The following is a 140,150-nucleotide window of genomic DNA, read 5'->3' as shown; positions in this document are numbered from 1 at the left end:
TTATTATATTCTCGTTTAAAAGCCACCTGGATATTCATTTTCTTTCTCTCTTGGATAAACTATTCCTAAGCCCTTTTATATGCTTGTCTGATGTATAAGACAGACTCTTATGACACGAACGTTTTTCAAAACACTGGTGCAGCTGGTAAGTGTTTCGCGTCTCTCTCTCTTTTTAATTCAGTCTGCAATTCTTCTGGTGCGAGTGTAGATATGAGTAAATTGGCTGTTGTTTAAAATGTTAGGGCTCTGTTTTTCAGAGGTGATATTAACACTCCTAGTGGTGTGTGCTTACACCTGCGAGCTTGTAATATTGGAGAACAGTGAAGTGTAACAGACATATGGAAGTCTACCAAAGAGAAGAAATGCCAAGGTGGCATCATAAATCTTTGATACTCAAGTGTGGCGTGATAGATTCAAAGAATGGCAGATGAAAATACAATCAGGTGTTTAGAAGTTATTTAAGTCGAAATGTATATTGGGCTTTAAAAAGGAAGAAAACTGCAATGCGTAATTAGGGTAACAAATATCTGGAGGAGAGACGGTATAACAGAAATCAAACTTTCCCAGACACAAACATCTTGAATGTTGTGGCACCTTTAATGGCTAACATTTAAAGTGGCATAAGCTTTCATGGACATACTTTTATATGTTGAAAATATTTTTTATTTAAAATATTCCTGAGCTAAGCACAACTGGGACCTAAGGTGGGTAGCAACATCTAAAAATGAAAATAAAGTTGAAGGACTATTATAATTATAAGCATTTAAATAAATCAGCAAATGATAGCCAGCATGTTGTCTTCACAGGACAGCTGGTACACCCTGTGTGCCAATAGCCTCAAAGCAATGCTCAGCATGCCCCAAACACCCTCCTGAATTCCTCAGTCTTACAGCCCCTCTAGGAAGAAAAAGTTTCTTTCATTGTTGTGGCCTTTTGTGCAGGCATACATGGGACTGCGCAGGCCAACCACAGAGAGGACTAAAGAACTTTCTAGAAGAATTGAAGCGTTTGGAGCGCTCCCCTTTCCCTCTATCTCACACCGTAGTTTCCAACCCAAACGGGCACACAACGGAGGCAGGGAGAGCACTCTTCCCTCGGATCTCTCTTTGCTCCTGTGGAGAGAGGATGCTTATCAAAGCTTTCCTTCATTCTCTTCAGGATTGTTTCTGTATGGTAAACTCTTTGTTAATTCTGATGGCATTCTTTAAAAAGTGGGATCAAAATGGCTCAAAATGACAAACACGAGGCCTGCTTATTCTGTCTGGGGGAAGGGCATAATATAACTTCCTGCAAGTCTTGCTGTCTTTTTACCCCTGAAGCTGCTAGGTTAAAGGCTATGTTGTGGGGGAAGGCCTTGGGAATAGCACCGCCTCAGTTGGAGAAGAGGCAGACCGCATCAGAAAATCAGGCCCGCAGACCATCTGTTGTGTCAGCTCCATCTGTCTCCTCCCAGCTTTCACTGACAAACAGTTGGCTCCAAAGGCTGCCTCTGAGTCACCCCCTGAAGAAGGCAAAGAAGCAGTCAAAACACCTACCTTGGACTTCGCCTTGACAGCACACATCGCCTTGACATTGACAGTCTCCATCTCCGAGTCGCCCTCTGATACCTTCTCCTTGATGTCGACACATGCCCTCATCAGAGTTGAGAGGGCACCTCATCTTGATGCCGAGCCAATCCATCGCCTTGATTCTGAAGGTCCCCTCACCACCAAGATTCACCCAGTGGGGTCGGTTCTGAGCCCCTCTCCCATCCGAGGATGCCATCTCCATCTATATGGCAACCAGATTCACTACCTTCAGCAGATAATGATGTTTTCAAGGTTCCACGTCACCTCATCTCTATTAGACCAACAATTTAAATGTATGGATCTACAGGTAATTTTTTTGTTGGTGTAATGGCAATTAGCTCTTCCTTTTAATAAGTTATGTCCTTACTGTACTTAGATGAATGTTGGATATGCCAGTAAAGGTATCTGAACTGAACTGGATCTACAGGTTCCATTCCAGGTACCTGCTGCTGCTACCCCCTTTCTGTGGAGTCATCCCAAGGCTGATACTCTTACCCCTCCCCATGCTTATGCCTCAGTGGGGCCAAACCAATGGGAACAGCAGCCACCATTTCCATACCAGTTGCTTCCTATACCTCTGTCATCTGGATCCAAGAAACGGCAACCTCCTTCAACATTGAGAAGAGAACCTCAACGCCAAGAATACACCAATCCGCTCAGGTGGAATCAGTAGAGGCTTATGACTAGGGATCAGAACGAGACTCAGAATGTATTTCCATGCCCTCCCCTGAGAACACTGTGGGAGATCTATCTCCCATCTCTCCTACAGAGGACTTAAAGCTCTATGCCGAACAGTTCTGTGCTTGAGCGGCCCTAGATGAGGGTTATATGAGGTAGTATTTGCTATAAGACCAGCTTATTCCTTGGCTGATGTATCCTGCCCACTTCCGCTGAAAGCTCATTCAACCAGAGCCCAGGCATTATCCGGTCCGCTTCTGGGCAAGGTCTCAATGATGTCTGCAGAATGGCAACCTGGTCCACTCCATCCACATTTGTAAAGCACTATTCCATCGACATGGATTCGAGAAACGAGGCAGCTGCAGGAAGAGTGGTACTACAGTCACTTTTTCACTGATCATCCCACACCTACCTCCTCAGTATGTGAGCTTGCTACTCTTCCATGTGGGACTGCACAGAAGCCATGGCAATGAAAACAGGGTTGCTGTTGAGGATTAGATAGCGAGCTTCGTTACATGTCAGACAGACAAGGGTTAATATTGATTGTATAGATGCTGACCAGTTCAAAAGGTGATGTAATCTCCAATGTGTCAATTAGCTATTGGTCAGAGAGGATCAGTTGCAAACATGTTGTTTGTCACGTACGCATAATCTGCATATTACAGCTCTTTCTTTGTCTAAAGAGAAAGAGCAGAGTTAGTTGCTTTTTGGGTATCAAACAGTAAAGATGGGGCAATTCTGCAATTTAGAGATGCCATGCGTTTAAGTTTAGTAATTGCCAGAACTTTTCTGGCAAGTATAGAAACTAGAAAATGTAGAGAGGATTTCTTGTTTTTAACCTCAAGTGTACCTTACCCTATTTTATAGTGAGTAAAGTTTGTTTTTTCCCAATAGTTGCACTTACCTGTAATTGTTGTTCATCGAGTGGTCTTCTGTGCACGCACACATCCCTCCCTCCTTTCCCCCGCTGTGGGCAGTGTCCATGGTGGCGAAGGGAGATCTGAGGGAAGAGTGCTCTCCCCGCCTCTATCACATGCCTGTTTGGGCGGGAAAATTTGGCGCAAGTTAGAAGGGAAGGAGAGCTCTCCAAATGCTTCATTTCTTCTAGAAAGCTCTTTAATCCTCTCTGTGGCTGGCCTGCACCTGTGCAGTTTCCATATGTGCCTGCACAGAAGACCACTTGATGAACAACAGTTACAGGTAAGTGCAACCCTGTTTTCAGGTGGCACAGATGCTCTTTGGGGTGTGGTGTGTTAAGTGCCGTCAAGTCGGTTCCGACTCATGGTGACCCTATGAATCAATGTCCTTCAAAATGTCCTATCTTTAACAGCCTTGTTCAGGTCTTGCACATTGAGGGCTGTGGCTTCCTTTATAGAGTCAATCCATCTCTTGTTGGGTCTTCCTCTTTTCCTGCAGCCTTCAACTTTTCCTAGCATGATTGTCTTTTCCAGTGCCTCTTGTCTTCTCATAATGTGACCAAAATACGATAGCCTCAGTTTAGTCATTTTAGCTTCTAGGGTCAGTTCAGGCTTGATTTGATCTATAACCCACTGATACGTTGTTGTTGTTTTTTGGCCGTCCACGGTATCCGTAACACTCTCCTCCAACACCACATTTAAAGGAATCTGCTTTTTTCATTGTCCAGCTTTCACACCCATACATAGTAATAGGGAATACAATGGCTTGAGTTAACTTGATCTTGGTTGCCAGTGACACATCCTTACACTTCAGAATCTTTTCTACCTCCTTCACTGCTACCCTTCTGGTATCTTGAACACTAATGACTTCCCCTGTAGTTTTTTGTGAACTGAAGTCTCTTTTCACAAGGATGAATGATATGTAGATTTTAACTTGAAAAATTAAATGTGCTCCAAACTTTAGTAAATATTGTCCAACTTTTTTTTTCAAAATAATGATTATACTGAAGACTAGTCCTCAAGAACTCAATTCATGATAATTAAGTCTATATACTACCTAGGTATGCCTACCAAACAATGAAGATATATTGTAACCCCCTCTAGGCCCCAGGAATAGGGCCTTGCATTCAGTGTAAACACCTTTCCCATCTTTAGCACAGCCATTCCCATTAACCAGTTCTCTGCCTATCTTTTAAAAAAATATGTATCTAGCGCTTCCAGTTTAAGGGCCTGACTAGACAGTACAGGTATATGAACACATGAAGCTGCCTTATACTGATTCAGACCCTTGGTCTAGACAGTATTGTCTACTGTGACTGGCTGCAGCTCTTCAGGGTATCAAGTCTTTAATGTCAACGACTAGTCAATTTTAAAAACTGGAGATGCCAGGGATTGGACCTGGGACCCCTCGACATACCAATCAGGGATTCATTCACTAAAAAGGTAAAGGTCCCCTGTGCAAGCACTGGGTCATTCCTGACCCATGGGGTGACGTCACATCCCGACGTTTCCAAGGCAGACTTTGTTTGCGGGGTGGTTTGCCAGTGTCTTCCCCAGTCATCTTCCCTTTATACCCAGCAAGCTGGGTACTCATTTGATTGACCTCGGAAGGATGGAAGGCTGAGTCAACCTTGAGCCGGCTACCTGAAACCAATGTCCGTCGGGATCGAACTCAGGTTGTGAGCAGAGCTTTTGACTGCAATACTGCAGCTTAACACTCTGCACCACGGGGCTCCTGATTCAATCACTATCCCCTAAGAAATTCCTGTGATGGCCATTTTTGAGCCAGGGGGAAAAATCACTTGTAGAAAGATGATTGAGATCAGAGAAGGGAGAGGGGCCATTTAATCCTTCTCCCAAGCCACTGGGTTGTGTCCTGTATCCCAGCTGTGCACGGAGCCTTCATTGAGAGGAATTGCCTCTTTTGCTGATGGAAGGCTCAGTACTTGGCTGAGTGCAATGGTAGCAGACAAACCACCCCCCAGGAGGAGAGAAGCAGCAGGCAGCCAGAAGTACTTCATTTTTTCTCCCACCTCAAAGTGCCCTCCAAGAGCTTTCCTTGGGCCTGGAATTCAGCCAGTGGAAAAGCCATGGGCAATTCAGAACAGGGAGATGACAGGAGGGAAGAGGACTCAGTATTCCTTCTCCCTGCTGCTTTTCATCTTGATGGAGCCTCCAAAAAGAGCTTTTCCAGTTTCAAAAGGGAAAAAAGTACTGCCTGTTTTGGTCCTAAGAAGTCATTCCTAACCGTGTGTATAAAACTACTAAAAATACCACAAAATTCTTGCCGTTCCTTTTGATGGTGTGAAAGGACAGGAGCCGTTCCCGCATATCATCCAGGGTCCACTTTGTAATGCAAGATGGCAGCTCTGCTCCAGCAGCTCAGCAATGTTTTCTTTGGGGGGAAAAAACAACCCCCCAAAAGCAACCTTCCCACTTCTTAATAAACCTAATGTAATACAACAAGGCCAGCTGACAACTCTCCCAAAATAACAGTCTGCACTCTGCATATAACAGAGCAGAGCTGACATAATTTTGGCCGAGGGGATGCTTCTTGCTGTAGCGATGTAACCGTTTAAAAATAGCCCTCTTTGTCGTCAATGTGGTGCTGGTGGCCGCCAGGTTGAGTCATGATTGATTGTCACCTGAAAGAACACTTTGAGCTTGCAAAGCCGACAGAAGAATCTTCCGAACTTGGGAAGGCTTGCATAGTTCTTAGAAGCGGTGTCTGGCGCTGGGTGTCTTGCTATAAATCCTGAAGGCTACTTTGTGGATGACGGACAAGATGCTGTCAGAACAGGAAAGTACACTTCATACAGATCGGGGTCACGAATGGGCAGGCTCGTTTCGGACAAATTAGATGGCTTGCCTGTATTCACTGAAATGTGTTTGCCTCGAAGTTGCCGGGATGTTTCCAAAAGAAGGTTCCCTCAGCCTTTTGACCTTGTGGTGCGATGGTTAGAGTGTTGGGCTAGGATCAGGATCAAGTTCAAATTTCCATGCAGCCACGACTGTGGATCTCACACCAGTCACTTTTACTTGTCCCTTTCTATCTTACAGAGCTATTGTGAGGATAAAATGAAGAACAACGCAAGGAAGAAGAAGAGGAGTTGGTTTTTATGTGCCGACTTTCTCTACCACTTACAGCGCATTCCTGACAGGAATGCCTGTGCCGGGCTTAGGAAGCAACGCAGCGGCGCTGCCTCCTAAGAAGGTTTCAGCCCGGCCGAAACCTCAGCCCGGCGCAAAAAAACCCGTACAACCCTCATACACCTAAAAGGTGGCATATCTCGGGGGGGAAGGGGGCGTTCCCGAGCCGAAACGGCTCAGGAGGCCGCCTAATGGCGGCCCCGGCCGGTGCCATGATGCCCCGGGAACACCTCCTGGGATGCCAGGACGCCCCAGGAACACCTCCCGGGATGACTATGCAGCCTTTGCTGCCGTGTGGATGCCAGCGGCAGGGCATGGGCATGGTGCATCCATCAGCATCCGGGCATGGTGCTGCTGCGCCAGCAGCTGGAGACCGGCATCTGGCCCTGCACGCCTGCGCTGGGGCCACAAATGCCAGTGTGCACCTCCCGGACACCAGCTCAGTGGGCCTTTGCGCTGGTGTGGGCCTTCGCCGGCCTCCAAAGGCCTTTGTTGAGGGCCACCGGTGCATCTCAGGATTGCACTGTTAAAGAAGAATCAAACAGGCTTACAATCTCCTTCCCTTCCTCTCCCCACTACAGATACCTTGTTAGGTAGGTGGGGCTGAGAGAGTTCAGAGAGAACTGTGACTAGCCCAAGGTCACCCAGCTGGCTTCATGTGGAGGAGTGGGGAATCAAACCCAGTTATCCAGATTCGAATCGACTGCTCCTAATCACTACACAGCTCTGGCTCTTGTAGATTACCCTTAACCTTATGCAATCTTGCCTTTTTTGGTATATTATTTATTTATTTGTTTGTTTGTTTACTTTGTCTCTATCCCACCCTTCTCCCCAGTGAGGACCCAAAGCAGTTTACATAGTTTTCCTTTCTTCCATTTTATTCGCACGACAACCCTGAGAGTGTATGACTGGCCCAAGGTCACCTGTAAGCTTCCATGTCAGAGTGGAGATTCGAATCTGGGTCTCCCAGATCCTAGTCTGACAGGATAATCTTGAGGCCTTTCCACTACAAGGCTTCACAGTTCCTAAGTATGCATCTGGGGTTTTTTTTGGGGGGGGGGGTCATTTCTTGATATTAGCGCTGTGACCAAATGATAAAACATAGGTTATGACTGAAAATAAAGTATGTTTTTTTTAATGTTAGCAGTTAATCAGAAAATGGTATTTGGAATGTTTCTTTGCAGCTACGAGAATAAACTATGAATTCTGCAGGTAATGTTGAGTTCCAAGGATAACCAATGACATCGGGGGTGGGTGGGGGGGGGTAAAGGAAGCAATGTTTCCTTTGTGAGTCATTGATTTGAAGATGGAAAATGGTAACAATTTCACAACGTTTATCATATGTTGAATTTATTGTTCTTCGAAGAAATGGCAGAACTAAGCAGTGAACTTGCTGTGCCTCTCTTAACAAATGCACACAAAGTGCTTGGCTTGTGCTGAACCAGAGTGCTTTTGAAATGAGAACTTGACAGTCCTTTGAGGACGGATGATATTTTCCCAGTATTTTGTGTAATCAGATGCATTGCTGAACGTGGATGTAACTTACAGGTTAGATTTGCCCAGCACTTTAACATAAGAACATAAGAACGGCCCTGCTGGATCAGACCAAGGCCCATCAAGTCCAGCAGTCTGTTCACACAGTGGCCAACCAGGTGCCTCTAGGAAGCCACTAACAAGACGAGTGCAGCAGCACCATCCTGCCTGTGTTCCACCGCACCCAAAATAATAGGCATGCTCCTCTGATACTAGAGAGAATAGGTATGCAGCATGACTAGTATTCATTCTAACTAATAGCCATGAATACCCCTCTCCTCCATGAATATGTCCACTCCCCTCTTAAAGCCCTCCAAGCTGGCAGCCATCACCACATCCTGGGGCAGGGAGTTCCACAATTTAACTATGCGTTGTGTGAAAAAATACTTCCTTTTATCTGTTTTGAATCTCTCGCCCTCCAGCTTTAGCAGATGACCCCGTGTTCTAGTATTATGGGAGAGGGAGAAAAACTTCTCCCTGTCCACTCTCTCCAAACCATGCATAATTTTATAGACCTCTATCATGTCTCCCCTCAGCCGCCTTCTTTCCAAGCTAAACAGCCCTAAGCGTCTTAACTGCTCCCCATAGGACAGTTGCTCTAGTCCCCTAATCATTTTGGTAGCTCTTTTCTGCACCTTCTCAAGCTCTGTAATATCCTTTTTTAGATGTGGTGACCAGAACTGTACACAGTATTCCAAATGTGGTCTCACCATAGATTTGTACAAGGGCAGTATGATATCAGCAGTTTTATTCTCTATTCCTCGTCTAATTATGGCCAGCATGGAATTTGCCTTTTTTACAGCAGCCGCACACTGGGTTGACATCTTCATTGAGCTATCCACTACCACCCCAAGATCCCTTTCTTGGTCTGTCGCTGCCAGCACAGATCCCATCAGTGTATATGTGAAGTTGGGATTTTTTGCCCCAATATGCATCACTTTACACTTACTCACATTGAATCTCATTTGCCATTTTAATGCCCATTCTTCCAGTATGCAGAGATCCTTCTGGAGCTCTTCACAGTCTGATTTTGTTTTAACCACCCTAAATAATTTGGTGTCATCTGCAAACTTGGCTACTTCACTGTTTAACCCCAACTCCAGGTCATTGATGAACAGGTTGAAAAGCATCGGTCCCAACACAGATCCCTGAGGCACCCCACTGCTCCCATCCCGCCACTGGGAGAACTGACCATTGATTCCTACTCTTTGCTTCCTATTTTTCAGCCAGCTCTCAATCCATAAGAGGACTTGTCCTCTTATCCATGACTATGAAGTTTGCTTAGCAGTTTTTGGTGGGGGACTTTGTCAAAAGCTTTTTGGAAAGCTTTTTTGTCCTACTGGGACACTGATGAATTCAACAAATGGATTTGATTTGCATGACTGACAATGCGCTCTGAATGAAATATACATGGAACTATGTTCCAATGGCCTGATCTCGTCAGATCTCAGAAGCTAAGGGTCGGCCCTGTTTAGTACTTGGATGGGAGACCATCAAGGAATACAAGGGTTGTTGTGCAGAGGAAGGCAATAGCAAACCTCCTCTGTTAGTCTCTTGCCTTGAAAACCCTACTGGGTTGCCATAAGTCGGCTGTGACTTGATGGCACTTTACACACACACACATACACACACACACACACATGTGTTCCAATGGAGCTGAGTTCCAAGTAAACAAAGAGGATCCAAAGAACTTCTCAGACTGCATCCCTGTAGGTCACTTAAAGCGCTTCCTAGCTCCACAGTTGGTGTACAAATGGGGGAGAAGGGACTTGTTTAATCATGCCTATCTGAATCACCTAATGACAGGGAGTGTAGGAAGGCTGATTTAGAATTGCTTTGTAATGGTCCTGCCCTTTACAATGCATGAGTGGTTTTGAACTAACCTAAGGGGACGATGCTTGGATTATCCAAGTGGAATGTTTAACTTTCCTCTGAATCCTTGCTTACTGGCTTTTACATATCCCAACGTTCCCCTTTCTCAAAAGCAGCACAGTCTTTCCACACCAGACTGGATGACGTTATAATGGGGACTTAGGAAGATCCCTCCAGGTTCCACAACCATTCGTCAAAGAACTCAACAGGTTTTATTCATGTATATACACAGGGTTGCCAGGTACTAGCTAGAGATCTCCTCCTGTTACAACTGATCTCCAGCCAATAGAGATCAGTTCCCCTGGAAAAAATGGCCACTTTGGCAATTGGACTCTATGGCATTGAAGTCTCTCCTCTCCCCAAAGTCCACCCTCCTCAGGCTCCACCCCAAAAATCTTCAGGTATTTCCCAACCTGGACCTGGCAACACTATATACACAACTTGGGCCTAGAGGCAGAATTGCCACAACTCCAGCAGCCATCTTAACAGCCGCAACACAGTGTGTCTGAGAGGAAAAGGGGTGTCTGAAATCTTCCCCCGCCACTGTGTCTCCACATAGGGTTGCCAACGTTCAGGTACTAGCTGGAGATCTCCCGCTATTACAGCTGTTCTCCAGCCAATAGAGTTCAGTTCACCTGGAGAAAATGGCCACTTTGGCAATTGGACTCTGTGGCTTGAAGCCCCTCCCCTCCCCAAACCCCACCTTCATCAGGCTCCACCCTAAAAACCTCCCGCTGGTGGTGAAGAGGGACCTGGCAACCCTGTCTCCACACCTGTTTGTCTCCCAATAGGCTTGCAAGACTGGCAGAAACCTCATGAAGAAAGTAAATGGTTGAAGAGGAGCAGATTGTGGAGGTAAACAAGTAGGTGAAGGAAAGATTTGGCAGTGCTCTCTCACGCTTTTAATGCATTTTTAATCCCTCCTCCAATGCCACTTTATAGGAATTTGGATTGACTCTAATAGAGCCATACTGGTTTGACCATGTGCCTGGGTAAAGGTGGTTCCATTCAGGAGTTTCATGAGGCTCGCTAGAGTAGAAATGATACCTTCATAAGCAGTGTTAGACTGCAAAAATGGGGACCCTTTTGTGTACATATGGTCATTGTCACAAGAAAGTCTAAAATCATTCATCATCGTGTCAGTCAAATTTCATCCTATGTATATATACCATACATCAATTCTTAAAATTAACAGCAATAAAATCTTTTTTTTCTTTATGCACTGATGCAGGATTCCATTTCCCAATCAGTTCTAGTGATTGACTTGAAATATAAGTAAGTGATTCCTAGATGCCAAAAGCATGTCCTGCTCTTCAAGAAGTACTTGCTTGTGTGCATTGTGTGCCCATGATCTCTCTCGAGTGCCCTACCTGCAAGCTTTGTGGAATACTCCTGTACCCCCTTTTCATTTGCAGCAAACTAGCATATCTATAGTTAATAGCAGCATAGCCCTCCCCCTCCCGTCTGTCTCCCTCCATTAAAAAAAAATGGCTGTATTGATCCAGCAGCAACAGCATGCAGCATCCAAATATTTTTAAAAGGTATCTATTAAAAGCCATAGGGTCGCCATGAGTCGGAAGCGACTTGACTCACTTAACACACACACACACACACACATATTAAAAGCTAGAAAGGATGCATAAAATGATCAAGTGTTATGAGACTCAGCTCTTCTGCCACTTGCAAAGTAAAAATAAAAGGCTAGATGAGTGTTTTGAGCTTGAATTGTACATTGGGGAAAGAACAGCCTTCAAATCATTCACCACACAACATATTAAACTTTAAATTATCCAAATGTTATGGATAAATAGCTTTATCAGTGATTCTCGGTTGGTGTTTTTGTAGTTACAATGCACTGAACAATCACAATAGCAGAATATGTTGCTCTCTGATGAAAACACAAAGCTTTCCCAGGTGTAAGAAGCACAGAAAGAGTGCACGTTTATTGCATAATGTGTGGATTTCACAAAACCACCTTATAAATAAATATAAATAATGCATGTTTATTGCATAATGTGTGGATTTCACAAAACCACCTTAGGGATTCTTATGGCTGAAAGGTGGTTTATAAATATAATAAATCCTGAACTGAACATGAACAGCCTGCCTAATTCACTGGACATATTGCCATAGGTAAGTATTCATGGGCTTATTCATTTTGATTGGAACAGATTTTGACATTTTGCCACTGAATTAGCGCAAAACTTGCTGGCATATACATTTCATGACAGCTACCACTGGATCAAAAGATTAATCTAAGTAATTAGCAACTTTTAAATACCTAACTTTCACTCCCAATAAAATGTGAGAAGGAAGGTGTGTTTATTCTCAACGTGCCTTCTGCATAGCTCCCTTAGAAAATCCTTGAGAACGAACATTGTCATTATGAATGTGTACTATGTAAAATTATACATTTAACTACATTTGAAAATGTCATTTTACATGAAGAATGTTTGCAAGAATCACCCCTGTTACAGGTATTTCTTGCACAATAGTAAACTGGCTGGCCCCGTGGATGAAATGAGAACAATATTCCACAGACAAGGTGGGGGATCACTACATTCCCAAGGAACTCTCCAAGTATGCACAAAAATAAACTTTGTAAGAAAAGGGAAAAAAAGGAGGGGAACCCTCAGAACCCACCCTAATTGAAAATGTACATGTACACGTGTACATCAGTCGATTAACCAGCATTCGATTACCCACTGAATTTATTTACTTCATTTATAGCCCATCTTTCTTGGTGAGACTCAAGGTAGATGGCACAGGGCACTTTCACACATGCCGAATAATGCACTTTCAATCCACTTTCAATGTACTTTAATGCTTGTTTGCAAGTGGATTTTGCCATTTCACACAGTAAAATCCAGCTTCAAAGTAGGATTGAAAGTGCATTATTCAGCATGTGTGAAAGTGCCCACAGTGTAAGGCAGTGCAATCAAACTGCATGAGACATGCAGCGTACATAAGAACATGGCAATCCTAGCGGAACCCCAGGAATTTGCCATATGCTTAATGTTATATTGTGGGGAGCTGTGAATTTGGTGACATTCCTTTATTGTATTGTACAGTTATTTTAACATGATCCCCTAAGGAAAAAGACTTTGCTTCCGTTACACTTTTCACTTATTATGTTGGTTTCTGGCTGCATCTGATTATGGCCTGGGTGGGCCCAGATCAGCCCTTGCCTGTGTCCCAATAAAATTCTGGACCGTTTTGGTACTGGGCACTGTGGAGTTATTACACTGAACATAAACTGCTTTACTCTGCAAACAGAGAGCCTTTGGGGCTATTTTAGAAGAGAGACTACCCACACAAAACTACCTTAACAAGACACTTTAATGAATATATCTTTATCTTCTCCTTTGAGTGGTAGCTACAAACACGGGAGAGAACTGGGTTTTCCCCCCTCCTTGGCAGGTGATAGAATTGGGTTGGGAGGGGAATTCTTATTGAAGTCTGGTAACCTGGTCTTTGACCAGCCTCATCAATTCCTCGCCCAGTTTAAAAGGGGAACAGGTAGAGGCTGTTTTATCACATATCTGAAAACTAATTACTGGGGGGGGGGGCAGCTGTAGGCTGCAGTTAGGCTTTGTGCCTTGTTTGTGGGCTTCCAAGAGGCATTTGGCTGGCAGCAGAATGCTGAACTGGATGGGCCCTTGGGTCTGATCCAGCAGGGTAGCTGTTCTTCTGACTCCTATGGGAAGAAGAAGAGGAGTTGGTTTTTATGTGCCGACTTTCTCTACCACTTAAGGGAGACTCAAACCGGCTTACAATCACCTTCCCTTCCCCTCCCAAGAACAGACACCCTGTGAGGTAGGTGGGGCTGAGAATGTGTGACTAGCCCAAGGTCACCCAGCTGGTTTCATGTGCAGGAGTGGGGAAACAAATCCACTTCATCAGATTAGCCTCCGCTGCTCATGTGAAGGAATGGGGAATCAAACCCAGTTCTCCAGATCAGACTGCGCTGCTCCAACTGTGTTTGAGGTGACATTGGCTCAGTGGCCATGCCTCAGCGGTAGAGCATCTGCTTGGCATGCAGAAGGTCCCAGGTTCAATCCCCGGCATCTCCAGTTAAAGGGACTAGGCAAGCGGGTGATGTGAAAGACCTCTAACTGAGACCCTGGAGAGTCGCTACCAGTCTGAGTAGACAACACTGACTTTGATGGACCAAGGGTCTGATTCAGTATAAGGCAGCTTCATGTGTTCATTGGGTAACATGACAATTCTACTTGATAGCTGATTGATACATTTTCATTTGAAGTTGCAGTTACCAAGTGATGAACTTGCATGTATCATCTATAGCCTGTAGGGATGCCAGCCTCCAGGTGGGAACTGGGGATCCCCTGAAATCACAGCTCATATCCAGGCTATGAGGATCAATTCCCCTGGAGAAAATTGATACTTTGGAAGTTGGACTTTATGGCATTGTATCCACTGAGGTCCCTGAACTCCCCAGGCTCCACCCCCATATTTTCTGGAGCTTCCCAACCTGGAATTAGCAACCCTGGTCTCTACCACCACCCCCACCACCTCGCTGGTGGCCAGGAGGGACCTGGCAGTCCTGATAGCCTGTGATGGTAAAATTCAGTTAACTCTCTCACGTAGGGCTGCCAGCTCTGGGTTGGTAAATACCTGGAGATTTGGGGGGGGGTGGAGCCTGAGGACGGCAAGGTTTGGGGAGGGGAGGGACTTCAATGGAGTATAATGCCATAGAGTCCACCTTCCAATGCAGCCATTTTCTCCAGGTGAACTGATCTCTGTCGTCTGGAGATGTTGTAATAGCGAGAGATCTCCAGCCACCATCTGGAGGTTGGCAACCCGAACCATAATGGTGAATTGGCCTGTCGTGACGCATTTTAATTTTTTTTCCACATTGCACACATTTTCGCACAGTATTTAGACTTCGTCTGTTGCCTTCCATAAAGTACCAACAATGAGAATCGAACCTGATGTTGGTTACTCATATAAAAAGGATTCTGTTACCGTCTGGCAAGACATATGTGAGCCAGTTTTTACTATTCGGCCTCCAATGCCACCATTTTAAACAAATCACAGTAAATAACTTTCTGGAACTGAACACATGACTTTTTGGAACACTGGCATTCAGAAATAAAGAAATTTAAAAGAAATGCATCTCCTAGTCTTCAATACATTACTAAGCAACCAATGAAAGAGTCTCAGAGTAAATCTCCAGTGCTATATAAACTCCTAATTGAAGAAAAAGGAAACCATTAGATTTGGTTCTTCCAACAATAAAATATGTAATTGCCAAACCTGGAAGGCGTCAGCTCTTTTAGCATGACTAGAATGGCTCCAGTTTTTCAAAGAAAAAAAAACTTGATTTAGAAAAGTTATTACCAGAAAAGGAAATGGAAAAAAATGAAGAGTAAATGTACCCATATGGACAATTGGAATATCCATGGCAGAGAGTTTGAGAAAAATACCAGAAAATTGGCCGAATGAACAGTATCAGAATGTACACTATGCAGGAAGACACGTATTGTAACACAAAGTTCTCTGGTTAAACAACAGCAAAAAATTGTGATAAAAGGGTGTCCTTTGTTCTATAATTTGGACACCTAATTGAGATGAATGTCGAATGAGACCTGTAAGCCTAATTTTTCACCTTCTTCAACAACATCTATCTGTCATCCAAATCAAGAGTTTCAAGGGGAGGGAGTATTCCTTGGTTTTAAAGGAACACTGCTTTATGTTTTGCTGGACTGCTGACATAATATGATCAGTATGGTGACAGAAACCAGATATAACTGCAATAGATTTCCCCCTCTTCTCAGTAGCTGGTCTCGTGTTTCACCGATCAGCATCTCGCCTGGTTTATTTTAGAACCTGTTTTCTTAGTTGAAGCAAAGGGTGGTGGTTGCTGCTGAACTCACACAGTTGTGGTTTCCCATGCAGTTCTAGTGAACTCACCCCGTTGTGGTCTCCCATGCACTTCTAGTGGCATTCAAAACTATGGGGTTGGGACACCCCATGTTTGTATTTTTTTCCATGGTGTTCAGTTTGAAAGGTTGCCAGAGGGGAGGGGTGAGCATCCATATGTTTTCCTGGCCTATTAACAATTACTTGTTAGAATAGAGCCAGTGCTTGATTTACACGGGGAAAAATGGGTTCAAGATAGTGCATCTGTTACACAGACTGTGCCCTAATCCTTAATTTGTGGGGATTTAGCATTTACATAGTGGAGAAGGAAATATACTCTGTGCATAGGTGAGCTGTGATTTGTTCTTTTTTTCTATTTCAGGATCTAGTCCTGGCATTGAAAATAGGCATGCAGGACATTAGAAACCACTAGTCTGGGTGAGTAAAGGGGCAGATTTTGCTGTTAAAACTGAATGGCGGTAAATAATGCTAATACTTTTTAACATAACAAAGCCAGCTACTTCTGTGTACTGTGTCAATAGGCACATCTGTATCCAACTCTTCAGGTCAATAAATTGTGATGACCTCTTTATCAAATGGATGCCATATGCCTTATTCATCTTTTGCTAAAAGATTTGGCTTGGATCCACTGGAGTGTTTCCATGGGTGGAAGGATTTCTGCCTGTCAAGTGCAACTTCCTCACCTACCTCCTCTTGGGCTGCCCAAAATGCACCCTGAAATGCTGCTTCAGGGTTGCAGGGGACCCTCCCCCAGAACCACTATTTTGGGGGGCACTTGGTACTGCAGCTAAGGTGGTAGACTGGAGCAACAACAGCTTCTGCTTGTTGCTTGGGTGAAGATGTGAGTGATTGCGACTCTTCTTTAGACACCTGTAGGATTTATAAAACTGCAATCCATGCTAAACTATGACCTGGATAGCCCAGACTAGCCTGATCTCAGAAGCTAAGCAGGGTCAGCCCTGGTTAGCGTATGGATGGGAGACCACCAAGAACGTCCAGGGGTGCTACACAGAGGCAGGTGATGGCAAACAACCTCTGTTCGTGTTTTGTCTTGAAAACCTAAGGGGTTGCCATAAGTGGGATGCAACTTTCCACCACCAATCCATGCTAAAGGACCTTAGTATATTGTGACTGGAAGCAAGAAAGTGTGGGAAATACATGGGGGGGATACCACTTGCTACTTTACTGGTGTCTTCCTTGTAAATACTTGCCAACACCTGTATTCTAGTACAAATTAAGCAAGAGATTGTTCTCCTACTTCCAGAGTTATGAGGATGGAACGTAACAGAAGAGCCTTGGGTTTTATTATGATTTTAATGGCTGTTTTATATTTGATCTAAATTAATGATTCCCCCCTCCCCAAGAAATCATGGGAAACATATTCTGCATGTCAATGTTTGCATGTTCAGTTCTTCCACTTAGTGAAAATCTCCATGAGGTTTTGGTTTTTCTACTGGTTTCATCTCTTGCATTTCATCCTATTCCAAGAGCAGCAACGCAACTCTTAAGAGCAACCACAAGCCAGACTAAATGAAATGGGAGATTCACAAGATTGTTTATGCAAAGGGGAGCACATAGAACTTTAATGAGCATTAAAAGGGTAGGATTCTGTTAATCACTCTGTTAAGACAGAAAACTAATCATCGATGGCCATTTCCCCCCTTGCTCTTTTTATACTCTTTCCTTTATGCATTATGCCCTGAAATGACAGTCTGCATAATGCCAAAGGCAGCCACAGAACTGGGAAAGCAGAAACAAGCGCATGACATGATTCAGATTTTGCAATGCATTGCCCCTCCCTTTTATTGGTTAAGCTCTCCCTAAATCACATTAAGTTTTGGATACTATATCCTGCATTCCCATCTGGAAGCTATTTCTACAAGTGTCCTGCAAAACCTCCTTCCCTGTCATGGTGAGGAAAAGCAACTGCCTGGGTATTATTAATCGTCGATTTATTATCCCCAAATATCTTGTCTCGCTTTTAGGCGGCTTTTATTCAGCTCGAAGGTTGCTGAAGGCATCATCTCTTGGCCAGACAGCCTCTTCTCAAAATCACATCCCCCCCTTCGCACTGAATCCTATCCCAAAAAAGACTTCATTTTCCCTCCTATTAACACTCAACTGAGATTTTAGCTGTCTCTAGACTCCAGATTAGCTGCCCCTAGAACATGTGTCCATCTAATTAAAGAATTTAAGCAGGGAGTTTAAAAATGACTTAATTGTCAGAGATGCGGTTGCTGAGGTCTGCTTGGATAGTTCTGAAAGATTCTGGTTTTGGAAATAGCTGTGACTGCTCCTAATAAATAACTCACTGAGTCAAAAACTGGAATTAAGTCAATTTTTAAGGAACATCAAATACTGTCTCAAACAGAAAAATGTCAACTGAAGCTCACAAACACATCATCTCCCAGTCTTGTACCAATAGTCAACTGTATTGTTTTTGTGGTGGTGGTTGTGAGGGATGTCCTACAATTGTTTGCATGTTTCAAAAGCTGAATTGAGCAGGTGCGGAGGAGAGCGACGAGGATGATCAGGGGCCTGGAGACCAAGGCTTTTTAGGAAAGGCTGAGGGAGATGGGAATGTTTAGGCTAGAGAAGAGGATGTTGAGGGGGGACATGATTGCTCTCTAAGTATTTGAAGGGCAGTCACTTAGAGGTGGGCAGGGAGTTGTTCCTGTTGGGCAGCAGAGGATAGGACTCGCAATAATGGGTTTAAATTGTGGGAGGAAAGGTACAGATTTTTACAGTAAGAGCTGTTCGACAGTGGAATCAGTTACCTAGGGAGGTGGTGAGCTCCCCCTCACTGTCAGTCTTTAAGCAGAGGCTGGACAAGCTCTTGTCAGGGATACTCATGCTGCACATGAAAAAGGGTTCCAATCTCCTTACACACTGATCTCCTGATCCAGCATGGCCACCCCAGGGATGTTATTTGCTCCATTGTGGGGTTGTTTATGCACTGAATAAGGCACATTTATTTATTTACCATATGCATAGTTCACCTTTCTGGTTGAGACTCAAAGGAGGTTACACTAAGGTTGCCAACCTCCAGGTACTAGCTGGAGATCTCCTGCTAATACAATTGATAGAGATCAGTTCCCCTGGAAAAAATGACACCTGAATCATCAGGATAACTTCTCTTCCATTGTTACGATGTTGAGTTAGGCAATGGTTTTTGTAATATTACAATGTGTGTTTTGGCAAAGGACGCTTTTTCACAATACTTTGCAAGGCGGGATGAATTCTGGTAGCGCTACAAGCACTAGACTGGAAGTGTAGTTCAGTGGGGCCTTCTCCCATTCTTGCTTCTGTCTGTTCTCTATCAAGCAGTGCTATTTTTAAAACACCAGAACTAGTGACATATATTGGCAAAAGGAAGCAGGGTGGAATTTGTATGTTCAGATGTGTTGTGTCAAGTGTATCGATTGGTTGGATGTCGCACCAGCTCTTTTTCTAGCATATGTATACAGTTTGCTCATGAACTCAGTTTGTACCCAATGCTGCCTCCCACCGAGGTCAATATATTTTCCTGTGTGCCCTGCCTTTATGTTACAAAACAGTCTCAAAAACATACAAGAATATATATAAAAATAGGGGTGTGTTGTGAACAACAAACTGAAAGCACCACCTGAACCCACAACATGACAAAAATATGTAACAAGCATAGTATAAACAGTATATATACTAATAAGGAATGTATAAATGTACAGGAATAAAGTAGAAATCAGCCGACAGTATAAATGTATAAGTAGGCTTGCCAACCTCCAGGTACTGGAGATATAGAAAACCTATGCTGCAACTAGTGAGAACTATATGAGAAGGCAGCACGTGGCTCAAAATTAAAAAATTACAACATAAACTACCAATGGAGAATTGTAAGCATATATTATAAAGTCAAACACTAACAAAACAACAACAAAACCAAACGTTCTAGAGGCCTCGCAGGGCTTAAGGCTAATTAGCTTACAATTACAACTCAAATGTAGCCAGCCAGCTTAAAGGTAACATATAACCACAACTCAAATGGAGCCAACTGACTTGAAATGTTTCTGAGCCTCGCAGGGCTTAAGGTTGAGCTAATTAGCTTCTATTCAACTCAAATTATAGCCAACAGGCTTAATAATGATCACAAAGAGTAGCGAAATAGTAATAATGAGAGAGGTCCATAATAGGGTCTGTCGCAAAGATAGAGCCCTCCTCAGGCTCCACCCCAAAAAAACGTTCCGCTGGTGGTGAAGAGGGACCTGGCAACCCTATGTATAAGGCATTAAAAAGTGTATAAAAGCAATAAAGCACATGACAGATGGGTTACCAGCCAAACTCCTTCTTCAATGAGTCTTCATCAGAATATTTCTGTACTGTTCTATTTATTCAGACTATAATTTTAAAGACAGCTGCCAATTCAAAACAAGGAGCCAAAAAAGGTCTGTTACCTATGGTATAAGCCATGCAAAGCAACATACCATAAGTATATTTTTGGGTGTGGTTTACTCCTTATGTATTCTTTTAGAAGATGGGCTTCATCAATGCTTAAAGGAACGGAAAGATAATGCATATTTCTCACATTTAATTAATTAGTTAAATGTATAGTCTGCCTTCCTCACTGGGACTCAAGTCTTATAAAGGTAAAGGTGCAAGCACCGGGTCATTCCTGACCCAAGATGGTGACGCCACATCCGGACGTTTACTAGGCAGACTTTGTTTATGGGGTGGTTTGCCAGTGCCTTCCCCAGTCATTACACAGTTTAAATCAATGCAATCCATATGATGAAACAATGTTAATTGGACTAGGATTACAGAAATCTGAAACAATATTTTAGGATTTCCTCCCCACTTCCGGTCTTGGCCGAAACATCTCAGGTGCTTAAAATCAACTGAGCAAATTTGTACAACAGTTATATCAAATATTAATGTCCATTATAAAGTGAATATGGTATATACTGACAAAGATTCTGGATCTATGTTATGCTGAGCTGCATTCTGGCTGAGAGTTTTGTACGAAATAAACACAATTTAAAAGCTGTTTTTCAGACACTGTTATCTTCTATTGTATATGAGTTCAGGGTGTCTTATAAAATCAGATTAAAATACCAAAACCAATAAGCAAGAACAAAAAGCCACAATCTTTTTTTCATTACACTTATCCATGCAGAATATGGAAGAAACCAGAGAGGGGGCCCTCCTCCATGCCTCCTCTGGAAGACTGTTCCAGAGGCAGCCACTGAAAATGTCCATGCGGTTGTTGCAGGTGTGCAGACTTGCCTGGGAGAAGGTAGCCTTAGCAGCGGTTCTAAGACAGCCCAAGTCCCAGGTCCTGAAGGGTTTTAAAGGTAAGAACTGGTACCTTGAACTGAGTCTGCAAGCAAATCAACAGCCAATGAAGCTGTTTCAAAAACCTTTCTATTGCTATGCACATGTAGGGTTGCCAAATCCCTCTTCACCACCAGCAGGAGGTTTTTGGGGCGGAGCCTGAGGAAGGCAGGGTTTGGGGAGGGATTTCAGAGCCATAGAGTCCAATTGCCAAAGCGGCCATTTTCTCCAGGGGAACTGATCTCTATCAGCTGGAGATCAGTTGTAATAGCAGATCTCCAGCTACTACTGGGAGGTTGGCAACCCTATGTACATGCCACTTCTCCAAGTGGCACAAAGTTCCAGAGGCCAGCGCCTTCTAGTGCTGGGTCTGCACATAGTTGGATAATTTGCTATTGGAATAACTCACCTCTGGGAATTCAGGAGGTGAATGACTACAATACTCCAATAGCCTGGTGTGGATTCTAGTTGGTGCCCATCCAGTCTTACATGCAGTGTTGTGCCAACCCTCCTGTTCACACTATGCACCACATTCATGTCTGTTGGTCCATGTATCTAAGCAGGCTTTTCACATCTCATAACACCCACTTATTCATACTACTTGCTCATCTCAGTCATACACTCATTCGTACCACTAACAACTGCCTTCTCCCTTTTCTGCTTCCATTCCTACCAACAGTTCCATTTGTTCAGAGGCTTTTTGCAATGATGACTTTTTTTTTAAATAAAGAAACTAACTTCTGAGTGGTTGTAATGTTCCCAAACCATGTCTGAACATATAACAGTTCAGCCAGCATCTGTGTGTATGTGTGCGTGAGGGAAGGAGAGAGAAAGTCTACAGTTAACTGAAGCCAGAGGCCGAAAGCTATAGAGGTTTCACATAACTCCGCCTGTGCTTACCTCATCATTTCCCCCTTTTGTCAACTTTACCTGATTTGGCAAGCGACTATCTTTTGGCAAATCTACATATGCTTTCATTTAGTACCTTATTGGTCTCTGTACAGCCATACCTTGCCTAGTCAATTACCAATGCTGGCTTTGACATCCAATCTAGAATATAGAAATAACTCTTTTAACTGGTGGATTCTTGAAGATGAACAATATATAACAAGTTACAAGCAATGCTGTCAATAGACACAACATACAGACAGGAAAGACAGTATATCTGGTGGAAAGACATTGTAATGGTTCCCTGGAAGAGAGTCAGTTTAGTGCTGGGGAATGTAACAGTTTGGCTTTAGCAAGAGCTTTTGTGTATTGGTATGTTAGGTGTGGGGACTTTGCTTGGGTCAGTAATTAGCCGTTCTAACTTATCACAGCCTGTGTGATATGTTGAAGAGATGAGTTTGGACACTGTTTGGTTTTTTGGTTGTTGTTATTGATAAAAAGTATGATCTCGCCAGAGATAAATGGATCACAGTATACATGCAGAAATGGAGACCTGCCCTAAAGCAAGAGATAGTTGCAAAGCACAATTGCCCAAGGGTCTTTTTATCCCCTCCCCACAACTTGGGGATAATATGTGCTCCAGCTTATGGCTAAGAGCTGAACCTAGGATTGCCAAGTCCCTCTTTGCCACCGGTGGGAGGTTTTTGGGGCAGAGCCTGAGGAGGGTGGGGTTTGGGGAGGGGAGGGACTTCAATGCCATAGAGTCCAATTGCCAAAGCAGCCATTGTCTCCAGGGGAACTGATCTTGATCAGCTGGAGATCAGTTGTAATAGCAGGAGATCTCCAGCTAGCACCTGGAGGTTGGCAACCCTAGCTGAACCTCTATCAAAACCTCAGATTCACAGTGGACTCACCCAATAGAGAACAAAATTGTGAATAAAAAGGAATTGGGCTGCGATAAAATTAGGGTTGCTAACCTCCAGGTACTAGCTGGAGATCTCCTGCTATTACAACTGATCTCCAGCCGATAGAGATCAATTCACCTGGAGAAAATGGCTGCTTTGGCAGTTGGACTCTATGGCATTGAAGTCCCTCCCCTCCCTAAACCCCCCTCCTCAGGCTCCGCCCCAAAAATCTCCAGGTATTTCCCAACCCAGAACTGGAAATCCTAGATAAAATAGAATTAAAAATGGAATATCTTTAATGTAGAATACTGATAATCAAAATCCTTTAACCTTTTTTTCCTTGGGAAAAACCTTTGATTTCCATTTGACAAGTGGGGAACTGCTAAAAAAGAGCCCCTTTTTTTCTAGGCTGGTGGTGCCTTCACGGCTGTAACAATCTGCATAGTCTAAACTACTGGACCACACTGGCTCACCCGCACCATCTGAGGTCCATGTCTCTGTACATGTTGTTTCAAGAACAGGTTATGACTTGTGTACAACTGCCTAGTTGCCTCAAAGTAAAATATACAAACTAACCTCTGGCTCTGAGTTAAGAGCCTCCAAGCACAACTTTACTCATAAACAGATTATGGGCCAACACAAAACTGTTGACTTAAACCGCAGGCTGCTAATTGATATTTTTCCCTGGCAAGGGGAAAGAGTTGCTTTCTGTTCGCTTAAAAAATACCGAATTCCTATGAATTCAGCCGTGGTCTACATTCTGGTCAATGAAATGCAGTAACCACATCGTCTTACTATTGTAGTGAGTAATGTAACAGATTTCACTTGACTTGATGCAAGTGTTGTGGCACCTTAGAGACGGACTCTTTTGTTGTAGTGGGTTTAAGAGAAGACAGTCAGTGACTGCTGGATGTTGACTGGGTGACGTGCAGTCAGTAGAAAAGAGTGGACAGACCAGCTACAGTACAAAGTATTGCACAACTGACACTCTCTCTTATTTGAGATGACAGAAACTCATCTATGCGGAATAAAAACTAAGCCAGCGCTAAAGCGATTTAGAAACAAGAGGGTATTGTTCAACCTAGGGTTGCCAGCTCCAGGTTGGGAAACACCTGGAGATTTTTTTTTGGGGGGGGGAGCCTGAGGAGGGCGGAATTTGGGGAGGAACTTCAATGCCATAGAGTCCAATTGCCAAAGCAGCCATTTTCTTCAGGTGAACTGATTTCTATCGACTGGAGATCAGTTGTAATAGCAGATCTCCAGCTAGTACCTGGAGGTTGGCAACCCTAGTTCAACCAGATAGAGTCTGTATTCTTATGCTACACAATTACAGTATATTTTTGACGGGTGATAGGGTTGCCAACCTCCAGGTGGCACCTGGAGATCTCCCACTATTACTTTTAACCTCCAGATGACCAAGATCTGTTCCCCTGGAGTAAATGGCTGCCTTGGAGGGTGGACTGTATATCCTGTTGAGATCCCTCCCCTGCCCAACCCCCTCCCCAAGCTCCACCCCAAATCTCCAGGTATTTCCCAACCCAGAGTTGGCAATACTACTGGGTGACCAGTATTCCTGACAAAAATTGAGGAATTTGGAGAAATGTATAACAAGGAACAAATCTTGCTAGCTTGGCCAGTGTGGAAAACATAAGGACATAAGCTACATAAAGGGGAGGGTGCTCACAGGGACATAATTCCATATAGTCCTCCCTTTGAAGCTGGCATTTTTTTCCAGGGAAACTGATCTCTATAATCAGATGTATTTCTGGGAGAAGTTCACCCTCAAGGCTCCTATACTGGACCAAGTTTGTACTGGGCCCAGATCAATAATTCTTGGATTCTTCCCATTTGTATCATATTTGTTTTTTATTCTGGGTCAACAGAGAGGCACTTACAAGAACTGCAACTGTTATGAATTAGAAAATATTGCAGTATTGTCAATCAGACAACTGCAGCGTGTGCATAAGATGAAGCAAAATGAAAATGATATTTTTTCAATATTAGCAAACGAGGTACTTTGATATTGCGACATTCTCTTGTTGAATTACAAAAAAAATCTGCGCGAAGTTGCGTTCCGCCGGCAAAAGGGTCTGGGAGTAGAAGGCAATCGGGGCCTCCCGACCATCAGCCTTCGTCGCCACTGTTAAGTCCGCGTGGGGGACACACATGAAGTCAGACACGGAGTTCCAACAGCAACCACTTTATTAGGTGAACAGGAACAGAACTAACTAAAGTGCTCAGACCCCTGCTTATATGCCCGCTTGGCCACCTGCGGCCACTCCCCCCATGACCTTGATTGGGGGGGGGGGGAACCCCAGTAGCCAATTGAAACATACCGGTCAGGAGCCTTGGGCACTCCAAGCTGCCCCTGATGCAATTACACGGAGATCCTTCCCTTGATTCAATCACCCACATGCCTACATAACAGTATGAATCTCTTGTTCTAACACATTCTAACTTCAAAATTGTATAACTTTTTAGTGCTGTGACGTTAACAAAAGAAAGTGATGTATTGTTTTTTAAACAGAATTTATTAGAGAGAACTATGCAGAGAGCTTGCAGAAAATGCAATCATTTCAGTCTTAGGACAGTCAGTTCACAAGTAAATTCTGAGCAGCTTCAACACCGGTATAAAAAGAGGAAGTTGCCTGAGGAAAAAGACACCCTTTCAACCAAAAATGTTCTGTAAATATGTAGTAGAGCAGATTAAAAAGATCAGGGTCCATGATAGTTCCCTTTGCCCAAATTGAATTTTGTTTAATCGTTTTTGAAAATATGTTAATTATATACAAACAGCTGGAACGGCAGCCTATAACGTAAATAAATCCAGTTAACTTTACTGTTACTATGTGTAGTTCAGACCTGAAAAATATGCTGTGCCCCTGCCAAGAACACTCCGGGCACGTATATATTACTTCTGTAAAAGCAAAGGATTCTTGCCATCCAGTTAAGGTGGCAGTGGCTGCAGGTGGGATGCTTTTTTCCTGACTTGGTGTTAAACAATGTTTACTGTTGTAATATGGCAAGTTTCTGGTCAGCTTCAATATGCTCGCTTTGAGCAACAAGAAAAGCATTATACAAATATGTGTGTGTTAAGTGCAGTCAAGTCGCTTCCGACTCATGGCAACCCTATGAATCAATGTCCTCCGAAATGTCCTATCTATGACAGCCTTGCTCAGATCTTGCAAACTGAGGGCTGTGGCTTCTTTTATTGAGTCCATCCATCTCTTGTTGGGTCTTCTTCCTCTTTTCCTGCTGCCCACAACTTTTCCTAGCATGACTGTCTTTTCCAGTGACTTTTGTCTTCTCGTAATGTGACGAAAATACGATAGCCTCTGTTTAGTCATTTTAGCTCCTAGGGTCAGTTCAGGCTTGATTTGATCTATAACCCACTGATTTGTTTTGTTTTTTCGGCAGTCCACGGTATCCTCCAACACCACATCTCAAAGGAATCTACTTTCTTCCTATCAGCTTTCTTCAACGTCCCACTTTCACACCCATATATAGTAATAGGGAATGCAACGACATGAATTAACTTAATCTTATACAAATATAGTAAATAAATATAGGAACAGTATTTTCATGATGGTTGGATTCTTGTTCCCAAGTTGTCTGACAAATCCCAATGTAAGTTTTTTTTTTTAAATTGGGCTAAAGCATAAATCACTTGTATATAAAGATAATTCACAGTGGGTAGCCGTGTTAAGTCTGTCTGCAGTAGTAGAAAAGGGCAAGAGTCCAGGAGCACCTTAAAGACTAACAAAAATATTTTCTGGCAGGGTGTGAGCTTTTGTGAGCCACAGCTCACTTCTTCAGTTATCTTAGTAGAAAAGGGCAAGAGTCCAGTAGCACCTTAAAGACTAACAAGAATATTTTCTGGCAGGGTATGAGCTTTCGTGAGCCACAGCTCACTTCTTCAGATACCTGAAGATACCTGAAGAAGTGAGCTGTGGCTCACGAAAGCTCATACCCTGCCAGAAAATATTTCTGTTAGTCTTTAAGGTGCTCTTGCTCTTGCATATAAAGAGTCCCAACAGTTTGGTTTGTAATGTTCTGCTACCTTATTGAATTAATATTCAATCACAATAAAGCAGTTGGAAGCTGAAGAATCAAAGCAGGTTATTTTATTGGCCAATATAACAAAATGCTGGTGAAAATTGCCTAAAGCACAGAGCAATTTCCACACACATCAAAGGATTGCAAGCATGGATATAGACTTTGATAATGGGTGGTTACAGAAACGTAATACACACGTAACACTGAACTGTTCAATAAACGTTTTGGACGTATAAGCAATTATTTGCATATCCAATAGAAAATGCTCTTCAAGGCGTTGCCTAATGGTTAATGAGGAGGCACAGCTTCACATTCCAAGATGACATGTCTTGTCTTAAATCAAAACTCTAGGCTTAATTAAGGAACCTGCCTGTACTAAGAGGGAATGACCTCACTTAGTCAGCTGCCTGCAAACTGCTTGCTGGGTCACTCTGACCCAGGCTCCTCAGCAATGAATGTAGCTTGACCAAAGTACATGTTACCCATAATGCATCGTGATTCTAGATCTGTACATAAGAATATATATATATGTGTGTGTTATGCTATGTGAATATGCATATATGTGACAGCATATATGCTTACCCTATAAACTAAAGTAATAGGGCACTACAGGTTCTGCACAGTGGGACATATTGAGCAATGGAAATAAAACGGGGGTTCCCAAAGGCGACCCAACTTTGACCCCAAAGGTCAAAGCACCGTTGGGGTGAGGGTGGGGTTGAGAATGAGGAACAAGGGCCGTGGGATGACTGACACCCCAAGAGGCCTATGGAGCCCGAGACGCTCCAGGGGGCGTCGCGGTTGGCTGGATGTGCCTCTTCATTGGGCGCTGGGCGGCGGGAGAACCCTCAAAGCAGCCAATGACCAGAGGGGCGAGGGAGGGGGGCGGAAGTGCTCGCCTCACCCGCGCCTTGTTGACGGCCCTCTCCTAGCAACCGCAGGCCGCGGCGGGCCTGTCGCCATGGTAACCACGCCGCGCCGTTGCTCCGGCGGCAACGGCAGCTACCGGGATCCCGGTGGGTCCGGTTCTCGTGTGAAAGGTACCGAGCCTGCGGGGAGAGGGTTTTTTTCCAGGGGGGTGGGGTGGCTGCTTGTTCCGGGAAGGGCTTGGGGGGGGGGGGGCTCGGCCGGTGGAGAAATGAGCGTGCATATGTGGGGTTCGCTGGTCTTGTGGCCATTTATGCGCGGGAGGTTTTGCCTTGCAATTGCCGCTCTCTAGATGCACATTTCCCCCATCTGAATTGTCAAAACTCTGCATGGGGTGGGGTGGGGGCTTATTGTTGAGTTTTGAGAATTTAGATAGGGGAAAATGTGCATCTAGAGACCGGCGAAACCTCCCATGCACAAATGGCCTATGGGACTTTTTCTCCCCTTGCAAAGGTGTCAGACAAGGATGTATTTTATCTCCCCGTCTCTTCAATCTATATGCAGAACATATAATTAGGAAAGCAGGATTAGATTAAGATGAAGGTGGGGTGAAAATTGGAGGGAGGAACATTAATAATTTGAGATATGCCGATGACACTACATTGTTGGCAGAAAATAGTGAAGATTTGAAACGACTAGTGCTGAAAGTTAAAAGAGAAAGTGCCGAAGCAGGACTACAGCTGAACATCAAGAAAACAAAAAGTAATGACTACAGGAGAATTACACAACTTTAAGGCTGACGATGAGGAAATTGAAATTGTTCAAGACTTTCTATTCCTTGGCTCCACCATCAACCAAAAGGGAGACTGCCGCCAAGAAATCAGAAGGAGATTGAAACTGGGAAGGGCAGCCATGAAGGAGCTAGAAAAGATTTTGAAGTGTAAGGATGCGTCCCTGGCCACCAAGACTAGATTAATTCATGCCGTCGTATTCCCTATTACTATGTATGGGTGTGAAAGCTGGACAATGAAGGAAGCTGATAGGAAGAAAATAGATTCCTTTGAAATGTGGTGTTGGAGGAGGGTGTTACAGATTCCGTGGACTGCCAAAAAAACAAATCAGATCAAATCAAGCCTGAACTGACCCTAGAAGCTAAAATGACTAAACTGAGGCTGTCGTATTTTGGTCACATCATGAGACGACAAGAGTCACTGGAAAAGACAGTCATGCTAGGAAAAGTTGAGGGCAGCAGGAAAAGAGGAAGACCCAACAAGAGATGGGTGGACTCAATAAAGGAAGCCACAGCCTTCAATTTGCAAGATCTGAGCAAGGCTGTCAAAGATAGGACATTTTGGAGGACTTTCATTCATAGGGTCGCCATGAGTTGGAAGCGACTGGACGGCACTTAACACACACACACACACCAGCCCTCCGGTCAGTGGCTGCAGAGTCATCTGCATGTTTACTGAGTCAGTAAGTCATACTTTAAAGGCCATTTCTGCACGGGAGGTTTTGCCTTAGATTTGCTGCTCTGTAGATGCACGTTTTCCCTGCACGAATTCTCAAAACTCTGCAAGGGGGGGGGGCTTATTGTTGAGTTTTGAGAATTTAGATAGGGGAAATGTGCATCTAGAGAGCAGCAAATCCAAGGCAAAACCTCCCGTGCGGAAATGGCCTTTGTTCAATAAAGGTTACTTCGAGTTAAGTGTGTAACACTTGCCCTGACCAACCAGATGAGTTTCAGGCTAAGAAGCTCCTAACTGATGAAAAATCACAGTTTACAGCTATTAAAATACATCCTACCTTGACAGGGTAAGAGTAACAGAAATACTTCATTACTCAAAATATTAAGGGGCTCACACCAAGTTATATGATGTTTATATAAACTTTATTCATACACGTAATATGTAATTTTTAGGCTAAGATTACTTGTAGTAGCAGTAGTAGCGGTTGTGGTGGTTCTCATATTATCTATTGTGGCTGTTGTTGTTTGCTTGTTTGGTTGTTTGTTTTTGCTGGTCAGTGACCGTATTAATAAATTATTATTATAGAGTTAAGGTTGTATAGGATTGCAGCCGCAATTCATTGCACCTTTTTACGTGGTGGTAAGTCCCAATACGCCCTGACCTGGATGGCCCAGGCTAGCCTGATCTCGTCAGATCTCAGAAGCTAAGCAGGGTCAGCCCCGGTGAGTATTTGGATGGGAGACCACCAAGGAATACCAGGGTTGCTGTGCAGAGGAAGGCACTGGCAAACCACCTCTTGCCATGAAAACCCCCCAAAAGGGGTTGCCATAAGTCGTCTGCAACTTGAAGGCACTTTACACACACACACAAGTCCCAATACACTGACAAATAGCACCGTCTTGTACAGTAGGGATGCCAGCCTCCAAGTGGGACCTGGGGACCCCTCGGAATAACAGCTCATCTCCAAACTAGAGATCAATTCCCCTGGAGAAAATGGATGCTTTGGAGGGTGGACTTTATGACATAGTGCACCACTGAGGTCCTTCTCCTCCCCAGACTCTATCCCCAGTCTCCAAGAGTTTCCCACCCTGGATTTGGCAACCCTACTCCCCATGTGGCCAAGGTAAAGGTAGTCCCCTGTTCAAGCACCGGGTCATTCCTGACCCATGGGGTGACGTCACATCACGATGTTTACTAGGTAGGCTGTGTTTTACGGGGTGGCCTGCCATTGCCTTCCCCAGTCATCTACACTGTACCCCCAGCAAGCTGGGTTCTCGAGGGAAGGCTGAGTCAACCTTGAGCCAGCTACCTGAACCCGACTTCTGTTGGGATGGAACTCAGGTCGTGAGCAGAACTTTTGTGTTCGAACATTCCGTATATGCTGAGGTCTGTACAAGGTGAGATTGAAAGAGATCTTTGGGTTCTCGTGGATAAAGGTAAAGGTAGTCCCCTGTGCAAGCACCGGGTCATTACTGACCCATGGGGTGACGTCACATCCCAACGTTTACTAGACAGACGTTTGTCATTTATGCACGGGAGGTTTTGTCTTGGATTTGCCACTCTGTAGATGCACTTTCCCCCCATCCATATTCTCAAAACTCAACCATAAGCCCCCATGCAGAGTTTTGAGAATTCGGATGGGGAAAATGTGTATCTACAGAGTGGCAAATCCAAGGCAAAACCTTCCATGAATAAATTACCTGTGTTTACGGGGTAGTTTGCCATTGCCTTCCCCAGTCATCTACACTTTACCCCCAGCAAGCTGGGTACTCATTTTACCAACCTCGGAAGGATGAAAGGCTGAGTCAACCTTGAGCCGGCTACCTGAACCCAACTTCCGTCAGGATCGAACTCAGGTTGTGAGCAGAGCTTTTGACTGCAGTACTGCCACTTAACTCCTTGATGGGGATTATTAGGAAAGAGATTGAAAATAGGTGTTTGGTGGCTGTGAAGCCATGCTTTCCGGCATTCTGGGGTAACAGTTCCTCCTCCAAGATTAAGTGCACAATTTTGAAGGAAGGAGGCAAGAAAACAGTGAGCTCTGCAGCAGCAGGCAAGGGCATTCAGGTGCAGCGTCAGACTGGCAGGGATTGGGAGGTTCAGTGTTGGCAGCCTTAGCAGCAGAAGTGCTCCACTCTTTCCCCTCCTACCCACCTCTGCTGTGCTTCCCACTGTTGTATTGTTATACTATTACTTGTTAGTAGGTTATTACTGTTGCTAAACTGCCTAGTTTTATTGTTGCTGAAAATTTTATTGTAACTTATTTATGTTTTAATTGTTTTAAATGGTTGTAAGCCACTCTGAGCCGGACCTAGTTTGGAAGAGCGGCCTAAAAAAAAATCCAATAAATAAATAAATCTATGATGCGGCCTCATTTGGAATACTTGTTTGCAGTTCTGGTCAGTGCATCTCAAAAAGGTTATTGCAAAGCCAGAAGAAGTACAAAGGAGGGGAACTAAGGTGATTAGGATGCTGGAGCACCCTTCCTGTGAGGAAAGGCTGCAGAGTCTGGGACTTTTGAGTCTAGAGAAAAGACTGACAAGGGGAGACATTACAGAGGTTTATAAAATTAGGAGGAAGATCTAGCTGTGTTAGGAGAGGAAATGTGACCAGCTTGCCACTGGTCCTGCACTTGCTGAAATACTCTCTTCTACTACACAGTGATGAGTAGCCTGCATGGTGGTGGAAAGTGCCATCAAGTCACGGCAGACTTATGGTGACCTGGTAGGGTTTTCAATGCAAGAGAAGTTCAGGGGTGGTTTGCCATTGCCTGCCTCCAGGTCGCGAGCCTGGACTTCCTTGGTGGTCTCCTATTCAGGTATTAAGCAGGATCGACCCTGCTTAGCTTCTAAGATCTGACAAGATCAGGCTAGCCTGGGCCATCCAGGTCAGGGCAGCCTGCGTAGGAACCCTTAAGTCTGCACAGGAAGTTGGAACCCTTTAAGACCGGTGATTCCAGTAGCATGTCTCAACACTTGTGAGTCGTTTTGAAGGAGTTATAATTGAAGGAGAAATGCGTATATGGCTTTGCCCCCCATACTCTTAGAATGTCACATTAACTCTAGCATTGTAAATCTGCATTTGTGCAGAGAAAACAATATCCATCTTTGTAGGACCAAGGTTACTGGTAAAGAGGAATTATAAGTAGTGATATAGGACCTTTTACCAGGAATTCGCAAGAAACACTAAATGTATGACTTGAATTTTATTTTAAGTTGTTCAAATATTTTGAACAATAATATGTAAGCAATAAAGATTTTTATTTTTCTCCAAAATCTGCTTCAGGTGGCTAGCGTAAGAGAAATAAAGCAAGGAATAAGACAAGATCTGCCTCAGGTTTTATATATTCCTCTGGCAACACAAAACACCACCATCAGTCTTCACCATTCTGTCACTTTTCTTTGGCTTGTTTGTGTGACTTTGGCAAAAAGATCTGAATGCAGATCTGGTTGCTACCACTTTGAAGATTTCTCCACACAATGCCCCACTTCCTGGGTTTTCCTCTGCTTTGCTGGGGTCTTTTCCAAACCTGGTTTGATACAATCTTTTCAGAAAAATTGCAGTCAAAATGCCTTTGCACACCATGTGGACAGGAAGGTGCCTGTTTTTGAAGGTCCCATCCACACTGGCATGATTTTCTCTGGCTCTGGTTGCCTTATCTCTTCTGCCTCTCTTGTGCCACTCCTTTCAAGCTTTTTTTGAAAAAACAAAACAACAACAGTAGATGATAGGTTATAATGCCATAACGATCTAATGCTACGATCTACTTTTTTTTGGCAGTCAAGTTACATCTAACTTATGGCGACCCCTGGTGGGGTTTTCAAGGCAAGAGACGTTCAGAGGTGGTTTGCCATTGTCTGCCTCTGTGTCACAGCCTTGGTATTCCTTGGAGGTCTCCCATCCAAATACTTGCCAGGGTCAATCCTGCTTAGCTTCTGAGTTCTGACGAGGTCCAGGTCAGACCAGGCTACTATTTCCCCTGAATTCCCAGCTTTCATAAAAAAATAATTATCTAGCCCTTTTCTTTGTGGTAATGTAAGGGAGCACATTTCCTCTTATATCTCCACATTAAAACAGACTAGATACTTACACTAAAAAAACGAGAACTGGAAATTCAGAGGAGCTACTGGATCATGGGCCTCGAGTGTTATAATTCAACAGTGATCTAGCAATTGCTGATTTTTGTTAAAAGCCCTTTAGTAGCCACAGGGGACTGAACCAAGGAGAGTGCTGGGAAAATTGTTGTGTGGACATTCCATAGTCACTGTGAATGCTTATGCTTTTGCAGTGACAATGAGAGCTATATGCCTTGTGGAAGTAGTATATACCATGGTTAAATGCTATCAGAGTCACTCAGTCAAGCTCTTTCTAAAACCTGTTTAATAACTTGTGCTCTTTTGCCTGTCCATTTGCTAAGGTGTGTGAGGAGAGCCTTTGCCATGGGAGTGGCACTGACAAGAGCAGCTCAGTGGACTACTGCTGGTTCTGGGACCGGCACACTAGAAATCACGCCACTGAATGAATCTCTCCTTAACGAAATCATTAAGTTTACTGAAAGCTTTAGCAGCAAGCACCCTCAAGAAGCCGCCTTTGTCTTCAAGGAGCCACTTGAATGGCAGACACAGATAGAGCCTTCCGCATTTGAATCAGGCTATGAGGTCAGGTAAGAAAGGCTGGGATAAAAATGTAAGTATAGGGCCTTAATATGGCAGTGATATAGGATAAACCAAAACTAACCAGGTTTGTTGAGCAGGATGATACATTATTCTCAACACATTGAACACATGAAGCTACCTTATACTGAATTTGACCCTTGGTCCATCAAAGTCAGTATTGTCTACTCAGACTGGCAGCGGCTCTCTAGGGTCTCAGGCACAGGTCTTTCTCATCACCTACCTGCCTAGTCCCTTTAACTGGAGATGCCAGGGATTGAACCTGGGACCTTTTACATGCTAAGCAGATGCTCTACCACTGAGCCATGGTCCCAAGCATCCTTTGGGTATGGGTAGCCCAAACCTATATCCATGTCTCTTGGATACCATCCTGGCGTGACCTTCACATTAAACATAAGGGCAGGGTGCCTAATTTTGTATGTTTTTAACTAGCTTCGATTACGATTTGTGAAGGAAAATAAATGGACGTCTGTTAGCAAGAAGAAAATGTGGGTTGTGGAAAAACTGACATTGTGAGAGCTAGGGTAGAAGCTGAGTTGCATCCCCAAGTGCATCAGATTACCTTTTCCCGTACATCTGAATAGCTGCCATTCAGTGTTATGAGAAAAAGTAGAGTGTTGTGTCAGGAGGACATTTTATGTCATGGAAGGCATGAGATACGCTCCTGATAATATTAGGCATCCAGGTCCTTAAGTAGAAAAATGCCCTTGAGGAGCTCAGTTAAAGGCAGTGTTGCATAGTGGTTAGAATGATGGACTTGTGTTAAAATCTCCACTCGGCCAGGAAAGCTTACCAGGTGACCCTGGGCCAGTCACTATCTCTCAGCCTCACCTACTTTGCGGGTTTTTTTTTGTTGGAATAGCATAGGGAAGAGAGAACTGTGTATGACGCAATGAGCTCTTTCGAAGAAGGATGGGACAAAAATGTACTAGAGACACATTGGGTCTCCAACTGCCCTTGTAACTGCCTCTCACGACCCATTGTAATTAGGGGTGTTTTTCAAGTATTAATTATGTTATCTGTTGTAATTGTTTAGGTACTTTGTAGCATGTCAGAAATTTACAAAGGCAAAATAAAGCCAGACAGTGCCAATAAATTTATTTTTTAATCGATGAATGTCTCAAGGAAGAGTGGAGGGAAAAGGAACTGGGTATCAGATTTTAAGTCCGTTCGGTCCCCAAGTCTTGTATGAAGTGGTCAGTTCTGGGCATAAATTTGAAACTCTGTGTGCCCTTTTTTTCTGTAACTAAAATTGCAACTGCGTGTCTCAGTATCTTGAGCAGTCAGTATATTGCCAAATTCCTCATGTACTTTAATCATGACGTTCAGTAATGTTTTCATAGCTGTAGTCCATTCAGAAGTTTTCGTGTCTGTTTGTGTTTGTTCTTCTAGTGAAAAAAAAGTTCGGTCCCAAGAAGCGGACAAAGATGGACAGCCGTTGCTGCTGCTCACAGGATCAGCTATTAAAGTTCGCAGCTTTGCACAGCTGTCTCGTTTGCTGTATGTGGCTGCGGAAAAAAGGCTGAAAGAAGCACAAGCATGCCTTCAAGGTAATATTTTATTCTGTTGCTGTTTTTAGTTGAACCTTTACCACAGCAGACAAAGGTGTACATGCAGTAAATGGGACTGCTGCATGAACCGGGAATTAGCCTTTGGTATTCAGGACTGTCTGCTTATAAACTCCAGTTTTTCTGCTCTACGCAGGGATTATCCCTCCACCCACCTTATTTTGTTTTCCTGTCATATCATTTGGTTCAGAATCAGGGTTTGGTGCTGCTCTATCCTGTTCTTGGTCCTGTAAGGACTTGACTAGGAGCATCCCGCAGGAAGGACAGTTCCTCTTGGTTCTGACAGTTCCCCTTGGTTCTGAATAAAATTATGCATGGTGTAGAGAGAGTGGACAGGGAGAAGCTTTTCTCCCTCTCTCATAATACTAGAAAGCGGGGTCATCTGCTGAAGCTGTAGGGTGAGAGATTCAAAACAGATAAAAGGATTTCTTTGCACAACACATAGTTAAATTGTGGAACTCCCTGCCCCAGGATGTGGCGATGGCTGCCAACTTGGAAGGCTTTAAGAGGAGAGAGGACATGTTCATGGAGGAGAGGGGTATTCATGGCTACTAGTCAAAATAGATACTAGTCATGATGCACACCTGTTCTCTCCAGGATCAGAGGAGCATGCCGAATATATTAGGTGCTGTGAAACACAGGCAAGATGGTGCTGCTGCAGTTGTCTTGTTTGTGGGCTTCCTAGGGGCACCTGGTTGGCCACTGTGTGAACAGACTACTGGACTTGATGGACCTTTGTCTGATCCAGCCTGGCCTTTCTTATGTTCTTATGTAAGCAACAGTATGCTTAAATCAGCAAATTCTTAATTGAAATGTCTTTCATCCATCCCATTTCATAAATAGTTACTTCTTTACAATCTGAATCTTAACAATCATGACATGTCCGAACTTGATGTTTTTTTGAATTTCTTACACCAATACGTATAACTTGCAGTCAATAGAGATCCCATTGTGAAAATTCTTGGCCCTGGATATGGGACAATTGAAGGAGAGGATACGTCCATGCTTCGTATGTTAGACAATGTGAAAAAAGACGACGCTGCTGGTGCTGAAATGAAAATGAAAATTTCCCTTCTTCTCCAGCAACTGGATATGCAGCTGCTCAACAGCTCTTTAAAAAAGATTTCACAGTGAGTATATTTCAAGTGGAACACTTTGCTTTTTAGCGAAGTTTTACTCTTAATCTAAAGCAGTTCTTTGTTTAGAACCCCAACATGATATTAGAATGATTTTGACAGTTTTGCAAAAATGAAAGTTATTAAATGGTTTCTCAAAACTGGGGCAAGTAATTGGCAATTTCCTATACCTTTGCAATACAGACATGCACTTAGCCCAGACTATGATCTGGGAGACACAGGTTCAGATCCTCATTCTGCTATGGAAGCTTGCTGCATGACCTTGGCCTGGTCTCTCTGTCTTACCCTAGCCTACCTCACAGGGCTGTTGCAAAGATGAAAATGGTGGAGAGGAGAACGACTTAAGCTGCTTTGGGTCCCCATTAAGGAGAAAGGTGGGGTATAAATGAAATAAACAATAAAATATTATTATGTATACATGAAAAGTTTCCACTGGATGCAGGAATGGGGAGAAACATTTAGCAAGGTTGACTACGCCTGACTATTGTCCATCCATTAAAAATATTTTATTCATTGGTCATTTAGCTTCTAAATGTAAAGAAATTCACATATCACCAGTATATCAATAAATACCCTTTTTGAGGATATTGGGGGAAGTGTAAGGTAATTTACAGCTTAATAAACAAAGGCTACCATTTGTTATTTGAAGAAAAGGTCTTTTTTTTTTTTTACTGTGTTTATCATCTACCTTTCTTGTTCAGATTCAGGGAGGATTACAGAGTTATAAGAACAATGCAAAAAAGACCGGCATCATTAAGATTTTCTTTTTCATTACCTGTTGCAGTAACACGGTGTAGCCAGAATGGCTCCTTCAGTTTCATCACCGCCGCATAAAAATGTTTCCTGTCAGTTAATTAACTTAAAAGTGCAGTCCTAAGAAGAGCTATACCCTTCTAGGTCCACAGAAGGCAATGGGCTTAGAAGGGTATAACCCAGTTTGGGATTGCACTGTTGAAGTTTCAGTAATGTAACCTTTCCATTAAACCTGTTAATGCTTACAGTCCTATTTATTGCCAGTCTGAGGAGGTTAAAGGATCTCTGGAGTGCAGCCGATGAGGTGTTATCATTCAACTTTTTTTTCAAGTACATGCAAGTCTCAGTAAAAAAGTAATGTATTTCCATTCTTTTCTGTATGCTGGACCTAAACTTGGTTTGTTTAAGAAAAAGCTGAACATTCTCTTCTGTTTTCCCCCCTCAATGAATTATGTAACTATCCGCTCAGATATTAGAATGTAACTACTTTATCCTAATTACAGAGAAGTGAGATTAACTCCTGCTGCTGTGAAAAATGAAGTGGATCTGCTGAAGCGTTTCTCTGGGGCGAGGGATGATGCCGTCCTTGAATCACTGGAATATACATCAGGTCTAAGCTCCTAATTTATGTCTTCTGGTCATGTAATTGTCATTGCACATTCAAGACAGATGTAGATGTAACCATGGTTAAGTGACAATGCCCTGGGAGGATTCATCTTGCTAGAAACTCCCATAATGCAGTGTGGATTCTGCGACACCTCAAAGACAAGTACATTTATTGCCATAAGTTTTCATATGCTATTCTTAAACCTGATTCATCAGATAGCTTGTGACTTGGGGACTATGCATGGCCTTTGTTCACAAAGCCTTTGCTTTGCTGCGTATACCCCCTCCCACCGCCCAGTAACTGAATAAGGATCTCTAGATTATGCAGTTCTTTTGTGTAATATTAAAATCACAATTTATTTTATGCTTCTTTACTAGCCATGCAGTTTTAAAACATGGACCAAAACCCTGCTACTGTTTAATTACAGAATATGAATTCTCAAATGGATGCCGTGCTCCACCGTGGAGACAAGTTCATGGGGAAATTTGCTACTTGATGATTAAACCACGTGACACAGACGCTATGTATGTCACTTGCAGCACAGCCGGAGTATTTTTAAACGGAGTAAGTAATAAAGATACCCAAAGGCAAATCATAGCAATATTAGTGCTTATATTTTTTGGCTAAATGTTAAACGGATGAAAGTCATCCAGTTTCTAATCCAGTTGGTGAGCATCAGTTTAGATCCATACTTCTGATTGAATCTTTGAGCAAAAGAGTAAATGTACTGTAATGGCATTCCTGTGGTATCATTTGGTCTCCAATATGGCTGAAGAAGCAAATCACAGAACATTTTCTTCAGGTCACTAAGGACTCTGTTCAGTCACTTTCTGCTTTAGCCGTAGTGATTACTCAAACAATACAGAAATTGTGTCATCATACAAACTTTCTCCCATGTGCAAGGGACCGTGCTGTCCAACGTTAATCATTTCCACCTTTCCTTTAGTCGGGCACTAGACAATGAACAATTATAGCACGCGGGTTTTTACGCTCATTTAACTTATTTCATATACTTATATTAGTTGTTCTTCATGCTATGCTGTTAAGCTATGCTGTTTGTAGTCCAGCGTATGAATTAGAAAATAAATCTCTTTCCTTGATTGTTGTAATGATTATAGTGTATCAGCGTTATTCATTGGCAGAATGATAGAAGATTTCTTAAGTAATGCTGTTGTAAAAAAAAAAAAACACTGCTGAGAGAAGTAAAGGAAATGTGTGATTGCCAAAACTGAGGAGGGGGGTGGATAACTTTCATGTTGTTGTGAGCCTCATATTGAAGGGGCAGGCGTGCCCACTTTTGAACATGGAAAACAGCGTGAACCACACTAAATTGTTTCAAGGCCCGCTTTCCTGAAAAGTGAGTGAAATGTTGCGTATGTTTCAAGAATATGCAAGGCTGTGGAATAAAATAACATTTGCTGTTTCTGCAGGGAAGAGGAAAAGAAAAAGATGAAATCAACTACGAGAGAAAGAGTGACATATGTAAAGACCTTGTCACCTTTTTAAGAGAAAGATCAGCAGCATTTGTGGAAAACATGGCTAAACAGGTATGTGTTGGGTTTGATCCCACTAATGCATTCCACTAGCAGAGGTGCTTTTGTCCAGCGGAAGGAGCTTGCCCTGTGACTTGCATTGGGGGAAGCTCCTTATATTGGAAGAAACTCTGTTAGTGGGACAGATCCACAAGATTCAGCCCGATGTCTAGTACTGGATTGTTCCGTGGGTAACCTATCTTAATATAATATACTTAAAGAGTTAGTTTTTGCTATGTCCGTTACAGCTCATTCTGTATATGCAATATCCATTTGCACCTTAAACATTACATATATGTCACCCCGTCTAACAAGGTTGGTTTCCATACTGAAATAATGTTGCATTAGGACAAAACTTACTGTTACCTGGGAAACACATATAGGCGTGTGCATGTCCAACCCTGATTTAGGGTTCCTACACAAGGGTGTGGTTGGAGCAATATTCAGAAAGTGGAAGAGAGTGAGAGACTTCTAAGTAACAAGGTCAGCTTTATTAGCTAGAAAAGGCAGAGAGAGCACAGCGACTTCTAAAATGCAATTGGAAGCAAAGCAGTCTGAACTGTTCCCTTTTGCCATCTGTGGCCCTGGGATTGTAAGGGTTTTGGGGACTTCCACTGTGATCACACCTTCTGACATTTTGTTTAATATTTTAAAAGTGGTGGCGGGCCACGAGAAGACTAATTCCCCCTCATGCTGCTTCCTCAATCGAAATTGTCCCCAAAGAGCTTTTGTTAGGCATGAGAGGGGAAAGAAAATGACAGATACAAGCACTTATCTTTTTCCCCTTTCTATGGCTATTAAAAATTAAGGTATCATTTACAGCCCATTCCTGAGCTTGGGGACCAAATGGGCTTAGGGGTGCTGTGACCCTTATGCCGGCATTCATACCACTTCTGCTGTGCAAACTGGCATGGACGCTGACGTAATGCCACTTGCACCGCCCCCCCCGGACAGCCGCAACAGTGCGGCCCTTGGACGCTAGCTTGGCCTCTCGCTGGCATCCTGCCGGCGAAAAGTCCTTCTCCAGCGTCCCAGGAGGCGTTCCCAGGCGTTACGGGAGCAAAGCTGCAGGTAGGCAGCTTCCTAACCCTTTTCAGCCCGGGAATGCCCCCTTAAATAACAGCGATGCTGCGCCAGCTTTTTGTTGGTGCATCATCACTGTTTTCAGTGGGGTTTTCCCCTCTTTGGAGATGCCACAGTGCCTCCACGGCTACGCTGTTATTGTTGTTTTATACATGTCATCATTTGCAATACCACGTATGTGAAACGAAGCACAGTGTTCAATAATCAAAAGTGCATATTGAACAGGTAGTTTTAAGCAGTTACTGCTTGTGCAAGTGCCTAATTGCTGTCACTTGGTTTCCAGCTGCACAAGTGCGAAGCCTTTTTGTGAAAACATCTGCAATAATTTTGTACAATGGAAAATGTTTGATAACTTCAAATATTTCCTGTGCTACCAGAAGACCAGCATTTCACATGTGTATTTTGAATGTAATTATTAATGGTTAATAAGTGTTGTTTCTTTAATTGCTGTGGGTAGTTTGGATAAAACGTTTGTATCGATGGCTGAAGAGGTATATCTGGAGCTCTACCTGATTGCCTTCTGACTTTCACTCTGGTCCTAAACGTGTTTATTTGGAAACTGTACTGATTTTGATAGAACTTATTTCCAAGCAGGCGAGCTTAGAATTGCAGCAGTTGGCAAATAACTTCTTTTCAACCTTCAGCCTTCTACAGATGGTTTTCCTTTGAGCAGCAGTATAACTTTTAGAGCAGGAAAATATCATATTTTAATGAAAAAGGTCAACTTTCTTTGACAATACTTTATATAATCAAAACCATTCCTGTCTTTAACTTCACCCTTATGACTTGAATAAAAGGAATATTCTTCATTTTACAAGAATTCTCTTTGATTTAAATGTCAGACATAAGCGGGTGCTTCCAGCTCACAGAGCATGTCTTACCTCCATGCTACTGGAGCTCTTAAATTTAAGTGTTATTGGCTTTTTGGGATAAGAAATATATTGTACCCCTCAGAATAGAATTCACACAGACAGAAGCTATAATTAAAGTTACCATATTGTTCTTGTAGCAGATGATAGTCTTCAGATTTTCATTATTTGCAAATCTGGAGGAAAATGTATTATTATTCTAAATATTCTGTCCATGTACAGGGGCTTGCAGTCTCTTTTTCTTACCATGGCCCTTCATCTTGCAGAACAGCATTCTATCTGGTATGAAAGCTACAGCTAGAAGGGAAGCTCATCAGCCTTTCCAGGCCCACACAGAAGCCTCTTGGGGGTTATGGAAGGGGTTCTTTGGATGCCAGTTGTTGTCAGGAAGGGGTTGGATGACTACTTTCTTGATATCTATATTAGTGTTATTGGAAAGAATATGCAGGTAGAGTATCCCTTATCCGGACATCCCATATCCGGATTGACCCAAAAAGCAGACCCTTCGAGACGGCATGCAGGCAGCTCCGTGCTGCCTGCTTTCAATGTTTCCTCTCCCCTAAACAAAAAATAAAATACAGCGTACCCTGCATCGTAGGTGGAGACTGAAAGCTTGCTGTTTCTTTGCGGCGCCTGGGAACAGTGTGGCTGGGGCAGCTCCTCCAAAGAGGTTTGGAGGCTGCCATGAACAGGAAAAAGGGCAATTTAAAGGTAAAAAATAAAAATGGGGGAAAGCCCCATAGACTAAAGCGATGCTGTGCCAGCAAAAACCTGGCGCAGCACCACTGAGGTGGAGGGGGGGTGTTCCCAGGCTGGAAGGGGTTAGAAAGCTGCCTACTGGCAGCTCTGCCCCCGGGAACACCCCCTGGGAGGACAGCACAAGCACTTGCACCGGCGGGACGTCATTGGAAGGCAGAGGCGGCGTCCCAGGGGCTGTGCTGCCGTGGCAGTCCAGGAACACAGGCAAGCACACCCCAATGCTGGCGTCCATGCCAGTCTTGCTGGCGCAAGTGGCACAGGTGTCAGTGTGGCCACTTGCGCGCCTCTTGAGCTCTTTCATCCTCAGAGCTCAGGAATGCACTGTTAGTCATAATTGGAAATTTAATATCTGAAATCTACTTTTTTGCAGATCCTCTTGCTGCCTTATGCTCGTTGGAGGTAGGGTAGAATTAAATGACATGGGTCAGTAGATAGACACAATGTAGCATCTCATAGTAAAGGATCCAAGCGCCATCTTGGGTTATTTCTGAAACACTGGAAATGCAAGCTCCTACTTGTTTTTCACACAGTTCATTTTGGTTTCCCTTGGTTTTCAAACAACCCTACGTTTTGTCAGACAATGCTTTGTTATATAGTATGAAAATCTAAACTCCCAGCACATTTCAGATGTTCAGGAAGTGAATTGCAATCAAGTTTTGTTTTAATTACGTATAACTACACATTTTAAATCCCATACTATAATTCCCTCTTGCAATTTTTCTGAACAGAACCCTGGTTTTTGAGCACAGAGGGCATGTCTACTCTACAGACTTGTACTGGTTTAAGAATAATTCCCTGTCCCCTGGGAAGCTGCAATTTATTATATTTATTTATTTAGCTAAAACATTTCTCTGTTGCCTTTCCACCCAAATAGGGCCCTCACGGTGACAAACATTAAAAAAATTCAACATTAAAACAACATTTAAATAAAACCAATATAAAAATCAATAAAAGCATATAAACATGCAAAACTAGATTCAGGGAGGATGGCCAATAACCATTATTGGAGGTATGCCAAACAAAACAGAACAAAATCTTCATCCTCTGGCAGAAGACTGTGGGAGATGCTGGGAATTATCACACATGTTAAACCGCAGTTCCCAGGATGCGTTGCCTGCTAAATTGATATCAATGTTTGTGCTGTAGATATGCCTATGTAGATATGGTCTTTATACTTTCAAGAAAGTCATACATTATGCTTCCACAGCATTTGGGTCACTGGCGGGAAGACAGAATAGCCAATGTTTCTGTTGGGTCTGCTTTAAATGCATATTTAATATACATAAGAATCTTTTTAAAAAAAAATCTTGAAGATAATCTTGCAAAGGGGGGAAGTTGTTAAAAGCCTTAACACATTAAGTTGTTGGAGTGTTATATATGGTAAGACCAGAATATAGAGAAACACTTCAGTATGTGAGGTCTGGAATAGCTCTGCTTTATAACATATGGTAAGGAAACCATTTCCAAACAGTTTGCACATGTTCAGGCTCTTTAAGAGAACAGGAAGAAGAGAGATCTTCTGGTGTCTTTAAAAGTCTCCTCTTCTGTGCTGTAGATTACAAATTCTCTCAGTCTGAACATTTCCATGCCCTGGCTAATATCTATTATTATTCCAAGTGGTGGGAAAGACTCTTGTTTCATGACTTATTGAACCTGACTTTAGAGACTGCAGCTGCTTGCTTAGTTACATTCATCAGACTCTTATCGTCTTGATCCAGTAAGGGTGATCTGCCCACAGAAATGCTGGTTGGCACGTCCCGCTTATCCTTCCTTGGGTTACACTGCGTGTGCAAAACAGAGATGTTGCACAGTTTGTGTGCTGGTGAATATATAATATACATGGCTGTGGAGCTTTGAGACCCAAATTCTGTGCCCTGCTCTTTGTGGCGGTGGAAGAGTGCCTTCAAGTCACAGCTGATTTATGGCGACCCCATAGGGTTTTGAAGGCAAGAGACATTCAAGGCAAGAGGTGGTTTGCCATTGCCTGCCTCCGCGAGGGCTGAGAGGGTTCTAAGAGAACTGTGACTAACCCAAGGTCACCCATTAGGCTTCCTGTGAAGGAGTGGGGAATTGAACCTGGTTCTCCACATTAGAGTCCACTGCTCTTAACCACTGCACCACACTGGCTTTCTCCTTGTACTCCCTGTATATAGCTGGACAAGATTTTAAAACTCGGCAGCCAGGTTAAAGGAAAACCTAAGGTCTCTGCAAACCCTGCCAAATTTCTGAAAGAAGCCAGAGAGCCAACAGACATTTGCTCCCTGTGACATAGTACAGTTTTATTCCATGTTGAAAAAAGCTGTCCCTTAGCAGGCATGTAATTCCTTTTCTCTATTTTCATAAAAAGATATCTAAAGCATTCATAAATAAAAATACTAAAAGAGCATTCAGAGATGACAGCGTTGAATATGCCTGGGAATATTCAATCTCCCCAGCTACTTCCACCCATCCGCTAACCTGATCTTCACAACAGCTGTTTGGGGCTATAACTTGGTTTAAAAGTGGAAGATCCTAATAACTAACTAAGGCCGAAAACGCATGACAGTATTGGCCCCCGGTTCTCCTGCGAATATGGCGAATCTCCCCATGCAACACACACAGTTGTCACCAGCCTGTGGGATCAACTTGCCTTCTGCCGGAACTTCCCCAAATTTATCAAGTCCAGCGAAGTCTCACGCCAGCCGCGGTTCTTTCCCGGTGTGTTTCAGGGACAAACAAATGGGAACCTAGCCATGTGTTAACGGCCTAAGATATTTTGGATTAGAAGTATGTAAAATACAGAATGAAGAGGTATTTCCATTGAAGCAGAAAGTTTCATTCATCTTCCAAAATTAATTGATCAGTTATACAGTTTATAATAGGTCTGAAGATATTTACTGTGTCTATCCTACCTTCTCATCAAATAATACCATTCTATATTTAATAAATATATCTGGGTCTGAAAATATAGCACGTAATAGAAAGTGTATGGTAATGTTCTTGGTTGAAATAAACAATCTATCTGAACGAATAATCAGAAATAAGGCAATCACATAGCAAAAAAATATAATGGCTAACATTAAAAGCTCACCTGCTATTAAGGGAGTCCATAAAAGGAAAGTAATCCATCCCATCTTAGCATTTCAGACCATGTATGATCACAAATGTGTAACAAGTCCAGTCCCTGTAAAGTGCCAATTATGCAGCCATTATAAATGGGGTAGAATAAAATTGAATACTATCCTCTACCGCATCCAAGAATCTGCACACAGTGACAGTTATTATCTATTGGATTATTAGTATATCTTCCATCAGTATAAGCCAATGACATTGTTTGGAATTTAGGCTTGTAAATGCCTTCCTAAAGAATGGTTCAAGTTGGAAAAATATGCCAGGCAACAGTACCCATAATTGAATACATAGTACCATCTCAGAAATTTAGTGAATTTAATAGTGGCCAAATTGTTGGCAGCATCATGATTGGGCAGGAGGAATATGCATTACATGATTCTCAGCATATTTGTTTTTGGTGGTCAAAGGGGGGTCCCTCTTTCCTTTTTTGTGAGCAAAAAACTTGGTTAGATCCAACCCAGTGCTTGGTATTCACTCAATAGGGCTTGTTCACCAGGAGGAAAATTTGTATCAGGGTGCCTAAGGCTGAGGAGTTTTTTTCCTCTACACTGTTAGGGTCACATAGTGGACAGATTTGTGACAAATGGTTGTTGTTTTTAATTGCTTATAATTTTCAAATCAATCACAGCTTCATTTTGAGTAATATGGGGGTTGCTTTTTTTGTAAGAGAACTGTGGGACATTTTTTTTATGCAATACAAAAAAATAAAATAATTTAGCTATATTTCCCCAAATTTACTAATTTCTCAACATGTTTTATTCATGTGGAAATAAGATTTTTCCAAACATTTTTGTCTCTTATTAGGAATATACTTTTTTTGATGAACCGAAGTATGAAAAACATTATCAACATATGGAAGTGGTTGAGGCAGATGAATATGGCCAAGCCCAAAAGTTTTATGACTATTCAGAAAAGAATGCATTTGAGAAGCCTAAGAGTCCTCTTGTAAAAGGCAAACTTACTGACAGCAAGAAATTAGAGTCATCTTTAAAGTGGAAGACCATGTCCGGCTCCCAAGTGTATGTAATTCTCTCTGTTTTATGGCACACAGTGTCAATTCGTATTAATGATCTAAATCACAGTATTTGTGATTTAAAAAACCTGACATTCACAAAAAAATTAATCCCCTGTATTTGAAAAACTTTGCTTAAGGGAACTGTATTTTTCAGTAATAGTTTTCCATAGTCCTTTCTTCTAATTCCATGATGTTCTTAAGTAAAAGGTAAAGATCCCCTGTGCAAGCACCGGGTCATTCCTGACCCATGGGGTGACGTCACATCCCGACGTTTCCTAGGCAGACTTTGTTTGCGGGTTGGTTTGTCAGTGCCTTCCTTAGCATGATTCATATCACCCATTCGGAGTGAGAAGCAAAACAGCAATAATTCTTTTAATGTAAATTATCACCTGTTCTATCATGGGTAATGTCTTTAAAGCAAGTAGCAGTAGGATTTAAAAATGCTAATAAGTGTGGTCTAGAAAGCCTTCAGATTGGTTGGAGTTGGGGGTGGCGAGTGTGGCGAGTGTCAGTGATAAGAACTTAAGAAGTGATCTGCTCAATCACATCAAAACTCCATCTAGTCCTTCACTCTAGTCTCCCATAGTGATTACCAAGTTACCACCAGGAAGCCCATAAGCAGAGTGAGAAGGCAGTAGCCCTTTGTCACTGTCACCTAGCAGCAACTGGCATTTATTACGAAAATGTAGTTTCCATTTAGCCATCTTGACCGACGGGTCTGCCAAAAGAATCCCCTTTTTAAGGCCAGATAGGCTACAGGACATCAAAACTGGGAAGCGCTGAGAAACAAAAGACAGGATCCAGCAAGCAAGTCCTCGGCTTGAAGCCTGGAAAGAGATCAAAACATAGCATGTGACAACCAGACTACTGATACTTCCAGCCATAGTGTCTAACAGGAGACCCAGTGTACGTATTCAAGATACCACTTCCTGTGGCAGTTGCTACTAAATCAATCCATACCCAAGCAGGATCTGCACAGAGAATGTTGTGCCTATGTAGCAAGAAATCTATCTCAGTCATCACCACAAGAATTGCTTTTTCTTTGTCTGGAAGTGCCCAAGGTTAAAGATGAATTGTTTCTGAAGGGAACGTGTAGAAGTTGATAGCTACTTTCTTAGCCCTTGGCTGTCTAGGCATTTTCTCTGACACATGTCATGTCATCTGCTTTGCATGGGTGTCTTATACAGCTTTTAAAGCAAATCCCTCAAGCAATGTCAGGGCAATGAGGAGAATTTGCAGTTTGGATCTCATATTTACAGCAGGCGGCTTAAATGTTCACCACCTGGTTCATGGGTTCAGATCTCATGTATTTGAGCTAGGCTGATATAAAGAATTCTGTTGCAGATTGAATTCCCTACTGTATGCCAGCATGTGTTTTTACAACTGAGACTCAAAGCTCGCAAGACATTTGTACTCAAAATATACAGTACAAAATGCACAAGTCAGGTGCCCGAGCTGACTTGCAGTCACACACGTGATCAGGAGAATTCACTTTCAAAAAGTGTTCTGTTGCTCTGTTCGACTTAGGAGTGCTGCAGTGGGGAGGGGAGGGGCTTCAGGCTTCCCTCCTGTGCCATTTTTGCCTGTGGAAATGGCTACGGGAGCATGCCCTGTTTGCTCCTTCCTTGACAACTTTAACACAGCAAGCTGTTTGTACTGTTCTTAGAACAACCAAAACGAAAACCACCACAACAAAAAACAACAGGTTTGATATAGTTATCTTGTATCTGCATCCCCCGTTCTGCCACCACAACATGACACAGGGAGATCTGCTCCAGTTCGGGCCGATGCATATGTTATAAAGTTCTTGTAGCTGCCAGATGTGTTTCTGTCTGATGCGTTCTGAATGTTCCCTCTTGATAGCTTAATTCCTGGTTGTGTGGGGGCCTGATCTGAACAGCAGCCTGCACCTGCCAGGGAACTGAATTCCAAGTGGGGAACTCTAGGCACATGACTGATGGGAAGTCCTGGTGGCGGTCACAAGGTCTTTCTGTAATGTGTGAATTTGTTCTTAGAGTGCTGAAAGGAGCATACTATACGTAATTACATGATTTTCACACTTGTTGACCACTTTTTCAGATCAGGTGACTAAACTTAATTATCCCGGTGCACAGTTCACAGTCTGCTGTGGTGACCCCCCCCTTGCCAAATGGCCCGGTGGTCAAGCAGTGAGCACCAATGGTTGGAGCAGCTCTTGGCCCAGCCAATTATCTGCCACAGGTAGAACAGGGCACCATAGACCTGGCTGGAAGATGCTATCAGTGGTGGCAGCGTCACTCATTGTAAACATAGCAAATGAAATGCATGTTTAAATATTACTGCCTTCATTTCAGCTCTTACACCCTTTGTTCGTACATTTAATTTGAGTTGGTTTGTAGCATTGAATCAAATTTCTGTTGAGGTGATTTATTTGTTATGCCAGCAACTTTCACGCTATGAATACTGCTGGAGTAAAGCAAAAACCTGAACTGTTTTTAGTATTAGAAAACCATGGCCACAATCCAATGGAGAATTAAGTGTGCTTAAGTCCTCTGAAATCATTAGACTTAGCACACTTAACTGTCTATTGGATTATGGCCAGTGTTTTAAAATTCTAGATTCAATGGCCTCTGCTGTTAATTTGTAATGGCAACTTTTAAACGTTCATAAAAAGAGATTCTATTTCAACCTTCATATATTCTGGCATTAATCAGTTGAAATATACCTCCTTGACTAAATTGATTTTCCAGATAAATGCATGCACAAATTTACAATGTATTCACAATAGCACTATGGCCTGTTAACAAACAAAAATGTTTGTAGAGGGAAAGCAGCAAAGAAAGAGAAGGAAGAAAAGGAAAGCAAACCTGTCTCTTCAGAAGGAAAGAAGAAACTCAGCACACCATCGTCTCCTTCTTCGAAAGGGTATGTGGCTGTCTACTATTTGTCTTCCTTGTGAATTACAAGCACATCAGCATTCAACACAAGCAGTAAGCTAACTGTGGATGCTTTCTAGATGACATCAATAGTGCAAGGGCTCTTCTATTACCAACTGAGGACCTTGTGCAGTTGTTTTTAAAACAGAACATTCCCCAGTTATTCCTGCTCCTGTGCATGATCGAAGAGGGAACTCCCAAGCTGAAAATATAAACCTGTTGGTTCTGGCAGGATCGTCTCATACTTGCATCTGCTACCATTTTTCCAATCATGGTAAAGAGAAGATGATTGCTCGGCTTTATTGTACCAGTAACTTGGCTCTTGACAGACATTTCCTTAGCTTGCATTTCTTAACCAGGGTATAGGGACAGATCTCATTTTAAAAAGGCTTTGTCCTTGGAATTTCAATATTGCTTCCAAAGTCTGTCTGTCTGTCTGTCTGTCTGTCTTTCTTTCTTCCTTTCTTTCTTCCTTTCTTCCTTTCTTTCTTTCTTTCTTTCTTTCTTTCTTTCTTTCTTTCTTTCTTTCTTTCTTTCTTTCTTTCTTTCTTTCTTTCTTTCTTTCTTTCTTTCTTACTTAAATTCTTCCCTCTCTCTCTCTCCCCCCCTTCAAACTTGCAAGACTGAAGTGGATAAATATCAAAATCAGAAAAACAAACAAATGCCTCCATCCTTTCCAGGTGTTTTCATAGTCAGGTTCACATTTTCTCTGATTTCACAGACTTCATTGGCATGAAATTGCATTGGTCCAAACAAATGATTTATTTTTTTTAGACAGCACACATCAGTGAATTTGTATAAATTTTGTGTCATTCAGTGAGTTATAAAAACTAGCAAACTTCAATATATATATAAAAAACACACAAAGGCTGTCGGGTTGATGAAAACATTTGTGCAAGATTTTCTCTGTCTGTTTTATAAAACCCGATGCATAGCATAGTGGCTATTAGTGTCTTTAAATGGAATGGGTTGTACCTCAATGGAGCCATGGAGGAGGGGAGTTTTGAATCTGAACAGAGAGTGGTGGTGGAAAAAGGGGGTGACAAACTCTTTCTTACCAAGCCATTTCCTAATCTTCATTGCCCTTTCACAAATGGCTTTCCTAATTGTGGGTGAAAACATACTGCACTATTGATCATATCTCCTGCTAGCAGAGACACAGCCTTGGCGTAGGCAAATTAGATCATGAAAATGATCCATGGGGGAAAAGGGTAATCACAGCTCCCGCTACCCCACCCCCCAATGCAGGAACTGTTATTGTGGTCAGATTTGGAGCTCCCTCACAGCTGGGCTAAAGTAAAAACTAAAACCATTGGGAGACACTCCACATTTTTACAGTATCTCATCCGGTTTGATCCTAAGAGTGTGAGCAGTGCTAGAAAGCCACTTTTTCTGAACCTCAGCTGGACATCTGGGATGTGGAAGCCACAGTGATAATAAGGCAATAAGTTATGCAGAGGCCTTTGAACATTCTGACGCACTACAGACCTGCAAAGTATTATTATCATTATTTTCCCGTATGTAGTATCTTTACCTGCCCTTTCCTCCATGGAGTTCGGGGTGGAACTCTTCCATCCCCTCCCCCCACCCCGGAATAACCCGGCAAGGCAGGACAAGGTGACAGACCGGCCCAAGATCGCTCTGTGAGCTGCATGGCTGAGTTGGGGTTTGAATTCCAGTCTCCCGTGTTCTAATCTGACATTCTGACCCCTCTCCCAATGCTTAGAATGAAGCATACCAACAGCTGTAGTGCAGCCCTGTGTGTGCCTGCTGCTTGAAATCATGTTAATAATCATTAGGAGCAGGCTGCCATGTCCGTTTCAATGATGTCTCCTGTAAAATGAAATCGCACAGCAGCTCTCCCAGGTAGGTTGTTCTTTCGGTTTATGCTAATTTCTAAAAGTGAGTTGCTGTGTTTTTTTGTTTGTTTGTTTAGTAGACTTTCAGTAAAAGTTGAAGATATTAGTGACAGTTCTTCAGAGAGTGAGGAGGACGAAGAGGAACCTGAACGTCACTCAGAGATAAACACAGATTTGCCATCCGAATACTGGCAAATTCAAAAATTAGTGAAATATATAAAGGTAAAAGAAGTTCGTTTTTTTTTAGAAAAATTGCGAATAATATTTTTTGTTCTTATAATATGGTATGACTTCCTGCTCACTTGTTATTTCCCTGAATTTATTCATATTTTATGCTGAAACTTTAACTTGTTTATTTTCAAAGAAACTATAGATTTCCATTTTAGTTTTGAGTTGCGGTATTTCAAACCAAGGGCCATCATCATACCAGCAGTTATGCTCGACTACCCTTCGCTTGTGCATGAGAGGAGCAAGTGATTATTCAGTGCAACATAACACTTTTGTGGATCGTGCTCCCAGTTTTGAATGTTCTAATCTAGTGGTTAGAATGTCATACTGGACTCTGGAAGACCCATGGTCAAATCCAGACTCTACCATGGAAGCTTGCTGGGTGACCTTTGGCCCGTCACTCTCTCAGCCTAGCCTACCTCACAGGGTTGTTGTCGGGATCAAATGGAGGAGAGGAGAACAATGCAAGCTGCTTTGGGTCCCCATTAGGGAGAAAAGCGGGGTATAAAGAGGGAAATGCATTGCACTTGTATTTTAAGGTGTAGAACTAGAAAACAGGACTATATTCAGTTCTGAAATAAGACGATAACCTGTTTGAAGCTAGCTTGGATTTCTGATGCTATACCCTGCTAGCTAGGTAGGCTTGAACCATTGGATATGTTAACAGAGTGTTTAGGAAGCAGTGACAATTTACCTTTGACTTTAACCAGTAAAGCTGCTGCCACTTGCCAGTTGAGCCACCTGTCACCAATATTAAGGTGATGAACAGATTAATCCTTTGAATGATAACGAACATAAAACCCTTCATTGGGCTGAAATGTAGCTGACAAGTTGCATCATTGTTTGCTCCATAGCAGACGGACAAATGTGGTGCTGCTTATCTTGCTGTATGTTGGTTCAAAAGAAGCTCTTGCTGCAGCCAAGCAAGGTTTTTTGTGTGCAACTGAACAGGTAGTGGTTAAGAGCGGTGGCTTGGAGTGGTGGACTCTAATCTGGAGAACCGGGTTTGAATCCCCACTCCTCCACATGAGCGGCAGAGGCTAATCTGATGAACCGGGTTGGTTTCCCTACTCCTACACATAAGGCCAGCTGGGTGACCTTGGGCTAGTCACAGCTCTCTCTGCCTCACCTACCTCACAGGGTGCCTGTTGTGGAGGGGGAAGAGAAGGTGATTGTAAGCCAGTTTGATTCTTCCTTACGTTGTGGAGAAAGTCAGCATATAAAAACCAACTCTTCTTCTCTCTTTTGAGTTTGGCAGGTGCAATCACAGTTTAGTTCTCAAAAAAAATCGAATTTTTTTGTGCTTTTAAAAAATTGGATTGATTTTGTTTAATTAAAAATAAAAACCCTCTGCCCTACCTGCAAAGGAAGAATCTAGTTTGACTAGATTTCAGTTTACCTGTCATATATATGGCAATCTTGCATTATTTATCCAGTGTTGCTCTTTTATGCATAATTGGATCTATAGGTTTTTTTTATAACTATATGGTGTGATATAAATGCAGGTAGATAGTTGTACTTATTTTCAAAATCTGCTCTGCGGCAAATTGAGGCAAGAGGCTTAAGAATACTTTTGGCAATACAATGACAATTGTATCTCATTTCAGAATTTAATTGCACTTTGGGCATTCCAAAATACAAACAATACACTAATGTGAGTAACATTTTAAATATGCTTTATAGCAAGATTAATTGCTTTTAGAATTATTTGATGGCCTGAGACAAAAGAAAGTAATGGGTGATTGTTTAAAGATTTTCTTAAAAGAATAGAATAGTGGCATGCAGCATTTTTTAGCCATTTCAAGAGTGAAAGGAAGCTCTGACAAGGGAGGTGAGTTGGAAGTTAATATCTGTGGCCTGATCCAACTCTGGTGCTATGCCACAAATAGTAACCTTTGCACATTTCCGTCCATATCAGAAGGCACATCCAGCGGTTCAATAGGACCAAATGAACACCACGGTTTGCGTGCATGTTTTCCGGATGCACATTTCCTTTGCTGGATTGGGGTGTCTATGTATGGGCCTTGATAGGTTGTTTGTAAAAGGTAAAGGTCCCCTGTGCAAGCACCGGGTCATTCCTCACCCATGGGGTGATGTCACATCCCGACCTTTCCTAGGCAGACTTTGTTTACGGGGTGGTTTGCCAGTGCTTTCCCCTGTCATCTTCCCTTTACCCCCAGCAAGCTGGGTACTCATTTTACCAACCTTGGAAGGATGGACGGCTGAGTCAACCTTGAGCCGGCTACCTGAAACCGACTTCCGTTGAGATGGAACTCAGGTCATGAGCAGAGCTCGGACTGCAGTAATGCAGCTCACCACTCTGCATCATTGGGCCTTCTAGGTTGTTTGTAGCAATAGTTAAAATGTTTCAAAAGAAGAACTGTGGAGATTTTAATTGCACTTCCAGCTTTTAGTAAGCAACTACCGGTATATATTGGCAGAAGGAAATGTATAGTCACATTTCTGATTTCTTATATGTAGTTATTCCATAAACTTGAGATTCAGATTCTGACAGCATAAAGTATTGTACAATGTGGAACTGCATTTATTTGTACTTCTGGAAACAAAAGAAAATCTGGAAATGCAGCATAAGTCATGTAAGATTTGTGTAAGGAAGAATCTAAACAAGAGCAAAAAAAATTTCTCTCGCCCATAAAAAATAAATAAGTTGCACACGGTATCAATTTTGTAGTGATGGTGGAAAAACAAAAGAATTTATTGTGCTTTGTTTTAAAATGGAGTATCCCCAATTTATTTTCATTTTACTGCATTATCTGTGACTTAACATATGAAAATGCCATAGTGGAATTTCTATTAAAATTAAATAGTGTGGCCCTTTATCTTCTATTGCTGTCTGGAATACTGGGAAGAACAGTAGACTTGGTCTGTACAGATAAAACATCTAATTAAATCCAGAAAGTTTCTGCTTGGATGTGAAAGACGTATAAAGAAAGATAAAACAGATTATGATTGAAAATTTCTACAGTGTGTTTAAACTGAAAAAAGAGCACGCATAATGCTGCTGTTGTGCTGTTTACATGCTTCCCAAATTACAGTGTTGCTCAGTGTCTGTTACAATATTCTTCAAAGGCCTGATTCACACAAACAACCTTACATGTGTGACCACTTCTAATGAAGGCCAGTTGGAAAGCTGTTTTTGTGCAACTGTAAAACAGTTACGAACCTCAGGATTAATGAAGTGGAGATGTCACAAGATATCAATCCCTTTCTGGGGTCTTCACTAAGAACCAGAATCTCCAACTCACCTTCTTAATAAGTGTAGGCATTGGGCTAGGGTTGAGCCTGAAGAAATTCATTGTGTCCCCTTGTACACAGTAAGGACAAAATTAGTTTAGAAAATTAGCCTTAGTTACAATCCCCTCTCCCAGACCTTTTCCACATGCCGGAGTTACTCCTGATTTTCTTAATTCACAGTGGGTAGCCGTGTTAGTCTGTCTGCAGTAGTAGAAAAGAGCAAGAGTCCAGTAGCACCTTAAAGACTAACAAAAATATTTTCTGGCAGGGTATGAGCTTTCGTGAGCCACAGCTCACTTCTTGCTCTTTTCTACTCCTGATTTTCTTGAGAGTCGAAACACAAGGATTGGAATTTCGGCAGGGTTTCCCCACCTTTGCTGTGCATTTTTACGCTTGTGGGGTCAGTTTATTTTCTTCCACACATGGCTTAAATAATGAGGATTTCCAAGGGAGGGTGCTTTTGTCATCGTTATCAATATCGGTGGTGTCAGAGCACTCCCCCCCCTTTTTTGCAAAACAGCCCTAAATAGCGTTATAATGCTGTAGGGTTACAATGATAGTTGAAGCTGGTTCTCTGAATTCCTGACCTTCGTTTTTTTTTATTTTTTTTTTAAGTAAGTCTCTAGTCCTTTCCCTCATGGAGATATGTCTTTTTCCTTATATCTCTGCTAAGGAAGAGGCTAGACGCTTTAAAAAAAGAAAGAAAGCTTGGAATTTAGAGAACCTGCTTAAACTATCATTTCAACACTACAGCGTTATATCACTATTTTAGGGACTTTTGAAAAATTGAAATCACTTGACTGAGGGGAGAGGAGTGGTTTAACAATGATGACAGTCCAATCATTGAAAAGTGGGCTGGAGGTGGGTGGGACAAAGAACACCATTAGAACCATCATGCACTAGAAAAAGCCGACTCAAAAATGGCTTCCAGAAAAACATTGGGGTAAAAGTGGACTGAAAAGATTCAGGAAAAAAAAACTGGTGGGGAAATGAAAAAATCAAAGTGAAAATTAAAGGCACAAAAATGTGTGTGGAAATCAGGGAGTACGCTGAAGCAGTACAGGGCCAGAGCTGATGAAAAAAACCCATCCGGAAAAGCCCCTATTGTCTGGTTCCCCCACCTGTAATGCCCGATTTGCTAAGTTGCCACACATGCACACCCTTTGTCATATGTTCACACTCTTCTGTAGGTGGTCTGTCACAACAGGCACACGATCAATTTCATAAGTAATATAAGGCATCTACTTAATATCTTTATTATGAAAGACCGTGGAAAGCAATATACACCCATATATGAGGTTAAATAAAGATCAATGATAGTCCCATTTCAGTTTTCGATGGATCTTGAAAAGGGATATTTTTGTGGACAAAGGGGAGCAAATAGCTGCTAAAGAAACTAGAAAAGCAGCCGTCCTCCCGGCATCCTCAGAAAATGAGTAATAGTGATTTGCATTGTCTTCAGATTCTTGTTGTGTGTTTAATTAGGCTATGTATCCATCACAGTGGCTTTCCAAACTAAATGTTCATTTGCCATTTGTTATCTACTCAATATAGGTGATTACAAACATGGAGTGGAAAGCTGAATTGCTTAAAAAACAACCAGAGTCTGGTTTTCTCTAGACCTTCTTATAAATGTCAGAAGTTATAAAAGGCTTTTTAATTTGTTTCATTGTTTTCTGTTGGAAATATATATATTTTTTGCCATGTATGATGTTGCTGGATCAAATTATCTACACAGATAACAGCTGGAAAATGAGTTATGGACTAGTTATCCTAGAAAGATTTTCTGCATGATCTATTAAATATAGATGGTAATATAATTATTCATGCAAATGGTACTGAAAAGGGAAAGAGAACTCTCCAAAACAAAAAGGCCGATAGTGAAAAAATGCTACGTTACAAAGATGGCTATTTATAATGTTGGTTCATAAAGGACAATTGATTACAATAGTAATTCAGAGTAATTAAAGTAATTCAGGTATTAAAGATTTAACCACATGGAAATAGGCCATCTTTAAAAAAATCTGAAGTAACATATACCAAGAGAATGGAATTAATAATCTGACAGTAGAATTCCATACTTGAAGTTGGGAGATTAACGAATGTAAAATTCCAAAATTGCCAGACCTGTAAAATACTACCGGTAAGTGTTTTCTCAGTTCTGTTATTCTGAATTGCAGCATTTTTAACTAGGGTTGCCCAGTCCCTCTTCGCCACTGGCAGGAGGTTTTTTGGGCAGAGCCTGAGGAGGGTGGGGTTTGGGGAGGGGAGGGACTTCAATGCCATAGAGTCTAATTGCCAAGGCGGCCATTTTCTCCAGGTGAACTGATCTCTATCAGCTGGAGATCAGTTGTAATAGCAGGAGATCTCCAGCTAGTACTTGGAGGTCGGCAACCCTATTTTTAACAGACTTTGGAAACAAGCAATCACTCCAATTTTGAACTGTTGTGGTCTCTTATCGTATACACCGTAATTAATTTTTTGCACACCAGGCAAACAGTACCAAATATCACCCCTTCTGTCTGGTTTGGGCCTATGCTTCAAGGAGAGGAATAGGTGGCTTGTTCAGTGGGCCGTGTACATTTGGTATGGCAGCCTGAAATATCCCTAGTCCCTGACTAAAGTCATAAATGATGCTGCCTTATACGGAGTCAGACCATTGGTTAATGAAGATCAGTATTGTCTACTTGGACTGGTGGCAGCTCTCCAAAGTCTCAAGCAGGGGTCCTTCTCATCACATACTAATTGATCCTTTAAACGGGAGGTGCCAGAGATCAAACCTGGGATCTTCTGCTTGCCAAGCAGATGCTCTGCCGCTGATCTACTGCCCCTCCTGAGTGAAATGGGCAGGATGGATGGACTAAAGCAGATTGGACTGTAGTGAGAACTATACTGCTTTGGGCCATCTCTTTAAAAGGGAAGAGCAGCATTTGAGCCAGAACACTGGGAGGGTGAGGAGAACAAAACTCTTTGTGCAGACGTGAACCCCAGCAATGACATTGTGGTCTATCTTGCTGTTGTTGACGGACATGCAGCCCCTTGAGAAGCGATAGGACTGGCCCAACTGGAAGAATTCTGCCCCAAAAGAATCTACAGAGAGTATAAAAATTCTACTGGCTCTGGAAATTTGAATGCAGACAGCACGCATTAGGTGAACAGCACACAAGACAGCACATTTAGGGGAACAGTACACAAAACCCAGTAGGACAGATTGACCTGAGAACCACACTAGGAGAAATCAGAGTGATGAGGATAAATCATACATCAATGAAGACTCAGGCGACAAAGTTATCAATTTGGGATAGGTCCACATTCAGGGGCTACTTTGAGGTGGGGACAAAGCTTAACCAAATGCAAAGATGAACCAAAAAGGTTGATTTCAAGATGTCCACTAAGCGTACATCAGCCAGGTAAGGAAGACAGTCACAGCCAACAATTGTAATCTTGTCCCCTTCGTGCCCTTGGATGTTAGTTTGAATTCTGTGAGATTTCTGAAGCCCAGATATGTCGGTATGTTTTCTTTTTTCTCATCCCAAAGTATTGGGAACACAAAAGTGAACTCAGGTTGGAAAGAAATACTCCATAGAAAGGAGTTTCCACAACTTACCTATGAAGGCTGTATTGGTGACATTTTGGGGAAAGGGTCTGGCATTAAAATAAATACATGAGCATTATGCATAGGGCCCACAGGTTTTTTTTTTTTGGGGGGGGGGTGTTTGTCAAGCTTGGCTGCTGTTTGATTAGGAGATCCAGTTTTGACTGGCAATAATCCCTTGATTAGATGGGATATGCATCATGTGTTTTTGCTCAGTTTTATTTGCTGAATGTACCCCAGTTTTGGTTCAAGTGCCAAGAATGAGCTGCTGCTACGAGGAGGTTTCTGGGCTGCCTCAGAGGCAAAACGGGTGTCCGCTTGGCAAGAGAAAAACTTGTCGAGATCTGTTAATGCATTTAGGAGCCAGGGATTTTTTTGTCATCTTTTCCCTCTTTAGCCTCTGTGTCTCTTGCTTTGCATCCATCAGGTAATATTTCAGAGATGCCGTTCCATCGTCAGCTTTGACATATAGATCTTGTGTGCTTCTGGATCGCATATCATAATCAAAGAGCTGTTTGGGGGGGGGAGACATGGCTTAGACCTCAGCGGCTGTCTTCTGCACATCGAAGGAGCTCACTTGCTCAATTGTTTGTTCCCAGAAAGCATCTTTCTCTTTATATTTTAATAATCTCTTCATATGGTTTAGTTTTTCTTTGGAAAATCCTTTGGCTGCATTGCAAATCGATTGCCCAACTTTTCTTATTCAGGCTCAAGCGGCTTGCTGTTTTCCTGACAGTCTGTAGACCCATTGGGTCTTCCCAGATTAGTCTCATTAAACTCTTTTCACAGACACTGTTGCAGGGCCCAGCCATGACCTCACACTCCCTTTGGCAGCTGCTCCTCCTGCCAGAGGTTGAGAGCCGAGCTTCCCCAGATTCCTCTTCCATAGTAGCCCTACTGTGGGGGAGTGCAGTCCTTTCTATGGCGTTTGGCATCAGCCAGAAACACTGGCAGCCAGGAAGCAATGTGCCAACCCTGCGCTCTGGTGGGCCTTTGGGGAGGCGACCAGGGTTGGGAGGCGAGGGGATGAACAGTGCGGCCCTCTATGCAGAGTTACTCCAGTTCAAGCTCAATGACTGGAATAATGCTTAGATGAGAGTAGCTGTGCAGAGGATTACACTAAATTATTGAAGAAGAGTTGGTTTTTGTACCCCGTTTTCTCTACCTTTAAAGAGTCCCAAAGCGGCTTACAATTGCCTTTCCTTCTCCTCCCCACAACAGACACCTTGTGAGGTAGGTGGGGCTGAGGGAGTTCGGAGAGAACTGACTGGCCCAAGGTCACCCAGCAGGCTTCATGTGGAGGAGCGGGGAAATCAAACCCGGTTCTCCAGATTAGAGTCCGCCGCTCTTAACCACTACACCACGCTATCTTGTGCCACAGTCTCTGCTGCTGAAGGCTGTCTCTTAAGGCTGTCTCTTAAACAGTTCTATAAAATAAAAGAAGTGGCCATTCTAATTACCTATCCCTTTCTCCAGTGCTCTGGTTGTCTTGCTGCAGGACAGGTTAAGGTTGGCAAACCCTGATAAGCAAACGGGAAAACCGATTTACTGTTATTTTTCTCCACATCTGTTGACTTCATGTACTTTTTCCTATCTCCCAGTGAGGACCTGTTGCAGACCAGGCTTTGTGCATTTACTTTTCTAGTCCTGCCTGACTTCCTTGAACTTGACCCAGCCTTTCAAGGGGAGGGGCTGTGGCTCAGTGGTAGAGCATCTGCTTGGCATGCAGAAGATCCCAGGATCAATCCCCAGCATCTCCAGTTAAAGGGACTAGGTATTTAGACCTCTGCCTGAGACCCTAGAGAGCCAGTGCTGGTCTGAGTAGACATTACTGAATTTGATGGACCAAGGGTCTGATTCAGTATAAGACAACTTCATGTGTCCCAGATTATGCTTTTTGCCCTTGGAGTGCTAGTTTGGTAATTTTGCCTCTCCGCCTGAACTCACTCCTGCCTCTGGCCGTTGCTTTTAGGCCTGCTCTTGGACTTCTGACCCTTAACCTGTTCTTGATCTTGCTTCTTTTACTCTGGCCCTTGCACTGAGGTCCACTCACTTGGGCTTCTGACCCTTGGCCTGGTCTTGACCTTGCCTTGTGCCAGTAGTCTTATGTCTGTGGTTCATCCAGACTCCTGACAGCACCCAAGCAACTGCAGAGGACTGACAACACGCCACAGGGGTTAAGCTCACTAGTGGCTGTCGGCAGAGGATGGGTATTGCCTCCTGCATCCATACCACTGTCAGCTAGGGAGAAGCCAAGCCCCTGTAGTACTGCTGCAAGGGCGTGGCTGAGGCCTGGCTGGTAGCAGCGCAGAGGGAGGCAATGTCACCTTGCTTGGGGTGACACAGTAGCTTGAACCAGCGTGGTGTCGTGGTTAAGAGCGCTGGTTTGGAGCGGTGGAGTCTGATCTGGAGAACCGGGTTTGATTCCCCTCTCCTCCACATGAACGGTGGAGGCTAATCTGGTGAACTGGATTTCCCCCCACTTCCTACATATGAAGCCAGCTGGGTGACCTTGGGCTAGTCACACTGTCTCAGCCCCACCTACCTCACAGGGTGTCTGTTGTGGGGAGGGGAAGGTGATTGTAAGCCAGTTTGATTCTCCCTTAAGTGGTAGAGAAAGTCAGCTTATAAAAACCAACTCTTCTTTTTCTTGTACATGGATCTCGCTCAACAGCCCCAAATCCAGGCAAGCACCACAGTGTGGTTGGGATACATTATAAAATAAGCAATTCACAAAATAAGCAGAAAGATTCCACTCAAAAGAGAAATTTTGCAATTTTTAAAAAATCAGCAGTTTGAATTATTCACAGGCGTAAACTACTAAACAGTGTATAATCTGCCTTGAGTCCCAGTGAGAAAGGTGGACTATAAATAATGTAAATAAATAAAATAAGTATTTATTAGAGAGACAATGATCCCAGTTGTCCCTATAAAAGTGGGTTTTCCTTAATAGGGGCCAGTGGGTTCCTGTTGAAGACATTTACCTGTAGTGTGTAGTTTGGGCCTCAAATTAAACAGAATTATAGATCTGTGGAGAGCCAGCGTGGTGTAGTGGTTTGGAGCGGTGGACTCTAATCTGGAGAACCGAGTTTGATTCCCCACTCCTCCACATGAACGATGGATGCTAATCTGGTGAACCGGGTTATTTTCCCCACTCCTACACATGAAGCCAGCTAGGTGACCTAGGGCTGTTTCTTCGAGCTCTCTCAGCCCCACCTACCTCACAGGGGAGGGGAAGGGAAGGTGATTGCAAGCCGGTTTGATTCTCCCTTAAGTGGTAGAGAAAGTCGGCATATAAAAACCAACTCTTCATCATCATCTGCAGAATTACAGAAACCATGCATTCTGTAGTTTCCAAATACTTTTGTTAAACTTATTAAATCTGATCTACTAATCAGCCCTGACAGTTACATCAGAAATAGATAGTGGGTGTTTCCTTGCCATGTTTAGAGCAAGGTGAGCAATCAAGGTTCTTTCATTTAGTGCTGCTTTCAGGGCCTCTGGAAGGAGCTTGCTGTTTCTAAAGACTTCACCAAGAACGTATAAAATGGATCACGGACAATTTCTTCAGTCAAGCATATGGAAATTGCTTCTGCCAATCTCCAAACTGCATTCATTGCTCTTTCCACATTGCTTCAGCTATTCAGTTGCTTGCCAAGTCCACATCTTGGCTACCAGCAGAAAATACATCGAGGCATACAAACCCATAGATGTAGAAATAAATGCCCTGTGTGAGCGAAGGGGACCGCAACCCAGGATGTAACTTTGCAGACTGAGCAAAATGAAGAGATCAGGTAGCAAAAAGCTCTTTGTGCCATCCTGTAGAAGGAGAAAAAAAAAAGTAAGCAACGACCCAATGCTGGTTTCTAAATCCAGCATGAGAAATAATTGTTCTTTCTGTGTCATCTGGTTATTTTTTTTTTTTACTTTTAGTCTCAAAATCCTGTTTTAATCTGAGTTTTACTGCACGCTTTCCCTTGTTATTGAGACATGCCAGGCCTGACAGTGTCAGAGCTTAATTAGGTTTTAAACAATAGCCATTTTTCCACGCGCTACAGACATGTAATGTGAACATTATGGAATCTGTGATTTTTATCTTGGTTGTGATTTTCCACTGGCCCTGGTTATTTGAATCTGGATGTTTTTATTCACTGCCAGGCTCTAGCCCAAGAACTCCAGAAGATTCAGGAAATGGGGCAAGGAATTATTCCATAACTCAGTTATACTCATTCATAACTCATCTCTAACAAGTTGCAGCTTGACCTGTGTTCTGTCGAACAGAGTGAAAAGTTGGAAGAGAAAAGGGACATTTAGGAGCACTCGGGTGTAAAAAATAAAAACACAACTAACAGTAAGATCATCTTGTGCCTAGTGAGATACTTGTGCTTTCCTTCCAACATGTGGTGCTTCGGTATTCACCTGCTTAGATCAGAGCCTGCCGCTGAACAGCCCTGCATTTTGCAACACAATTTGTCTTGTTTAGAAATTAGTTTAGCCAAGTTTTTGATGTAGTTTCCCAGCCCTCTCAGAATATGCGCTGTGCAATGAAAATTGAGCTGATTATGGCAGGTCTTTGCCTCCTTGCTAAATCTAAACTGCTCATAGAAAAACTAGGGGGGGGGGGGAGCTAGATAACGTGGCTTCTTGCAAACTGAGTTGAAAATTAAGAATTAAATTGAAATGTACCACCATAGCTCACTGTATGAAAGTAAGGCACTTGGACATATCATTTGATTGTATGTAACTATTATAGGTGTAGTGTCCTCTGGGGTCTGGTGTGTAGGATTCAGCTTACCTATCCCGATATCAAGCAGGAGACTAGCAGCTTCAACAACATGATTCTCTGCTGCTTCACACACACACCTGGAACTACAATGCACACACACTGAACTAGAACTAAATGAGGCCCCTCCCATGAAGGCCTAGTGGGGAAACAGAAACTGGTTTGTGAGGGCTTACTAGGGTTGCCAACCTCCAGGTGGCGGCGGGTGGTGACCTGGTATTACAACTGATCTCCAGCCTATAGGGATCAGTTCCCCAGGAGAAAATGGCCACTTTGGCAATTGGACTCTATGGCATTGAAGTCCCTCCCCTCTCCAAACCCCACCCTCCTCAGGCTCCGCCCCCAAAATCTCTAGGTGTTTCCCAACCCGGAGCTGGCAATCCTAGGGCTTATCTAAAGGCATACTCACATATGTACATCAGAATAGGATCTACCCTGGCTGTACATTCATAAGAGGTCAAGCACCAGAGAGCACTGGAATGTCTTTTTTTTTTGGCGTTTGTGGTAGGTGTGGCCTATAAGATAAAATACAGTAGAATTATACATTCCTCATTGAGTGATTGGTGGCTTCTGTTTAATGGTCTTGATGCAAGGTGTCATAGAGTTTCTGTTGCATCAGGGAGTAGCAGGCTGAAGGGTACGTTCTTTTGGATGGGAAGGAATGCATAGAATCCTGTTCTTTCAGGAGCCATGTGAATTATAAGGAGTATGGAGTTTTTGAACTCATCCTGTTGGGCAAACTAACTGAAACAGAAGAAGAAGAAGAGGAGGAGTTGGTTTTTATATGCCAACTTTCTCTACCACTTAAAGGAGACTCAAATCGGATTACAATCCCCTTCCCCTCCCCACAACAGACACCCTGTGAGGTAGGTGGGGCTCAGAGAGTGTGACTAGCCCAACATTACCCAGCTGGCTTTGTGGAAGAGTGGGGAAACAAATCCAGATCACCAGATTAGTGTCTGCCATTCGTGTGAAGGAGTGGGGGAAACAAACCCGGTTCTCCAGATCAGAATCCACTGCTCCAAACCACTACTCTTAACCACTACACCATGTTGGCTCTCAGGTAGCAGAGGCATCTTTTCCATTATTCTCCCTACTCACAATAGAAACCATTTTGCAGTTCTAGGTTGTATTTGCTTTGGATTAACTATAGCATGCTGTTTGGAATACACCTTGCTTTAATTTTTCTGCACTGTGTGGTTTATCCTTGTTATTGTTCCTTTCAACCCATTGATGAATAAAGGACATGAACCTTTGTATTGTAAACTGCCTTGAGCTTCGTAAGGATTAAGGTGGCTAATCAATGTTTTAAATAAATCAATAACCATAAATATTTTAATTTGGGGGGAGTTAAAATTGCAGCTGATTGTCATTTGTTTTAATGCTGAACTTGAGATACTATTCTGACAGTGGTTTGCAAATTTTTCTCTCTGAAAATGGCACACATTTTTTGAGAATTAATGTTGTATTGAAATTTGTGACTATTTATGCTGAACCATCCTATAAGAGGGACTACCCTTTCTAAAAACGAAATCTGCATTCAATTTAAAGCTTTTTAAAATTTGATTGTTGAAATGCCAGTCGAAGTCATCTTGCATCCAACACACTGTATCTAATTTCAAAGGCACTAAACATGATGCAGCTTTTGTGTACATTTAATAGAGCGCTAACTATTTCCATGTTGGTTTAAAATCTGTCCTCGAAAACTTTCTGTAATAACTACTAGGACAGAAGAAATAATTGTTGTGGCAACCAGTAGTAATGCTTATGCTTAGAGCTAATGTGTCAGAGCATATGAAAAATATTTTGTTGTGGTTTTGCTTTAAAATATATATATTACACTGTGTAAGCAATTGTAACCCCTTTATGTCAGGGACTCAAGGCCCCTCTCCCTCTAGGTTGGATAGGGGCTGGTTTGACAATGAGCGAAGGTAAGCAAAGAGAGACTGCCCACCACTATTTTCAGCAGGCTAATTCAGTCACAGTGTTGCATAGATTGCTGTTGGTGAAAAGGGTCTATAAGGCCCTTATTTTCTTTAGGAAATCCCAGCACCATTCCAGTCAGTTGCACCAGCTTATATCAGGGAGGGGCTGTGGCTCAGGGGTAGAGCATCTGCTCGGCATGCAGAAGGTCTCAGATTCAGTCCCCGGCATCTCCAGTTAAAGGGACTAGGCAAGTAGGTGATGTGAAAGACCTCAGCCTGAGACCCTAGAGAGCCGTTGCTGGTCTGTGTAGACATAAGAACATAAGAAAGGCCCTACTGGATCAGACCAAGGCCCATCAAGTCCAGCTGTCTGTTCACACAGTGGTCAACCAGGTGCCTCTAGGAAGCCACAAACAAGATGACTGCAGCAGCACCATCCTGCCTGTGTTACACCGCACCCAATATAATAGGCGTGCTCCTCTGATACCAGAGAGAATAGGCATGCAGCATGACTAGTATCCATTTTAACTAATAGCCATGAATACCCCTTTCCTCCATGAATATGTCCACTCCCCTCTTAAAGCCTTCCAAGTTGGCAGCCATCACCACATTCTGGGGCAGGGAGTTCCACAATTTAACTATGCGTTGTGTGAAAAAATACTTTTATCTGTTTTTAATCTGTCACCCTCCAGCTTCAACAGATGACCTCGCGTTCTAGTATTATGGGGGAGGGAGAAAAATACTGACAATACTGACTTTGATGGACCAAGGGTCTGATTCAATTTAAGGCAGCTTCATGTGTTCATGTGTTCATTAGCAGCATGTTACAATGATGCTGGGAGTTTCTGGACCTTGGTTTCCAATTCCCTTGGCCTTGTTAAGGCCCCCATATTCTTGCATTACTGCAGAGATCTGGAAGGTCCACTTTTTTACCCTTTTCAATGCTCCGGGGGTCAGCAAGACCTTTTTTTTATCATCATCCTCGAATTCCTCCCCACCCAAGTTAGCTCTTTAACACCTTGTCCTCCAGTAACAGTGTGGGAAATAATATACCATCTCAAGGCTGGTAAGGCTCCTGGGCCAGATTTCTTGCTTGCGGGTTTGATAAAGACATTTCCTGAGTGGTGGGCGGCAGGCGACAGTTTTAGCAGCCTTTTTTACTACAATCAGTGACACAGGTGTAATTCCATAGCCCTGGCTTCAGGTTATTATTGTACCCATTTACAGAAAAGGATGTAGGTCTGATCCATGCAATTATCACCCCATTAGCTTGCTTTCCTCCACTGGGAAACTTTACACTTACTTATACCTGAAACAGGTTTTGTGGCTGGAGGTGGAGGGTATTTTGGAGAGAGAGCAGGCTGCATTCCAAAGAGGGCGTTCAGCATTGGATCACTGCTTGGTTCTTCTCCACCTGGCAGAGAAGTATAAAGCCCGTCCAAAAGGCATGCTTTGTGTAGCCCTTATGGATTTAAAGGCTGCATTTGATTCTATACCGAGAGGACATTTGAGGGCCAAACTTTGAGTCTTCCGTTGATTGCAGACTTTTGTACTTAATTCACCAATTATATAATAATCCCACTGCTCGTGTTCATGATGGCCTTGAGGGGCAACTGATAAAGGACATTCCTTTGTCCAGAGGACTGAAGCAGGGTTACCTTTAGGCTCCCCTCCTATTTAATCTCTATATTAATGATCTTGCAGGCCCTCTCCTTTTTTTGCCCTCAAGTCACAGCTGGCTTATGACAACCTTGTAGGGTTTTCAAGGCAAGAGATGTTCGGAGGTGGTTTGTCATTGCCTGTGTCCGCATCATGACCCTGGTTTTCCTTGGAAGTCTTCCATCCAAAATGGGAGTTAGGGTTGACAGTGCATGACTGGGTCAAGGTCACCCAGCAGGCTTCCATGGCGTGAGTGGGGATTCAAACCTGGGTTTCCCAGGTCCTGGGCCGACACATTAATCACTACACCTTACCAGTAATGGAAGGGAGAGAGGAAGTTTTACTGGTTCCCCACTCCTGCAGCAGAACTCTTGATTTCCTTTTTCATGCTGTTAAAAGAGGAAGAGGAGGAGGAGTTGGTTTTTATATGCCGACTTTCTCTACCACTAAAGGAAGAATCAAACCAGCTTACAATCACCTTCCCTTCCCCTCCCAACAACAGATACCCTATGAGGTAGGAAGGGCTGAGAGAGCTCTAAGAGAGCTGTGACTAGCCCAAGGCCACCCAGCTGGCTTCATGTGTAGGAGTGTGGAAACCAACCCGGTTCACCAGATTAATGTCCGCTGCTCGTGTGGAGGAGTGGGGAATTAAACTTGGTTCTCCAGATTAGAGTCCACTGCTCTAAACCACTGCTCTTAACCACTACACCATGCTGGCTCTCCTCTGTTCCCCAGAAACAGCATTTTGAAAATCATTTTGGGTTGCAAAGGGAGGTGAGAGTTGAGGAAGTGCTGTTCTTCTGGTAGAAATCCTTTCTGTTTTACTGTGGGATCCAAGCCATAGTCGTGATCAGGCTGCTAGAGGCTTCTGTTCAAGTGCCCTGTGCTTGTGCCTCCAGAAGCAAATGAAATAGGGCTCCCACCCCACCTGTCTTTTAGTTGCTGTACAACAGTGGTGCCACGTGCCCTCCTAGCTGCTCAAGGAACTGTAGTTGGGAACTGCAGTTCTCACTGCTATATAGGCCAAACACGTTTCTCATACAAAAGCTTCCCGTAAGTTTATTATTAAGCAATTGTGTGGTTGGTGAAAAGTGGAGTTCAGGTTGGATAATACCTGTTATTAGCCCTGCTCTCTTGGGTGAACGCATGCAAATTGTTGAAGTTTTACAGGATGTAATGTATGGAACAGTCCTGGCTGCATAGTTGGAAACGCACACACAAAAAAGCCAAAAATGGTTATAGACAAGAAAATGAGTGAACAGTCTATTTAACTTGCTTGTAAAATAAGCCCAACATTCCAAAATTAAAAAGGCAAAAATATAACTGTGTGGACATAGGAAGCAGATAAGTTGACCGTTCTCTTAAAAGTATTCTTTTGTCGATTGTTATTCTGTGTTTTCATACATTAGTTTCAGCTATGGATCAAGAGCGGTTTCACACAGTGGCTAACCTAGCTTTGCCACTGAGTGGACGATCAGTGGGAGCTGTAGTGAGTTCTGACTTTTGGATAACTTTTATGTACATAACAATGCTGCTTTTGCCGCAGTCCCTGAGAGGAGCATCTGCTGGGGTGACACCCATTCAGGCCATTCCCTTGGCATGCCATATTTATTTATTTTACTTCATCTGTACCCTACCTTTGTCCCTAATAGTGACCTAAAGCAGTTTTTAGGGCAACAGGATCCCTATGCTATCTTGGCTTATGTATCGTGGTTTTTGCCATCTGAAAGGTAAGGGGGGGGAATTGAAAACAGAAAAATATTTTGTAGTAAACGAAAGGAATTGTGTTATATGGACCAAACAGTCCCATATACTCACAATAGGACTACCAGCATATTTGGATATTGAGTTAAACTTTATCACACTAAACTACTGAACTTCTTAATGATGTATTATCAGCAAACCCATAATAGTGTATTAATTGCTGCCATTATTCACTGTTAAACAATAAGAAATCCTTGAAAATGTTGTGTTGTCTGGACAATACACGGAAATTATCATTATCATTATCTTTTTTAAAAAAACATTATTGGAGAATAACAATAAACAATAACAGCAACTAAAAGAAGTAGAAAAAAGGGTACAATCTTCATTATTTAAAATACAATATATCTATATACACAATAAAATAACAGGATTCCTATGCTGCAGCTTATTTCTTTGTCTTCATATTCATCGTTCTGTCCTGACTGAGCACAACGCATTCCCCTTTCTTGCCCTGATTTATAAAATTCTCTATTTTATTTATAGTTTGTGACCATAACTCATCTAAACGTATTGTATCTCTATTTTTCTGAAATGTTAGCTTAATTAAAACATATATTTCTTTAACTTTAACCAGCCATTCCTCTATCTTTGGAGTCAATTTTTGTTTCCAGTGTCTGGCAAAGGTTGTTCTGGCAGCAGTTATCATATGTAACCCCATACAAAGTTGGTCTTTAGTTAGATTAGGTACCAGATTTAACAGGAATATCTTGGGTTTACATGGGATATCGAAATTATTATTATCTAATGCTGTTAGATTGCCTGGTTTTGTTTTGATTTTTTGCATTCCTCAGTGGCCTTTGCATCTGTGTGCCTTTCTTTATCAGTAATCGTATATAATAAATGTTGTATTTGCACCAACATTACATTAATTACTTCCTTTCATAGGCAGGTAACCAGACAGCGACTGTAATCGCGTTGTGTTCAATGAGAGATTTCAATTTGTATCAAGAAACGTGTCAGTTGGCAATTAGAGATGTTGGAGGACTTGAAGTGCTGATTAATTTACTTGATACGGAAGAAATCAAATGTAAGGTGAGTTAGTTTACATATCTGCTGGGGAAACTTGCTTGCAGTAAATGTGCAGCCTGTCAGTACAAGGGACAAATAGCAGCTCCCAGGGCCCATTTCATGTCAGGAAAATAGCATGGAAGTTAAGGCTTAAGTTCCTGTCCCTGCATCTGAATCAGGATCCTGGTGCCTGGAAAGCATGGACCTTCCTGACTACATCTGTTGAGCAGACCGGGGGGAAGTGTAACATGTAGTTAGGCTGAAGTAGAACAGCAGGCCATTTTCCCCTGGGATCAGTCTGAAAGAAAAAAAGTCTAGCTTTCCTCCAAGAGTTTATTTTCTTAGCTCTTACTACTGCACGTTTCCCCATCATGGTATTTTTCTGCATCATGATAGGGTGAATGGCCTTGTAGCACGTTCTACCATCTAAACTCAAGTAATGAGCATGGGTAGCAGTGTATGTGAACAAGATCTTGGGGTAAGGGTGGACCATAAGTTAAATATGAGCCGCCAGGGTGATGCAACGACAAAAAAAGGCTTATGTGATCTTGGGGTGTATCAACAGAGGTATAAAATCCGAATTGAAAGATATAGTCCCACTGTACACCACATTGGTCAGGCCGAACCTGGAGTACTGTGTGCAGTTCTGGAAGCCTAACTTCAAAAAGAATGTGGGCACAATAGAGCGGGTGCTGAGGAGAGCAACAAGGATGATTAGGGGCCTAGAGACCAAACCCTACAAGGAAAGGCTGAGGGAGTAGGGAAAGTTTAGTCTGGAGAAGAGGAGGTTGAAGTTGGACATGATTGCTCTCTTTAAGTATTTGAAGGGCTGTCACTTAGAGGAGAGCAGGGAGCTATTACTGTTGGCAGCAGAGGATAAGACTCGTAACAATGGGTTTAAAATGAGGGCGGAAAGGTACTGGCTGTATATTACAAAAAAAATTTACAGTAAGAGTTGTTCGACAGAGGAATCAGCTACCTAGGGAGGTGGTGAGCTCCCCCTCACTGGCAGTCTTTTAACAGAGGCTGGACAAACACTTGACAGGGATGCTCTAGGCTCATCCTGCCTTGAGCAGGGTGTTGGACTACATGGCCTGTATAGCCCCTTCCAACTCTATGATTCTATGAATTGTGCTTTATTTGCATTTTTTCTTATGAATGAAGTTTCTTCCTTTGATTAGATTGGTTCACTGAAAATCCTGAAGGAAGTAAGCCAAAATGCACAGATCAGAAGGACAATTGCTGATCTTGGAGGCTTACAAATCATGGTAAAGATACTTGATTCTCTAGATAAAGATCTGAAATGTCTGGCAGCTGAAACAATAGCTAACGTAGCCAGATTCAAACGAGCACGAAGAACAGTCAGGCAGCACGGTGGAATCAAGAAACTAGTAAGTATGCATTATAACTAAATAATGTTTGGGGTAGTAGTTTTTCGTCTTTAAAAATTGCTGTCTTGATAAACAGTGCAGAGACCTTAATTCCCATTTTAAAATAGTTGATCCCATCAGCCCTGTTTCTACTTTTAAAGCAGCCTCATGGGACACATTGAAGCTCATGACTCCAGTTCCTGGACTGGACACATATAATATGTGTAAATAATTGTATTATTCCTTGTAATGAAGGGAACAAAAACGTATACCCTGAAAATCTTTTTTAATAAATATTTTTATTTTCTAACCATAAAAATACAAACATACAATACATTACAACAAAACAAAAGCAACACAGTATAAACATTAAAACTACAATATACCAAAACAAGCTTTAGTTGGCTGAACATATGGCATTTTAGTTGGGTGAACGTACAGAATTTTGTTTTCATTTTATAATCTACCCTATGATATGCCGTTCTAATTTTAAGATATTGTACATACTACTTTTTATACATGAGCCCCGTGGTGCAGAGTAGTAAGCTGCAGTACTGCAGTCCAAGCTCTGCTCACGACCTGAGTTCGATCCCAACAGAAGTTGGTTTCAGGTAGCCGGCTCAAGGTTGACTCAGCCTTCCATCCTTCCGAGGTTGGTGAAATGAGTACCCAGCTTACTTGGGGGTAAAGGGAAGATGACTGGGGAAGGCACTGGGAAACCACCCGTAAACAAAGTCTACCTAGTAAACGTTGGGATGTGACGTCACCCCATGGGTCAGGAATGACCCGGTGCTTGCGCAGGGTACCTTTACCTTTACTTTTTATACAATTATTAACCTCATAATATATATGCTTTACATTTGCATAATATAGCCAATCTATGTTAAGTCATGTTAATCCATTTGTAATTGCTAACAAACTTATTTGTTGATCTCTAAGGTGGTACTGGACTTGAATCTAAATTTGCACACATTGAAGCTCATGACTCCAGTTCCTGAACTGGACACATACAAAATGTGTAAATAATTGTATTATTCCTTGTAATCCAATGAAGGGAGCAAAAACTTATACCCTGAAAATCTTGTTGGCCTGTAAGATGCTACTGTACTTGAATCTGTCTGTATTATCCCAGATAGTTTTTTCCCCTGCAATACTTTGATCCGTGTTTTCTTTCAGGTTGGCCTGTTGGACTGTAGAACAATGGCATCAGGGCATCCCACACCGCTTCAGGGAAAAGATATTGAGGTCGCGCGCTGTGGGGCTTTGGCACTCTGGAGCTGTAGCAAAAGCGCCAGGAATAAAGAGGCCATACGCAAGGCCGGGGGCATCCCTCTGCTGGCCCAGTTGCTGAAGTCTCCTCATTCAAACATGCTAATCCCTGTGGTGGGGACGTTGAAGGAGTGTGCCTCTGAGGTAAGTGGCCTCGACAGTTACAGAAAACCCAAAGGCCATCTTTGCTGTGATCCAGCCAAAACACATACCAGCTCTTGAAAAAGGACTATTCTCCCCAGTATCAGAAGGAGCATGCCTATCTATTACATTAGGTGCTGTGGAATACAGGCAGTTGTCTTGTTTGGGGGCTTCCTAGAGGTACCTGGTTGCCACTGAGTGAACAGATTGCTGGACTTGATGGGCCTTGGTCTGATCTGGCCTGGCTTTTCTTATGTTCTTATGACTGATTTATCAAGTTCGATTTATGGATGTGAGCCCCCCCCCCCGCTCTCCACTATGTCCCTTGGAGGGCTCACCAGGCCTCAGAATGGAGCAGGTCCCATCACCAGTGGATCCTGGCTCCCCTAGCTCTTGGGTCTAGCCTCACCGGGGTACCCCTTTTGCCTTTCTTCCTCCTTGGCCGGTTGGCATCTTCCCTCTTTTATCTCTGCCTCCAGCCCCACCCTACCTTGCCCACTTCCCCCCCTGTCCCTCTCAGCTATTTGGAGCCCCACCCCCTCCCTCCAAACAGACCTCTCTCCCAGGCTTGAGCTCTCCCTTCCCTTCTGCAAGTCAGGCCCCGTCCCCTTTCTCCCCTCTCTGCCTGCCTCTTTGCTGGCGAGGGAGCCTGCCTGGCTGTGCCTTCTGAACCATTCCTCCTAGCAGCCCTGTGGACAATGCATCTCTGCCGCCCTTCGTGGTTGGGGCTGGGCTGTTTCCCAACCAGTCACCCCTGGGGAGTCAGATGGCAGCTGTGACCCCCCCCCCCCCGCTGCTTCGGCTCCGCCCCTCAGCCAAATCCCAGTGCACCCCTTGCGACGTGGCCTTGCCACTTGGTAAGTGCTGGGGCGGCGCACTGTGGAAGTCTGGGGAGGCCAGGAGGGCCGATCCCGGACAATGGACAAATATATCACAAAGTCATTTTGGTAGTAATGTGTCAAATACATTTTAAGTAAAACCACTGAAAGCATTTTGACTAGCATTTTGCTTCAGTGGCTGTAGTTAAACTTCAGAATGTGTATGTAAAAATTAGCAAATTGAGAACGTGGCAAAGGAACGGGTTGCATAAAGAGGCTCATAAAATGTTGTATGCTAGATTGAGCATTCCAGGCACATTTGATCAGTTTCTGTACAGGCAGCAGGTGATGTAAAAGACCTTTCTAGCCTGAGACCCCTGGAGTGCTGCTTCCAGTCAGAGTAGACAGTAATGACCTTGCTGGACCAATGATTAGACTCAGTAGAAGGCAGCTTCAGGTGTTCTACAGCTGTTGTGTTTTCTAAGAAACATAATTTCAACACTAAGCATTTTTGCTGGTGTTATTTGCTTGCAGCGGAAGATTAATGGGTTGGATCCAGTGCATTGGGTTGGATCCAGTGCCTGATTTTCCCTTACCCTCAGCAGAGACTTTCCATCCCTGGAAAGTACCACAAATTTCATTTTGTTATATATGGACGTTGTAAATATGCCAGGGAGCAGTCCATATCAGAGTTCTATTGAAGTTTGCTTTGGTCCATCAAAGATCTGTGATAGTGCTTTGTGATTTGAATGATAGCCATCTGATTTATTATAAATGGAACTTACAGCATTTAACTTGCGCTTGCAGCCAAGCTACAGACTTGCAATAAAAAACGAGAAGATGATTGAAAACCTTGTGAAAAACCTGAACAGCGATCAGGAGGAATTGCAAATGCATTGTGCTAGTGCCATCTTTAAGGTAAACGTGGCTTGATTTCTTGCGTGCTGCTTCCTGTGACAAATTTTCTCCCAAAGCTCTGTATATATATATATATATATGTGTGTGTGTGTGTGTGTGCATTTATTCACATTTGGTTTCTAAGATACTGCCAATGTATTAGATCCTTTAATAAGAGAGCTACAAACCTGAGTCTTGAGGCACTTTTAAAAATAGCACATTTTTATTCCAACATTAACTTTTGAGGACTGGAGGCCCCTTCCACAGACACAAATGGGCCCCAATCCACAAAAAAATTCATCTGGAATAAGAAGTCTTTAAGGCAAGGGTCCCCAATCTTTTGGAGCCTGCGGACACATTTGGAATTCTGACACAGGACGGTGGGCAGGAATAAAATGGCTACCACAAAGTAGCTGCCACAGGAGGCGGAGCCAGCCGCAAAATGATTGCCGCAGCTTAACTTCAAGGAACACAGTGTAGATCCTTGTGATGGCAGCTGCTGCCAAAGCAACGTTTTTAAAAAATCTGTACAATCAAATCTCCAATAGTCAATCAGAAGCCTTGCTTGGCAAAAAGCCCTACTCGGCCCCACCCACTCCCTAAAAACACTTGTCAGGCACCAGAAAAGGTATTGGTGGGTGCAGGGTGCCCGTGGGCACCACATTGGGAACCTCTGCTAGAAGAAGTAGTAGAGGAGGAGGAGTTGGTTTTTGTATGCCGACTTTCTCTACCACTTAAGGGAGACTCAAACCGGCTTACAATCACCTTCCCCTCCCCACAACAGACACCCTGTGAAGTCGGTGGGGCTGGGAGAGCTGTGACTAGCCCAAGGTCACCCAGCTGGCTTTGTGTGTAGGAGTGGGGAAACAAATCCAGTTCACCAGATTAGCCTCTGCCGCTCAGTTGGAGGAGTGGGGAATCAAACCCGGTTCTCCAGATCAGAGTCCACCGCTCCAAACCACCACTCTTAACCACTACACCACACTGTTTTCCCTGCAGTAGTCTAAGGAGTCCTCCACATGGCAATGATTCCTTGTAGATTAAACGCTTTGAGGAAATGCGACAATACTCTTTTCCCATAATAAACCAAAAAGTTGTTAATGGTTTTGTTGTAAAAACCTTTCCCTGTCTTCAGTGGAGCTCCCATGGGAGTTCTTTGCAAGCTCAACTGAAATGCTTGAAAATGGCATAGCAGCACTCGCGCTCACAGGATTGTGCCCACTGTTGCTACAGAAACTAGTATTTTATGTGCTTGGTTATACAGGTTTGTAGTTTCATTTGCATATTGTTGGGAAAGGCAACAGAAGTTTGGTCTTAGGGTGTTATCAATCACAGCTACATTTGTCCACTTATTCTTACATCGCTTTTTGGATGTGCTGCAGTGCGCTGAAGATCAGGAAACTCGTGACCTCGTTCGGCAGCACGGAGGCCTAAAACCCCTCGCCACCTTACTTGCTGTTTCTGAAAACAAAGAACTTCTGGCAGCAGTGACGGGAGCAATCTGGAAATGCGCCATTTGTAAAGAAAATGTGACCAAGTATGAGTAACATTTTAAGCTCGTTCATACATTTAGGTAGCATCCTTTGACTGAATAACGAAAGCAGGCATGGCCCAGTACCAATTGACAGCACATTCCTGAGCCGCGCTGGTGGCCAGGACAAAAGTCCTGCGCCAGCGCAAGGGCCCACTGTGTCAGCGTCTGGCCAGTGTGCGCCCGTGTTTGTGGCCCCAGCACCGGCGTACAGGCCCGGATGCCGGTCACTGGCCGCTGCCACAGCAGCGCCAGGCCTGGACACCGGCGAAGCCCGCAGCGGCGTCCCGGGAGGTGTTCCCAGGGCGTCATGGCGCCGGCCAAGGGGCGGGGCTTCCATTAGGCAGCCTCCTGAGCTGTTACGGCTTGGGAACGCCTCCTTTTTTTCCGGCCAAGATACGCCATCTTTTAGGTAGCATATCTCCCATTTTTTGGCGCCGGGAGGTGCAGGCATTCCTAAGCCTGGTGCAGGCATTCCTCTTAGGAATGTGCTGTAACAAACATTTAGGTTCTGCAAGGGTGGCTTCTGCATAGTCATGTTCATTCAGAAGTTCAGACCAGTCCCCAGCCAATGTCCAGTCTAGTTATAGTTACCATTCTGAATTCCAAAGACACTTAATGCATGTTTCATTGCCCCAAATAGGTGTAGGTGCTGTCTGGATCCTGCCAGTATCTGGCTGGAAGGGGGTCTGCCCCCCATTATGTCCACTGATCACACCGTTCATTTTTAGAATCCCCAAGGTATCTGAACCCACATTGTGATTTTTTTCCCTGGGTTATTATTCTCACGAAATTAATATTGATGTGCCGCTGTTTTCTTTCAGATTCCGAGAGTACAAAGCCATAGAAGCTTTGGTTGGCCTGCTGACAGACCAACCAGAAGAAGTCCTTGTGAATGTTGTTGGAGCACTAGGGGAGTGTTGCCAAGAACAAGCAAATCGGAGCATTATCCGGAAATGTGGTGGCATTCCATCCCTGGTTGCTTTACTCACTGGAACCAATCAGGGTCTTCTTGTCAATGTTACCAAAGCAGTGGGAGCTTGTGCAACAGAACCTGAAAATATGGCGTAAGTTTTTCTGCTTTTTTAAAAATGTCTTTTACATGTCAGCAAATCCTGTTTGTGCATCCCAAAGGCATGTTTTACCAAGGTGAATATCCAGTGAAAGACACTCCAGATGTTTCACAACGTTTTCTATTTTTGTTACATTTTTAATCTTAGTGATGGCTTTGTTGTGAGTGGGTATGAAACATACATCAGTTATTTTCTTCTTTACTTTGGGCTATATGGCCAAAATCCAAGTAAGTTACTTCAACCATGTTCAAATGGGATTTTGTTACTGTTGTTGTCTGAGCAGCATTCCCTCATGCCAAATCACAAACTGTTCGGTAAACTCCCTGAGTTTCAAAAGTGATTTACCATGTTGCATGAGGGGGTTGTAGTCTGAGAAGCATAATTTCAGATCTCTGAGACAGCTGTACGGCTCTCTGAATATCCTCTGCATCTAATACATGCAGAACTGCAAGTGTAAGAGGATCAGCAGAGAATTTCATTGCAATCGGGAAGATGTGTTAACTATCATCTTTGCCTGCTTTGCAGACATCATTTTGTGGGCTCAGCAGGGCAGCGTAGTAGAATCATGTAAGCAATGTGGAGGAAGGGTAACTATTGCACTTTGGTTGTTTTGAGCAGACTGCATAACTTTTCAGAAACTCAGTAGCCTTCCTTCTAAAGTAAGAATTTATGGGATGAATCTATACCTTACAAACATGCTGCATAAGAACTAAGGATTAGCAGATAAAATCAGGGTAGCCATGTTAGTTGTTATATAAAAAGGTAAAGGTCCCCTGTGCAAGCACCGGGTCATTACTGACCCATGGGGTGACGTCACATCCCGACGTTTACTAGACAGACTTTGTTTACAGGGTGGTTTGCTAGTGCCTTCCCCAGTCATCTACCCTTTACCCCCAACAAGCTGGGTACTCATTTTACCAACTTCGGAAGGATGGAAGGCTGAGTCAGCCTTGAGCCGGCTACCTGAAACTGACTTCCATTGGGATCGAACTCAGGCCGTGAGCAGAGCTTGGACTGCAGTACTGCAGCTTATCACACTGCACCACAGGGGTGCAGTACTGCAGCTTATCACTCTTCTTCCTTTTATCCCTTAGAAGCTCCTTGATCAATTGATCTTGAGCAGCATATATCTAGTGTTGGAGGGATATAAGGATTGAAACAAATCTTGCCACTGACAATGTAGCCTTGGGGTCCCTATCGCTTAGTAAAAAAAGGCATTATGTCAGTCACAGAGGCATTGGATTTGTATATTAAAAGGGGGGAAATATAGTGCGATCGAAGTTCCTCGTAAAAGCGGCATTCCAAAAGGGCATGAGCTAATGAATCAATAGAGCCAGAAGATCAAGGGCAGATCCTGTCAGAGTATGGTATATTCAGAATTCTGCCCTGCATTACCATAGAAGGGTTAGCATTCAATCTAGCCAAGCAAAAAGCTCTACAGAGACGAGGAGCTGTCAGATAATATGTATAGGCAGGCAGACCACGTGGAGGAGAACTGGGATGAACAGACGCGACGAACACGAAAAGTAGTGCTGTTATAATCTAGCTCTTTAATGCGCTTTTTAATTTTGGTAAAAGCTTCAGTTTTCCCAAGATCTAATAACATATCCTGCGAGAAGCCCAACAACGACAGTTTCTCATCTAAGATTTTTTGCCATGAGGATTTAAAAGGGTCATGCTTCAGAGAAGCTAGGAACCCCTCAGTGCTAAAGCACAGTTTAAGGTGTAGTTTAAAGGCGGCCAACCACGCCCTAGCTTCAAGTGACATTTGGCCAAACTCGGAACGAAGAGTAACGCCAGCAACACATCGAGGGGCATTTAGTAGTTTTCGTAAGAACTGAAGCAGTGGACGATCTATAGATTCATTAATGACTGTTATCCAGATGGCAACACCAAAGAGGATAATTGGGGTAATTTTCAGGTTAAAAACCTGAATAGCCCCTGGAATATATTTGCCACCTTTGGTGTGAAAAAAGTTGACAATAGCAACAACCCCAGGTTTAATTTTGTTGGCACTGCTTTTTGATGGGCATTCCAATTTAGGTTATGGGAAAACGGAATGCCAAGGTAAACAAACTCCTTGACTTGGTCAACCTCAAAGCCATCTAATACCCAGCGAAAAAGAGGCATTTTTCTCCTCTTAGTGAAGATCATAATCTTAGATTTATGATGGTTTATTTTAAGACCTTTCCTAGAACAGTACTCAGAAAAAGTTTGCAAAGACCTTTTCAAACCAATTCTTGTGCGGGACAGGAGAACTGCATCGTCAGCATAGAGTAGAATTGGGGTGGGATGACTTGCAAGCTTTGGGGGGTGGCAAAACTCTGAGAAATTGGTTGCCATATCATTCAGGTATAGATTAAACAAGAGAGGATTACCGCTCTTCTAGTCTCTTTTTAGTCTGTGGTATCAGAACCCCAAAAAAGATGTTTTGTGGCATTTTAAAGACTATATTGTTTATTGTGGGATAAGCTTTTGTGGACTAGAGACCACTGCGTCAGATGTATGAAGGGTGCTCTCATTGCTTACGTACATACATATGTATGGGTTCCATTTGTTGGGAGAAAGGTGGGCTTGTAAATGTTTTAAATACGTACATAGGGTGGAGTAGTACGGTAAGTGGTCGGGTCAAAAGCCAACAAAATGTCGATCAGTAACTTTTCAGGCCTGCCTGTTTGCCAGGGCTTTTGAGGGAGTCTGAATTGGCAGGGTTCTTTTAAGGGGGGCAGGGGAAAAAAATGGGGTTGGTTATTTTCTTTTTGCTTTTGAACTGAAAACATTTTTAACTGTTACTGTAAGCTGCCTGGAACCACAAGGAAATGCAGGCTATAAATGTTTTAATAAATAAATAAGCGTGGATTGGGGGGGTTATACTTTTCTGTTTTCAGATTCTTTTGAGTGAAGTATGTTTTCAAACTTTTCTGCACATCTAGGCTTTTAAAAAGTAAATTTGCATACCTGGCGCCATAAAAAATGCTTTCCTGAGGTGCTATTTAAACTGAATGTTTTAGTAGCTCTACATGGAAACTAAACAAATCTGCAATTAATTTTTTTTAAAAAAAATACTACACACCAAGAGCGTGCAGCAAAGAGGGCAGATATTTTATTAAGAGAGTTCCTGACGTTTGACTTGTATAATGCAAAGCTTGTGTAGTTTGAGACCCCAACCTTTACATTTAACGAGCTATGTTCCAATCAAATGTTTGGGCAAGTATTTGCTTTCACTGTATTTCATATGGGAAAATCTCCACAAGGTTGTGGCACAGTTCTCTGCTTATATACCAACAAGATCAAAAAAGAGATAGCGGTCTCCTCCTCCTCCTCCTCCTCCTGTTCTGTTTTGCCTAAATCGCTTGATATTCAGAGTGTGTGTAGTGATTCCCATTTCCTGAAAGGGGCATTTGTTTTCATGCCTTGGCTGTCACCCAGTGGCAAGATAGTGCAGAAGTGTAAACATTGCTTATGTGAACAGAGTTAGTCAAGTGCTAGGAAGGTATGTGTAGATGGGACCACCTCTACAGTATACTTTGCACAGAATTGTGGGTTAATTAATTTTTTAAAAATCAGTCTCACAGTGGCATGCCATTGGTCAGCCAAGTAAACCACCCATAAATGCAAACTGACAGTTGTAAAACTTCAGACGTTCCTGTATTTGGATCCTATTGCTCCTATATCCAGCATGAACTGTTTCATACTGAAAAGTGGTCAGCCTGAGCACCCAAATTGAGACAGATTATTGCTAAAATTGTGGCCTCACAAAGCTCACCTTGTTTTAGAGGGAAGAAAGGTACTGATAGTTCTGGAAGGAAACATCTTGGAAAGTTCTGCTGAACTACACTTCTGATTCATTTGAATGCTTTTCAATGCAGGAAGTTTTCAGTGCATTACATAGCTAAGAGTCAGGCTTGCAGTCCTGAGCTTTGTTTTATAAAATCAAGACTAGAACATCAGCTTCTACGTCTTGGGACATTTGGTCTAGCCTAGAAGTTATGTGCCTTGAGCTGGATAGCCCAAACCAGCCCAGTCTTGGAAGCTAAGCAGGGTCAGCCATGGTTAGTACTTGTATGGGAGACCACCACTGAAGTCCAGGGTTGCTGTGCAGAGGTGGGCAATGGCAAACCACCCCTGCTCGTCTCTTGCCTTTAAACCCCTATGGGTTCACCTTCAGTCAGCTGCGACTGAAGGTGACTACCAAAAACGAAGGCATGTGCCAAGAAGTATAAAGTGATACATACGGTAATGTATTTTATGCTGTTAAAGCAGTAACATAAGTTTAGGCTTAATCAGAAAGTAAGTATTGTATATGTTTCAATTCTCCCCCCCCCCCCAAATTTCTGGGGTTTTGTCCAGAAAAAAACAACAATTTTTTCTATTCTTTCAAAATTTCCCAGCATTTTATACCAACTATGGTTACTACTATAGTTGTAAGATGCTCTCTTATTAATTAAACTAAAAGATGTTTTATTGTAGGTATTAACGAAAGTATAGGTCCAAATCATTCATTAAATCACACATTTCCCTACTTTGGCTGGATTAAGCTTCAATATAGTCACCTCCATTCAGACCTTCATCATCTCCACACACTGATTCAGTATTTCTGCTGCTTTTGTGAATTCAGAAGAAGAAGAGTTGGTTTTTATACCCTGCTTTTCTCTACCTTTTTAAGGAGTCTTACAACAGGCATGCTAGGAAAAGTTGAGGGCAGCAGGAAAAGAGGTAGACCCAACAAGAAACGGACTGACTCAATAAAGGAAGCCACAGCCCTCAATTTGCAAGATCTAAGCAAGGCTGTCAAAGATAGGACATTTTGGAGGACTTTCATTCATAGGGTCGCCATGAGTCGGAAGCGATTTGACGGCACTTAACACATACACGCACACAATTCCCTTGCCTTCTCCCCACAACAGACACATTGAGAGGTAGGTCGGGCTGAGAGAGTTCTGGGAGAACTGTGACTAGCCCAAGGTCACCCAACAGGCTTCATGTGTAGGAGTGGGGAAACCAACCCGGTTCACCAGATTAGAATATTGGGGACATTATGTACCAAATTTCTAGATGATGTTTCCAAGAGGCTTCATGAAGGTGTAACTAGCTTGAAGGACAAGATGGGACCTTGTGGTACCCCATAAGCAAATGGTCGTAGGGCAGAAATCCCCTAGCAACATTTTATGGAACCTGCCATCAAGAAAATATCAAAATTGTTGTGGTACTGAGCCTCCCATGCCCATTTTGGTTAAGTGGTCCAGAAGAATTCCATCGTTATTGGTATCAAAGACTGCAGGGGGCTGGTTTATTTAATTCATCTATTTATTAAAACATGTATATCCCATCTTTCTTCGTGGTTCAAGGTGACTTACAATAACAGGTAATGTCCTAGGTTGTTATGGGCTTCATAACCAGCAGCTTGAAGGTTCCAGGTTTGGGGGGGTGGGCTGGGCAGACAGTGCCCAGGTGCCCCCTCATGCCTCCCTTTACACTCCCACTTGCTTGCCCCCACCTGCCTGCATCTTTCTCCTGCTTGCAAGCCTTCCTGTATCTCATGTTCAGTTACTTGTACCACCGGTACCACCTCTACACCCTTTCCCCAACAGCACTGGCCAGTGTACGCAGTGTACCAGGAGTGCCTCTGCTCGTGCACCATCTACATGCCCTTCCCCATTAATGGAGAGCGCAGGTGGTTGAACAGTTAAAGCAAACAGATGGGGAAGGGCATGCAGACAGGTGGTAGAGGAGGTGTGTAGGTGGGATGAGAGCAGCATGGTGTAGTTGTTACGAGCGGCAGATCGAGAGAACCAGGTTTGATTCTCCACTCCTCCACATGAAGCCAGCTGGGGGACCTTGGGCTAGTCACAGTTCCCTTTGAACTCTCTCAGCCTCACCTACCTCACAAGGTGTTTGTTGTAGGGAGAGGAAGGGAAGGATATGGTAAGCCAATTTGATTCTCCTTAAAAGGTAGAGAAAGTCGGCATATAAAAACCATCTCTTCTTCTTCTTCCCCCCATCAGAAGCCACGGGCCCTGGTAGCTGCCCCACCTCAGGGTATGCTGATGCCAGCCCTGGCAGAGAGGTTCAGGAGGATCAGCAGGGATACATTCAAGGGCAGACTGGCCCTTATGGCCACCCGGACTTTCCCCAGTGGACCAATGGCCCGGGGAGCTGCCTCTCCTCTGCCCACCCAACCCAGGCCAGGTCAGCCCAGTGGCAAGGCGAGCACCACTTGTTCAAGTTGCGCTCAGCAAAGGCACTGTCCTAGCAGGGAATAAGAAGAAGAGTTGGTTTTTATATGCTGACTTTCTCTACTATTTAAGGAAGAATCAAACCGGCTTACAATCCCCTCCCCATCCCCACAACAGACACCCTGTGATTTAAGTGGGGCTGAGAAAGCTCAAAGAAAGCTGTGTCTAGCCTAAGGTTGCCCAGCTGGCTTCATGTGTAGGAGTGGGGAAACCAACCCGATTCACCAGATTAACATCCGCCGCTCATGTAGAGGAGTGGGGAATCAAACCTGGGCCTTTTATGCATGGGAGGCTTTTCCTTGGATTTGGCGCTCTCTAGATGCACATTTTCCCCATCCAAATTCTCAAAACTCTGCATCGGGGGTTATTTTTCAGTTCTGAGAATTTGGATGGGGAAAATGTGCATCTAGAGAACGGCATATCCAAGGCAAACCTCCCATGCATAAATGACCCTGGTTCGCCAGATTAGAGTCCACCGCTCCTAAACACTGCTCTTGACCACAACACCATGCTGGAAGGAAGATGCCACGACACCATCTCTCTTCCAGCTGACTCTTTCTCCCTCCATGGTGTGGGTGGGCTTTTCCAGGGCTGCTTTGGCCTCCCAGTCCACCTGTGGATACATTCCCTGTCAGCTGACAGTAAATAATCTGCTAGGGCAACCAGATCCGTTTCCATACTATAACCGGGTCTGACTCTAGATAGAAAAGGGGCTAGATAATCATTTTTATCCAAGAACACCTGGAATGGGTTAGTTTACTGTAATGCATTCTACATAGGGCTGTCTTTGAAAATGAAGCTCCAGTTAATGCAAAATACAGCAGACAGATTGTTGACTGGTATAAATTACAGGGATCGTGTTATGCCAAACAACTGCGCTGGATTAACTTCCAAGGCTAATTCAAATAACCGGCCGTTACTTTTGAGCCATAAACAACTTGGGATCGGGGATAACCAAAGATCCACCTACTTCCATACATACCTGCCCATCAATTAAGATCTTCCTCTGAAGTGATATGAGCAACAACAAGAGAACAGGATGTTTTGGCTATAGCTTCCCAATTAGGGAATGTTCTCCCTCCATGTCTCTGCCCGGTACCAATCTCCTTAACTTTTCAGGACCAGGTGAAGGGCATTCAGCAATTTTGTAGCATCCGTACTTCTTTTTCATTTCGGCTGATTTGGGTAGTAGCCGAGGCCATATGTATACATGTATACATGAAGTGTATTTCAGTCTTCAGCATGCATGTGTGAAAAACCGAAAGGCCGTTTTAAAGATGCTCGTATCAGGTTTTTGAGTCAGCAGATGGCCAAGCAGAAAGATCGATTTGCAATTTACATGTTAACCTTCCTGTTTTTTATGATGCACGTTGTGATTTCAGACTACAGCTCTTCTGTCAAGACTTCTCCACTTTTTTAACACTGAAACAAATGGAAGCAGGGTAATTCCCCCCCCCCCATGCCAATTATATCTGTTTCAGCTTAGTGATAGCCTCCTTCCACCTGAGGCTCAGAGCTTTTCAGGTCTGACAACAAAGGTCAAGTCTGTCTGCAACCACAGAGGCCTCAGATTGGCCGTAAATAGCATTATTAGGTATTTTTGTAGGGGTGAAAAGTCTTCTTTTTCCAGGAGCACAAGTATGTTACCTATCCAAGGGAAAACCTCTTCTGTAACACAGCAGTAAGTAGTTTGTTTTAGAATGTATTCTTGGAGAGTCTTTCCCAACTGCAGTTACGTGCTCGTTTTAGTGACTCCGCACAACTGGCATTAATTCCGTATTCCTTTTTAAAAATTGTAGTAGGGGTTTTTATGCCCCTTTTTTGTGTTTAACTTCAAACTTCGCTTTCAGTGTAAAGATTAATGTCCTAAAATAGACAGGATTAAAAAAACAAAAACCCAACCCGTCCAGATGGAGCTTGGGTCTCTGATTTATAATAGTATTTATCAAAGGGGTTTGTAACAATTTTTTAAGTTTTGCAAGAGTTGAATTGTGGTTTTTGAATAGATGAGATGGTGCTCTGCAAGACTGGAAACCTGTAATCTTAACCAGGGAGCACAATCTATATAGTCAGTGTAACACTGTTTACATTTATGTATGTGGTCTCAGTTGGCAGGAGATGCAGTCAGAGTTCTCGAGAGCCCTGGCATATCGTGGCGTAACAAAAAGGATGATAGATATAAGAAACAGATGTTGAGGGTGTATGCATGTGCCTCTGAGTAAGTCTGGGGCTTGTTTACCCTGGAAATATTCAATATCAAATTATTAGTGCACAAAAGTGGTTTGCTGTAGGTTAAGGTTTGTAACATGCCAAAAGGGAGACTTCATTTAGAGCTTTTTATCTTGGCAGTAAAACAAATACAGCCCTGGCAGTCCAGGAGATCTTTAAAAGGAGCGCATGTATTAATGATTTCTTGGTTAGACAAGCAGTGGCTCTAAACAATAATCAAGGGCTATGCAAACATATTCCAATATTATGCAAGTAATCAGTTGGGTAGTGTGACCAAGATGGGCTTTCATGCATATTTCAGGAAGCCATTAAAGTGGCCTTGGAGCCATACCCTATCAGTAGGGTTGCCAGCTCTGGGTTGGGAAATACCTGGAGATTTTGGGGGTGGAGCCTGGGGAGGGCAGGGTTTGGGGAGGGGAGCATCCTCAGCAGGGTACAGTGTCATAGAGTCCACCCTCCAAAGCAGCTGTTTTCTCCAGGTGAGCTGATCTCTGTTGTGTGGAGATCAGTTGTAATAGCGGAAGTTCTCCAGCCATCACTTGAAGGTTGGCAACCCTGATTTCTTCACATGCTCTAAATTTGGCCCTCTGCAGTGCTTCAGAGCGAATACTGCCCCATTCGTCTCTAGGAAGTGAAGGCCAAAGCAGCTGAGACATCTGGAGTTCTGTGTTCTGAACTCCCAGCATTTTTAAAAACTTAGTCACCTGGCACTCTAGAGGCCCAGTTCAGATGATGACTGTGATGAAATGGTGGGCTGTTGTATACCCTTGCCATCCACTTTGTTTTCCTGAGGAGCCGCAGTTTGCCTAATGGAGAAATGTATGAGTACAGACACAGGCACCTGTATGTTTGCCAGACTGGGCTTGCTTGGCCCTTTGAGGGCCAGTTTACACGATGCAAAGTCCAAGGGCTTTGAATCACACATGAGTTGGGAGTTCCATTCCTTCCAGATGCAGTAGGTCCCAACTCTGATCAGGACTGCGGGACACTTGGATACGGGCCTTCAGGCTACCCATTGTGCCATTTTTCTAACCTGAAGGGATGGGAGGACCACGGCTAAAGGTAAAATTTCCAATGGAGCAAATAGTGGCTTTTCACAGCTGTTACAAGTTGGGAAAATGGCTCAAGTGGGGGACAAGGCAGAAGCCCCTTCTCCATGTGGGCCATGATCCTGATCAGAATGGGGTCCTACATGCCTGAAGAGCAGGGAACGTGTGATCCAAAGCTCTTGAGAGCCAGCATGGTATAGTGGTTAAAAGCGGTGGTTATGAGCGGTAGACTCTAATCTGGAGAACAGGGTTTGATTCCCCACTACTGCATGAGCGGCAGACTCTAATCTGGGGAACCTGGTTGGTTTCCCCACTCTTAAACATGAAGCCAACTGGGTGACCTTGGGCTAGTCACAGCTCTCTTAGAGCTCTCTCAGTCCCACCTATTTCACAGGGTGTCAGTTGTAGCGAGGGGAAGTTAAGGTAATTGTAAGCTGCTTTGATTCTTCCTTAATGGTGGAGAAAGTCGGCATATAGAAACCAATTATTCTTCTCCTTGGCATGTAAATTGGCTCTAATTCTACTAAGATTTCATTACATGTTTATGCTACCATATTTTTCCCGTTGCTTCACTGAGGAATTTTTTTTCTACATCCACTCTTTTCTTCTGGTTTAGGGGAATGTATTGTCGTCATGTACACCTTGTCTAGAATTTCCAGAGGTGGTTTTAGCTCACTTGATTAATTGTTTGTATCAATATCCATCCATTTTCCCCCCACCATGGAATTGCTGTTGCACCTGCAGCTTTCTTGGAAAAGGCCCTCCTCAAAAAGTTTTGCACGGTGGCCACATGGGCTGTTGTTCTATCTTGGAACCCATTGCTCAGGCAAGGATCTTAAACAAGAGAACTTTAGGCATGGTGAGCCCTAGGGTACTTGGGTCTGGAGGATTTGTTCCCTGGCGTGCTTATGAAGAGGAAGAGGGAAATCCTTTCCCGATCATAGTATCCTGTCCACCCCAGGTAATTACTTAAATCCTGGTCTGATGGCATGCTATCCTTGTTCTACTCTGTTTTAAGCATTGGAAAGGGCCAGATGTTAGTCACTTTGCTGCTTTGCAAGTTATAAGACCCAGCTGCAATGTTATTGTCTCAGTTTGTTTATGGGCATTTCAGACAAAGAGTATAAGCCGGGAGGCAAAGTTCCAAGCTCTACAGCAAGGGAATAATTTCCCTCTTAATGCTCTCAGACTGTTCTGAGTGAGGACAGAGGTAGCTCTTACTTGCAGGATCAAACTTTCCAGTGGACAGACAAGATGGAAGTGCAGGAAGAAAGGCAAGATTGGTACAGTAATAAGGGATTAGCAAAAGCAGGGTCAAGAAACCAGTCATGTTTTGAAGTGATTCATCTGAAGATCTGAATTCCATAGAGGTAACTGTGTTACAGCATCATCCTAACGCCGTTTAGGATGACACTGTTAAGACTGTTGTAGTAAGAATGGAACAGGAGTATAATGGTACCTTAAAGACTAACAAGATTTTGTTCCAGCGGAAACTATGCTGAGCTAGAGCCTACTTCCTCAGATGCCACAGTCTGACATGCAGTGCCTATGGAAGGATGTGGTATTTCTCATTGGTCTTGTTTGTTTGTTTGTTTGTATCCCACCTTTCTCTCCAATAGGGACCCAAAGCAGCTTACTTTGTTCTCCTCTCATCAGTTTTATCCTCACAACAACCCTGTGAGGCTGAGAGCGTGTGACTGGCCCAAGGTCACCCAGTAAGCTTCCATGGTAGAGTGGGGATTTGAACCTGGGTTTCCCGGATCCTAGTCCGACACTTTAACCACTGCACCAGTCACTGCAGGGGTTTGTAGCCAGCAGGGTAATCCAAGTGCAGAAGGAGTGGTCCCAGTGATGGGGAAAGAAGACAGGAAAGCAAAATCAAGTTCTTGTAATGTTGCAACGTCCATAACAGTGGTATTTTAAATGTATATTTTGCAGGGAACTGCACAAGGCTGGAAGTTATTCCAAAAGACAATTAACTGCAGTCCTAAAGAGAGTTATATCCTTCTAGGTCCACTGAAATCACTGGGTTCGAAAGGGTATAAATATGCTTAGGATTGCCCTGTCAGTCCTGAATGCCACATGTTATCTTCTTGTGTGAGCTAATACGGAACAGCATTGATTTTTGGTCTGGGAAGCAGGTGTTGAATCCCAAACCATTTATGACTCACTGGGTGGCTTCCGTCAAAATGCTTGTTTGCAGTGGAGTTCAGTTTCCTGAGACCCTGAGAATATGAACGGTCTACCTCTCAAGACCGATGGGAGATGCAGCAAGACATTCAGTCACCCTGCGTACTTTCAACAGTGGTGCATAAACAGTAAAAATGAAAATATGAAATTACATCATAGAGGTTCTGATCATATTCAGCACAGAATACAGTACGATGGGGGCATTAGATTATTAAACTGTTTTGTACCCCCTTTTCTTCCTTATGCAGAACCATGACTTACATACTATTTTTATATCTAGCTGTGGTGCCATGTCCTTGTTTTATTACAGCTTCTTATGAAATCTGATTTCCTGCTTTCTGTCATATTGGTGGGTTGTTGTTGTTTTTTGTTTTGTTTTTTTGCATACTTTATATTGGCAGTGTAAATCTGCCTGCCTTGTTTAATGTTTCAGATTGTCCTTGCTTCTCTCCACAATACCTGGATGTTGGAAAGCAAAATCATATAACCACGTTGCATCAATTTATATAAAGCTGTAGTTACTTTAAACAAAGGGTTTGTGTCCTCAATCATTCTGTCTGCATCAAAATAATTGTATGATTACGTACAGGGCTGATTTTCTACTTACTTTTCATTCCTGGCAAACTCATTTTACATAATGAACAGGAATTAGATGTTCTTGCTTGATTTTTTTTACATGAGTGAAATCTGTGTTTTATTTCGTTTCCAAAATAAGGGATTCACAATTAAAGATGTGGACAAACTGTGTGGAATTAAGCATTTGAGGTTATGAAATCAAAGTATGCCTGATTTTCTTTATCTTCGTTTCATCTGCTTTGAATTTTGCATATCTTCCCGAACAAAGCCATGTTTGTAAAGGATATTAAGTTTTGTTTGGTCTTCCTCTCCATTTTAAAGTACTCAGTGGACTTTAATACGAAGTTATGATCCCCTAGACTGATTGATATATAAACATAAGACAGATGGTTTAAAGATGACTCTGATGATAATTCATTTTTCAGCTAGACATGAAGATACTTTGATTACAGTATGTTTAAGCAATTATAACACGGTATTCAGTGTTAGCCTTGTCGGTAGGGAGCGCATGAGAAACAAGCTACACGTTATTCATACCTAACAAAGGGTGCACTGTGGTGTGACCCATTTTAATTCCCAATGTTAGGTTAGCAACATAGAAATTTAAAATATGTCATACAGCAAGGTAAATAAATTGAACATAGACTCAATATAGAGTTAAGTACATAGTTTTTTGGCATAAATATTTGTTTTGGAAAGTATTTGTTACTATATGAAAGAAACCAGTATGTTTGAATTTTAGTTTGACTTTGCATGCAGCTCGTTAAAAAGTCACATGGCTTGTTTTTTAAGTTTACAAGATCCCCAACTATATAATGTAGTTTATTTTATTTTAATTTTTTTAATGAAAAGGTTTTTTAGGCAAAGTGCTGTGGGGGTGGGGGAGATTGTTCAGGACTCAGAAGACTCAGTGAGAAAGCATATCTTGTTCTAAACCATGTTTGTACAATTATTTATGGAGAATTTTGGCATGTTCTGATATAAATTACTATACCCTAACATACCACTGTTGATGAACTGATACAAAAAATATCACATATAAACATAAAAAAGCCATGCTGGATCAGACCAAGGTCCATCAAGTCCAGCAGTCTGTTCACACAGTGGGCAACCAGGTGCCTCTAGGAAGCCCACAACAAGACGACTGCAGCAGCACCATCCTGCCTGTGTTTCACAGCACCTAATAAAATAGGCATGCTCCTCTGATCTGGGGGGGAATAGGTATGCATCATAACTAGTAGCCATTATAACTAGTAGCCAATCACAAACAAGTCTTGCCACCATCTTTAGCTAATGTACAATTACACATTGTTTTTCATTTGATTCCCCCAATGTGTTCCTTTGTTAGGATAATTGATCGCTTGGATGGCGTTCGCTTGTTGTGGTCTTTGTTGAAAAATCCTCATCCAGACGTCCAGGCAAGTGCAGCATGGGCTATCTGTCCTTGCATTGAAAACGCAAAGGTAAGAAAATATTTTCTAAATTTAATACAGTTTGCATAGATTACTAGCAAAATGCCCAGCAAGTAGTCAAAATGTGTATGGTTATATGGGTTGTTGCTTACCTGTGTATACACCCATTCATCATTTGCCCTTTAATTACCAGGCCTGCTAAATATTGCAGTATTTACCGCTTTCTGTCAGGTGAATTGTGTTGGTTGCTAGACATGCAAGTTGGTATAAGATGCAAATGGAGATTGGTATGATGGCTGATGGTGTTATTATAAAGGCACTGATGGTTCTCAGAAACAAAGTGATATTCCCCTATGTAACTCTTAGGGGGAAGGGGAAGCGAAGATTAACAATTATAGGCTCCCCAAACATAGTCTGATACTGTCTTCTCTCTCTTAGCTTTCCAACAATCCCTTACTTATATACATAAGAGCCATCAGGTTGCTACTGACTTGTGGTGAACCTAGCAAGGGGCTTTCAAGGCAAGTGAGAAGCAGAGGTGGTTTGCCACTACCTTCTCCCATGCAAGTACCAATACTGCTTAACTTCTAAGATCTGATGAGATCAGGCTATACCATGCCACCTTACCCTCCCAGTCCCTTACTTGCCTATGTGGAAAAACCAGTTCATGAGGAGAAGGCAGACACACTAGCAGAATCTAGTCTGATGGCACTTTTATTGAAAAGTCTGATGGCACTTTCAAGAGTAACAAAATTTGTGGCCAAGAGCTTAATTTGACTGATGAATCATAGAAGACACAGTGCAGAAGCTATCCTGGAAATAAGCCTCATCTGTATTTACCTCACACACACACACACACAAAGTAGAAGCAGCCTGATTCTTCAATTACGCTATTTTAAGCAACTACAGACCATGTTCTGTGTTAGTCTTGTTAGCAGGAAATATCCACTGTGTATGCTTTTTTCTTGGATATCATTTTAAAAATGCAATGCAGTGCAACAAATACATATGTGAAAAAACACTTCCAAATATGTGTGTGTGTGTATACACACATACACGCATGCACACACTAAATTCTCTGTTGTCAAAAGTGTATCCATAACATAGCTAGGGATATTCTTAGATGCAATAAACAAGGCAGCTAAAAGATTCTTATCCTAATAAATTAAATTGATAAACAGAGCAATTTCATGGTGATAATGCACTGGAGGCATTTGACGGTGCCAAAGCAAGATGTTTCTTCTCAATATACCCAGTAAGTAACGTGCAAGAATAAGTTACCTCCAACAGGCTGTGTTTAAAATTTTGCAGAACATTATCTAATGGATAATCCTTAAGAGGTTGACTCCCCATGGATACAAACAAGGTGAAATGGAGAGTTGCTGAATGGAATCGATAACATACGGAGTTATTTACTTAATTATTGTTTGCATCAGTACATTGGGCATGATCCACCAAAGTAGTTTCCTGTGTTTACACAAAATCCTTCCCTCTTCCGCTTCACTACAAATAACCTAATCCAGGCGTACTTGGGGTGTACTTGGGCATCATTGCCTGTGTTGGCAAGTAGATGGGAGGAGATAGAGGGTTAGATCAGGGCAGCAGACTGCTTCCATGGAAGTGTTCCAGTGTTACTCCTGCATGATAGAAGTGTTATTTTGATTTGGTAAGTATATACACAATCTAAATATATTTATTTTGATACATATATGTTTTAAGAAAGAACAGCCCTATAGGCAACAGAATCACTTTAACAGAAGTAGATTTAGATTAATTAGCTGGCTAATTCAAAAGCTACAAACCATAACGGTAGAAGTAATTGCAGTGACAGAGTGGAAGCATATTAGCCAGTCAAAGCAAATAATTATGAAGAATTGCAATGAAAAGTGTTCTGAGCTCTGTTGATATTGGAAAGTCATTTTGTAGGCATGATATGACTTTATTCCCCCATGCTGAATAATGTAAACATAAAAATATTCAGAAATTACAAAGTCTTCCTTGTTTCAAGTACAGTTGCCATGCTGATCCCAAAGACAGACAGATAGGATCCAAAATTATTTGGACACTTTTAATTGGGCAAATTGCATTAGTGAGGTAAGAATCTTTTAAAATGCCCTATCTGAAAGATTCAAAAATCTTTCTTCACATCATCATGAAATTCACCAAATAGTGCAATAGGGCACAGGGCATAATTCTTTCCATATTTAAGTGTGATAGTAGTTTGGGAACAGATTGATTAAAGATAATTTTCTCCTCATAAACTCTACGGCTGGTAAAGAAAATGAAAAATTATTTTTAAGATTCTTTACTCAGTGTTCACTTTGCTTCCTGTCCTTTCCGTGCGTACACCCAGTGCTTTATATGTAGCAATAAGGGTGAGAGGACATAGAATATAATATGGTCTAAGCATATATAGTGGTCACATTCAGTGGCCAGGTTACTTTCTTCATTGTTGCATGTAAGACCATATAAATTAAGCTTGCAGAAGAAATTTGGCCTGGTTTGGAATTCAGCAGACCTCTGCAAGAAGTTATTTGACTTGCCCTGTAGACTGTGAAAACTACTGCAGTTTTTTCTTCCCAGTCCCAGGTAATCTTATCTGAATGGAGAAATAGGTTCAGCATGTGCAGTCGCTCTACCAGCAGTACTAGGCTGTCAGGGGAAATGTGCATCCAATAGATTACATAAGAACATAAGAAGAGCCCTGCTGAATCAGGCCAGGAGTCCATCTAGTCCAGCATCTTGTATCAGAGACCATTTCCGCACAAATTGTTTGCAACGATTCATGCAACGTTTTATGTTTTTCTTGTCCGCACTGTTTCCCCTCCATTTGGTGTTGCAAATGTTTTGCAATCGTTTAATCTCCATGTTTTCTGCAACCACTTATACCATGATGTTTCCTTTTTCTCCGTTTCAAAGAGGTGCAGACATGTTTGAAACACTCTTCATTTCTTCACCCGATTGTCCCCTCAGTTGTCCACACCCACTGTGTTGCCCATCTCCCTTCCCCCTCCCCTCTCCTCCAGCCACCCATTTCCCAGCATTTCTCACCCACTGTCACCTTTTCTGGGTGACTAATGCAAGTCACATGGTAGCAAATCACCCTGTGGTTGCTGCCAAGCCTGGCCCCAATGAGTCCTCCCTCAAATGCCAAAACACCCCTGGAAGGGCGACCCCCCTGCCTTTTACTGATATAAACCAAAGGTTCAACTGGCAATACTGTTGTGGTTGTCTAGCAGCCGCCACAGACAGCATTTGTTTATTAATGCTACAGGTGCTGCTTCTCTTATTTGGGGGGTTAACACCCTCCCCCCAGTGTCGTTTGTTTAGATTTCAGATTTTTCGACAAACCTGGGGCTTTTCTCCTTGTCTATTCATGGCTCTGGTCTCTGGATTCAAGTATTCACAGATTTGGCCATGCTGAGAATTAGATATATTTATGATTGATAGAAATACTGTGCATCAGTTCTTGTGTTAAATAACCGTGAAGTCTTTACTGAGAGATAGTGCTGACTTTGTTATGGAGACTGACTATGATGATTGGATCACTTTATGTTGCAAAACAGGTTTTTGACACACACACACACACACTCACCCAAGACTGCTGTCTGCAGAATAGTGTAATCCCCAGGCAAATAGAAGTTGGCCAGCCCTGGTATAGATTATGAAGCCACTTGCCAAGGCATTTGGCTCATATACTGCATTATGCTATTAGTTTTCCTTTCTCATATAATGATACTTTATGAAATGAATAAAGAGGCAAATTGAACATTCTGCTCCTTCCTGCCATCCTGCAAATGGATTTTGTTTGTTGGGGTGTGATTTAAAATGGCAAGTCATGGAACTGGAAAAGGACAGTTCTGCTGAAGGAAATGTAGTCCACAGAGGACTCTTGGTAACTCAAGTTTATTTGCACAGTAACACCATCACATTTTTGGGCAAAAGCAACCAGAGTTGATAAATTGGCTTTGACATCTTCAGCTTTCTAAGATGTTCTAAATGGAAAATACTACTAATTTTTTATTGGGGGGCTTTTATCTATAAGGGTAAGATTATTAATAAACATGTTGCCTTTTTTAAACAGACTTTACCTTGCAGTACCTCTCAGATCATGAAGAGAATGTGGCTTTCGGAAGCGAAAGAGGTCCCAAACCTTTGTCTGTCAGTTATTTATGTCATAGCATATTGATACAAACAATCATCAGGCCTCACAAATCATATGCAGCCCAAAGGTTCTCAGTGAATAGGGCTCCAGTAATGATTGAAAAATGAGAGGAGTAATTAGCTGTAAAATGCAAAAAGATACAAATTGTGCATACACTGTAAGTTCAAAATGTTTTCCTCACATGACATAGAGATCAAACTACTTGTTAAAGCTTAATGGTTTGGGTTTTTTTCCCCCACTTAGGATGCTGGTGAAATGGTTCGTTCGTTTGTCGGTGGTTTGGAGCTGATAGTCAATTTGTTAAAATCAGACAATAAAGAAGTCCTGGCCAGTGTATGTGCTGCTATCACCAACATAGCAAAAGATGAAGAAAACTTAGCAGTTATAACAGATCATGGCGTTGTTCCTTTGTTGTCCAAACTAGCAAACACAGTAAGTAACTCCTTTTTCCAGTGGGCTTTCAGAACCGCCAGTTTGTAGGAATCTCAGTAAGGCTTCCTTGAGTTTACTGCAGCTAGTAAAACATAGTTGCCAAAATCGCTCACTTGCCAAGCTGTAGAGAAGCATACACCTGAAGGCATAAAAGTGAGGCAGGACTTCCTGATTTAATGGCCAAAATCGGGGTGGGAGAACCTTAAAAAGACAATGTGAAGGGGAAAAACAACCTTTGCTGTAGATTTTACTATGGAACAGATGGCTGGAGAGTAAATGCTTTTTTTTAGACTATAATCAGCAAAGGATTGTTGGATATGTAGGGATGTACACTGAGAGGGATACACCTTCTCTTTATGTGCATTACGTTATTTTTATCACAACCTTCAGTGTGATTCTTAAAATGGTACATTCTGGCTTTAATCAATTTGGTGTCTGTTGCATTTGTTATCCCACCCTTCCTTTGAGATCAGGGAGTCTCCTCGTTTTTTTTTCTTCACAGCACCTCTGTGAGGAAAGACCGTTGCTGAGTGGGTGGTTTAAGGTTGGCCTGTGAATGTTGCAGCTGTGGCCAGATTTGAACTGGAGTCTCCTGGTCCTAGTCTGACCCATTAACCATTACTACACCCTCGTGGCTCACAATACACCATTCTGCTTCAAAAATCAGTTCATAGAACTACTTGCAGATATTTACCTGAAACTAAATTAGTCTGAATCCTACATTCAGCCAGTGTGGTGTAGAGGTTAAGAATGGTGGTTTGGAGCAGTGGACTCTAATCTAGAGAACTGGGTTTGATTCCCCACTCCTCCACATGAGCAGTGGATACTAATCTGGTTAGTTGGTTTCCCCACTCCTACACATGAAGCCAGCTGGGTGACCTTGGGTCACAGCTCTCTTAACGCTCTCTCAGCCTCACCGACCTCACAAGGTGTCTGTTGTGGGGAGAGGAAGGGAAGGAGATTGTAAACCGGTTTGATTCTTCCTTAAGTAGTAGAGAACGTTGGCATATAAAAACCAACTCTTCTCCTTCTTCTTTTTCTTCATAGCTTAATTAAGTTTTGTTATTCATCTTGCTCTGCAAAGGCATGCAGACTTTCATTATCTGTGTTACAAATCAGTTAAACGATTGCCTTAAGGTAAGAAACTGGGTGGACATATTGCTAGAGAAGGCCTTTGGCTGTGCAGAGCCAAAGCAAGCGGTCACTTGGGGTGTCAAATCTGCAGGGGTGTCGGAAGAGGCAGTGCCCCCTGCCCTGTGTCTCGGGTACAAACCAGTCTTGGCTTAAAGAAGTATCTGCAGCCTACCTGACACCCAGCAGGGTTGCACTTAAGGAAGATCTTTGGGAGGCACAATGTCTTGAACCATCCTTATGACTATAATCTCAAATGGTTCCTCTATACGGACAATAACCCCGTTTGGAATCTAGTCTTACAGAAGTGGTTTCTCTGATGCTAAAGATCCCAGGTGGAAATACCTGTTGCATTTCCCACCTATTTTCTTAATCTGCAGTCTATCAGTGGCTTCTGTTTAAATGTCTTTCCAGGCTAATTTAGGATGGGAGGAATGTAATCGACAGTTTTCCCCCCCTCTTTGCTCAGAATAATGACAAATTAAGACGTCATTTGGCAGATGCCATTTCTCGCTGCTGTATGTGGGGAAACAACAGAGTTGCTTTCGGAGTCACCAAAGCCGTTGCCCCTTTAGTACGTTACCTGAAATCAAGTGATCCAGCAGTTCATCGAGCTACTGCGCAAGCCCTGTATCAGCTCTCAGAGGATCCCAACAATTGCATCACCATGCATGAAAATGGAGTGGTAAAGGTGAGAAAAAAAAGACCTTTAGTGAACCGGGTCTGACCATACCAATGGTATTATCTGCAAGGTGGGTGTATCCCAAATTGTACTAAGCTTATCAAAGGGGCACTTCCTCCAAACCTGTTTACCCAGTCTGAGATGAAACAAGGATGGAATGAGAGAGTTATGAAGGTTATGTGGCTACAGCTGAAAACAGCAACCAAATGGCTTGACTCAGGCATAGTGCGACACCACAACTTAACTTACCTTTGCTCTTTTTCCCCACCTTACCCCTCAGAGAGAATGATATCTCAGCCTCCACTGAGAGCCAGGCTAGTCCTGATGGTGCCCTCATGGCCACCATGGGGATGTCACCGCCATTTTAAAGTGATTTAAAAACACTGTGAAGGCCCGGTCAGGCCTGCAGAGGGCCAGTCTGAGGTATTTCCCCCCTTGATCCTTATGAAGTGCCCAAATGGCTGCACCCCCCCATGGTTGTTTCGGCAATTGAAAAGTGGAGAGGGAGGCAAGAGCATCGCACTGCAGACCTGATCAGGATTGGGCCCTCATGGCATTTTAAATCACTTTAAAATGGCAGCGGTGTCCTTGTCGCAGCTACGAGGATGCTGTCACATCTCGTTTGGCCCTGAGGCAAGGGAGGTAGTGAGCAAAAAGCAAGGATGTCCAAGCTTGGAGATCACATGAAATCATAGTTAAGACCAACTGGGTTTAATATACCAACTTCAAACCATGGTTTCAGATCTTTGTTTGACATATCTTAATCACAGTAAGTGAAGTGGCCCACATGAATCAAACTATGGTCTGACCTGAGCCAGTGTCCCTCTCTCTCCTTTCTCCTTGGTAATATGAAGAGAAATTAAACACACAATATGCTGCTGCCAAGGTCTGAGTTGTCCAATTTCTGCTGCTTTTCATTGGCTCTTTGGGGGAGGGGGGGAGGGGGATGGATCACAATGACATCCATGTCCTTTGTTTTATTTCTTTACTGGCTGTCCAGGAGAGAAGAGGGAGAAGATATGGTTTTGGTGATTTATGCAACAGGTAGACATTGCTGGTATCATCTAGTTCAGCCCTAAGTCTTACTATACCATTCCATGTCTTTTGTGTCAGTGTGATAACTTCCATTTGAGTATCTGAAGAGATCTTTAACATTATTGGTGATAACTCATGGGAACTGTTCAGATAGGGATAGTTCAGTTAAGGTGGCTCATACCCCTATCCTGCCACTCCACTGAGCAAAGTTTGAAGACTCCCTCCAGCCCTAAGGAGCCTTTCTCCTTGAAAGGATTAAGATGAAATAATACGATCACCAGAAATTTGGCGGGGGTGGAGGGAGGGATACTGAACAAGTCCATTTGTCATACTGCTTTAGGTAAAAGATTTCTGTATTAAATATATTGAAAAAAATCCTGTATGTAATTTAAAAGCTCCAGAAAGATGGTAATTTTCTTGAGCACCGATTGTATGTCGATTCTATTACAGGCATCCCACAGACAACTGCCAAAATTAAGTTAATTTATTTTAATTACCCAAGTTCCCTTTTAGTAGTGACATAAATTTTAGTTATCCGTTTTTAAAATGTGTGTTTTCAATCAAGGGAGTAATTATAATAGTACTTAATTGCAGATTATTATTCTGGGAAAATAAGAAAAGTAGGTTATTCAGCTCAAACACATAATAAGAACTGTGGAAAAAATGTATTCCTGTAGAATTGCTTTGCAATGGTTTATTCCCAAAGTTCTTTGTTCTGTGGCCCTTCTAAAAATTTCAAGTGCAGATAGAGAAGTTTAGAAACCGCATCTTCTTTGAAATGTGGCCATTGCAATTAATATTCCTTTCTTTTCCTATTGAAAACTGCCATCAAAACCTATGGAGAATTTTGCACTCCTTTTAGGACATGGGTAGGGCTTTTAAGTCAGAGAGGTAACTTTCGGTTAGGTTAGAATACAGGCTTTAATTTGCAGGAATTACGTATTGCCTTAATTCCCACAGTAACCAATTGATGCCTTATGACCCTGATCAGACAAAACACTGGATACTTTTTTCTCCATATGTCAATCTCCTGCTAGATTTTCAAGGCAAGAGTCATGTGTTAATACCTAATAGGGATTTGCTTAAAGTGGAAAGTTTTTTAAGTCATTGAAATCAACCTGTGGCATATCCATTACACGCACTGCCTGGTTGTTCCCACTGCACTCCTGAACACTTGTTTGGAAAGATTGTGGATGCTGGTCATTTACGCAGGGGAAGTTTGTGTATGGTTTGCTGCACAGTTTTTTGTTCCAAATTCTCAAACATCATATGCATGAGGGCTTCCCCCCCAAAAAAATTCCAGGAGTACCTTGTGATTAATTAGGCATCCCCAGTGAATCATGGAGCTTCTGAGTCCCTTGCAGCCTTGTTTCAGTTTACTTGGAGGGGGTAGGTCAGCTCTTAAAGGGACTGCCTGTGCTTTTGCTGGGTATTCCTCCCCACCTTTCTTCAACAGCTCCCTACCGGGAGCCACCTTCTAACCTTTGCAGCCGCTCTCTCTTCCAACCTTTGCAGTCCCTCTCTTCCTGCACATTTCATGAGGGTTTAACTCCCTCATTTGTGCTTTGCTTTGAGGGAAGGGGTTGGATGGGAGGGACAGACACTTGGAAGGGAGAAGCCAAAATGGGCATGGAAAGAGAAACCTGAAGTTAGAGATATGCATAGAAATGGCGAGGATTTGCATTGCTCTTGCCTCGAAGAAGTACTCAAATTCGTCATAAAACAGCATCCTAGAACTGCACGGGAAGAATGAGGTGGGAGCGAAGTGACTTCTAAAAGATTGGTACAATCATGAATAATGCATAGGAATCCTCAAAGCAGTCCAGCAGAGAACACAAGCTAAATACCCCTGCATAAATGGCCAAAGACTCAAAGACACTTGTTGGGAAGAAAAATGGGAAACTGACGAAGCATCATAGAACCATAGCTTTGAAGCAGGGTGGGTCGGTGGGTGGTCATAGAAGAGGATGGACTTATGAAGGGAAGGTTGCCAAAACTACTGTCCGAATTCTCTGGCTTCCTAAGTTTAGCAGAAGCAAACATAATTTATACAAGTTTGTTCAGTGGGTAGAACTTGCAGTTCCTGCGTTGTAAGACTTTGTGCCTTAAAGGTGCATATCCTGCATGTATTGTTTTAGTTTCCTTCCACAGTGGTGGAGGCTGTCCAGAAAGGTTTGGCAAGTTACTATTACAATAAAGAACTTTTCATGGGATGAGCTTTGAAGAATAAACTGATGTACAATGAAGAGCACGGTTATTGGTGATTCTGTTCAAAAGCTTCCATAGGAATTGTGTGTTATGTGGAAGCTGTTAGAAATGATTCCGTTCTGACAGTAAATACAAGATGCCATGAAGTGTGTCCCAGATTTTAGCTTTTGCTCTACTGATGAAATTCCTGTCTTTAGCCCTCTTCACTTCCCCAGCCTACTATCATCCCATTGTTATGAGTTTCGTGCCACTGGAGTTGGCCATTGTGGCCGTTCAGAGCAGGCCCTTGAGGTCTAAGCGGCATCAGGAAATTTCAGATAGCCCAAGTTGGCCAGGCTGTCCAGGGTGAGGAAACTCGGGGGGGGGGGAGGGCCAGTGTGGGTGATCAGCACATTTAAAAGGCGGTAGTGAGCAGATGAGGGGGTGCGGAGAGTAGAGAAACATGTGGCTGGGAGAGCATGTGGCTGCATGTGGCTGGGAGGGCAGAGAAACACCTTCAGTCACTGAAGGTGACGGAGTTCACCCAGGCATGGGTGACTGTGGGGACTGAGGTCTAGGAGACGACACGGGTGAGAAGGCCTGGGAGGGGAGCACAGTGGCAAGGCCCGAGGAGCACACCCTGGAGAATGGAGCCCAGGTTTAAAGGGCCAGCTCCTGGTCTGAGGCCATTGCCCATTTGTTACAGCCGCATTCCTAAAGTCTGGTATGCCCAGCAAGTGCTTGTAATAGAGAGCTGGTTCCTACCGTAGGTTCGTCGTGTTTGTATGTATGAATGTGCTAGCACAGATCCAAAACCACAGGTAAAGCTTTCGTGTCAGTTCACTTCCCCTTTTCAGTGGAATGCAGCAACCATAGTACAATCCATAGATGTGCATGTAAACCGGTCCTATGCAGTTCCCAGCTCAGGTGAGCGATAGTACCATTAATAAGTGATGTGCTTCTTGTCTTAATGCTTCACTTTGGAAAGTTTCTAATTTAGGAACATTTGGATAACAAATTCGGACCTTGGCATCATCCTCATCTTGGCGTGTTCTGAATATCTTTTTAGTCTTATAAAAAGAAGCTTGTCCTGCTAAGCTGTAGGTTTGCTGGAGCAGTTCAACAGAAGCTGTGCCCTGCAGCTCTTTCGGTGATAAATGAGCCATTTCAAATAAACGGAGCTGCAGCCAATTTGTGCAGAAGGAATCATTAAAACATTTTAAATAGACAGTTTTGAAGGTTCGAAATGTATAAACAAGGTACACTAAATCCAAATATATATTGCTCATTTTAATGGAAAAAGGTTGCTGCTAGATGACTCTTCCAATGTTAACTGGATTTGCCAAAAAGCCCAAGAATCTGGCAAGAGCCATAGATAACAGCTCCATCTTTCATCTAGGTTTCTCTTCTGTATTTATCTTGCTTCAGAGAATGCAGGGAATGTCCTTTCCTTCCGACTTGGCGCAGTTTTCGTAAACCACAGAAAGACACGGAACGGCTTCTTGCAATTGTTTTTAAGATAAATTTCAGTTTAGGAGACTTCATAAAAAGTAGGGCTGGGATCAGGTCCAAAGAGCCCTGTGCGCAAGCAGAAAGCACATCCATCCATGCTCAGAGGGGATACTGATTTTCCCTCTATGTGTGTGTGTCTCTCTCATTGTGCATGATTTCACAGGGTCCTTTGATCCTCATTAGTGGCTTTTTATGGAATACTATGAGAGGCTGTGTGGTGGAACAGGCCTGCTCAGATTTGCAAGCCCTATTCCACTTCTGCCTTCTCCCAGAGATTCTCAGCCTCTCCTGGAGGGGGTTGCCTCTCTCTCCTTTCGGGTAACCGCTGCCACCACCTGACTGTTGTAGGACTTGCCCACTGGGGTGGGGGTCAGGTCCCCCCAGTGTCTGTGGGTCCCCCCAGTCCCCCCTCAGTGTCTCCTGCCTACCCCACTTCAGCTGGGCACTGTGTTTACTTTCCAACTTCAGTGGATTGTATGTTGTCCAGAGTGATATAAAAAGCCTCCATGAGACAAAATCTGACAGAAATCTTTTACTGCCACTACACTGGAAGTTGGGCCAAAAAAACCCAGTGGTGACTTTTAGCACCTCCTTGGCTCCTGATCAAGGTCTTTTTAATCTGATATGGAATTTAAAAAAAAACTTATTTGTAAACAGCGTTACTCTTAATTAAAGAAATTAAACATATAGTTAATAAAATGACTTTCTTTTAAGTGGCATATATTAGGCTTAGCAAACAAAGGCAGAGTGCCAGGTAATTTTATTTTTGGCATTCAGTTGAGCAAAAATAGTTTCCTTACAAAAGAAACTATTAACAGAAGCGGAACACAAGAAATAACAATGAAAATGGTATTTCCGATTTCTTGACTCGTCATTTTGGCGTTGAGTGAAAATATTAAATATTTCTCCATGAAACCAGCAAGTCTAATTTTACTAATTAGATAACTTCTGTCTCTAGCACTTTGAGCTTTCTATCTTATTGAAATATTAGCATACATTGGTAGGTACCTTTTTCTAAAAATGAAGGTTCTTCCTAGAGCATCTGGATCTGACCGTTTCAACAAGCCACGTTTTAGGATAGCTTACCCAAGGTGTGTGTGCATTTATATGTAAATAGCGTATGTTGGCCATATGTTGGGGAAGGGGATCTTATGTTTACAGAAAAGTGTATTTATTTATTTAGGCTATTACTATGCCTCCTCTTGCTTGAAGCGGCTTCCCTTGGTTCTTAGACAGGTTTCATAGATATGGAGGGATTGAACAGATATTCTTTGCTGCATCTTTGTCGGCCATTTACTTAGAAGAAGCTATCAGCATACCAGTCTTTTAAGTGACCCTTGAATGCTGCTGCAAATGCTCCCCCACCCCCTTCCCCTTTCCTTGAATATTTTGAGAAGGGGGAAGATAGCAGGGAGAGGTGACATTAAACTCTCCTGGGCTTGATCTTCCGAAGGTTCCCCCTCCCCCCCCAGCATTCCCTGTAAAACCTCAGACACACTGAACCAATTATGACATGTTTTGGGGAAGCTTGCCCATCATCTAAAAAAAAAAATGACACGACAACATAAAAATGATCAAGTAGCATCTCAATATAATTATATAATTCTCAGTGTGTCTAAATCCTCCCATTTTTCAGAAAAATAACCAACTGTCAGAAGCTGGACCTGTATAGGAAGTTTTGTAATTGAATTTTGAATCTTGGTAAGTCTATTTATTTTAAAATTTCTGAGATTAGGCAGGCAGCAACCTGTGAGAGGGCCTTTTTGGCCGTGGCACCAAAACCCTAGACTTCTCTCCCCAGGGAAACTCATATGTCTCCTTCCGGTGCTATCTTCTGTCAGTGGGTTATAACTTTTGTTTTGCTTGGTGTTCCCTCTGTGATCCCTCCTTCCTGCTCAGCGGTTTAACTGTAGTTTATATTTTTATATGTGTTTTAGCTGTGGTTTTATTTTTTTTAGTGATGAGTTTCTTGTTGGTTTCAAGGGTTTTTTAGATGTGATTTTATAATGTATGTTTTAATTTGTAAGCCACTTTGGTGGCCCTTATCAGAGCAGAAAGGTGGGGTATAAATTTTGTAAAAACAAATACATGAAAATCAGATGGCAGATCAATAATTAATGCTGCCAATGAAACCCCAACCAACAAAATAAAAAGAACAACAGCATTAGCCATACCAGAGTTCATGGTGGAAAAAACGGGAACTCACAAACTTCCTGAAATACAGCAGGATGGTCCTCCCAAGAGGGGAAGAAGGGTATTCCATGCTTGCATTGGCACCATAGAGAAAGCCCCATTCCCAACCCCCACAATACAGACCTCTCCTGGCGCTCTCAGTGTAGCTTCCTTAAATGATCTTAACTGGCCATAGGAAGTTCCTGTTTAAGACTGTGTTTGCTTTTCCCAAGCAAGAGGGATTTGTTAATGATCCAGTCCCACTGCCTTCTATCTTTGCTGGTACAATAGTGAACAGCGTAAGTTATCTTTTTTTTCTAAGTTATATGTGCCAGCTGTGAAGCCATTATCTTACTTGTAGCTCTTCTATTTTTGATTTCAGCCCATTTGAGGGGGAAAGGGTTTTTTGCGGCATTTTGGCAAGCAGTTCTTAAGCATTTCTGATCTTGCGCTCTGCGTCTATGCAGACTTTAGATAGCTCTTTTCACTATGGACTGGAAAAGCGTTCAGAGTAATAAAATGCTAGCAGAAAGTAAGAGCTTGGAAAAGAAGATACCTACTTAGTAAATTGTCTCCAAATTAGCCATATCTTACCCACATTAATCTATACAAAGGGTAAAACTCACAAAAAAAAAAAAAAACAGTTGAAAGATAAAATGGAAAAGAGAATGCAAGGCTGATAAAAAATGAGCGAAGGAGATTGGTGTGGGGAAGAGGTCCCCCGGGTGATGCTTGAGCAAATGTTCATTGTAAGGACCAAAGCAACAGGTCTGGCAAAATCCTCTCTCCTTAATGCCTATTGCATATTGTAAGTAACCTGGCTCCTCTTTTAATCTTAGTAAAATGAGTTTCCAGTGATCTGAAATGGGGTTTCTACAGGTCTCTTTCTCTCTCGGCATATATTATTACAAAGATCTTTGTCGGTTCAAGTGCCTCCTTTGTGCATTAATTGACTCTCAAAATCTACATTAAAATAAAAATAAAATTGAAAATGCACTTCAGATGCAGGCACGATAAAAGGTCTTTGGCCTCACATTTTCTGAATTGTCAGAACTGCCAATTGCTTTTCAGGGAATGAACTTTCAGGGAATGATTCATAGAAGGCTCTATGAATGTTCCTGGTGACGGAATGTCTTCTAAAAATGGTACCAAAGTCTTTTAGTGCAGTATATAGGCTAAAAATACAGTGGTGATTAGTAATTTAGACTACGATCCTTGAACTGCCCTTTAGTTGAACAGAGTAATGCTCCCCTCAGTAATTGCTCTCCATGTTGGCTGTGGCGATCTACAGTTAATTCTCAGGAGAATTAACTAATCCCCATTTCTCTAGTGACCACTAGGTTTTAGCCTGCCAACACCTCTGAAAAAGTACTGAACTAATTCCTTGGATCAGAAGGTCTGATTGTTAAACAAACACATTTTTCATCTTGCATCACACTGACAGCTACTGTGTTCATATGACGATAAACCTCCATCGACAGGTGACCTGGGACAATAAATTCACACAGCCCTGCTCACATTGTAATTATTAGTGTTGGTAACCCATACAATCAACTCTATTAACTAGTTGTTGCTTTTTGGTAACCTAGATTTCCTCTCCCAAGGATTTTAAAGCAGGGAGGGTATCCTTTCCTGTTGGCTTTTATTTTGATCTCTTTGCTTCCATTCTGTGGATAAAAATTGAGTCTTGCTTGCCCTCCGCCTTTGCTGTGTCCTTAGGAAGGCTTACATAGTCCTTTTCTTGTCTTAAAGAGGCATGATAACTTTGACTTAAATCAGTTGAGAGCGTGGATTTTGCATGGGCTACTTCAGCGTGTATTTTAGTTCTTATTTACTCATGTTGTACTGTCCTGCATTATTAATGTTCACAAACAGCACACAAGAGGCTGAAAGGGCTGATTAAGCTCCATCTGCGAAAACACCTTTGATGAACCCCTGCTCAAGGTAACATACCTCATTTTTGCAGCACTGGATTTTTTTTAATGATTTGATTGATAAGCACAGCTATTCTACAAAAAAAATGGAAAATAGCAAGACAACCTTAAATAGAAATTGTGTTTAGTTCTCCCTGTGTCTCAATTTGCCAGTTAACAAAGAGTATTTCAGTATTACCCTGATTGACGATGACCATGCCAACTGAGTCCTTACCATAATTGTCCCGGAAGGCCACAGAAAAGAAGGCCATCAGTCCGAAGGATCCACCTTCCTCAGTAAATCTCCTATTTGTTCTTGGGTCAGAGACAAGTGAACATCTTGGCTTAGTGCATGTTCTGAATGCCAATGGTGGTTTGTCTCCAAAGGGGAATTTCTCAGTGTCCGTTTTCAGTTGGATTCTGTTCATTTTCACCCACAGTGTGTGTCAGGGGCCAAGTTGTTTTTCGGCAGCAAGCGCATTCCAGATTTTGTCTTATTCATGGGGGAGGCAGAAAGGGAACTCCGGATTGAAGTAGCAGTGAAGTGTTAACTGAGCTGCAGCCCTAATTATTTTTGGATTGTACCACATGCTGTATTATTTATAATTGTAATTGAATAAAGTCTTTTCGTGGGGTAAATAATAGATGTAACACAACACACAAATGTAGGTGCTTTAAATGTTTACAGTGTTCAGCACAGTGTTGAAAGCAAAACGCTGGCTGTATCTAGACTGATACTTTTTTGGATGACCTTCCACCATATGCTTTTATTTAAGATGACTTTTTTTTCTTTTATGTTATATTATAAAAAGCATGTAAAATGTTCTTTTGGAGTAAAGCTACTATTCCTATCCACTTACTAATTAGGAGATCACAGAACAAGGACTTTGACATCTTCTTGGTTAGAGTAGCATATGGAAGAAGCGAGAGGCTGGATCGGAAAAGAAAAGCGCAGCCAGCGTAACTGAGGAACGACTGGTTTATGGTTTGCCAGTGTGATGCAGAATTATAGCAGCTGTAATCTAATGATCATTTTCATTTCAAGCAAGTTTAAAGATCAGGTTTCTATTTTACAGGTGCCGTTGGATTCCCCACATTGCTTATGAGTGTACAAGTGGCATCCAGCTTGGAGTGCCTTTTACCAATTTTGGTTGGCCTGCCAGCTTCAGCATCTCCCAGATAAGGATGATTTTGCCACTAGGCTTACCAAGTTCTTCCTCTGCTCCAGCAGGAGGGTTTTTGGGTGGTGGTGAAGTATGATCATGCACGAGCGCCAACGCAATCGTGTCACTTCCGGTTTAACCCCCGGAAGTGCCACATCACAAGTGGTAAATGGCTCCTTGTGATGCGGCGCTTCCAGGTGTAAACCAAAAGTGATGCGGCACCATGGGTAGGTGCGCGTGCACACGTTGCCTGCCGACCTTTAGCTGGTCAACGGGCAGCCAGGTAGATTGGCGGGGGTTTGCCCGCCACCACCTGGCACTTGGCAACCCTATTTGCCACACATCTTTTCATTGCTGTTTTCTGCTGTTTTATATATAATAATGTCCCTTGGATGTCTCTTGCAACACATGGGGCATATAAATTGTAAATAATCAAATATAAGCTTCTTGATCCTTAATGCGGCTCTCGAGTATATATATGTCCACTCAAATGAGTGATCCAATTTAATTTTGATTGGAGGGAGAAAGACAGGCTGATAATTTGTTTGAACCAATACAAGAACATTAAATACCTCATGTTGCAGCTTCTAAGGCAGCAGGCTTCTGAAAGAAATATTTGCCCCGCTTTGAAGCCAATATTTGGGGCACCTCTGCACTGCCATGATGCAGTTGCCATCATCCCATCTCACTTTGGAGGGATTACAATCTGTACTTTAGAATTATAGAATAGAATCATAGAGTTGGAAGGGGCCGTACAGGCCATCTAGTCCAACCCCCTGCTTAATGCAGGATCAGCCTAGAGCATCCCTGACAAGTGCTTGTCCAGCCTCTTTGTAAAGACTGCCAGTGAGGGGGAGCTCACCATGGCTCATTTAGCCAAGTGATACTAAAGCTGTATGAGCCCCATGGCGCAGAGTGGTAAGCTGCAGTACTGCAGTCCAAGCTCTGCTCATGACCTGAGTTCGATCCCGACGAAAGTTGGTTTCAGGTAGCCAGCTCAAGGTTGACTCAGCCTTCCATCCTTCCGAGGTTAGTAAAATGGCAACCCTACTGACCAGTTATAATGCAGGGTCTGTCTTAATTGCTGCTATTTCCTGAGTCTACCAAAGAATATCCAGTGAATGCGGGCTGTGGTAATCTCTCATATGTAGGTAAAAGTGTCTTGGTGGTTCTGCTCATTAATCATTGTGCTGGACTTAGGTTTAGGCCTTGAGATGGAGAGTTCCAATGATCTAGTAGTGCTGGATATGGATCTACCCCTGCAGCTTTTGCTTTTCTTAAGGGTTTCTTCACTGTTTTTACTGCTGATTCTGCTTTGTCAATACTTTGAGAATATCCAGGTGATGGCGGAATGTGATCAAATTTCCACTCCTTGCTGAATTTCTGGAATTCTTTCCCGACAAACTGAGCTGCATTACTGGGCCAGACAGTGCTTTATATTTTTATCTTGCATATAATCATTTTGGCTGAAATATCTGGTAAATAGCCTATTTCCCCAAAACTGGAAAAGTAATCTACAATGATCACATATGCCTTATCTGTCCAACTCAACAAATCTCCTTCTCTTGCCCAAGATGTCCTTGGAATATCAGGCTGTACTAATGTTTCTTTGGGTTGGCAGCCTTCCCAGGACCTATACACATCACATTTCTCCATGAAGTCTTTAATTGCTCATTCATTCCTGGCCAAGAGATGGCTTCCCTGCCCCACTATAGACACCCTTCAATTCCCAGATGTGCATTTTTTCTGTTTAGAGAGCTTCTGGTATCACTGCCCTTTCTCTCCGGAAGGTAATGCCATTCTGTACACAAAACTCAATTTGTATTTGGAAGAGTAGTGTTATCTCTTCTGGAACCTGGTTTTTGTTTCTGGCCAGCCTTGCAATATTATGAGTATTAGTCCCTGGAATCTGTTACCTTCTTCAGTTTGTTGCTGATTTTTTAAAAAAGATTTCAGATTTTTCTGCAAATCTGGGGGTTTTCTCAGGTGTGTAGAAAACTTCGTCTTGTCTGTTCATGGTTCCAGTCTCTGGATTTAAGAATCCACAGATGGGTCAACAGTGAAAATTAGATATTATTGTTATTATTATTGTTGTTGTTATTATTGGTTTAATCCATTGCCACAGTGTTCTCCAGCTGAAAGGGCTGTATTTTAAAAGAAAAACTTACATACTTAGCAAGCAGGTGATGATAGGGTTGTTTTAGAGAAGGAAATCTCAGTAACCTCAACAAGAAGCTGCATCCAACCTCAGTCCCCCAAAGAGTACACTTTTATGACACAAAGGTTTGTCTTGGTCAGGTTTTACACTTCTAGGTGTACACTTTTAAAACAAAAGTTATGTGCAAAGTGGCTTTGAAAACAAAAATATTGAAATAAAACTTGAACAAAGGAAAAGTATGTTTTAAAGAGTAGAAGAATTTATATGTTATTTCTACCAAATAACATGCCTAAGAAGTAGTGTTTTACCTCACAGTGGTCTGGAGGAATGAACTGGCTCCCAAGGCGAAGTCATGAAAATAGTTATTAATGGGGAAAATTATTGTTGGGGTTCATCGGTCGGTACCTTAAGGAAGTCATAAGATCTGCTATGAACAGGCAGACTATAATTATAAATAGCCTATGTTTTCCTTGTTCCAAATGTCAGACTTAAGGCTTTAGTGAAACCACCGTATGTATGCTATGTACATGCATACTTTTGGTTTTGAATGGAGCACATGAAATTCTTCTGTTCTTAACTCATCTGTAAGGTTCACAGGAACATCGTGGCAAGCCTGGGGGAACATGTGGCAATTAGAGTTCATCAAAATTGCAGTTCGCTGCAGAAACAAAAATAGCTGTTGAGTTGTGTTGGAGGAAGGTGCTTTAATAAACACAGAAGGGAGGGAAGAATAAGAAATACAGGCAAGCAGAGCAGTTACTGAAGGGCATGCACTGTGTTTTTGCTATCAGCCAATGAAGCACAGAAATTTCAGTGCCTTGTGAGTCCTCTATCGGTGGTACCAGTGACATAATTTGAGTTGTATCAATGGAGTTGGGCCCACAACCTGGAAACAAGATTTATTTATTTAACTATTCTGGAAACAATTCCACAAATAATCAAAGAACATACATTTATTGTGGGAAAAAAACCTGGCTTGGGGGGGGGACCCCTAAAGTTGCTGCAGATAGAAGGACTCCCATCCATGGAAGCGTAACATCCTTGCATCCTCTTTCTCGCTCTAGCCCCAAACGCCCCCTGAAATTCTGCTCCTGTGGCATGATGGTCCCCCAGGAATAGCTGGAGGGAATCTGAGGTCTGCATTGGCGAGAATTGTCCCTCCTCTTGCACGTGTGGAAATTTTAGGCAAGATCCAGCCCCTTGATTGGGTAGATTCACACGTTCACAAGGTGATTATTACTATCATAAGGACATTCTCTCCAATCAACAATTGGCATATGGTTCTGGCATTTGTAACTCCCATCATATGTCATTAATCAAGGACAGTGTTATTGTATATTAATAACCACATTTTCTTCTCAAGTAAAAAGTGCCTATCAATAGATTATGAAGTTCTCAAGAATTATATCGGTGTAGCGGTTAAGAGCAGCAGACTCTAATCTGGAGAACCGAGGCTGATTCCCCACTCCTCCATATGAAGCCTGCTGAGTAACCTTGGGCCAGTCACAGTTCTCTCAGAACTCTCTCAGCCCATGCAGAGCTAGGCAATGGCAAACCACCTCTGAATGTCTCTTGCCTTGAAAAACATATGGGATGATCATAAATCAGCTGTGACTTGATGGCACTTTCCACCACCAATCATCACATATATTGGCTATATACAGATGATCCATCTAACTGGAGATCAGAAATCAGACATAGGTCCTGTTCTGGTATGAATAAACTGAGACGATGGACATAAACCTGGTAAATAGTTACATTTGTGCACTCCTTCCCTTCTCCCCTCATGCAGATGCAGCATGTTAATTGAAGAGGGAAGTTTACAGCAATCTTCTGTTAGGGATGGTGTCCAAATGCAGATACTTAACTGGAATTAGCTTCTTTCCCAGTAACTGGCATTCTTAACCCTGGTTTCATCCTGGTATCTGGGAAGGAAGCAAACCCCTATTTGTCTAGATGCCTGCATTTGAACATCACAGCTATTTGAAGTTATTGTAAGACACCCATCTTCAGTTTTTTCCCCACAAGGAAAGAAAAGTGAGCCAAGTTCATGCCTGTCTCAACCTGTTTATGATGTTTGAATGTAGGCTGACATGTTCACCAACCATCTTCTGTTTTTAAACATTATGTTAGAAGCTTGTCCAGTGATTCTGGCTTGATGTTCAAGAGAAGTATGGCCCCTTTATGAGGCAAGAAGATTTCACATAATGAGGTTGTCTGGTGATTCTGTTGAGAATGCACTGATAATACCAAGGGTTTGCTTACCCATTGGGTAAGTGGCATATCTGAGTCAGGTACACACTTTCAAATGGAGCCAGTGGTGTCAGCTGCTGGTGCCTAATACACTGCCAGCGCCACTAAATGCTGCTCTTCTAGTCACATCTTAGTCATTTGTCCTTCCAGAACAAACAGAGCAATCCTAAACAGAGTTACACCCCTCTGATCCCATTGAAGTCAGTGGGCTTGGAGCAGGGCCATCTTAACGCATGGGCCCGATGGGCACTTGCCCGGGGCCCCCACGAGCATAGGGGCCCGCCCTATGCTAATCTGTGTATGTTAAGTGACTTGCCATAAATAAATACTACTACACAGTAGACTATACTAAACTATACAATAATATTTGCTGCAATGTTATTGTGTTACAAATGGGCATTGTGATTTGTCTCTGATTTAGTATCCCTGGGTTAGTATTGCAGTCACTTCTGCCACAGTGCCACCTCACTTGCATGTAGGCCTATGTGTATGGATCTCGTGCTGAATAACGTAATTTAGCGTATATGTTACGTCACTTAAACTCAGTTGACATTACTAACAGACCTACTGTAGTACTATTAATAGCAATGACATGATTATTGGATATATTTATACATTGTATATGAACCCAGGTATAGGACTATGCATAGATTATTCACAACATTGAAAACTTATACGGTAATCATGTAGTAGTTATTTAAGATTATGAATTTATGATGCAGTACTAATAACCAGGTATTGATAGTTTGTGAATGTATGAATGGATAAGCTTTTTAATTGTGCAAGTTGAGAAAATCGTTGAATGTAGTCTGGTAGACCTATACATAGATTAGGCTAGATCAGTGCCAGACACCCTAGCTATGCCAGTAAGCTAGATCTAGGTCTTGTCCAACAGTTTTGTGAATCAGCACACAGTAGAGAGTTTGTATTAAGAATAAAGACCATTCGTACAATTAAAGGAATGACACAGAATGGAAGCAGAATGTTTAAATATTTAGGTCTTGTTGCAAGCATACTTATATAATATCACCCTCATCGGACTAGTGTGGGACTAAATATTTAAGATATATATTTCCAGGTGAATAACCCTTTCATCAGAAATGAAATGTAATGTTTTGAGTGGAGCACAGAAGAGGAAGAGAGCTGCAGAGGAGAAGGAGAAAACAGGAAAACTTCCAAAATTAACATTGTGGCTCAACACAGGTGCAACAACAGCCACTCATACCATTCCTTCAGATATAGCATCCACATCTACATCCATTCCTGCTACCAATCATCCAGTTTCAGCAGACATATCATCATTGCCTGTTGCTGCTGCTGGTGACATTTTACAAGAGGAAATACCCAAATCTGTAACAGTAAAGGAGTTTGCAATCCAAAACACAGATCCGGGGCTATGGAACATTAATGATACTAACACAATTGATTACTGGATTTGTAGTGGGCCCTCATCAGCAGCTGGAGAATATAAAGGCAAGGTATTTATCAAACGATGTGTTCAAACGTGAACTGTGGAATGGCAAATGTGTAAAACGTGAATGGTTACTCTATTCACCATCCCAACGTCATTTGTACTGCTTTGTATGTCGCCTGTTGTCCAAGAAAGAATCTCCCTTTGCTACATTGGGGTTCAATGACTGGAAGCACAGCAATGTTATTGTAGAACATGAAAATGGAGAAGAACATCGAAAATGCATGACAGCATATTTGATAAGGCATAAAGAAACTGAAAGTGTAGATTCTTTATTACTTGAGCGACATCGCTCAGAGCAGGAATATTGGCATAAAGTGTTGACACGTGTGGTTTCTGTAATTCGCTTTCTTGCCTCCAGAGGTTTGCCATTTCGTGGAGAAAATCAGATTATTGGGTCAGCAAAAACAGTATACTAGAGCTGCTGAATGATTTTGACCCTTTCTTGGAAGAACATCTCAAAATGTATGGAAATCCTGGAAAAGGGAATCTGTCATATTTATCTGCAAATATTTGTGAGGAATTTATTGAATTAATGGGACAACAGGTTCTTTGTACTATTCTTAAAGAGGTAAAAGAGTCAAAGTATTATTCAATAAGTGTAGTCATCTCACACACAGATCCAGACATCTCACACACAGATCAACTGACATTTACTGTCCGATACATTAAAGGCTGTGAGCTCAGTTTGTAGAGCATCTGCTTGGCATGCAGAAGGTCCCAGGTTCAATCCCCAGCATCTCCAGTTAAAGGGACTAGGCGGGTGGATGGTGTGAAAGAGCTCTACCTGAGACCCTGGAGAGCCGCTGCCGGTCTGAGTAGACAATACTGACTTTGATGGACCAAAGGTCTGATTCAGTATAAGGCAACTTCATGTGTTCATGTGTTCTTGATGTTCATCCCCATCTTTTTTCATGGAGCAAAGGATCTAACAGACACTGTTGTGGATTTTCTTAATGAGAACAACATTCCACTATCAAACTTCCGTGGTCAGTCATATGATAATGCCTCAAATATGCCTGGACGATATACTGGATTGCAAACACGGATTCATCAACTCAATGGCTTTGCCATCTATGTCCCCTGTGCTGGACACAGCCTGAACTTGGTGGGAGTAAAAGCAGCAGAGTGTTGTCTACAGACTGCAAAATTCTTTGATGACATTTTAAATGAATGTGAGCATCTCAAGCACTACATGGCTCTTGATGAAAATTGTGAGACTCTCCCTGCACTGTACAGAAAAATAATTTCGGACAATTTGAAATCTGTATTCCCGAATGTTAGAATTGCACTCAGATTGTTCATGTGCATGATGGTGACCAACTGTACAGGAGAACGTTCTTTTTCAAGACTGAAACTTATAAAAAATCTGCTTCATAGCACAATGGGGCAGCATCATTTGAACTGGCTTTCACTCATGTGCATGGAAAATGACATCCTGAAGACCATTGACTTTAAGCCAATAATAAAGCAATTCTCTGAAAAGAAATGCCGCAAATGCTTGTTATAATAAGTTCATAGTAATTTCATACTCTAATCTGTGTGGTTTACTGAGTATTATTGTGTTTTGCAAGCCTTGTGTATTCAAATGTTTATCATGTTGATTAGTTGCTGCTGTACAGCATGTTTTTAATGTTTTAACACCAGTTTTGTTGAAGTGCCAATAAAATAAATATATGTTTAATATTATCGACCATTTAATTTTTATTCCTGTGAGTGGTTGTCGTAGGGGCCCCAGCACACTGGTTTGCCCAGGGGCCCATAATGCTGTTAAGACAGCCCTGGCTTGGAAGGCTGTAACTCTGCTTAGGATTGTTCTCAGAGTGTTTTACATTTGTCTAGTGCAACCTTTTTGGTGAGCCCTGGTTAGTATTTGGATGGGAGACCACCAAGGAATACCAGGGTTGCTGTGCAGAGGAAGGCACTGGCAAACCACCTCTGTTAGTCTCTTGCCATGAAAACCCCAAAAGGGGTCGCCATAAGTTGGCTGCGACTTGAAGGCACTTTACACACACACACACAGTGCAACCTTTTTACCCCAAGTGTAAAAAATCCTGCGATGTCTACCTGTTGGTTTGCTGGCAGGCAGAGGGTGAGGAAGGAGAGAGACAAGGATTGGCCAGACACACTGCCAGCTTCTCAAGGACTCACCTTGGTGCCTGGGCCCTGCATATTGAGCCGCAGTTTGGTACACACACCAAGGATTGCTTACACTTGGTCTAGAAGCTGGAGTAACAGTCTAGAAGAAATCAGATGAGGAGGTTTTGGTTCTGTACCATTTTAGCTGGTAGGTGCTCCACTGATTTAATTCTGTGATCGTTTGGGTCTTGCAAAACTTAACTCTCGTAATACTGGTGCCTTGGGTGTTACCATATCGTTATATGTTGTAGAACTCTAAAATCAGGGCATGTCTTTTAAACCTTTTAAAATATGTCTCTCTGGGGTCTTTTGGAGCAAGGCAAACAACTTCTGTTTCTGTTCTGCTTGGATTGGCCTAGTTGTAACAACATCTTACGTTGGAAGTTTTTGCCTCTTCCAGTTGTACAGTTGTGTGATTCTGTGAGCTTTGTGCTTGAATCCATACAAACCTTTAAAAAAAATGAATTCTAGCAAGAAGACGGAATGTTTTTACAAGTTGAATTTTTAGGTCAGAGGGTGAGAGGTGACTGGCAAGATGCTTATTGTATGCATTAATCTAACACAAATACTTCCTGAAGTATAAAATGCTTTGATCTGTATAAGCACACACCATATGTATGCAGCTGTGACCCACGTCTCTCAACCACTGGAAGGTTAGTGAAAGGTAGTATATAGTTCTTAAGCCTGTGTTCAATTTCTGCTTTTATATTTAGCAGTTCATAATTTTATGTAATAATGTAGCAGTATGAAAAATATGCATGGAAATTGAGTGATAACAGATTTTTGTGTGGTTTGATTCAATGTTCTTTGAGTGGATTCAGAATCTGGAGGGCTGCAGGCTGAAAAAAAATGGGTTTTTAATTAAGGCTGCGTCCACTTCAAAATACCTGAAGCCACATTAAAAGTTTGGGAGGCTTTCCAGAATCTGGAGTTCCATGTAGCTAAGTGTTTAAGCAGTTGTGTCACAGACTGACTGCCACAAAATTGCAGCACAAACTAGGAACAACCATTTATTGGTTTGAGCAGCTATTTTACGTAGGCATATTGCCATGTGGTTGATTCTGTATTCAGAGTGTTTCCACTGGGGAAGAAATGGGCTGATCACTCGGCGAGAATAAAACTGGACTGTTGAACTCCAGTGAATTGGTCCTAGGCCAAAGTTCAAAACAATTCATCCTAAATCCTGTCCCTGAATATTTGCACCTACAACACCGATGTAATATTTTCATGTCTGCATAATTCCACTGGTGTGGTTGTTGGTACTTCCCATCCTAAGAGTGTATGTACTACGTGTCCTTGAGTGAAACTAGACACATGTCTGCTGTTAAAAAGATAATCTTATAAGACTTGAGCAGACCTTTCTTAAGTGTACGTTAATTATGGCATGGCCATAAAATCAGTCAAAGATTTTGGCCTGTAATTGGAATGAATAATTTTGTTTATATAAGAATAGCATGACAGACTAGAATATCTCCTATCAGATAAAAACCATCAAATGACATGAAGGGTTGCCAGGTTTTGTGCCCAGGTCTATAACCTCAAAAAAACTAAGAAGTGTTCTTAAATTAAAGAGTGGTACAAATTTTAAATCCTTGGGGTGATTTTATTTTTAGTATTCATTAAGGAGTGTTAATATGTTAAATATATTACGTTTATCTGTATTCGTGGTTGATGCATACCATTATTATTTTTAATTGTTCCCATTTTTTGTATCTTTGCTGGATTTGCTGGTCATGGACCGTAATAACTACCTTTGTTTAAATAAGAATAGCATGACAGGCTAACAAATTGTCTGGTTGTTGACCAGTGACAAGATCTGGATCTTTCAGTCAGGACAATTTAAAAAGATAGAGTAAATTCTCTGTTATTCAGTCCCAGAATACAGCAGATAAAAGCATACAAATAATTAACCATTGTGAGAAATGTTCTGAGCTGCATGGCTAACAGTTGTGGATATGCCCATCAACTTAATCTGTTCAGTTCTTTTAGAATTCTGTTTTGCTTTTAGCTATTGTTAATTCAACAGACTGTTGCGAGTCCAACCTTCAAAACTGAATCCCAGAGCTGTGGATTGTAGGGCCATTTTCATTCATGACTAATTATTTTGGTAGACGTGTGTCATGCTAAGATAATTTATTTTCAGGGTAGTGGTTTTGGTTTGGAGCTCATTCTCATTTTATTATTTCTGGATTTTGTTGTTGTTTTTTAAGCTTCTGCTGGGCATGGCAGGCTCTATGGATGAAACGCTTCAGGAAGCAGCGGCCGGTTGCATAGCAAACATTCGCAGGTTGGCTCTAGCTACAGAGAAAGCAAAGTATGGTTGAAATGCCAGACAACTTTTACCAGCTCCCAAGAATATTTTTTTATATTACAACACTAGGACAGCACGGGCAGAACTGAAATGCTTCAAAAATGTATGTTAGGTTATTTTATAGGTGACTAACAATTGATGTAATATCTAAAAGCAAATCGAAAAGTTATAAGTGCTCTTTATTTTGATGATATCCATCCCTTATTATTGGGAAGTTTTCAATGTTTCACCTGTACCAAAAATACTCCAGTGAATATCCAAAAATGTCTTTCCAATTTCGTTTCAAATGCATTTTGACATGTCATGGACATATAATAAAGATATTTTCCCATACTTGGATGCGGTTGTATTATTATTCCTGGGTGTCTTAAACAATTAGGTTTCTGCTAAACCTGTCTAATCATTCTGTCATAATGGTTTTTGCTTGCTTGAGCACTTACAAAACCCTCCAGAGACATCCACGTACACATGCGCTAGTTCAACATCTGGAATTATACAAGTGTTTCAAGCAGATGGAATTGTGTACACACTTTCAAGACGTCTCCAGAATCCCTTTAGTACTGTCAGCGTCAAAGATTTCCATTAAGATTAATAACATGTAATGTTTGTGGTAAGAAAATCAAGTGTTCAAATTTGCAGCCAGACAACTGAAATGGGAATAGAAAAAATGAGCATTTTATGCATCTCCGTTAAAATTATCTCATTGCCATTTCACATTTCTTATTCAGGGAACAGCTATAAACCTAATATGGGCTTACACCAGTCTCACATGGCTGCCCCCAAAGAATCTTGGAAGGTTCAGTCTGGCGAAGGTACTCAGAAGTCTGTTAGGGCTCCGTCCCTCAGGTCCCTCATAGAAGAGCAGAAGTGGCTGTTACCCAACTAGTTCACACTAGTGGTGTAAATAGGTCCATAGTTTTCTTTCCTACTGTTAAGGCTTCTACTGATAGATCCTACTCTGTACTACATCCAGGGCTGGGCTTGCATTCTGCAGTAGAGGTGGGCAGCAGGACCACAATATACTTCAACCTGATCAAACACAACCTGATCAAACACAATCTGAATAACTTTCTAGATTGTGTGTGTGATGTGTTTGATCAGATCTGTGTAGTGACATCTAAACACTCAAAACCCAGAGAGGCCCAGCTTGTTAACAACTGAAATATGAAGGTTTCTGAGAGTGGCAGCAGCCGGGGACGGTGAGGCTGTGGTGGCGCCGCGATGCCTCCAACGAGGTTTTGCCACTGCAGCAAAGGGGTAAAGGGCTTTTAAAAAATAAAATTTAGAATGCAGGGGAAAGCCCCATTGAAAACAGTGATGTTGTGCCAGCTTTTTGCACCACTATTGTTTAAGGGGGCGTTCCTGGGCTGAATGGGGTTAGGAAGCTGCCTACCAGCAGCTCCACCCCAGGAACACCTCCCGGGACGCTGGCACGAGGACTTGCACCAGCAGGATGCTGGTGGGTGGCCGAGCCAGCATCCGAGGGCCGTGCTGCCACAGCTGTCCAGGGGGGGCAGCGCAAATGGCCCTACGCCAGGGTCCATGGCAATTTGCACGGAGCGAGTGGCATGGACGCCGGTCACATCACCTCCTAAGGCGATTTGGCCCCCATCCTCAGGAATGTACTGTAATTCTAAATTGCTTCATTCCCTTTGGTTTCTTTTCCATTGCAAACAAGCACACTTTTTTGTTTTCTGCAGCAAAACTAATTTATTTAAATACAGTGGTAATGAATTACCCTCCTGCATAATGAAAGGTGAGTGGATTGGGACTTCTCCGTTTGCGATATGGATCAGCATCACCCCTTAAAATGGCATTGTTTGGTGGCTCTTTGGATTCTTACACAGTATCCATGTTCAGGAAAGTAACAAGCTATGTGGTTGTACTTTGCAGGATCCAGCAACATGTACAATAGCAGCATTGAGCTCTGTGATATTCTAAATGAAATGTCCTCACTCTTTTAACTTGTTTCCCCCCCAAATATTTTATTAGATGCCTTTAAGAAAGCAATAAACATGCAAATCATGTATATTTTCCCCTCATTTAATTTTTCAATAAGCAGCATATAGTACTTCTCTGCCCAGCCTATAAATTTCTGGAGACGTTTGGGATTCATAGTGTCTCAGAACTTTCCATTTCACTATCAAGATATCTTTGCAACCAGACCTGCTGGGTTTTTTTCCTTTCAGGTCTACATTTGGAAAAATTTCCAAACGTCAAAAGAAAACACTGTACATAGGGTCACACTGAAATAATCCTTTCTGGTCAGATATTATTGGCAATTCCAAAGCATCTGTCAGAAAGTATAATGTTAATTGTTTAAAAACACCCCCAGGCCCAACGTGCTTGTCCCCCGTCCTTTATTCTCTCTCTTCTGCTCTTGGTCTGATCATCTAGGTTTTCCTCCATCTCATTCACTCGGTTCCCGTTTGCCACATTGCTTGTTTTATGACTTCTCTGCTGTTTTTTAAAAATCTCCTGGGCTTCCATATTTTTACTTCCATCTATGCATGCTTAATTTGGTATTTCGGTTTTGTAAGGCATCCAAAAACACTCTCTGAGGGAATTTCTTACAGATTACCACATTCTGTCCCCAGGGCTGGCCCCTTCCACTTATGCTGCCTCAGGTAGCGGATTTTGAGTTCTCCGAACAAAGCAAATCATCAGTTATTTAGTGTATTACTATATGTACAGTGGAGAGGGGAGTGTCTCTTTCCTCTAGTTTTTCGTCCTTTTTTCCCCCCTTTCAAAACTAGCCTCTAGTGCTTCCAGTTGGCTGGCAAATTGGGGGCATTTGTTTGACTCTAAAAATGGAGGCTTTCAAAAACGCACTTGTGTCTCTTTCCCAATTTGCTTGGGTCAGTTGTTCGGCGAATGTAAATCAACAAAACTCCAGCAGATGTCAAAACCGCTAAGCTTGCCTTTCATTAAGATGCTCAGGGGGGAAATATCTTAACAATTCACAAAACCATTCTGGAGAAATACTATAGCACTCTAGGAAAGAGAGGGCCTTCCTTCCTTTGAACCGAAGAGAAATACTCGAGGCTTTCATTGCAGACGTCTGTCAGCAGACAAGGAAAAAGCCTTTCTTTTATCACTTCCTGCCTGTGTGATTTATTACTTGATGACAGACGCTCATTATCAACTAATCAGTTGTCCCAGGATGCTCAAATAGGCCCTGAAATGTGAGCTTTATATTCATTTCCTCTTAAAGTTCAAGCATATGAAAATATATGTTATGACCCACTTATGTACTGTTTTATCTTTCACTTGTTAAGGAGAGATCAAATACGGTCGGAGGGCATAGGGTAGAGGAGCTGCTGAAGCTAAGCAGGGCGAGGTCTGGACAGTACATGGATGAGAGACCTCCGGGGAGAACATGGTGAGCTCCTGGTAAGCCTGAGTTTCATGGCAGAAGAAATGTGGTAGAAATACAATCGACAGATAAAATACATATTCACGAGGTAAAACCTGTTGGCTCTGGCATTGTTGTCCTTGATTAGCAATTCAAGGTTTGGGATTTCAGTGTTGTGTGATGATTTCAAAAGCGCTAGTATGAAGTGACTCATTTTTTGAGTTTTTTTTTATTAAAAAAAACCTGCCATTTTTCGGTTGTTTCCTGATTATACAACGATGGGCTGCTGCAGGTGGGTATCGCATGATTCTCACGTGCTTGCAAATCATTCAGTCACCCTTTCACATCCTTTCATGAACATGTGAAAAGCTGCCTTTGATAAGCGTTGTGTTTTAGGCAGCGTTTGACGAAATCAAAGCCCAGGCTGTGGTGTGTGATGGCCATCACTTGCCATTGAATCCACGCCATCACTTGCCATTGCAATCACTGAATGACGGACGTATGTTTGTGAACTCACCTTCACTCAGCTGTAGTTTATCTCTCAATATTTGGGTAAGCCAAAACAGAACACCATTTTTTCCCTTGCTCCTTCCCCAAATACCCAACCCCTTCTACTCTGCCTTCTCCAACACTGTCCTAACCATTTCCCCCACTCTTCTTCCTCCTGTCTTGCACCGCCAGCCAGGACATGTTTTGCTGCTGCCATCACTGTTTGCAGGAGTTTAATCCTCTGATGTTTGTACACCTACCAATATAATCTTCCATTGATCCTGAAAAGTGCTCAGTTGGCGCGAACCCTTGTTCACTTCAATTAAGCTCTTTGTCTTTGAAATAACAGTAGAAGTGCAGTTGAAATGACAAAATGTCACATCTCTTGCCAGCAGCGGTGGCAATCCTGAAACCTCTTGCTCCAGCACACTTCGGCATTCCACGTTTAGGCCGCTTGCCTGTTTTCAAAGCTGACTTCCCTAACTGGAAAGCAAACTGCTCCCTAGCTGAAATCTGTGGTCTCCTTGTCTGTCAACTCTTAAGCTTTTCGCACATTCCCCTGGAAAGGGGGGACGATTGTGTGGCTCAGCCACACTTACACTCAGACAGCCCGACCCTCTCTAGGGCTTTGGTGACCTGCCTTTTACCTTTTGGGGGCCAAACCCTAGGTTAACCTCATTCCTCTAGAACTTTTGGAACTGTGCCAGGACAGATTTTTGGCCCAGACTTTGCAGGCTAACGGGAACCATTTCTGTTGTCCTTACTGCTTCACTATATAGCATTTCTCACTGAGAAAAAGATAAAGGCTTCCCCAATTATATTTTACTACTCTGGCTGGGCTATAATGTTCCCCTCCACTCAGCACTTTGCTGTTCTTATCAAGATGCTGAAGCTAGCAAACCCGCGCTTCTCCGGGAGGAATCCGCTCCGTTTTAATCAGGGAGACTTATTAAGCATGTTCTGGGTCACCCTCTTTTTACACTCAAGCCCCTGTCTCCATGCCGAGAAATCGGAAAAGGTGCCTATTTTTATGTAAGTGGGGAGTTATAGGGGATGAGACGGCTTTGTGTTACTATTTCTTCTCGTTTTGTTTCTTTGTTTTGTGCCAGACACCTCCCCCACCCACCCCTTGCAGGTCAGTTCCTTTCCAGTTCCTGCTGTTTCTTTTGGCAACTCTGATGTTTTATCCAAATTTACATGGAATACAAGTAACCCATGTGTTTCATCTTTAAAAAAAAAAAAAAACATCCAAAGACTGTAGTCAATTGTATTAGAGCCACAAATCTGCTTCTCTTCCAGAGGGCTCATGAATCCCGCATCTGAGAGTCTGCATCAGCTATCACATTGCCTAAAGTTGGGTGGATATTGGCAGGGGGGGACGACCCAAAAAGGTGTACTAAAACAATGGGGCAGTCTATCAAGGCCACAGCTTGCAAGCACTAGGTCAAAAGCCTTTTGACTGTTGCTGAAAGGCACACCAGCAGGCTTTAAGTACCTGCAACCAAAGGCAAAAGGTCGGTCTAGATCGTAAACAGCTGGAAGCCCTCTTTCCCCCATTCCCCCATTCCTCTACCTTTTTGTCTCAACCCCTTTTCTGCCAGTGTCCTTCTCTCTCTCTCTCTCAAAGCCATCAAGGAAATCAAAAGTGGCCTTTTCACACAGGGGGGCTAGAAGAGTAGCAAACTGGTCCTGCCTTTTAACCCTTTACACCTATTAATGACCACTGAATCATAGAACCATAGAGTTGGAAGGGACCACCAGGGTCATCTAGGCCAACCCCCTGCACAATGCTGGAAATTCTCAATTACCTCCCCCCATGCCCCCAGTGACCCATACTCCATGCCCAGAAGGTGGCCAAGATGCCCTCCCTCTCATGATCTGCCTACGGACATAGAATCAGCATTGCTGACAGATGGCCATCTAGCCTCTGCTTAAAAACCTCCAGGGAAGGAGAGCTTACCACCTCCTGAGGAAGCCTGTTCCATTGAGGAACTGCTGTAACTGTTAGAAGAGTCTTCCTAATGTCTAGATGGAAACTCTTTTGATTTAATTTCAACCCGTTGGTTCTGGTCCGACCTTCTGGGGCAACAGAAAACAACTCGGCACCATCCCCTATATGAGCCCTTCAAGTACTTGAAGATGGTTATCATATCACCTTCAGGCTAAACATACCCAGCTCCTTCAACCTTTCCTCATTGGAGAACGTCACACTGTCAGGCAAGACAAGGTGAGGCATTTTATTTTCAGTGTCAGGACACACCAGAAAAGGGTGTCCATGTTTCCCCTACCACTGTCAAATCCCTCAGCCAATAAAATTGTATTGCCTGTTTGAATGTTCTCTTTCTACGCAAGGGATTTTTGCAAGCCCCATATTGTCCTGTCGTAACTAAATGTGCCTTCTAAAAAAGCTAATCCAAACAAATATGGAGTTACTAGAAATCCTTGGAGTGTGAAATGATAACATTGTCTCAGGAATTTAATCCAGAGAGAAAATACATAGCCACAAATGGGTAATAGCAGAAAAAGGGGGGTTTAAAAGTAAAATTTAGGAATCCCACCAAGCTAGCAGACTGTATCTGCAATCAGCCCCTCGCACCCTTCCAAGCATATAACAAAGATATATCAGATTCTCAGTACCAGTCCCATGGCCATTTGAAGGGGTGGGGAAATCATATTTAACAGTTTCATCCCACTTCAGTCAGAGTAGCTGACAGGATTTTCTAGATCTCCAGGGAAGGAGAACTTACCACCTCCTGAGGAAGCCTGTTCCACTGAGGAACCGCTCTAACTTAGAAAATTCTTCCTAATGTCTAGACGGAAACTCTTTTGATTTAATTTCAACCCACTGGTTCCGGTCCAACCTTCTGGGGCAACAGAAAACAACTCTGCACCATCCTCTTATATGATAGCCCTTCAAGTACTTGATGATGGTTATCATTTCACCTCTCAGTCTTCTCTTCAGGCTAAACATACCCAGCTCCTTCAACCTTTCCTCATAGGACTTGGTCTCCAGACCCCCCCACCATCTTTGTGGCCCTCCTCTGGACACGTTCCAGCTTGTCTACATCCTTCTTAAATTGCAGTGCCCCAAACTGAACACAATACTCTAGGTGAGGTCTAGAGTATTATGCAGGGCAGCCACCCATGGGCCCTTGTGCTCTGGACCTGGGATTCTAACAGTGAAATCCTAAACAGATTTACACCCTACTAAGCCCAGTGACTTCAACAGACTATCTCTGTTTAGGATTGCACTGTTTGTCCAGTCCATGTCTGATGATCCATGGTAGTAAGTAATGGTTTGGCCTGTATTCTAGATACTTAACTGCGGCTGTGGACCTACTTCCTATTTTCTCTAATGTTGCATTCTGTAAAATGTGGAGTGCAGGTCTAGAACTGGCCTCTTGACAGCTAACTGCCCGTCCTGTTCCTAAAATGAACGTTAAAACAGGTTGCCAGTCAGCAAATACTAGCTCTGCAATATTCTTTTGCAGGAGTGAAAACGATTGGACTGCAGAAGTGTTATATACATAATGAATGGACCCTTGGGCTGCCAGTGCTCTTTCTGCCTGTAACAGAAACAGTCGCAGAGAATGGCTTCATTGTCTGGGTACAATCAGTCCAATATCCCCTTCCTTATGAGCTCTCTAAGTTCCTATACGGCACCATTTCCATTTGATCCTCCAAAGAACAATTTGCTTTTGTGTTACCCTCACGGTGTTTGGAAACACAAATGCCGGGAGAGGGTGGAAGGAAACAATGTTGTTTGTGCATATTTTCGGTATTTACATAGGAGGCTGGCCTCAGACCTCGTAGGGGAGCTTTGAGGAAATAGAGTGAGTGAATCAGGCATTTTGGTACAAATAGTCACATTGAGAGTTTTGGAAGCAATTTAGATGTTAGGTTGCATTGATGCCTTGCTTCTGCTCTGGGACAATCTGTCTGAAGTTAGGGGCCTGAGCACTGAGACTGAGGGGGGAGAATTAAATGCCCCCCCCCGAACTCATGTGCAGGCAACTCATTTTGGTTTGGTTGGATTGACAGGGTGTCATTGGTGGAGGGCACTGTGTACACATCATGTTTCAGGCCACAGGGACATCTGTCTATTAGTATATTCTTAAGGAGAGTTACTCCAGTCTAAGCCTATTGAAATGAATGGGCTTAGACTGGAGTAACTCTCCTTAAGAATGCACTCTAACTTATATATTTTTATTCTGCCTTTGCTCCAGGGAGCTTAAGGTTTAGAGCGGTGGATGCTGATCTGGAGAACCAGGTTCGATTCTCCACTTCTCCACATGAGCAGCAGACACTAATCTGGTGAACTGGATTTGTTTCCCCACTCCTACAGTTGAAGTCAGCTGGGTGACCTTGGGCTAGTCACAGTTCTATTAAGAGCTCTCTCAGCCCCACCTAACTCCCAGGGTGTCTATTGTGGGGAAGGGAAGGTGATTGTAAGCCAATTTGATTCTACCTTAAGTGGTAGAGAAAGTTGGCATATAAAAACCAACTCTTCTTCTTCTTCCCCCCCCCCCCCAACCATTCTATTCCTGCCACAACTCTGTGTCTGGTAGGTAAGGCTGCAACCCTCGCACCCCAGTGTACTGGAATACTTTATATAGAGAGGGGCATGATAGAGGTTTAGAGGGTGCAGAAGATTAATAGAGAGGTCTGTCAGTGTCTACAAGCCATGGTAAGGGTACTTCTGTATTCAGAGGCTGCAGTACTCCAAATACCAATGCTATAAGGCAACATCAGGGGAAGTCCTTGCCTCTGTGCCCTATTATTAGCCCTCCAGGGCAGCTGGTTGGTCTATTTGTGAAGCAGGATGCTGGTCTAGATGGACCACTGGGCTCTTATTGTCTTGTAAGGTAATTATGAGGTTTAATATTGAGACGACGCTTCTAGCGTGTTTTCAATCCCTTTTTGCAGATCAAAAATGAGGAGCCACATCCTTAGATCAATAACCACACTGGAATTTAACCCACCTGTTTGGATCTCCCCTAATAGAATGAATGCAATGGATGACTGTCTGACTCTCCTTTAATGAGCATCCTTTGCTGAGCCATTGTACCATTGTGGTTCTGTTTCATTTCAAAGCAGGTTATGAGAATTGCTGCCGAAAAACTATCTAGGAACACAGAAGGGACAGATTAGTCACCTGTTTCCTGCAAGATCTACCCGCAGTTCCCCGCTGTTATCAATAGGTGGTGCTCACAGTTTCTAAGTGATGCCTCCCAGGTTACCTTTACCAATAAATACAAAATAATGTTCAAAAGGAATGAATGTGGTTGCCCTCAAAGGTAAGATACAACTTGAAGAGTCTGTGCTGTTTGATTTGAATAACTGCCTGCTAATAGCTCAGCACTCCCCCCCCCAGCTCAAGCGTTATGTATTGAAGTCTAACAGACTATTAACAAAGCCTATAATTAGGTCTTCAGAAGATGAGATGGGCCCATTCTATTAACCAGAATAATTTAGTAGATACTGGCATGTATCCAAATATCTATGGACTTTGCAGAGTGTGAGTTTCCTGCTTCCCCCTCCTCCTGATCCCCCCCCCTTTATTCCTGGGGGTCAGCAGAAGGGGCAAAGCGGAGGTCTGCAACAGGAGAGGGAATTGGTGGAAATCTCTGCCCTGCCTTCTACAAATGGAAATGCCTTTCCATCAGAGGAACTGCATGGTTGGATACATGTCACTGCAACCAAAGTTTATACAATTCTCTATTTTCAAAAGGAGGTTGATGTTTTTGAAAATCTTTCTCAACCTTCTACACTCTCTTCCGTCGCAAAGGAGTAGATAGTTTTCTTCCCTGGCACAAGTTAGAGGTCTGTAAGGAAATCAGAGTGTCTTTGTTGGTCTCAAAATCTTTGTGGTACTGAGGGGCCACACCATACACCACAATGGGGATCTTGGACTGAATCTCCTGAAGTTTTATTTTACACTAGAAAGCAGTCACAGGTGGGGAAGGGGGACTTGGATCGGGCTGCAACACTGTAGGAGAAAATTTAACCCTCCCCATACACACCATTTCTTCAGTAAAATGGGGATGAAAAACAGACAGGGACCCATACTACACCTGTCTTTTTCTCTGTCGTGACCAATAGCAGCTTAGGAGGCATCACAAAAACTGCATTTAATGCTCTCTCTGCCAGCAGCATGATCCCAATCCAAATTGCCCTCTACAACAGCTGTTTTTAATGTAAAAAAAAAATCACGATTCCTGACCATGACTCTTCCACACAACATGACACACTCCTACTTTCTTATCCCATTTTAATCCTGCCCTTCTTCTGAGGAACTCAGGACAGCAGACACAACTCTTCCTGCCCCCATTTTATCCTCACAAGGACCTGTGAGGTAAGCTAGGCTGAGAGAGAATTGACTAGTCTAAAGCTACCTAGTACGCTTTGTGGCTGCAGGGGATAAAAATTCAGGCTTCCCCCATTCCTCATCTAGCACTCTAACCACTACACAACACTCTCACTTTGGCTCTAGGTCATTCAAAATTGAGACAGGGATGAAGCAAATCAGTTTATCTGTCTGCATATTCAAATCCTGAGTTCATTTTCTTGCCCCCTGACCATGTGTGACCATATGAGTGTGTGTACCAGCTACAATGACAGATTCCTACAGCCCCTGTTAGAGGGGCCTCCAATATTACAGTATCCAAACCAGCACACTCTAAGAGAACCTTTTTAACTGAATTACTGAAACAGCTTTACAGAGATGCTGGAAATGAAAAGACAAAATGTGTAGTTGAGTCTGAAGCCTTAGATATTATAATGGTATGTACTGGGAATCGGTATTTAGATATTATAAGTGGTGTGTATCGGGCATATGCAGTACCTATGATCCTCCTCATATTCGTGGTCACCACTTCATCTGAAATGGGTACCATGCATATTTTCTGATTTGCTACACCCAGGGTTTGGTGTAGTGTATACTGAAGTAGAAAATAGGAAGGTTCCCCATACAGGTGAAATGGTGACCATGCGCATCAGGAGAGTTGCAGGTAGCTTGCATTTGCAATACAGGTGGGTTGGATACCCCCAGACTTAACACCTGAAAAGGGTGGTTATTTTTCTACAGGTTTGGATACAGCAAGACATGGAGGACGGGCGCACATACGCAGTAGTGCTTACTAGAGTGACACACCCTGACCCTTTTGGACTTGACCTGAACTTCAGGCCACCTCTAAATCATCTAATGCCAAATTCATTAATATGCCGTATATTGGGAGGAAGGAGTTTGGATGAAAAGCCAAGCGGAAAGTCAAACAAACCACAGGAAATGAGGGAGAAGTCAGCATGTCAAAGAGATGGAATGCCACGCAATACCAGGAAGCCGGTGCCATACATCAAATGACATCAGCCGGTGACTGACTTCAGCACTGCAAGCTCCACGGAGCCCTAAACAGACTCCTCTGTTTTTTGCTGAGGCCAGAGAGTTTGCTTATAAGCCCCCAACGCAACAAAGTTGGAATATAGTGAAGGAAATGTGGCTTTTTAATAGGTGTTTGCATTTCAGTAATCGGCACTGTCAGTTCCTACTAAAGAAATATGGGGCACAGAAGTTTCCTTCCTTCCCTAATCTGGCAGAAGTGGACAACTGGAAGGGGGAAAGCCATGATTTGTGGTGCAGGGTTTTGCACAGTGATGTTGCTCCTTCCTATATACTGACTTCATTACAAAAACAACAAGAACGCTTAGCATTTATATTACGTTTTGCAGACATTATCTCAACAACGGTCTTATAAGATAGGGCAGTATTACTGCTAGATTTGAGTCCAGTAGCACCTTAGAGACCAATAAGATTTTCAGTGTATAAGCTTTTGGGATCAATGTTCCCTTCAACATACAGAACTCTTGAAAACTTATACCCCATCTTCCAGATTTTCTTGGTCTCTAAGGTACTACTGGACTCAAATCTAGCTGTTCTACTGCAGACCCACTTGGCTGCCCTCTGAGACTATCTTCATGGCAGTGTTACTGTTTCCCATAAAGCAGGTGGTGCTTAGCAAGTTGTGGCTGAGAGACAGTGGTTTCACCCCTGTGCTGGGAGCCTTGGCCATATAAGCAATCTGTGGCGCAATATTTCATGTGCCTAACTGTACCCCAACAGCGGAGAGCATATATGCTCACTAGATTAAAGCTATTACCATCTGCATTACTATATGGAAGATTTAATAAAGTTCCATATCTGGATCGGGTCTGCCCATGTGGAGAAGGCGACATAGAAACAGTTTCACATATCCTCCTTAAATGTCCACTCTATGATAGGGCCCATTCCAAACTCATACTCTTTCTCAAACCTGCTTTGCTCTACAGTCTTGGGGGAAGATCACAGTAAAGGCTGGCTGTTGTGTAGCTGGGAAAATGTGGATTTCCCCCCTCCACGTGGCAGCCATTTCCCCAGAGATTGTCCCTGCAGCAGCCACCCCCCCCCCCCCCGCCACCACAGGAAGCTTTACAAATTTTTACTTGGCACTAGAATAGCATTATATTAATATAATGTAACAAATATGTGTATAGGGATTTTCAAATTCTCAGCTTTCATTAAAAAAAAAGTAAGTCTCTAGCTCCTTCCATTCCAGAGAAGTAACACAAAGACATATCTCTGCAATAGAAAGGAAACTTTAAAAAAAGCTGGGAATTCAGAGAACATAATATACATGGTCTCCTGGAACAATGTCTTCCCTGTTCCCAGGGTTGCCAACCTCCAGATCGGGCCTGGAGATCTGGAATTACAACTGATTTCAGGTGACAGAGATCAGTTCCCTGGAGAAAATGGCTGCTCTGGAGGGAGGATTCTATGGAAATATACCTGAGGTCCCTCCCCTCCCCAAACTGTGCCTCCCCAGGCTCCACCCCCAAAATCTCCAGATATTTCCCAACCCAGAGCTGGCAACGCTACCTGTTCCCCCCACCCCACCCCTTGGCTGCCCTGCGTCTCTTTTGGCTTGTTTTAATGGGATTTGGCTTCCACTATAAAACTGCAGCTAACAAACCCTTCCAACTTTACATGATCTCAGCTCAGCTGATATTTGAATAAGGCTTTGCTTTCTGGTAACCTCTTCTAGATTTGGAGACCATGGCTGCCCGTTGTCATCTTTTCCTCCCTTGGAGAGTGGATGAGGTGTGACTGGACCAGAGTTTAGAGCTTGGCTCTCTGGTGAGGAGCAATTGATTTACTTTTCAGCGTAGTTTCGGGTAAGGAACCTTTAATTGAAAACACAAAGCCTGTGTTCTCTGTCCCATTCCAAATGTTAAACAAGCTCTGAAAATAGAAACAGGAGTTAACCTTGTTTTCATTAACAGCCTCCCCCACCCCCCACACACAGTTATGATCTCAGGAGCAAATGATGGAAGGGAAGAGAGTTTGTATGAGTGTGTGAGAAATTGACATGTGATTATTTGGTAGATCTCACTGCAGTAAAGGCAAGGATGGGGTTGCATTGGTGCCAACGGCTTCTGCTGTCCCTTCCCAGTCCTTGGCAGGGCTTTCTTTACATTGCTTTTTTGTTTTTTTGTTTTTCCAGCTCTGGCTTCCAAATACTGATCCCCCGCCCCACTTCTTCTCCTCCCTCTCAGTTTTGCAACCAGCTTGGGAGGGTGGTTTACAGTTTAACCTGCTCCTCATCCCCCAAATCTTTCCACCAATGGTGGTGGCAGGAATCTGTCTCCTGGAGAGTGGAAAGGCACTCTAGGTGACAAGGTCGTCTCTGTTAGAAACATGGATAGAATAAAGATCACAAGGCAGAACTCTGGGTTGGATCCAATCAACTTTTCCACTGGTGAAAAGGAAATGAGGGGGTCCCTTTGGACCACAAAAAAAGTCTGTATTTGGGGATCATGGGACCTTCATGGACAAAAGCCATGTGTGATGTGGACTGTATTAAGGAGCAGAATTTGGATGACATTGTACAAAAAAGTTGGCTTGATCCAACCTTTTGCCTTGGAGGGTTGACACAATTCATGACCATATCAATTGGCCAGGGATCCTGGAGGGTTTTTGTTGTCATCTTCTGGGTATGGAGTAGGGGTCACTGGAGGTGTGCGTGGGGGAGGTAGTTGTGAATTTCCTGTGTTGTGCAGGGGGTTGGACTAGATGACCCTGGTGGTCCCTTCCAACTCTATGATTCTACTATTCAGTTGTTGCATTGGCTTAGACCAGGTGTCACCAACCTTTTTTGCTCCTGTGGGCACCTTTGGAATTCTCACAAAGAGTGGTAGGCACAACCACAAAATGGCTGCCATGGGAGGCAGAGCCACACACACACAGAGGAAGTCCAAGTACAAGGGAGCAAAGGGGTAACTTATAACATACACTGGGAAAGAGGAATGAGAGAGAGTAAAATCAATACTGTGATAGTAGCTGCCATAGAATCAATGTTTTTTATCACATCTCTGATGGCCAAACAGAAGCCATGCTGGGAAAGAGCCCCACCTGGCCCCTCCCACTTCCCGAAAACACTTAATGCGTGCCAGGGAAGGTACGAGTGGTCACTGTGTCACCCGTGAGCACCATGTTGAAACTCCTGACTTAGACCAAAGATCCGTCTAGCCCATCACCCATTCTCCTTCAGCAGCCAATTGTGCCAAGATGCTAACAGTTATTGCAGCTTGTGGTTAGTCATTCCCGTCACATTTTTTTTAATATCTCAAGGAACTCAGGACGGCTTACATGGTTATTTCCTTCTCGTTTTATCCTCACAACAATCCTTTGAGGTAGGCTAAGGTTGAGAGAAAGTGACTGGCCCAAGATTACACAGTGATTTTCAGGCCTGAGTGCAGAACCTGGGTACTCCAACTGCTACACTTGTGGGCTCTCATTCCTTGACCTTTGCATCTGGTAAGATGCAGTATATTGCCCCTATACTTGGAGAATCTATTATTAGCTATTATGCCTAACCACAGCAGACCTATTTTCATTAATTGACTAACTTGACTAACCCCATTTTAAAATACATGTTGCACGTGCTTTTGAGATAACTTATGAATGGCCATATATTAGACTTTGATCTTCTAGCCCTTCTGTTTCTGGCAATGCTGCTGTGCCTGGGAGGAGCAAGTTCAACAGAAGTCCATAAGAACGTAAAAAGGGCACAGCTGGATCAGACCAGAGGTCCATCTAGTCCTGCATAGTGGCCAACTAGTTGTCTTGGAGGGCCAACAAACAAGACATAGAGGCCAAGGCCTTTCCCTGATGTTGCCTCCAAAACATCTTCTAAATATAGGAGATGCAAGTTCAAGGTAAGCTACTGTCTCTAGAACAGTGGTTCTTAACCTGTGGTCTGCTGGCAATAGTATGGAGGACAGAGACCTGTCAATTCCTGCAACTCTGCTGCCAAGCAGGAGCATGCTGAACTTCACCAGTGCCTCAGGGGCTTGGTTTGGATCAAGCCAGTAGCAGCATGGGGCAAGGAAGTGCTGAAAGATGTTGGCTATGACAGGGCTTAGGGTGTTTGCTCAGTCTAAGAGTAGGGAAAGCAAAGAAGTCTGGCAAAGCTGCCGAGAAGATGGTAAGCAGCTGCAAAGATGGTAAGAGATGCTGTTTTAGAGAGGAAGTAGGCCAGAGTGGAAAGCAAGCATAAAGTGCGATGGAGAGAGCAAGAAACAAGAATGTGGGTGGTAGATGAGCAAGGAAAGATCAAGAAACAGGAGGCAGAATCCGGCAGTGCTTTTAAAGTATTCCTCCCCCCCTCAAAAGCTTTCTAATGAAGATGGCAATAGGTAAGTGACCCTTATGGGACACTACTCTATATTTGTTCATTTATTGTTGCTAGAAGCCCAGTGGTGGTCATCAAGGTCGCAGTGGACTGGATAATAAGTCCCTGACACCAAAAAAGTTAAAGAACTCCGGATTTACAAGGAAGTTGTAGCTGAGGTTTGTGCAGTTGTGGGGTATGTGCAGTGTGCTGTGTTGTTGATCAGGCCCTAGATCATAGAACTTGAAAACAGGACAAGCGGACTAAAATTCCTATTCAGTGAGTGGCCAGTCCATTTGGCAGGAGAGCACCAGAGCTCAGAAAAGCCACCCACTCTGATCTGACAAGCTGCAGATGATTTGGACACAAACGTGGTTCCCCATCACATTTAATGGGGATATGACCCTCTTCCAAGTCAGATGCCACAAAGAGTAACTTGTTTATTTTGAAAATGTATACACTGCTTCCCATCTGCAGAGAACAAATGCTGACAACTGAAGAAGAGTTGGTTTTTGTACCCCGCTTTTCTCTAGCATAAGAAATCCCAAAGTGGCTTACAATGCCTCCTCCCCTCCCCCTACAACAGGCACCTTGTGAGGTAGGTGAGGCTGAGAGAGTTTGGAGGAAACTGTGACTAGCCCAAGGTCACCAAGCAGGCTTCATGTGGAGGAGTGGGAAATTGAAACTGGTTCTTCAGATTAGAGTCCGCCGCTCTTAACCACTACACCATGCTGGCGCATTTAACTGGGCCTTTTGAAAGGCTTATTGATAATATGAACTGCACAGAATCCTTATTAAATCAGTTTTATCACTGAATGCTCACTGGTCTGTGCCCTACCATTCCATTTACCAAAGTCTGAGGTCTTTCTTCACCCCAAAGAACCTTCCTTCAATTGAAGTGGCTCTTTCTCTGGCAGAAGAGACAGTTGTAGGAGGAAGGTTTCTTGGGCCAGAGGGAGGCTCTCTTTTCCATCTCGCATCTTCCATCTTGGACCTCACTTATGCTTACTTTAGCAAAGCTTAAGGTCATAGGCTGTATATAATGCTGAAATACTTGACTACTGCCAATAGACCCTAAGGTATTAATTAAGACTAAAAGCAATAACTGTCCAATAACTAAGATACTGGCAAGGGAAATATATGGTACTTAATATACCTTGTTAAAATATTATTGTAGTCAGAAGCCTCCTTAAACAAAAACAAAAAAAGCAAAAAGCTTCATTTGTCCTGAATAAGACAAATATACTTCGAATGATTGTTTAATACAACAAATATTTAACTGTTCAGAACATTTGTGTATTCAGAGGTATAGAAATTCCTATCGTTAATAAAAATAGGCAAAGACGATGGGTTTTTAATACAAGGACTGGGTGATGGTTACTAAATTGTTGGGCATAATCCAGGTAATGTTCTCCCAGAAAACACTTCTGTTGGTAGGGGATCATATTTTCCAGATAGTCAGATCTCAAGTGTTGCAATCGTACATTTGCTTATGAATCAGTATAAATCCCATTGGGAAAACCCAAATGCATGATTGTCACAACCACTTATTGGTTAGTGTCCATGCCATCCAGTAAGCAGTGAAACAATTTCCCCCACCTCCCATTCCAGCATTACTGTGTATGTTTTTAAAGAGTAGTTTTGATTATTTCTCTCTTTAAGGAAAATACACACTGCTCTGTCTACATCATAATGGTTAATAATATCTAAGAATACTGTCACTTCAGCTCAGTTTTTGAAATGCAGATTTTTCCTTTTCTGAGCCTCTGTTTTGTATCTAAGCAGAGAGGGTAGTTAGCTGTATATCTAGCTATTTGTAACACTATCATGAGAAATCCCTGCAGAGTGACACCAGTCTAAACCCATAGAGATAAGTGGGCTTAGACTGGAGTAAGTGCTCATTGGATTGTGTGTGTTAAGTGCTGTCAAGTCACTGTGAGTTAGCTAGAATATTCCCAAGAACCTTAGTGAAGGTGAACATGTCATATTAAATAATACTGTCTCTATCTGGCTGTGATTTTGCTGTTCCACAAAACTGGACACAGATGAAAAAATTGGTTAAACAGGCTGAATAATGATCCCACATAAGAATCAATGGGCTGAATGTTCTTACTGAATGTGACCAAAATGTAGAAGAGGTCTCCAAACAGCTACAGTGTAAATGCAATATAATTGAAGTATATTTAACTATTACAAACTATCATACTTTACAAAATTGTCATGCTATTTTGCAAACTTTTTTATCCGTTGGGAAAACCTTTCTGAAAGAAGATCAGGACTTTTTTTCTTTCCACAAGGAGGATTTCCCTGCATGCAGATGTCTACACCCATCGCCTAACACCCAAACACCAGTTAATTTCATCCAGGATCCATTTTACCTTGCCATGTTTCTGTTGGCAACAACTAAACAACAAGGACTCGGGTGTTTCAGTGCCGGTAAGATGGATTTCACTTTATTCCCCTCAGAACTAAGCAAATTGATCTGCAACTCGTATCAATTCCTGTTTCCTCGGAAGTAATTTTTGTTTGGATAACTCTTCCTCCCAAAGTAACTGTGTGGGGCTGCAGCCTCTTCCAGCCCCTCTGCCTGCTCCCTCCTCTCGCTTGTTTTAGTAAGTTTGAATAAGGCGGTGAAACAGATCTTCCAAAGAGGATTTTGTTTTAGGATTCGGTGTAATGCTTAAACAGCTATCTCTCCCGTCGATCGTGATCATACATGTTATCCATCTGCCGTGCAGCATTTACAAGGAAACACCAGGTCCTAACTCCCAAGAAATCTGACAGAAAATTGAGGTTTTATTTGAAAAAAGATAAATGTAGAGCGTTTCTTCCGCTAAAGTGAAAACTGGAATGTCCCTTCAGAGTACTTGAGAGTAAACCTTATAGGAGGAAGACAGTGATGATAATAATGATGATGACAACGGTAATAATGACAATAATGATAATGATAACATGGACTATAATAATAATGATGATAATAACGATAATAATAATGATAATATTGTGTTCGGTCTTAAGGAGCTCTTGGCAATAGTGATTTTTGAACATTCCTGTTAAGATTTCTGGTTTTTTTGAAACAGCAAAGCGCTGTGAGCTTATCCCAGGTGAGGTGATAAGCCACAGTGTCAGGTGCAGAGAGGCCCACAGATGCGTGCAGTGCAACCTTGGCTCAAAATGCAATGCACACGTACTAGCCCGACCCCATGTGGGACAGACAGACAGCTCACCAGGAAGGGTGGTTGCAGAATGGATGAGTTCGGGATTGTGGAATCCACGATGGGTGGGGGCAGAAGACAGTCCCTTTTTTATTTTATGAGCCCAGACTTCCTCGCTGTCTGTGGGGGTGCCCAGCAACTGACACGGCAATAGCCCTGCCCTGCACCAGCCTCCGGAGGCAATTCCCCTTCTTCTGCATTCTCCTTGAGATCCGGCCAAGGGTCTCCGGGCTGGCCAGAGCTTGCCCATCCCCAGGACACCGGCAGCCAGAACCCGGGTGGGTTTGCTCCAAAAGAAACCCCACAGACTCCCACGGGCCCTTGCCTCACAGGGAAGCATGCCTAGGGCTGCAGTGGAGAAGAGCAGCGGGACCGACTAGATGCACTTTGGGTAACCCTTTGGAGCTTCTTCTCGGGTCTCAGGTTAGGGGGTGGCCCTCAGAGCGCCAACGCAACGAGGCCGTCAGGCTGGCCCCTCCCTCCCCCCCCCACAAGGCCGGGAGGACGAGCCCGGCCCCGATCCCCCTCCCCCGGGGCGCGCCCCTCTTTCCCCCTCCCTCTTTCCCCCCCTCCTCCGCGCCCGGGCAGGCAGCGCCGCTGCTTTCCAGCCTGGGGAGGGCCCGGGAAGCTGGATCCGGCAAGGGGACGATGTTCGCGGGCCGAGCGGGCCAGCCGGGGAACACGAGCAGGCGCGGCCATCCACGTTCCCGGGCCGGCCGGACAATAAAGGCGCGAGGCGGCCGCGGTCAGAGCGCTGGGCAGGCGGGGCGGGGGGCCGAGGGAGGGAGGGAGGCAGGGAGGGAGGCAGGGAGGCGCCATGCGGCGGCAGCTGGGACGGGCGTAGGACGCAGCAGAGCGGGAGAAGAGCAGCAGGAGCTCCACCGAGGCACGAGGTATGAGCCACGCTAGCAGCCGGGGGCGTGGGGTGGGGGGCTTGACTCCTCCACCTCTCCGCGCGCGCACAAGCCGTCCCTCGGGACGAAGTCGCGCCTTGATGCTCCCCGCCCTATTCTGGGGGCCCCCCTCCCCGCAGGGGCCGGTGGTTCTGCCCCACGCTTTAAAGCGCACGCCGCGAGGGTCAAAGGCAGCTTGGCCGGGGAGGGGCTTCGCCTGTCGGGGCAGCTGGAGCGTGCCGGTCGCGGGTGGGCACGCGCCAAGGGGTGTGTGTGTGTGTGTGTGTGTTTCTTTTCTTTTTTTGTTATAATCTGTTTATTGAGTAAATTATAATCTGTTCGTTGTGCACTTTTATGGTTTCTTTTTTTGGAACATGCAGTTTATATGTCCTTTATATCTTAACATCCTCGTTCCAAATAATACATAGACTTGGGGGTGGGGGTGTTTCGAGGACTTCGCCTGCCCCCCTCCGCCAGCCCCCTCCGTACGCGCGCGCGCCTTGTTCCTGCTTGCGAAAGTGAACGCGCCTGCATTTGCGACCCTTTGCGCAGGGGAGGTTTTGCTTTGGATTGGCCGTTTCCCCCCAGCCGGCTTCTCAAAGCTCAACGGGCGAAAAGGCAGGGGAGGTTTTTGCCTTGGGTGCGCCGCTCTCTAAACGCACAGTCCCCCCAACCGGATTCTCAAAACTCAACAAGAAGCCCCCCAGGCAGAGTTTGGAGAATTCGGATGGGGAGAATGGGCATCTGCAGAGCGGCACGTCCAAGGCCAAACCTCCCCTGCGCGTGTCAATGAAATGTTTCGAATAAAATGAAAATGGTAGAACTGGAATACTTTTTTTAAATGTTAAGTTACCTGTCTGTACTATGTGTGTGTGTTGTGTGAAGTGCCGTCAAGTCGTTCCCGACTCATGGCGACCCTAATAATCGAAGTCTTCCAAAATGTCCTATCATTGACAGCCTTGCTCAGGTCTTGCACATTGAGGGCTGTGGCTTCCTTTATTGAGTCAATCCATCTCTTGTTGGGTCTTCCTCTTTTCCTGCTGCCTTCAACTTTTCCTAGCATGATTGTCTTTTCCAGTGACTCTTGTCTTCTCATAATATGCCCAAAGTATGACAGCCTCAATTTAGTCATTTTAGCTCCTAGGGTCTGTACTATACACTTTTTTTAAAAAGTGTCCTTCTGTTATGTGCTGGGGGGTGTATTTTTCCCTTGTTTCTTGCGGGGAGGGAGGGAGTCGGACCTTTTTTGCACGTCTCCCTCAGGCACAGGGGAGGGGCTGTGGTTCAGTGGTGGAGCATCTGCTTGGCATGCATAATGGTCCCAGGTTCAATCCCCGGCATCTCCAGTTAAAAGGAACTAGGCAACTAGGTGATATGAAAAACCCCTGCCTGAGACCCTGGAGAGCCGCTGCCCGGTCTGAGTAGACAGGACTGACTTGGATGGACCCAGGGGGGTCGGATTCAGTCGAAGGCCGCTTCAGGCGTTGGTGTGTTCGCAGCCCCGCCGGCCGGGTCTTGGGGTCTTCCTGCAGGCGGCGTGGGCACGAGCCTGCAGCTGCGCGCGTGTCGGCCTTGGCTCCTGCGGCGGGCCAGCGGCCAGAGCGCAATCCAGCGCGCGGCTCGGGTACTGGCGGGGGTGGGGGGCGCTCCGGGTCAGAGGCGAGGCTGGCGCGTGGTGGGTCGCCGTCTCGCTGGTTGGAGCTACCGAGGGCGGCGCATGCTGCGGCCAGAGGGATGTACTAAAACGAATGACAAGTCAGCCCATTGGAAGCAATGGGAGAGGCTGCTCAGCCCATTGAAGATAATGGGAGAAGAGAGGGTCGGTTGACTTGCATTGACTCCATTGCAACCGTTTTTTGTGCTGTAATGTCTTTCAATGGAGTCAATGCAAGTCAACCGACACTCTCTTCTCCCATTATCTTCAATGGGCTGTGCAGCCTCTCCCATTGCTTCCAATGGGCTGACTTGTCATTCGTTTTAGTACATCCCGCGGCCAGAGCGTCCTCGCCTGCCGCGCTTTGCGCCGGTGGGCGCCTCGGCGGGGTCAGTGGCCCGGGAGTTTCTCGGGAGACCTGAGCGGGAACCGGGCCTTGCTGCAGGACGCTGGGCCTGCCGTTCCCCCCATCCCGCGCTTTGACTTGAGCAAGCTTCTGCAGAGGCCCCGCTTGGACACGTGTTGGAAGCACTGGCGTGTTGTGTGTTTGAAGGACCCGGCGTCACTGAGGCCAGCCATTGGGACAGTTATGTTTTCGACCCCCCCCCCCCCAAGTGAACACATGAAGCTGCCTTCTACTGAATCAGACCCCTGGTCCATCAAAGCCAGTATTGTCTACTCTGACTGGCAGCGGCTCTCCGGGGGTCTCAGTCGGAGGCCTCTCCCATCACCTACCTGCCCAGTCTCTTCAACTGGAGATGCCGAGGACTCAACCTGGGACCTTCTGCATGCCAAGCAGATGCTCGACCACTGAGCCACAGCTTTTGATTTCTCTCTCTCCCTTGGGCCATTCGCTGCTTTTAACTCTTGCACAATATTTTTTAAAAAAATAAATAAATAGAAAGATAGGTTTCTTTATGGGCAAAGAAGAGATCGAGATTTGGGGTAGTTGGTTCGGATCAATAGAAACCGTTCTCGCCTTCGGTGCGCCACTCGTCGGCGGACGCAGGAGCGAAGCGAATGGGGCGCCTGCAGCGGGGAGGGGGCGGAGGGCTGCTCGCGAAAGGAAGGCTGCAAAGCCCCCCCCTCCCCTCCCCTACCCCCAAGCGCAGAAATGAACAAATCCCGTCAGAGTGTTGAACGGGATGGGATCCAAAAGCTGACAGTTTTTAAAAAAGAGAAGCCTTTGCGAGGAAGCATAAAGAGGCGATTGTGGCGTGGGCGCATCCAGGTGTATGCGCGCGCGCACCCCATGGCCCCGGGCCGACTGGGAGGCCGGAGCCCCGGCGTCAGCTCACTCTCGGCCCCGCACGTCTTTCAGGCGGACTCGTCCCAACGTGGCTCCGCTGCATCCTTGCAAATATTGACCGGGGCCCCCTGTCTGAGCTAGTCGGATCTTTGTGGTGCGGGCGAGGAAAAGCTGCCGCGGGAGCAACAGCGGCAGCCAGCGTGGGGCATGTTCGCACGTGCCAAATAATGCACTTTCAATCCACTTTCAGTACACTGTAAGCCATTTATGCTCGGGAGGTTTTGCCTTGGATTTGCCGCTCTCTAGATGCACATTTTCCCCAGCTTGTTTTTGAGTTTTGAGGATTAGACTGGGGGAAATGCGCATTTAGAGAGCGGCAAATCCTCGCATGCGTTTTCGCCCTTTAACAATCCTGCGCAAGTGGATTTTGCCAGTTCAGACAGTAAAATCCAGCTTCAAAGTGGATTGAAAGTGCATTATTCAGCATGTAAGGTGTAGTGGGTAAAAGCGGTGGCCTCTGCTCTGGAGAACCAGTTCGATTCCCCACTCCTCCACTTGAGCGGCGGAGGCTAATCTGGTGAACCTGGTTGGTTTCCCCGCTCCTACCCATGAAGCCAGCTGGGTGACTTTGGGCTAAGCACAGCTCTTTCCGAACTCTCTCAGCCCCACCTACCTCACAGAGTGCCTGTTGTGGGGAGGAGAAGGTTATTGTAAGCTGCTTGGGGACTCCTTAAAGGTAGATGCATGGGAGGTTTTTGCCTTGGATTTACCACTCTTTAGATGCACATTTTCCCCCCATCCAAGTTCTCAAAACTTAACAATAAGCCCCCCTGCAGAGTTTTGAGAATTAGGACGGGGAAAATG

At 43.2% G+C, this 140,150-nt stretch overlaps 1 protein-coding gene across 1 annotated transcript; it reads left to right on the top strand.

Moving 5' to 3' along the window:
* The first annotated feature begins 33,550 nt into the window (after positions 1-33,550).
* Positions 33,551-116,774, top strand: ODAD2 (outer dynein arm docking complex subunit 2). The gene is made up of 19 exons (XM_056857605.1): positions 33,551-33,774; positions 35,177-35,334; positions 36,287-36,482; positions 37,745-37,851; positions 38,276-38,412; positions 39,279-39,395; positions 46,007-46,221; positions 49,020-49,121; positions 51,069-51,213; positions 69,089-69,235; positions 70,393-70,602; positions 71,758-71,994; positions 73,617-73,727; positions 75,089-75,243; positions 76,062-76,304; positions 89,939-90,053; positions 94,411-94,599; positions 96,200-96,421; positions 116,626-116,774. Exons 1-19 carry the CDS (start codon positions 33,551-33,553, stop codon positions 116,737-116,739), a joined length of 3,144 nt encoding a protein of 1,047 aa, XP_056713583.1. The 3' UTR covers positions 116,740-116,774.
* Positions 116,775-140,150: the final 23,376 nt, after the last annotated feature.

Source organism: Euleptes europaea, chromosome 11 (assembly GCF_029931775.1).
Source record: "Euleptes europaea isolate rEulEur1 chromosome 11, rEulEur1.hap1, whole genome shotgun sequence".
NCBI classification, from domain to species: domain Eukaryota; kingdom Metazoa; phylum Chordata; class Lepidosauria; order Squamata; family Sphaerodactylidae; genus Euleptes; species Euleptes europaea.
The sequence above is the reverse complement of the archived record's forward strand: the minus strand, read 5'-3'. Positions and strand labels throughout refer to the sequence as shown.

Excerpts from the sequence above, each read along its gene's own strand:
- ODAD2 (XM_056857605.1), top strand. The coding sequence starts at position 33,551 with ATGGGAGTGGCACTGACAAGAGCAGCTCAGTGGACTACTGCTGGTTCT. Across the intron at positions 46,222-49,019 it reads ACCATGTCCGGCTCCCAAGT|AGGGAAAGCAGCAAAGAAAG; the intron begins GTATGTAATTCT and ends AAATGTTTGTAG. Across the intron at positions 73,728-75,088 it reads GTGCTAGTGCCATCTTTAAG|TGCGCTGAAGATCAGGAAAC; the intron begins GTAAACGTGGCT and ends GATGTGCTGCAG.